This window comes from Labrus mixtus, chromosome 18, assembly GCF_963584025.1.
Source record: "Labrus mixtus chromosome 18, fLabMix1.1, whole genome shotgun sequence".
NCBI classification, from domain to species: Eukaryota; Metazoa; Chordata; class Actinopteri; order Labriformes; family Labridae; genus Labrus; species Labrus mixtus.
The window spans coordinates 4092630-4235675 of NC_083629.1; the positions used below are offsets into that span (position 1 = coordinate 4092630).

Genomic DNA, 143046 nt, shown 5'->3' on the forward strand with positions numbered 1-143046 from the left:
AAACGTCTAAATGCATCCTACCAGGTTACACTGACAAATACGGAGAATGTTTGTTCTGAGGTAAAAGTGGGACACATTTAAAGACATTTGAGCCAGATTGCTCCTCTTTCAGCTCTTAAAACTGTTGTATTTTTCTCTGCGCCTGTAGATCCGCGCTGGGAACGCGTTTTACGCGCAAGCATTATAAAGCTGATAAATCCTCTAGAACGCCCACATAACATACCCTGAGCTATTTACACATTCAGTTAGTCTGGCTACAGATTAAACCTTTATGGTAAATGCAACAGGCATGTACTGCTTGACACCAGAATTCACACCATAATGGTGACGTCCAGTTTCTCTTGGGCACCAGTTCAAACAGTTCGGAGTGCAACCGAGTCGTGCAAATAGGTTCAGTTTAATGTGGTATTCACAGGAAATAAGTACCATATTATATATCAGAATGTGCATGATCAATGATAACATTGCTGCCTGGGTTCCCATACGGCTGTCGCGCTTCACATGGCACATTTCCTCAAGCGGGAAGTGCGCAGTGACGAAGAAGGCAATCAAGCCTGTCTTTCCTTATTGATAAAATGTCATAAAATGAAACTGGTGCGCTCCGATAGAGTGATTAAAACACTGATCTGGAGAGGCCACATCCTCGTTTCACTATAAGTTAAGGTTTCACATTCTCATTACGATATACATTACTGTAGGCGTGCCATTGTAGCGTGATAATGAGGACGCCTTGCCCGTGCGTTCATAAATAATAGGATATAAATCCGGGAAAAGGAATGTTGTTTACCCGCACCTTGTCTTGTGTCAGTGCACTTCTGTGGAAAAATCCTCGTCAGGCTCACGCAACCTGACGGTAAACGACTTTTGGACGGTGTCTATCATTGCTCTGGCTCCCTGTAATCACACACTGGTTGTCTGTTTCTCATTACAGCGGGCTGGGACATGACCTCAGGTTTATTGAGACATCTCAAAACAAAGCATTTATTAGACCAAAAGTTTTATCAGTTAGACCGGCGACTCCCCTGATTAGTAATGTGCTGCATTCACCCATCACATTCTTTTAACTGGAATTTTAACGCTCCCATATTGAAGCCAAAAATATAATTCTGGCTAACTGCTTGGCTCGTTACAGCTGGCTGCTTCCCCCCTTTACTGGAACTGAGCGCGTTTCACATGTGCTTAACAAATCCCATACACAATGACTCACCAGATAAACAAAGTTCCATAGACTGCCGGGATATCCGACGGAAAGTCGGGAATAACGGGGATATGGGGACGTGCGTAATTTACGCACACAGGCAGGCGGGCTGCCCGTCTCTTTGAGGACCCCAGAGACATGAAGAAGTACGGATCTGACAACAGTTTCCATTCTTTCATCATCATAATTACAGTTTCACAAATACATGTTGTTATGTATGAATTTAAACTGTGGAGAATTTCAAAGAAGTGCTCCAAATCCCTTTTTTGACCGACTAAATTCATAACTTGCTATTAGATAAAAATCATAGCATCTTGCATCACTTTCTGGCTCCAATCATCCCTGTAACTACAGGCAAATGCACCATTTTACTTTTAATAGTATTTTGATTAAAGACAAGTTTTATTTCAACAAAAGAAATAAAAATATCAGAACATTTTTTTCTAAATCACAAAAGAAGGTCTATGCAACCGTATGAGCCTTCACATGCAGTCTGTACTCAGTCAAAGTGCAAATGATCAAATGTACCCTCCTGAAAGTCAGAAATGTTTGCGCTGTGTTTTGTCTCATGGTTCTTGTAGTAAAGTGAGATGAACTGGACACCCTGGGCTTTCCCATGATTCACAGCATGTGTCACTGTTCCACTTCAGGGGTTACATACGCACTGTTTTGCCTATGTGAATTGAATCATTACTATAAGCTGGAAATGTGGAAAATGTGTGAATTTGATAAAGGTGGGTGGTGGTGTCTGTGTTTCCACGATTGTGTTGACAGCAAACGGAGGCATTGCTCCTTGATACAAACTTCGATGTTTACAGGAATCAGTTGCACACATTTTCTCCAAAACTAATAATCATATCTCCCTCTTTTCTTCTCTTTCCAGAAGTACAGGGTCGACATGCCCGGCTCCAACAGTGCCTTTATACCCACAATCAATGCAATCACGACCAGCCAAGACCTGCAGTGGATGGTCCAGCCCACAGTTATAACCTCCATGTCCAACCCTTACTCCCGTTCCCACCCGTATGGCCATCACCTGACCAACGGCCCGGGGCTGCTGGGACACCACAACACGTTGGCTCGGCCCGGGGTCATCCGCTCCATTGGGGACGCCAGGGGCCGACGCAAGAGGGACGAGCAGGTGAGGGACCTGAGTTGACTATGTGAACAGAATAAGACTCCAAAAAGGCCTGGAGGGGAGATGTTTTTTTTTTATAAAATTAAGAAAATGTTGTTTCTTCTGCAAAGCACACTATTTAATTATTTGTCTTTAAAGACATGTTGGTCAGATATTTTTTATCATGCCAAAAAATTCTTTGCATCATCGTTGTACTTGCAGCCAGCCTGTGGAACCAGGCTCCTGTTTTTACTCGTGCTCTCCCATTTTTATTGATTACATCTGTCTTGTAGACATCTTATTTTACCTGCCATGTTCCCTTGTCTCTCCCCCCCCCCCCCTTAGCTCACACCAGAGGAAGAGGAGAAAAGGAGGGTGAGGCGCGAGAGGAATAAGTTAGCCGCTGCCAAATGCCGCAACCGAAGGCGAGAGCTCACAGATATGCTGCAAGGGGTGAGTCTACAACCTGTTCACCACTGCCATCAGATCAGGATTTTGTTTTTTTAATTTAATGGTGTTAAAATGACACTGAAACCAGGATAAGTGCTGGAGCATCATGTTCCTCTAATGCGGCAAACCAGTGGTTCCTTTTTTTGTGTGCAGAATTTGCAATGCTTAGAAAATCAAAATTGCAAAAGCAACAATAGAAATGATGTGCACAGACAGAATACATGTTGCACAAGAAGAAAAAAAAGTAAGTCACTCTTGTTCATAAGGCTGGCAGGGGTCCAGATTTCTGACGAGTGTTTGAACTCCACACCTAAATTTACAACCTGCATTACTGGTTCGACTCTCACTGCATCTCTGAGTGCAAGGTCTGAGTGACGAGCTGACAGGCGATGAAAAGCTTTTTGTCTCGGGCAGCTGTAGACAGAGGTAGGGCTGTCTGCAGCAGGCCCTGCCTGGCAGACAGCAACGGCAGCTAAATGGACTAATTAGCCGAATTACAGTGAGGTTGAGCCTGTCAGGCCTTAAAAAACCCCCAGGAATGGAATTCGCTGTAGGCAGCTGTCTCCATGAATGCGGGACATTTTGTAAAAAGGGGCCAATTGCTTGTCTCAAAAATCCCACAGAGAAACATGCTGCACACACACACACACACACACACACACACACACATCTCCAAACACACACACATCACAGCCATTGCTTCGAGGGAAATTTAATAAACGCCCTTCTATCTTCACACGCCTGATTTAAAAAAAAAAAATAATAATAATAATAAGGAAGTGTCGCTGTCCAGTGAAGAGAAGGAGCAATGTTTTTACAATTGTTGATTGTGTTTGATGGAGTCAAACCCCCTCCTGCTCCTTGTGTACAGCTTCCTCATACCTTTGCTCATGAGTCAAAGTTCTCAGACAGCATGTCAGCTTATCTGTGTTGTCTAGAACTGGGGAACGGCTTTTATGGGATTCTGCGTTCGCCTTTCAGTGCGACACATTAATGACACACCAGACACAAACAATACAGACTCATTGTGTGGAACTCACATTCAAGCAGACGGCTCTCAGATTTACACGTCGTAAATCTAAATGGCTCATGACGAATTCTTTATTTAATGTGTTGTTTGTGCTACTTTCTATGAAACTGTAGCAAACAAATAGTGCCCTCTTTTGGTGCGTGAGGGGAACACTCGAACAACCTGACTCTCTTAAATCTAAAGAAACTAGAGATTCTGGCTTCACCAAAGCTAAAAATAAATAGACTGAAGATGGTCTTTTGTGTCTGAATATGCACGAACACGAGGTTGCAGTATTTGTTTTTTTACAAAGTTAAACCGTCTTAGATGCCAACAATGCACTCATACACTTCTGGTCTGGCTGTTGGATGTCATTTCAAATGTCTCTGACCCCCCTCCCCTATTTCCTCTCATCTCTGTGCTGATGCTGTCTAAAAAAAAATATAAAATGACTCAGAATTTTTTGCATGAAAATAATCTTCTGAAGCTATTCCTGACAAAAGGTCAATAAAAACATGTAATCAGATTTTTACCTTAAGAGAAACTCTTAAACATGTCGCATCAATTTTATGTCTATGTCTGATTCATTTAATTTTGTATAAATACTAAATTAACTTAATTTTTACTTACTTAAGCACTGTTATGAATAAATATTTGAGTACATAATTATCTGGAAATGACTAAAGGACATGTCAATGAGTTACTAAAATACAAAGTGCTAAATCTCCCTTTGTGTTTGTCCTCACAGGAGACGGAGAAGCTGGAGGAGGAGAAGGCCGACCTGCAGAAGGAGATCGAGAGCCTGCAGAAGGAGAAAGACAAGCTAGAGTTCATGCTGGTCGCCCACAATCCCGTGTGCAAGCTCCCCATCGACGAGCGCCACCAGCAATCGGGCCACCAGCAGCACCATCATCAGCAGCAGCAGCATCATCATCAGCAGCAGCAGCAGTGCGCCCCCCTTCCCCTGACCATGCGCCCCAACATGGGCCCCCGCGCTCACATGAACCACGTGGTGGTGAAGCAGGAGCCCGATGACGACGAGGTGGTGGGCAAGTCGCAGCGCTCCGTCATCAAGCCGATCTGCCTCGGCGGCGGCGGAGTCGGTGGCGGGATGTACTGCATAGACGGAGACAGCCTGAACACACCGGTGGTAGCGGCGTCCACCCCGGCCGCCACACCCAACGCCCCCCCCAGCCTCATATTCACCTACCCGAGCATGCTGGAGCCCGACAGCCCCTCACCCTCCTCCGAGTCCTGCTCCAAGGCCCACCGGCGCAGCAGCAGCAGCGGGGACCAGTCCTCAGACTCCCTCAACTCCCCTACCCTCCTCGCCCTCTGAGTGAGACACAAACACTGTGGCTGAAGGCATCATGAGGATCCACCGCCCCCCCCCCCCCCCCCCCCCCCCCCCCTCCAGTGTCTTTTAAAGACTTAAGAGCACATTCAACAGTCCAGACCAAGCTGACAGTGTGAGCCGTTTCCCTCTCTTACAGGGAGACCCACAAGGGCTACGCCATGTGTTTGTTCCTGTTCTGCTTCAGTGTAAAATGTTCTTTTTTTTGTTTTTTTGTAAAAGCGTGTGTACCGATCCCAACGAGTGTCATCCCTTTGCCATTTCAACACCAGAGTGTCAACTTGTTTACTGAGCAGACGATTTTTTTTTAAAGAAAGTACATGCCTGAAATCTGGCAAAAAAAATTGTGAGTTGATGTGACTGACTACAACTAGAGAGTGCGTTCTTAATATATATATATATATATATTTTTTGAAAATGTTTAAAAAGCCATGCGGCCGACACTTGCACTCCGCCAAGACGAATCAATAAATCACTAAACGAGGTCTGCGAGGAGAGAAAGAGACAATGAGCAAAAGACTTCCTCTCTGCGTTTTTTTTTCCTTTTGAGATTTTTGGACCTTGATTCAGGAACCGTTACTACGAGTGTGTACACATTTCTAATGCTATTTCCATCTCTTTAATTGTATTTATGGCCTGTGCTGATTACATTTTTATAAAGTGTTTCGTTGACGACATCATCCTCTCCTTTATCTGCCTGTAGAAAAAGCAAAACAGTCGTCCTGCACAGGGCGACCGAAGCACTCCTCAGTGTTGCAAAGGATACGAGCCAACGTCTAATCAATGACTAGTTCCTCAATACTCTATACCTTCTATTTTTGCCATAGTGGCTTTACAGTAGTGTTGGTGTGCTTTTCCTCAGTGACTCTGTACCTGAACTTTACAACCTGTTTATGACAAAGTGTATGTGATTTACATTGATGTCAGGGATATCTCTCATGTGTAGTAGAACCCCCATCGTGAAGAGTGGTGCAGGACTGTCGACTGGTCTACTCCCCCCCCCCCCACAAGTGTTGCAGAGGTGGTACGCAAAGTTGTCTATCGCTTAAGTGTGTCACATTAAGAAGGTTTTGTCTTTTTTTTTTTTTTTTTTTACTGCTTAGACGATGGTTTGAAGAAACCCCTCCTGACACTGGATTCTGTCCTTTTTTAATATAAATAAAGGTCTAACCTTTTCAACACTGCCACTCAGCGCGGGTCAGGTTCCAAAAAAAAAAAAGCCAAAAAAGGATTTGTGTGACACGTGTAATCCTGTAATTCAAACGTCTTTTTTTTTTAGGAGGGATTTTTAGCTCAAATTTGAAAAAAGCCGCTGTGGTCTAGACTGTCGCCAGCAGCCAATGATGTCAACCCTGTTTATACTGTGTTTTGTAAATCTGTCACTTTTAGTAAAGAAACATGAAATTCAACTCAGATGTGCTGATTTATGGCTGTGTGAACATTCGTCGACATGGAGGTACTCAGTAAAAAGGAAGTCTTTGAAACACGGGCCAGACACGGTTGACTTTTGTGTCGATAAGGAAGGGAATACTCTCTGTACAGCTGGCCTGACATGAAAGAGGGGAGAATATTTCTGAGGTTCTATGAAGCATTTCTTTTGCATTTTTTTATTTTCATTTTTGCATATCTTAAAGGGATGAGGGTTTTCAATACCGTGCACTGAGAGGGACATAATGGTGATATTTGGGAGTTGTTTTTTGTTTACTTCAAACATTCCTAATAAATAAAATGTCAGGGGAAGAAGTGTTATCAGAGGAATTCAAGTTGTTATTGGAAGATCTTATGTTGTGCTGGATGTAGAAAAAAAATTGGACTTTTTGCCATTCAATACAATCTGCTGCTACTTTGGAAAGAACACGTCAGCTGTTTATCGTTTGATGGTGTTTGGGTTTTACATCACCGGGTTGTGATAAGAGAATATTTCATCCTGACATAAAGAGGTAACCAAAAAAACACAAGTGTGGGCGAGTCTGATGTGTCTGTATGTTGGAAAGAAAGCGAAGCCCCTGGACACACGTAGGAAAGCCATTGACTGTAGATCTTCTGCTGTACATGTCATCTACTGTCTGTCGCCTGTTTTCAACTATTCCTTCTTTCTTCCAAATGCTTTAACTGTTTCAAATGATTCAAAATTAATTAAAAAAAACAGCAATATGTATAGCAGTGTTTGTTAATTTAAATGAATAATAATAATAATAAAAATATCATTTTCAACCTGACGTTGTCGCAGTGCTTTCATGGGAATGAACTCCCAGCGGTTCACAAACATGACTCTTTCTCCAACAGACTCCTACACTCACTTTAAGTATTCAAAATATCATCACCCTGTTGATGTTTCCATGCTTCTTATCAATGCAAAAGATAAGAAGCACATTTTGAATTTGACAAAGTCAAGTCTAGGTTGGTGTTACGCCCCACCAGAAGGTGACCCTATGGGGCTAAACCACAAATTGACCCAATAAAAACACTAAAACACCTCACCAAAGTCAAAACAAAGGGATGTATTATCATCACACAAACTAAATTATCAACTCAGAAACTAATATAAAAAATACAACAGACAATCCTTGACTGAGAGGCCAAGCAGTTCCAACTCCAAATGTCTCTCCTTTCCTGCAGTCACCACTGAGCAGGTTTCATCTCTGAGGCCAGGTGTGCCTCGTTGTTCAAATAGTGGCTTCACCTGAGACAACGGAAAGAGAGAAGGGACAAACAGCCGGAACAGTTGGGAACAGATATAGTATAGCTGGTTTAAACAAAGAAAAAGGAAAGACTTGAGACTTATATTTATTATATTTATTACAGTCCTGAAATTATACTTTTCTTTTTTTAATCATTATGAGACACAGGCCATGATTAATAATTGTAAGTATATATATTTATATATATGTTCAGCAGGCTTTTGTGTTTCAATTTATAATCAAGGAAATAAAATGATTGTGACCAGCACAGACGAACACACACACACACACACACACACACACACACACACACACACACACACACACACACACACACACACACACACACACACACACACACACACACACACACACACACACACACACACACACACACACACACACACACACACACACACACACACACCCATCCCACCACCCCACCAACAAAAGTCCTCCCATCATGAGAGTCATAATGTTTAATCTTCTTTAATAAACTCCAGAGGGGCAGACACCACTTAACACTTTTTATTAATTCTTTGGCATTATATTCAGGTATAAAATGACATTAATATGATGTTGCTATTTTTCCTGTTCCTCTAATGTTTTAATAGCATTTGTTTTTGCATTCGTCAGCTGTTAATCACAAAGGCAGAAAATGTAATAATTCCATGCTTTGTATATAAAAAGTGTAGCCTATATATGTAATCCTCCTTTCAATTTAAAAGAAAAACTTTGGGTCTGTCTAAACACTGCAGAGTAATGTACTACACACTTATTAAGAGAGGAACAAACTTTTAAAAAAGACTCTCAGCTGCAACAAGAGGAAACTTTTAGTCTTTCGATCACCACTTACAACAAAAAACATTCACGTGTTTATGGAAACCAGAACATTACATTTATTGTTGCTGTACATCATTAATATTATTCTACTTAAACCGTGGAATACGGAAATTATTGGATCAAATCACGAGTGCCTACTGCCCCCATGAGGACACAGAAGGTAATTACAACTTAAGGGTTAATAGGCATTATTTCATTGTTTCTTATGATTGAATACATATTTGATCAAATAATAGTAATACATTTTATTTATACAGCCATTTACAACATACTCAAAGACAAGGTCACATTAAAAGGAAGAAAAAGACAATAAATACACAACAAACAGGAACATCAGCAAATGAAAGCAGTTCTCAAAAGGTGGGTTTCCATCATGGCTTTGATTTGTGGCAGGTTGGTAAAGACCTGAATAACACTACTAGGCCTACTTCTTATCCCATCTCCCCCTATCACATTTTCAAACCCGGCGCAGTTTGTGTGGATGGCTGCTTCGTCATGAGCCTGCCAAAATTTCTGCCTTTTTTCTTGCCACTTTAACTTTTGCTAAATGTTGCTAAAGTGGTCATGATGGGTCTTTTACCTGATTGATTGATTCTACTACTTCTACAACTTCTAATAATAATTATAACAGTTATTATGATCAACACAAAACCTGTACAAAGTTTTACAAGACAAATAAGACCTTTGAGAAGACAACATACGGTTATGTATCTGTTATCTGGATAGATTTCTAAGGGAACTTGGTCACAGGTTTCCTTGCTCGTCATGAAGCTATTGACTACACCTGTGATGTTCTCCTCACCTGATGGCCGAGGACAATCAGCTGGGCTGGGAGGCTTTATACTGTAGGGAGGTGGAATGCATCTTTGCTCAGATGGTTGTGAGTATATCGAGGGAGTCAACACCATCAGTAGGCTTTCTGTGTTTTTGTTTTTGAATGAAGCTCTCAGTTGTGTGTGTTGAAAATATATTTGTCTTTCAACCATTTTTTGACTCCTTCCATGACCCCTCTGTTCTTTGACTCCTACTGTATCTTTTGTTTTGGACTCTGAGTCCATGTTTGTCTTTCATTTTGATAGAATCAGTGTGTGGTTTGAAGGGCTATGCTCACGTGGTACCTCTTAGTAAAAGGTGCAGTATTTTGTTAGTTCCCCAACTTGCGACCTCTGTCGTTCAGATTTTGTGTACTGGGGGGAAACGTAACATATTGGCCCCCTACTGGTCCTACTGGTACATGTCACCCCTCACCCTCTCTCCCTCTCTCCCTGATTTCCATCTCTATCTCTATAATAAAGGCACAAAAAGCCCAAAAATAAATAAATAAATTAAAAAAATCTGGAAAAGGTTTCTTTGTATGTTCCTGAAAACTAAAGGAGACACAGCTTTTGCAGCCTGGACTGTGACGCTCTGATCTTGCTGAGGAAATCTGATCATTTCAGTCACTGATCTTTCTTGTATTTCATTATTTTATGTATTAGAACATTCATATTTTTTGATGGTAGCAATAAATGATTGTCTGGGACATTATGTGCTTTTTCTTTCATTTCATAGAAACTTAATTTTGCCAATATTTCTGAATGCAAGAGTTTACAAGTAATTTAACCATGTGAAACTGATAAATCATAATTGCGTTGTACATTTTTTGGTAACTTTAACCCAACAAAATAGTAATTTTGACCCATTTTTGGGTAGAAAATATAACCCAACGTGCTGGGTCAAACCTTAACCCAACGCTGCTGGGTTACAACAACCCAGTGTTGGGTTACCAGTTGGGTTTTTTTTAACCCATTAGTTTTAAGTGTGTACTAAATGGAGAGCCTTTCCTGATTTAAAATTGAGTTTCCTTCGACCGTCTATTTCCCCTTTTAAAGGGCTTATCTTTTCCTGTTGGCCATCACTGTTTGTGTGTTTCCTTTTCCCCTGATAACTTTGTCCCTGGTTTCATTTTGGTGCCCTTGTGAATGGCTTTGTATCATGCTTGCTCTAAACACAGGTTATTAATATCAGTACATGACTGTAAGAAACTACAGTCGGAAGCAGGACGTACAGAGTTATTTTCCCGTTCCTGTCAGGAACATGTCCGCAAGGATTATATCGATTTCCCCCCTGATATCTGATTACAGATCTACAGACACACCAGCTTATTTGCTGCCTTTTTTTTATTTATTCTTCTTTGGTCCTTCTCTGTTTCAGGTCATGTTTCAGCCACAGTGCAGACTTTTTTTTTTTCACTGTAAAAAAACCCAACATTTCAAGATCTCACCCTTCATCATAACACCACACGTTCACTGGGAGTGATTGAGTGAATGTGCTGAGTAAGCACAACAGCTGATAACCTTCACAAGGGTAATTAAAGGGAAATTGATTTCAGCTTTGTAAGCCTCAGTGAAACTAGCAAAGCAATAAAAGGCTAACAAGCAGGGCTAATAAATATTAAACATGGAGGTATAAAGATGTGTAGCTCATGTTGTTACTGTGGAGCTGAAGGAAGAAACCACAAAGTGTTCAAGAGGAAGCTGTGAAAAGTGCTCTTGGATGCATTTAACCTCCTACTTTCAGAAAACCAAACACTGAATATTTTAGTACCACGTTTGATAGAGAGACGGATAAAGATGTTTGTTAAGCTTTTATTACTTTCAGAAAATAAGGAGCCCAAGGCTGCAGATGAAACAGAACTAATAATGTGTTACTAAGTGGGCGGTCAGTTGGCTGGAGAATGATTCCTGATCAGATTCTGATCTTCTAGTTAAAGCAGTGGTTCTCAAACTGTGGGGGGACATGATAGAAGGGGCGCGGGGGGCAGTCTGGGCCCCTCATTGAAATCTGATTGGACACTCCAGGTGCTATACTCTAAAATCTCAAACTATAGTTCGCAATTTTGCCTTACCAGAGGAAGGACGTGTTTTGGCTGAGAGTGGCTTTCTTTACATTTCAGGGAGGTAAATGGTAAATGGACTTGAGCTTGTAAAGTGCTTTTCTAGTCTTCTGACTACTCAAAGTTTACACCCCATGTCACACCTACACATTCACACACTGATGGAAGAGGTTTATAGGAAAGTGACCATCAGAGGTAATTCTTTTGTAGATGTTGGTTGTTCATCATATAAAAGAGTTAGGTCTTTTACCTGCTTTTTGTAAAGTGTCTCGAGATAACATTTGTTATAAATTGGCGCTATAAAAAATAAAACTGATTGATTGAATTAAGATTTCAGGTCAGCCTGCCCCTGAAATCTTCCTGAGTTGCTCTTTCTCGCATGTCCCTCACAACAGGAAGTTTTCCCTTATCAACAATCAAGTGCAGAGAAGAAAAGAGTATGAACAAACATGCATGACGATTGGCCTGCTTGCATGTAATGACTTTTACTGAATATTACTGTTCACACATCGGCTCAACCCCGACTTCACACTAGATTTCTCTAGGGTGCAGGCATGAAAAAGTCTGGGGGTATCAGAAGCCTTGTGCATGTGTAAAAACAGCACGATATACAACCGTGCTGCAGGTTGCTGCTGTTGTTAAATCAAGTGTAGGAGCATATTTGGAAAATGTACGAAAAGGCACCAAATCAGACATAGTGTATCTACAAATAAACTATTGAATTATCATTTAGAACATTGCTTTCTTAACCTTACTGTGTTTTTAATCATCATGTAACTCACTTGATAAAAGTTCAGAGGGACCGAAACATTGTGATTTTTCTAATAAATTGGTGATACTTAGCAAGAGCAGTGTGCATCATTTTTTCTTTTCAAATCATCATATGTCTAAAATAATTATCAAATGATCCCTTTCCGATGAGATCCATCAGAGAGTAAAAATTGAGGGAGCAGAGGGAGGGAAAAAGATTGAAGTTTTTCAAAAAAATTCAACAATAATTGCTTTTAAATCGCGGTCAAAATGGTTGTAAAATGTGGCCTTATTTGCATGTGAGGTGTTTCCTTTGCTCGCTTTGTTTCTGGTGCATCTTATTAATCTTTTAGTCACCCTCTGTTAAAAATTAGAGTAAAATCACAGTCTCTATCTCTGTGTTAATGTAATATTAAAAAAAAAACATTCTGGCTGTCCTTCAGTTCTGACAGATATTGCTGACAGGGAGTTTCTCTATGAAGAGTGAAGTAATGAACTCAATCAGAGTGCTGTGTGACTTTGAGTGTAAAGGGCCGGACGCGTGGAGGAGCGACCCGAGCGTAGAGGGTGACCAAACCCCTGACTGCTGACGTGGACGTTTGTTGCAGGGCTGAGGACAAGAGGTGCTTAACAATTCCCTGACAGATTCCGGCTGCATGTCACAGAGAGAATAATCTATGTAAAAGACCACCACCTCATCAGGCAGTTACTGTCGAGGCGATATTGTAGTAAACAGGTTGAATCGAGAATGGAAGATGTTGTAGTATTGGCGTCTTTTGGAGGGCATCTCGGATGTTCGATGATCGATTGGCACATTCTTATCTGAGGAACAGATAAGAGATAAAACACCGGTGTTGGTGTTGATAAAAGAAACTGTGGCACAAATGAAAGCATCAACCCACAGCACCTTCAAAAAGTTGTACACACATTGTATCCACACTAATGTGAAATGTAACGTTTGCACGGATCATTAAAAACACTCGATACTCATCTGGAGATGAATTGTGAATTCAGCTCTTTGTGAGGGTTTTTATTAACTTTTAACTAATTGTTGAGCCGGGCACATTGATTTATTAATCATGACACTGATGACCAAACAAAACAGATAGAATCCTTTCCATTGGATTGAGCAGGTAAAGGCCTTTTAACATCAAATACAGCAGCGACACGAGAAAGAGATGCAATGTATGGAAACATGATGTAACGGCATGGTAGGAATGGAAATGAGATCAGAAAGAGGACATTACAAATCACAGAATGCAGAGTCATCTTCGCAGTCAGCACAAACTTGTAATTGTTCAACCAAATTCCAGCAAGTTTTTCATGATTTTACTCCGTCATTAAAATTCATCAGCAACAAGGAAATCTGTTGAAAAAGTCTTTTAGTGTTTGGCAAGCAAACACTTCCCTTTTTCCCTCTCGTCTTTGTTAAGGTTCAATACAATTAAGATCAGGTAAGCTACATGTTTAGCATTGGCAAACATTTCTCAATATAATAAAAGGAAAAAGGGACTTGCTTGACTTTGATTACTCAGCCCGCCTTGATTTTAGTCACATTTAAAACAATACCGTAGGTGCAGCTAATCCATTGACCCTGCTCATGTGTTGGGTAAGGGGTTCTTCTTCTAAAACACCTCACGATTTTAGGGTTTGTTAATAGTTTTGAAACTCCTGTACCTCATGAAGATAATTCAGTTCATGCTCTGTCTGTGCTCTATGTGCTTCTGCCTCTGGTAATACTTGGAGAACTTGTTGAAGATGTTAGTAATGGGCAAAGCCACAATCAGCAGCCCGCAGACGATGCACAGGGATCCTATGATCTTCCCTGCAAGCGTGACAGGAAAGGTGTCCCCGTAGCCCACCGTAGTCATGCTAATGGTAGCCCACCACCAGCCAATGGGGATAGACTGCAGCTCTGACTCCTGAGATTCTCTCTCCACAAAGTAAATAAGAACAGAAAACGTGGAAATGCCAACAGACAGGAAGAGCAGCAGCTGTCCGAGTTCGTTGGAGCTGTGTCGCAGCGTTGCACCGAGAGAGCGAAGACCCGCCGAGTGCCGAGCCAGTTTCAGGATGCGAAACACTCGCATCAACCTCAAGATCTGAACCACTTTGCCCACATTCTCCAGTTCGTTGTTCTCACCTTCATCCATTGCGTCACAGGCTAAGGTGACGTAGAAGGGCATGACTGACATCAAGTCGATGATATTGAGAGTGTTGCACAGGAACTTCCTAGCGGATGGTGCTACAGCTAAACGAAGAACAAACTCTGCCGAGAAGTAGAGAACACAGAGGGTCTCAAAGAAGGTCAACACCGGGTTCTCAATCTTCTTCTCGTTGGGATCCATTTTATCGGGGTCTGGCATACTGTGGACACACATGGCAACAATAGAGACGATGACAACACTTAGGGAAGCTACAGCCAACACTTTGGCTGAAGTAGAGTAACCCGGATTCTCGAGCCGGATCCAAATATTCCTGCGAACATCTGCACACCAGGAACCCTCGAACAGTTCCATGTCGTCCTCTGACGCCGACAATGAATCGATGGATAAGTCTGAGCCTTGGAACTGCACATCATTACTCCCCTGATCCCAGCTCTTATCCTCAGCCTGCTCCATCAGTTCATAGAATTTGTTTGTGCAGCAGGTGTCCAAGTGACGCTCCTTGATGCCCCAATACTCGATCTCTTGAAAAAACGAGACTATGCACAGTCCGTCCACCAAGTGCATTTTCCCAGTGAGGTAAAAGTTGAGAACGTAGCAGAAGAATCGGGGATTCCGGTCAAAGTAGTACTCCATCTCAGAGGGACTGAAGTCGTCGCAGAGCTCCAGGATCGCTTCGCTGGAGCTGCAGCAGAGGAGGCGACCCAGACGAGTCTGTGGGAATCGTTTTAGAACGTTGTGCTCCATCTGTTGCCTGAAACCACCGACGTTGACGGTGATGCAGCGATCGTCAGGGCCGTATGGTCGAAGGATTTGTCCATACACCATGATGGGAGCAGCTAATAAAGAGGTGGTTGAGATGTCTCTAGTTACAAAATTTCAGAGGGGGTTGTTGCCTGCACACAAACACATGGAAATTAGCACAGCTCGTGCCTTCTTGTTTGTCATTTGATCACATTGAAGTGTGTTACTCTGAGGCCGTCAAGCATCGAGTTGCATCTGGGTTTCTGTGACATCCTGTGTAGGAATGATTGAATAACAGCATTACTTTCTATGGAGTCTTTGTTTACAGTCTACAGATAACACATTTCCTTTTGCCATAAAATATATATAGATGCAATTTATTTGCTTCACAAGCTGCATATGTTATAAATTATGAGAGGGTAAGGAGTGCCAGTGGGTTAAATGACCAGACTCTTGTACCTCTGTGAGCATTAATTAAAGTCATCACAGGGCCAGAAGATAAAGAATAGTTCACATTATTCAGTCTGTCTTGGACCCAATCAAATGTAGGAACATTTAAATGCAATGTGGAAAGCAAACCAGAGGAATGGAACTCATCATTTTCTTTTTTTAATGCCAAGTGATTCACTGCCCTTACGTTTTAAATCTTATGTGAACTTACTCATTTAAGTCAATGCATGATACACACATAACTTGATTGTGGATCTGAGTCACTTTTTAGAAACTGTTTTGTTAAGGCGGTAGATATGGTGTAAAATATGCCAGTGTTGTAAGGGCAAGATGAGTCAATGGCTCAATGTAGCACCACGAGTTTCCATATAGTGGCTTTAGTTTTCGAGATACTCCTACCCAAGGTAGAACAAAGCATAACCATATTTTTTCATAACTTGAACATGTCTAGTTTATGAAACGGATGGTTGTATAAAAATATTTTACTGCAAAATAACTTTTTTTGGATGTTTTATGCATCTTACCAAAAAATGAAAATAGGTCAAATTAGGGCTTCTCCAAAAGGGACAGCTCTAGCCTTATCACATGTATCTCTGGGAATCAGAATCAAAATTTCACCAAATTTGGACAGGGTGTTCACATATAGTTATTAGTTTCAATTAAAAAAATTCAGTTTTTATCAATACCATTTTCATTTTCTGAATTCTTCACACTTAAACACACATGTAGTTTAGGCGGAAATTGAAACAAAAATTCAAAAGGTATGTATATCAAAGTCTGTAATTTTTTAAGTAAGGACACCAAACATTAAAATATGTCATTTGTATCTTCTTTAGACTGTTATCTCAACATAAAAGCAAGTTATTTGACTTTTCACTTGACCCTGTGCTGTCACCAGCCCCTAACAGGAAACTAGTGCAGCCAGGATTTCAGGGCGACCTGGTACAATGGGGCCCTATGGATGTGTATGTGGGAGGAGGTGGCCACATACAATAGATTAAGACTTAACAACAAGACACAATATAATTGTATTCTGTAATATATATATAATTAAACATTTTATAGTTATTCCTAATACATTTTGTCTCATATTTTCTATCTTAAATATGATTTATATGATGACACTCAGAGTCAACCCGCTGCTTTCAACAATATTGTCGCCTATGACATTGTTTCTATTTCATTCTAAAAAAATAAAGCATTGTCTTGACATCAGTTGAGAAATATTAATGAACTAAAAAACAGTATTGATATATATAACCTTGAGTTCTTAGAAATTAAATATACTTCATATAGTCTATTTGTATATCGGCCATACAGCCTGTTGTAGTTTTTTTAATGTATTTCAGTCATATAAAGATGGTGTGTAGTCACCATATCTCCTGCTTTTAAGAAGAACCCTAGTTACTTCAGAGGATACACTGGATGAAGGGATAGTTTTTATAATACCCTAAGTATGATAAAGTGTGAAAAAAAAGCTACAATAGCTATTTTTGTTGAATGATTTATCAGGCAACCAATGGAGCTGGAGACAATTCTTATGATGGCTTAAATGTGTGTGTGGTGAATTAGGATAATAATCATGCAAACATGTTTAAGAAACTTCTTTATACACTTATTTTTCCTCATTATATATAATGACATTTGATTTTAAATGCTAATTACAAAGGATGATTTCCACTTTTAGACAAAATGACTGTGAACCTGAGAGCTTAACACCTTGCAACTAAAAACCTTTGTGTCACACTAAGCATCCCCTGGGGACAAAGTTTGACCTGTTATCTCTTCGCTAATCTTGTCCTGTGCTTGTGTAAGTTGTGTTTACTGATGAAAAATCTCCTTCTGCCAAGTTTGAACCGTCAAATGTATCCCTAACTCTGAATCTTGGCTGTAGAAAATGACACCAAAGCAGTAACGAATAAGAATAACTTCACAGAACAAAATATCTTCTATCTTAAGGTCTTGTTAGTGTTGTCTTTGGTTGTGGTGTCTTGATTTGGTTGTGTTGTCTTTGGTTACGGTGTCTTGATTTGGTTGTAGTGTCTTGATTTAGTTGTGGTGTCTTGATTGATTTGGTTGTGATGTCTTGATTTAGTTATGGTTTCTTGATTTGGTTGTGGTGTCTTGATTTGGTTGTGGTGTCTTGATTTGGTTGTGGTGTCTTGATTTGGTTGTGGTGTCTTGATTTGGTTCTGGTGTCTTGATTTGGTTCTGGTGTCTTGATTTAATTGTGGTGTCTTGATTGATTTAGTTGTGGTGTCTTTATTAGGTTGTGATGTCTTGATTTGTTTGTGATGTCTTGATTTGTTTGTGATGTCTTGACATGGTTGTGTATCTTTGTTTGGTTGGTTGACTTTGTTGATGGTTATTTTGTGGTCAGATCAAGACATCACAACCAAATCAAGAGTGTTGTCTTTGGTTGTGGTGTCTTGATTTGGTTGTGGTGTCTTGATTGATTTGGTTGTGATGTCTTGATTTAGTTGTGGTGTCTTGATTTGGTTGTGATGTCTTGATTTAGTTGTGATGTCTTGATTTAGTTATAGTGTCTTGATTTAGTTATGGTGTCTTGATTTAGTTGTGATGTCTTGATTTAGTTATAGTGTCTTGATTTAGTTATAGTGTCTTGATTTAGTTATGGTGTCTTGATTTAGTTATAGTGTCTTGATTTAGTTATGGTGTCTTGATTTAGTTATGGTTTCTTGATTTGGTTGTGGTTTCTTGATTTGGTTATGGTGTCTTGATTTAGTTGTGGTGTCTTGATTTGGTTGTGATGTCTTGATTTGGTTATGGTTTCTTGATTTAGTTATGGTGTCTTGATTTAGTTATGGTGTCTTGATTTAGTTATGGTGTCTTGATTTAGTTATGGTGTCTTGATTTAGTTATGGTGTCTTGATTTAGTTATGGTGTCTTGATTTAGTTGTGATGTCTTGATTTAGTTATAGTGTCTTGATTTAGTTATAGTGTCTTGATTTAGTTATGGTGTCTTGATTTAGTTGTGATGTCTTGATTTAGTTATAGTGTCTTGATTTGGTTATGGTGTCTTGATTTAGTTGTGATGTCTTGATTTAGTTATAGTGTCTTGATTTAGTTGTGATGTCTTGATTTAGTTATAGTGTCTTGATTTAGTTGTGATGTCTTGATTTGGTTGTGGTGTCTTGATTTAGTTGTGGTGTCTTGATTTAGTTATGGTGTCTTGATTTAGTTATGGTGTCTTGATTTATTTATGGTTTCTTGATTTGGTTGTGGTTTCTTGATTTGGTTATGGTGTCTTGATTTAGTTATGGTTTCTTGATTTAGTTGTGGTGTCTTGATTTGGTTGTGATGTCTTGATTTGGTTATGGTTTCTTGATTTAGTTGTGGTGTATTGGTTGATTTGGTTGTGATGTCCTGATTTGTTTGTGATGTCCTGATTTGTTTGTGGTGTCTTGATTTAGTTGTGGTGTCTTGATTTAGTTGTGGTGTCTTGATTTAGTTATGGTTTCTTGATTTAGTTGTGGTGTATTGGTTGATTTGGTTGTGGTGTCTTGATTTAGTTGTGATGTCTTGATTTAGTTGTGATGTCTTGATTTGGTTGTAGTGTCTTGATTTGGTTGTGGTTTCTTGATTTAGTTATGGTGTTTTGATTTAGTTATGGTGTCTTGATTGATTTGGTTGTGGTGTCTTGATTTAGTTATGGTTTCTTGATTGATTTGGTTGTGATGTCTTGATTTAGTTATGGTGTCTTGATTTGGTTGTTATGACTTGATTTAGTTATTGTGTCTTGATTTAGTTGTGATGTCCTGATTTGTTTGTGATGTCTTGATTTAGTTGTGGTGTCTTGATTTAGTTATGGTGTCTTGATTGATTTGTTTGTGGTGTCTTGATTTAGTTATGGTGTCTTGATTTGGTTGTTATGACTTGATTTAGTTATGGTGTCTTGATTGATTTGGTTGTGATGTCTTGATTTAGTTATGGTGTCTTGATTTGGTTGTTATGACTTGATTTGGTTGTGATGTCTTGATTTGGTTGTTATGACTTGATTTAGTTATTGTGTCTTGATTTAGTTATGATGTCTTGATTTGGTTGTGATGTCTTGATTATTTGTGGTGTCTTTATTTGGTTTTGTTGTCTTGATTTAGTTGTGGTGTCTTGATTTGTTTGTGATGTTTGGTTGGTTGACTTTGTTGATGGTTATTTTCTGCAGCGATTGTTTTCTTAAAGCTCCAGTGACATAAGAGGTCAAACTTTGTCCCCAGGGGATGCTTAGTGTGACACAAAGGGTTTTAGTTAATTGTAATTGTAACTAATAACTATATGCGAACACCCTGTCCAAATTTGGTGAAATTCTGATTCTGATTCCCAGAGATACATGTGATAAGGCTAGAGCTGTCCCTTTTGGAGAAGCCCTAATTTGACCTATTTTTGTTTTTTGGTAAGACGCATAAAACATCCAAAAAAAGTTATTTTGCAGTAAAATATTTTTATACAACAATCCGTTTCATAAACTAGACATGTTCATGTTATGAAAAAATATGGTTATGCTTTGTTCTACCTCGGGTAGGGGTATCTCAACTTTTAGGGGCCCAAGTTCCTCTACTAATAGTTTGCATCAGTGCAGAATAACCCGTGTATTTGCAAACCAAAAAGCAGGTTCATTCAGTTTATGTTGTAGAAAAGTGCATTTGTTCTTCCAATAATCTAAGAGTCTGAAACTTCTCCTTCAGGAGCTACTGCCCTCAGTGGACAGAATGTCGTAAAATTCAGATTTTAATTGCTTCTGCATTTTCATCCACAACAAGTGCACAATAAATCCTGTCCCAATGTACATGTTTATCTCGGTGCATGTTGAGCCACAAGAAAACTTTTTTTAAAGATGGTTATTTGTCTAAAACTACAATAATTACAACTCTTCTTTACATTTTGATTAGGCTCGCAATTTGAGTTTCAGCAATAAACACCAAGCAAAAGTCTGAAATTATTGTAATAAATTAAACAAGTGATTGTATTTCAAGAAGAAATGACTTCTCACACAGTTTTGAAACATTTTAGCTGATTGATGCAGACCCAGGTATAACGGCCGTGCTTGAACACCATGTTGGTGCAGTCGGATGAAGCTTCAGCTAAATTTCAGAAACTCTCAGATTAATGATGCCAATTTAGTGGTAAAAAAAACAAAACTGCTTTTTGGTTTCAGGAGGGACAAGATATATTGCAATGTAAATGTTTTTTCCCAATATCCCGCAGCCCTACACAAAAACCTGAAGTAAATTACAGCTATTACTTGAGAGAAATTACCTTTTATTTTGCAGTAAAATAAACTAGTGTAAAAAGGAGATAATGTTACCTACTTCTTCCCTGTTTTGCACGCAGGGGCGTTTTTGAGATATTTCTGGATGTGTTGAATTGCAACAGAATACAACACAAGCTATAAAGTCAAGAACAGTTGACTCATTAAAACTACATTTAAAGTGTCGGCCTGCCAGCGGGGACAGAACAAATGCTGAGTGCAGCATAGCATTCTTGTTTTTAGTTATTGACCTCCGTGATATTATTATTTTACATGCAAACTAACTTTGTGCTCGTCCACAGCTCTACACCTGCTGTCACTCCTGGTTGTATACAGCTCTAATAAGAGCGGCACTGTCTTACTAGTATTGTATTACGCGCGGTGAGATAGCGTTTCAAATTGCTGTGAAACGGCAAACCAAGTGTTATACGAGCAGTCTATCTGTGAATGGCTCAGTGCGCATGTGTGTGGGTGGGGGAGCGAGTGAGGAGAGAGAGAGAGAGAACGAGGCGAGTGTGTGTGTTCGGCAGGTGTGTGCGAGAGGCACGTTATGATGCCGGGGACCGGAGCAGAATAAGCAGGAGAAATCAGAGTCATGATGTTAAGTGTATGTACAGTTCAAGCTCTGAGAGCGTAATAAACGGCCTGGTACCTCAAAATAACAAGCCGGACTCTCCGTGTCTGTTTTCGCCTTGCTGCACCCCAGTGAAGTGACGGGGGTTAGCCCCGAAGTTTGAGGACTAAAACTTCGGTCCTGGAGCAGATAAATAAGTCTCCCCTGTGCGCCCTGACCACGGTCGGAACGCGAAGCAGGAAGGTTAACACAAGGTCAGATTCGACACGTTTTCCTGCAGCAGTACGAGTGTTTCAGACTCTTCACGAAGTCTCCTTTGCGAGACATGAAAAGTAGAAAACTTCAGTTGAATAAAAAACAGACTTCGTGAGGCAGTAAAGAGGGCATAAGCAATGAAGTAATTTAACCCCAAAATGGTGCAGATCATACAACTTTACGCACGAATGTCAACGGTTGTAGCAAAAGGAAACAAATGTCCAGTTCATGCATGTCTGCGTAAGCTTCAAAACACGAGGAAATGATGCTGGGAGCTTACCTGTGCATGGCGCAGATGTCCTGTGTGTGGCTCACTTTGCTCAGTCTGAGGTCTTGCTGCACATTGCAGTGTTGTGAGAGCAGCGCAGGGCGGAACGCACAGGACAATATTGATCACCAGCTGGCACATCATCCCCTCACCACTAACAAGCTGTTAAACAGAACTCGAACTGAAACTTTGGTGTGTAATGTAGGGCGCGTCCTGTTCATTTAAGGTGTGTCTAATTTATCTCTGTTAATATTTAATGTTACTGTAGGCTAAGTGCTCACATTATTCTTCAGGGCTTCTTCTTGTTTCTCATCTGTTTTCATCTCACTGTGGGTGTGTTCCGTGGCATCTGTTAGCTGGGCTCTTCTTTTTTTTTTTTTTTAAACTCCCATTATAAACTTTTGGGAAGAAAAAAACTGCATAAGAAAGCTGTTTGAATAATTTGACTCAAAGAAATAAGATGATAGCATGTTTCAACTTAAAGTGTATAAATCACCTCCATGAATGCATCACAGCAAACACCGTTTTAAATTATGCACGTTATTTTAATGCAGAATCTGATGTCCATGCAGCAAGGGTAAGCAAGAGTGTGCAGGAGAGCTAGTGAAGATTTAGTATCACTTTGTGGCTATATTTTTCTTAGCGCCAGACTAATAAGTCACATCAATTGATGTAACATATTCCCCCCCACCCCCAGTGATTTATTTGTACATCTGACCAGGAAAAAACTCATCCATACTTGTTTTTATATCTCCATGCCTTGATTACTGCAACTCATTCCTGTTCATCTCAGCTCCAGCTGGTGCAGAAACACAGCAGCACAAGATTTCACAAGGTCAAAAAAGAGGGATCACATCACTCCCTTTCTTTCCTCCCTACACTGACTGCCTGTTAGCTGCAGAATTCATTTTGAAAACCTTGTCTGTCTACAAGCACTAAATAGTTTACCCTCCTACATCACTAAACTCCTAACCCCATAGTTCACTTCCAGAAATCTAAGATCATCTCCTTCCATAACTAAACCAGCACAGCCTTCCCTTCTGAAGTCTTCATTATTATTACTCCTCATTTTATTGAAACGATAACTCATATTTTAGATCTTTTCATCACTCCTGATTTTCTCTTCTCTTTCTGTTTGTTTCATTCTTTTTCTTCCTGTGGTTTTGTGAATGTTTTAAAGCACTTTGGATCAACTGTGTTATCTCTAAAGTGCTATATAAATAAAGTTGATTAGATTTTTTTGCAGTCTTCTAATGTGTTTTTTGTAGGGGTTTTATTCAGAGATGCCCTGATTGTGAAACTCAGGGCTGATACCGATGTTTAAAATAGCAATTCAGCTGATTGCCCATGCCTTTGTTTTTTTTCACAACTTCTTTTGGTGTAAGACTCCCACAGTGCCAACGTTTTCTCTCATGTTTGACCACCAAGTGAGATCATAGTTTGTCCCAACAGATGACATCCTCTACCCAATAAAAACCTCTCCTTTAAATCAGAAGTTCGGTGTATTAGATGCCAACATTAAATTGACAGATAAACCTCGGCTACTGACATTGGTTCATTTTTTCATATTTGCAGATGGGCCGATGTCTGTCAACAGGACCGGTATGCATTCATCTGTGCAACCCTAGTTATATTTCAGATTTGTATTCACTGTGCAGCACTTAACTTACTTACATTTTTATGTACTTTTTAAATTGAGTGGATTGAATTGTTGATATAATTCAATTAATATTTTGTCATATTACTGGATTTCATGCAGTGACTGTTCATGCTGCTGTAGCCAAACACTGGTGCAGTTTTCTGACAGTAGATGGCAGTAGAGGCAGGTTAGAGCAACTTCAGTACAGACGACAAGAAACCCATGAGAATAGGGTTTTACTTTCAATCTAAAGTTATTTTCTGTGTTGTGTTGATGACCAAACTAAAAAAAAGCACTTGGTGGTACTTTGGTGCATTTTTCTTTCAACATGAGCTGCCGTCTATGGATACAAATCAGTGATTGGACGCGATTCAAACTGGTGAATACATAATGTTGAAAATGTAAAGAGGAAATACAATTTAAAAAAAAAACATTTTGAAATGTTGTATTTGTGTCCCATTTTATTCAGCGTTTACTTCCATATAAAAATAGTTAACAAAGCAGTCACACAAAACTAAGCATAAAATTGAGGCGACTTATACTGAAGCTGTTTTTCACTAACAAGCAATTTCAATTTTTTTTTTAAAAACATACATGTTAGCTGAAGAACATTACACATCTTATAAAAGTGTTTTTCTCTCTATATGATAAGTTTACCTAATCGTTTGGGCATCATGATATCTGATCGTGACACAGTGGGCAGAAGTTGTATTTGCTGACCTCCTGCTCTAGAGCGCAGTGTTTACATGTGCTGCACATCCAGAACTGGTACTCCTGAATCTGCAGACCTGTCACGATGCATGTGGGTAGTTTTCCCTCCGACCTAAAGAGAGGGGAAAAAGAATGAGTGTGGAATAATATGATGAAAGCATACACGTCATGTTCCTGGTCCATGTCTCTACAGCTTTAAGCCTACTGTACCCTGACCATCTTTACATCTTCTTCCCTCATCCACATTTCTGGAAACACTTTAAATAATGTGAAAGTGTGAAACTCATTGGTGCTCTCACCCCTCTGATGACCTTTCCCGCTCCACTGGGCGGGTGTCCTTCGGGTTGTATTTGGTGAAGATCTCCAGAGCCAGATCCTCATAAGACTGCCGCTGGTCAGGGTCCAGACTCTCTAGGGACTCCAGCTTGATGAAAGCTTGCGAGCATGTACCGAAGGCCCGGTTAGTGGCGGTGCAAAGGGCGAGCAGAGAGTAGATCTCCACCGCTGGGATGATGTCCTCGTACTCGCGCAGGTGAAGGGCTTCAAATAAAAATGGAGGAAATCAGTAAAGAGTTGTACGCTCACTATGTTTTTGTTTTTTTTAAATTGTAGGAAAATGCAAATCTAGAGTCTCAAGTCTATGCAAAGTAAATTCTTACAGTCAGTATCATGTAGAATATGAGAGTTCATTTTTACTTCTTCAATTTTGTATAAACCCAGAGTGATCGGGAACATGTAGGTGCTGGTTTTGGATTCTATTTGTGGTTCTTATTTACTGTTTTGGAGCCACGTTGGGCAATATCTAAATGATCTCCAAAGAGACGTGTTGAAGAAGAACTCTTATTAGTCCCAATAAAAAGATGATATCAACATATTCTATATTATTATACTTTGTCATATTTATTAAACCAATGTTGATGCTTCAATATGAGAATAATGTCCACTTCATGTGTGGAGAGACAACCTCAAAAAAATAACCTCAGACAGTAACTGATGATATTTCCTTCATCATCTAGAGGATGAAATTACAAAGTAACCATGTTTAAAGAGAGTTTACAATATAAACTTAATTTTAGCAAATGATCTCAACTCCCAACTCTGCATATCAATTATATTAATAATTATATATGGTGTAGTGTCATCATGTGATGTATTACCTGTGCGCATGGCCTTCTCCATGTAGCCTTCATAAAGCTGCCTCTGAGCCAGCAAAAAGAAATGATAGGCTTCTGCTCCGCGCCAAGCATTGTCGACGAAACGGTTATCTGGAGAGGTCGCATCTTCCTCGAGTAGCCCAGCAAGTGCAGACGTTGCCTATTGTAAAAAAAAAAAAAAAAAAAAATGAAGATAAATATAGGCTCAAGTTTTAAAGTATTTGATACCTATATATATATTTAGAATGTATTCTTGACTCTTGCTATCTACAGGGAGTATAACAGTATGCTGTCATTTATTACCTCAGACTTCTTCCCCTTTGCTTTGCTCTGCTGTGACGTCTTCACCTGCTTGTGGTAATCCTCCACAAGAAGTGCTGCCAGCACAAAGAGCTTCTTCACACGCAGCGGTCGAGTTCTTTTCTCTGCCTCTGATTCAGCTATCTGTAACAGCGGACACAAGTCCCATGTGAGGAGCCCACAGAAACATGATCACATCACATCAAGCCTAAAATCAAATGCTTAGTTGCTAAATGACACAAGAAAAATGGCCTGTGGCGAGATCCTAGGTGTGATTTGCCTCTACTTTAATGATAAAACCGGCAAAAGGTGCCGATGTGTCACACTGAAAGTTAAAAATACAAACAATCACTTGTTCATTTCAGTTGCATTCAGTTTGTATACAAAAATAAAACACAACAGAAGCACACATTTTTAAATGCAGTAACTTCAGAGTGATGAGCAAGAACACATGAGCTTACCTTGAACATGAGTTTAGCTGCATCAAGAAAGTGGTGAGCTTTTCGATACAGTTCCACCGCCTCTAAAATGTTATTCTTCTCAAGGAGATGTGAAGCATATTTGGAAAGAAGAGATTTGATCTCCTTCATGTTGTGTGTTCTGGCAAGTTCCACCGCTTTGTTCCACTGTAAGAAAATGCCAACATTTATTCAAGAGCAAGAACACTTCTTTCAAGAAACTCCTTAAAAGTTAAGTTTGTCAAATTAATCTGAAATAATCATACATGTCAGGGCGTTCGGCAACATGGACTTTCATTAAGCTTTCATTTTAAATCAGAATTTAGGGGTATCCCTGGTATTTTTCTGGTATGTGAGCCTCCTATGAGTTACAGGTGCAAAGTGTTTTGGAAATGCTTCAGGACAGAAGTTAGCATTAGCAGTCAGGCAGTGATAGCTGCAGTATTTCCACTAACTTTGCTGTGGCTTTGCAGCTCAATGTGTACAAATGTTATTCTAAGTCTCTGACACATTACGCATTCCCTACAGAGTAATAATTTAATGGTTAAAAAGGCATCAAAACCGTTATTTTAAAAAGCTGTCATATTGATCTGTTCAAAGCCAACAGCTTCCATTGACAAGAAACTGAATTTATTTCATAAAACAGGGGGGCTCCTTGGAACTGCCACCTAACTAGGTTTAATTATTCTGCTATTCTGTGTTGTACACATATTGTGTTGGGTTTGAACAGACATTTGAAGCATCAAAATCATAATAATAACACAGAGTGTATCAGAACAGGGGTAGACTAACAACTCTCTTTTCCTGTAAGGTAAAATGAATGCTTTTATTTCTGCATTCTGGTGGCTTTGAAGAGAGCAATGTAACAGATGTTTATAGTTTTAAAAAAATACTTTATTAAAATGATGTTTATCTCTGTAGGGAATCATTTCAAAAATGTCCTGAGATGCTTCAAATAACTGCCTCTATTGTATGCATTGTACTAACAGCTCATGCGATCTACTGGAGCGATTACAAAGTTTGGATTCATTAAACAAATAGAACCAAAATATAAAAAATTCAGCATGGCTTTAAATGTACTGAATGTCCCTTTAACTGAAGTCACTTTTTGACTGCAAGTATTTAAAACCTCTTTGAAAAAAATCACATGAAGCACAGCTAGATAACGTGACAATACACTGTAATTTTCAGACGTTCGAGGGATGAGCCACAATAGGACTAAGAGGAAACAGTTCAGTGACAGCCTGTTCATTTCAATGTCTAAAGCACAGCATTAACGCAGCAGGAGAAACTGCAGAGAAGAGAGGAAGGTATGTCAGCTAACAGCTTCTCCTTTTGGAGTAACAACATAGATCCCTGCACAATTTAAGAGAACATTGTTTGAACTACATCCAGCTGTTGTTACATATCTTTCGCTCAGCTGCAGACTACATAACTTGAACTCTAAGAGTGTAAACCCGAGCAAAATTCAAATGATCAACTACTCTTTTAACCCATGGTTAAAATATTTACGTTGGAAGAATACAGTGTGAGAGCAGAATTCACACCCTCGGGCTAAATATCGCTCAGGAAGAGGATGGGAGTGGGAGGACAGCGGGTGCCACAGTGGCTGTGTCAGAATGTGAGTTTAATCAAGAGATCACACAGTGTCACTGTGAGAGTGTGGCGCCACAGGGCTTCTTGTCTGCCTCTCACCTGGTTCAGATGGACACAGGTGTCGACTGCAGCTTTGGGTTGGTTGCACTTCAGGTAGGCGTTCACGGCCTGCTCGCACATGCCCACAGTGGCAAACATCTGTCCAATCTCCTGCAACATAGAGATGGAGATTAGTAACGTGGAGCTAAAACATGAAGCACAAAGATACTTCTGGTCAGAGCTGAACACCCGGCTCACCGGTAAAAGTTTATGATTCTCTGGCAGCCCAGCGGCCAGTTTTTCAAGGCCAGGGTAGTCCTCTAACATGTAGAAACACTCTGCCAGCCTCTCCTGATTGTGACCCTGATGGTAGTACTGCTCTGCGTTCACCCTTTAAACAGAAAATATTCATGGTTAAAACATTGTAGGGAAACTGCTACATTTTTCTTTCCATACAATTTAGGAACTTACAGCATATCGTCTGAATTTAGAGAAACACTTAATATACCCTATGGTAAATTAAAATGTGTATTATTAGTTTGCTAAAGCTCTTTGCCACTTTAATTATGATTTATTTCCACAGAACAGATAACTTATTAATAGCATACAACAAACAGACTTCTAGTACTCATGCGTTTCTGTACTTATGCATTGATCTAATTAACAAGAGAAAGACAAGAGAAAGGACATTTCAGAACCATTTCTGTCTGTCAGCAAAGTAGTCTCCAATTGCATTGTACGCCTGGTCCTGCAGAGAATCATCACAGCCGCCAGAGCCAGATTTGAGCAGCTGGAGAACCCGAAACCAGTCTCCCAGCTTGATCCTGAGGCTGATGGCAAGGTCCCTAGAAGAAGAACACAACATCCACCGGTGGCATAAGAAAAAAACACCAACATGAAAAACCGACCAAAAGCAAAACAGGGGACTAAATTAATTAGTAAAATTTTTTTTTGTAATGCCACCATCCAAAATGCCTACCTGCGATCCATATCCAGGTACATCCGCTCTGCTTCCTCAAAGCTGCCAAAGTAAGCTGCCACCTCCGCCTGTTTCATGGGCTCATTCTGCAGGTTTCCCAGGCGCTTGACAAACTCGATGCCCTGGTAGTCTTTGCAGCGGACGAATGCTTGCTCAGCTGTCTTTAGATCCAATTTCTGGAGGGCTGCCTCAGCCAGCAGACGCCTGACAGGGTCACAGTGAGGAAAAATGTCATGTTAGCTACTCCCACCAGTGGGGCTACATGTCATTCATGTTCATGCATATATTATTACACCCACTATAAAACGACTAATAGAGAATTAAACTGGAATATAGCTGTAGGAGGTGGATCACAAAGACATAATTAACGCTGCAAAGTCACTGCACATCAGTGTGAAAGTGGTGTTCACTATATGAATGTCTGTAATCAATCCATCTGTGTCAACTCAGTGATTTTGTGGCTACATTAGTATGAATTGAGTGCAATCCTCAAGTCAGATTGGAGCTGACTCAAGAGACAGGAAGGCAACTTTTTGATGTTGCCAGATTTTGAGGGACGCTGCAAGAACTGACACAGCAGCCAGAGAACACACATAAGCTACTGTGATCACACTGCTGCTTCGAAAAAAACTGTAAATCTCTCAAATCTCTGCTCTCATCCTCCCACTTCAGCAGGGCTCGGGTGTAAAAAATTATGTAGTGACAGCAGCTACAGGTTGGTGCAAAGCTGTTTTGTTTTTCTTTTATATCCAACACAAGACAACAAAGGGAATGTTGTTTAAAAAGTGATTATGTTACTTTGTGTCACTATAACTACAAAAATCAAAAATCAAATGAGTTGATACAATGTTAAAGTTTGCCCAAGAAGAGAATGTCTAAAAGAAGAGTTTGCATGTGACACCAAGGCCACGGAAAAACATTTACATAAACAAAGAACCTGTGGAGAAACAATTACATAACAATGCTAAGAAATGACAAGACATTTTCCAAACCCCCCAAAAACTACTGCTGCTACCAAATGACCACACATCTATACACAATTTAGAGAAGTCCATTTCACTTGGTGTTCTGTCTTCTTATGCAGGAGATGTCCAATAACCACAGCTCATTAATCCTTCAGGTCACAGCCACCTTTCCCTCTTTCAAACTTCAACTTTTTGCTTGATTCTTGACATGCAGTATGTAGAAAAGCTCCTGTTTCCAGTATATGATGTTTTTCTTTCTATCACTCAGTCTACTTGTGATTACAACATCAATGTTATATTTACCAGAGTCTTGGGTGTGGATTGTCTTCAATGAACTGTGAGGCATCTTCAATCCCCACTTTCTCAATCAGAGCACGGCTGTCTCTTAGGGAGCGGATCTCAAAGTTGATGAGGTTGTCTTTATTCGGCCTCTCTGGATCCTGCCCAGCGAGAGAATAATTACTGAACATCTAATTAACTCAGCACTTACAAACTGCGCCTTTCAGCTTTTTTTTAAAGTGAAACAAAGTTCAACTTGTAATAAAAGTCTCTCCTGATGCATGTTAACACTAAAGTGAAGTGAATTTGCGAGCCCTATTCTGACTGCCGTTTCAAGCCCCGATATATTTACAGCAAGTCCTGAGAAATTTCAGCTTTAGTCTGAATGTCGCCGAGGTGTAATGGGGGGACGAAGTGAAACCCTCTCTTTAATGTCTTCTGTAATAGTAACAGAGGCGAGCCAGCCGGGGGAACACAGTGCTGTGTGTGCGTGCATGCCTGACTGTGTGTGTGTATGGTGAGCTCCTGCTGCATCGTGCTTCCTCAAGGCAGAAACTAAAATTTTAATTTACAGACTTGGAGAAGATTATTACATCGTCCCAGAATCAATATGAATGTACAAAGACGTGGTGACAGCTCAGCTTAGATACGGCAGTCATGAAAAGCAGTCTGAAAACGGCTAATTACTAACTTGCTAGTACCATGTTAGAAAATAATTTATTTTTTGTACCTTCATGATTTCATCTAGCAGGACAGATTTGATTTCCAGGTCCTCAAAGTTGCAGATGTATCCAGATGTTTGAATTGGTTCCTGGTTTTAAGAGAACACAATACATTATAGACAACGGGACAATGTAGTTGACCACCACAAAAAAAACAGCTGAGCACTTACCTCTGGGTCCAGGTTCCTGAAAACATACATCCTTGTCTTCTCCATCATGGCAAACAGATCAGGATTGTCATTCGCCCACTTCATGTCCCACACATCCTTGCGTTCAAACTTGGATGGATCTCCCGCCGATGCCTGGCTTCCTGCGCCGTCATCTGCGGAGGCACGAACCTCCAGGTCCAACAGAGTCAGGACGCCCGAGATGTCGATAACAGCCAGACGACTACAGAATATAATCATTTCACTTATGTAACAGCGCTGTGAATATAAGCTATACTCAATGTGAACAATGATTGAGCTGGTCAACAACAGATCTCATCTGTAGAGCACATTTCATCTGCGTCACACCCAAATAAAAAAATGCTTGCCTGGAGTTGCAGTTTAAGGACAGATAGTAGGCCCTGTTGTTCAACGTGTATTTGTTGATGAGAACCACATTTGGGAGGCTGTATCTGTGGACGGTGCCAGACTCACGGCCCTGCAAACATACAACCAAACACTCAAAGACTTTGACTTTCAATATTGAAATATAAGGTGCAAACAGGGATGCACTTACCACAATCAGAGTCTTATCTGTTGCTGTAATACAACAAATGGGATCTCTAGTTGCCTGAAAAAGAACAGAAACATACATGGGACCCCATACAGTTAATCTGTAGTGAATAAAAACTTTATTTTCATTTACTGTTTTTCTCTGTGAGCTACTTACTCAAATTCAATCATAACTCATATTATTGTATGCATATGTTGTTAATTGGATCCTTTCCGTATATTCAGATTATATCTCAAACATCTGTACAACTCACTCTGTATGCATTAAGTTATGTTCATTCTGCTCCAGGGTGAAGTGGATTAATTTTAGTTCAATCTAAACATGAATCTGCAAACAGCAGCTTCCCCCAATCACCTGCTTGACTTCATCAAATCAAAACCTCAACTAAAGTAATCTAATGACATCATCAACAAATCAATAACTTGGTGTAAATGAAGACCAAATCATTAGCCTTTAACCTCAAAAAGACAGAATGCTTTACTTATTGAGTTGTTTAAATCATAGATCAGTGTTTGCAGGGTTACAGGGGGGTCTCCAGACTTTTTTTTAAACTGAGGTGGCCCACCTGGTGCACTGACTTATGCAGGGGTGGCATGACGTTTGTGGGCACATGCATGCAAATCAATTCAATTTTTGTACCCTTTCTATCCCCACATACGATTTGTACTTGTACGTAACATAATTTGGAAACATATAAATCTTCTTTGCTTGATTCTTTAGGGACTCAAAAACAAAGATGTATGTGCAAAGTCACAATTTTAAGTACTCGGAAAATTGCATGCAAACTCTTGTACACTGTCTTACTTTCAAAAAAATTAATTGACATTGAAGTCGATTGCAAGTTTGACAGTGTGCACAAGTTTTTACTTTGATTTTTTTTATAGAGATAGAAAAGTATTTATAAACAACTATTATGACAATTAGCCTGTTGAAAACAGTCAGAAGGGTTAATTTGTATTTATGTCCCCTGCCTCTAAAAAGCCAATCATAGCTTTGAATTTGGGGTGACACCTGGTGTGGCCAATCAGATTCCAAGAGGGCCCATGCCACCACTGGCCACACATAAGCACACGCCCCTGCAGGGTTATGCAAACAGAAATCTTGAGTGGCCATTTGATAAATTTAAAAGAGAAAGGGCAACATTAAAAAGGTGGGACTTCAACTTGCTTTTTCTAATAACATAGGACAAAACTAGTATCAAGTCCAAATATGATGGAATTAACTCTTACATAATGCCAAAGTTTTAATATAAAATGATTCAGAGGTTTTCTCAGAGAGCTAAGTTTGTGATACAAACAGTTTCTTATCCTTGTAAAGTCGTGTAACTTCAGAGGAACAAAATGTCTCTTACTGTGAAGGCTTTTGTAAAATCTGGACCACTGTCACCGGCTCCAGAAGGATTGATGTCAATGTGATAAACCCTGGAAAGGAAGTGAGAATAAATGAGGGACAGCCAGACAGACAAACAGTTGTCCTTTACCCTGAGGTGAACTGTGGTCCAGGTGCTAGGATAGTCCTGGCAGGACATTTGGCCTTGCCCAGCCTGTCTAGCGCCTCAGTGGCATTTGGATAAGATGAACAAATCCTTTTCATAGCACTGAGAGTACCAACACCCTCCACTGGAGCAGCGAGCCAGTAAACCCAAGGACTCTCTGAATCCAGCCTTGTGGTTATCTTGCCTCCATGTAAATTTCCATGGTCAGCTCTGATTTGGGTGTTTCATTTTTTCCCCTGTCCACTACCTGTTTTTTTTTTTTGTTTTTTTTCAGTCCTTGTGACATCCAGTTTAAAGAAGCTCCAGTTACTGTAAATGTGTGTTTGTGTTTTTGAATTTCAAAGACAAACTCACCTCTCTCTTCCCTCCTTCTTAGTTCTGGTCACTTGGTTGATCTCCAGGGCAGTCAACTTTTTTGCCACTCTGTACTGCCACAGGTAGAACGCCTCTTTAGATGCAGCAATCACATGGGTTTTGGTCATGGTGACAAACAGTGGATCTGACAAAGTAGAGAAGCAACCGGATCATTATGTTGTACGTGACCAACTCAATCAAATGCATACATGTCTCGTTTTATTGTCCTGGTTCGGTTTTACTGAAAGATACTCAGTGAGGGGTCAGCTGTTATTTCATACAGTAAGTAATCTATGTTTAGTACAAGGCCTGTTTGGCTAGCCGAATTAGCATCCCAATTGATATCACAGAATTAGTGTAGTCTGCGTGAACCCTTAAAATAAATCAGCGATAGCAGTAGCTAATAACTTACTCTCACTACTCGAAATATGGTCACTGCAAGGTCCTTAAAACCAAGATGGCGACTGAGTGCTGTACTTGGTGCTTCAAAACAGCAAGCGACAAACCAAAGGGCACTTTTACTAAACTTAAATACACTCAAACTTCCATGAAAACAGAGTATTCAGATACACTAGCCTGCAAAAAAAGCCTAATGAGGCCACGAGAGACTCACTCTAACTCTCTCTCTCTTTTTATTATTTACCTAGATGAGATACCTGAAGCACAACCAGCCCACTGAGACTTTCACTTCTGACTCAGAAATGATCTGCTCCTCAGTGAACATTTGACCCTGTCAAGAAGAGACAGAACGCTGAATAGCTGTGAGATATTAAGACCTGTTCAGTGTCTGTTTGCTGTTGGATGCTGTGGGCCAATGAAAGATGTCCTTGTTGTTAACAGGTTGCAAAACGCAAAGTAGGACTTTGATCAACCCACAGCTACATTGTTACCAATATAACAACCAAGTTCAGAGGTTGTAGTCCTTAAAGCGGGCGGCCCAGATTGTAGATCTGACATGGGGCTCCTTTCCTACATGTCATTCCCCTCTGTCACTGACCCTGATTTCTGACTCTATATCAGCTGTCCTGCCTCTACAATAAAGGTATAAAAAGCTGTGTATGCACACTGTGAGAAAGCTTGCAGGCAGCATAGATTGTTTAGTATATACTAAAATCTCAAATAATTTTTTTAAGAATCTAAATCAATGGAAATCACAAGAATAATATGTATGTATTTATTTCTTCACACTATATAAACTTACCGATGTCGATGTACTTTGAGTCCAGAGGAGTGCCAATAGAGTTGCACAGTATCAGGACATACTGGTGAACACAAAAAAAGTGCATAATTATTCCAAAGGTCAGTTTACAATTCTTTACAAAAACAAATACTCATCGTTTTGAGTTTGTGGTTTTACTTTGTATATTACCCTTGCAGGACTTGCAGACTCTAACTCAGTATCCTCCTGTAAGGTAAGGTGATCAGAGAATTTACTGAGATCTTTAATCAATAACACTGACTATGTATCTTCTATCTTGTATATATTTGATCAAGCCACTATTATATACAGTATATATCGTTTACCATTGTAGGCAGGAGTCAGATTATATCTTGTACCTGAGGCTGGGTGTCATCTGCTTTGCTAGCTAGGATGCAGAAATCCCCTGAGGTCGTGATGGACATCAAGCTCTTGACATATTTGACAAACTTCTCATTGTTTTTGGTGTCCCAGAAAACCACACAGTACTCCTGTCGCTCTGGCTTTGTGTAGGCGTACACCACGGTGCTGCAGCAATACCCCCACTGTTCAAAGAGACATAAAGGAACGAGTGAGATTCACATCTTTAGTATGAACTCTAAATCAAAGAAGTATGGCTTCATTCAAACAAACAACTCAACAAATATGATTTTTTCTTTTGAGCCAAAGTGAAATAACGGCTTCCTCAAAGTATTCATGTTATTGTAAATACATAGGAAATATTTATTGATTTATAGGCACTGGAAATGTGTCATTTATTTCAGTGTTTTGTAGACATTTGAAACTGCATTGGAAACTATCATTGTTAAATCTTGAGTTTTCAAGGGATGCTGAGAGGAATGGTAAATGGCAAATGAACTGGAGCTTGTTTATTTCTTTTCTAGTCTTCTGACTACTCAAAGTGCTTTTACACCGCAGGTCACACCTACACATTCACACACTGATGGTAGAGGCTGCTATGTAAAGTGTCCATCAATATTAATTAATCAGGCAGGGGGAGCAACTTAGGGTTTAGTGTCCAGCCTAAGGACACCAAGTACACATCCACATGTGGCTGCAGGAGCTGGGGATCATTTGCTTTCACACATGATGCAGCTCAATCTGAGTATTTTGGGAAATCTTAAGGAGTTTTGTGCATGTGTGAAAATACCATCTTTGTTTCAAACAAAGCAACAAGTGTTGATATTTACCTTATAGTCTGGTCTTATGTTGGCAAAGTAGATGAATGAGTCTACAGCCAGACCAATACGTAGCCCTCCTCCCTCCCAGGCAACTCCCGTCATCTGCTTCCCGAGAACTTTGAGAGTTCTCAGATGCTGATTGAAAACAAAAAGTGTCTCATGTAAAAAAATGTGTGTTGGCTCTCAGGACTCAATGCAATGCTTTTTTTAATTGTGCAAAAATGTAGAATGGCACAGCAACACAATCTCCACCCTCACCTCTCCAAATGGTGTGTAGAACTGCACAGCATTATATTCTTTATCCATATTTGAGGCTCTGAGGGATCCCGCCACTGCCAGAACACTGCCACAATGATTCCACTGGATGCTGACCACATTCATCTGAGTGTCAAAACACACTGGGTCTGAAGGAAAGCACATCCATTGGTAAATATCTCATTGAAGTGTTACCAGGAGAAAATACTGAAGACTTTGAATTCTTCCCCCCTTACTTTCATCATTCTCATAGCGCATGATCTGACATCTTCCATTGTCGAAACAGATAGCCAGACACGGACAGTCGGGTTCAACGTAACCCCCACTTCCTGCGTACCAGTGGATACCTGCGATACTGACAGCTCCCGTCGCATTGGTGAGACAGCTGATGGACATTTTCATCTAAGACACAACAGGGATGATACAAAGACAGCAAATGTTTACATGTCATCAGTTAAAGTGAGAAAATAGAATATATTAAAAGTTGTATAAGCAGCCTTTTTAACTTCCCACTCCAAACATGCATTTTCTACCACAGTGCCTTTTTGTATTTCACTAAAAGTCGATAGGAAAAGGCAGGAATTTTTCAAGTCGTACGGTTAAGGGCTTACTTTTCTGAATCCACTTTTATTTCTGGATCACTAATGGGATAATCGTCCATGTAAAGCTTTACTAAAGGTTTCCCTGAAAGCCTTCGACTTCAAATAAAATCTGCATTATTTATTTATAAAACTTTATACTATGAGTCAAGAAGCTGTATGCTTCTGTAGCTGGACTCTCATTTTTATTTACTTCAGCCTTTGCACTCACTATAAAGTTTCCTTGGTTGTCATAGATTTGGACTTCCCCATTGGCCATGCCGAAGAGAAGGATCTTGCTGTCTGGCGACCACGCCACATGAGCGAGCTGATTTCCCTTTAGCTCCTTTCCCCAAATCCGGTTTCCTAAAAAAGAAAAAAACGCATTAATCTTTCTGTACGCGTTCGTACTCATTCCCCGTGTACGTGAACAAAGCGATCCTTGATAATGGAGCATTAGTTAGTTTATTCTAAATCTGGTCTGAAAAATATATTGTGATTAATTGCCATTCATTAGATTTTTACTAATCACAGTATAAATCTGTTTATACCGTCAACAGATCCTACGATGACTGCTCCATCTTCATACACTATGCAGATCTTCTGACCATCAGCGTTCCAACTCATGCTTCTCACAACGGACTTGTTCCGGTTGTTGATCATCTCCTCGTACCATGCACCTTCAGGACGGGGGGAAACAATCACAACCTTAAAAGCCAAGTTTACCACAGGGCAACTTGTATAGTAAGAAGCAGAAATCACCTTTGTAGAGCATCCATACAATGATGAGTCCGTTCTGGTCGCTGGTTGTCAGCTTTTCATACTGTTCGTTCCAGGTGACCACCTGCACTGCTCCTGCATGTGTTGTAAGAATGAAGTGTCAGATCATTTTCCTGTTTTTATCAATCTTAAAAGCATGTCTAACGTGTGCATTAATAATATCCATGAAAACTGCTGCAAGTCACTTACCACTGTGCCCCTCTAGAGTCTGGTTCATCGACAGATTACTGGGTGCAGCAAGGCCTTTAAGTTTGGCATCATCTTACAACAGAGAAGTAAAAAAGTAAAAGAGATCATTTTTAAAACTTCAACAATGTTTAAGTTAAAACCTTTAAGTTAAAACATGCGAGAGTGTATGAGACAGTGTATCCTCTGTACTCACCTGTCTGAGTTTCAAGTTTGAGCACTTTGAGGAGGCCATCGTCTCCACCACAGGCAATGAAGCCTTGATCTTTGTTCCAGGAGACACATTTCAGATGGACATTGTTGGGGATAGCAATCTATAAGACACGGAAGACTGTTTACCCACGCTGTATGTCTGAAGAGATGTACCTGAGGGTGTCAGGCACTTACCTTCTTGCTGAGGTAGATATACATCCTGATTACAGACTTCTAACGATCCGAAATGAACTGCTTATGGCGTTGTCATATTTGTTCACACCAGGAGACATAAACCTTAAGTGATATGTAGAGTAAGCTAACTTTTTAGCCTGTACCGTTAGCTTAGCTAGTTATCTACCAAACACGACACGGCAACCAAATAACGAGGACAGTTATAGTTTAATGTAACCTTGTACAATAAAATGCCGACTATAATGAGGGTTTACATTGTTAGCAAAAAGAAAACCTGTTTAAATGTGACGTTTATGGTAGACTGCAGCTCGCATAAGCTTCCCTTCGTCTCCCCTGGTAACCGTGAAACGGAAGTGTGTGCTTCGGGGGGTTTCTGGGAGTTGTAGTTTTTTGTCTTACTAGCTTGCATGATGAGACCATGTGTATGAGGGACAAAAAATGACTAAAGTATAAATAAATAAATGTTGGGAGAAATGCATACAATAATGTATAATAATAATGTAACAATATATATATATATATATATAGATATATTTATATATTTATTGATGCATTTATTTAATTATTTATACATTATTGTATGCATTTCTCCCAACATTTATTTATTTATACTTTAGTCATTTTTTGTCCCTCATATATGTGGGAGTATTTGAGATGAAGCAAACACTGTTTTATTTAGCTGCTTAGGGTTTTCATCCAAAAACTTTTTAAACCCTACCCTAAAAAGAACCAAACTAAGACAAAAAAAAAGCATTCTGACAAAATGTTGCATTTAATCATGATGGCAGCCAAATAAAGTGATAACAATGAAGGTGTCATTCTCAGAACTGATTTATTACTGAGATGTTTTAAAGGTGGCCCACAAACCACATTTGAAAATGCATCAAATACACAATACAAGATAACCAATACAAGGTTTGTATATGAATAATTGTTTCACAATGTCTTAGGTGCTTTACTATGCGATTATTAAAAAAGAATAATACAAAGGCTAGTTGTTTTTTAATCACAAAAGCACCAAGAAATGTCTGTTCATCTGTGGTTCCATGGTAATGATAAGTACAAAATACAGTACATGCATGTGTAGAATGAAAGAAAATACTCTGAACAACAGTTTTGATGAGTCACAAAAAAACTGAGTGGATATTAACTCACAATCTTATGGTTTGAAAGGGAGCATTGAAGAAGTCCTAAATGGCCACAAACAAGCAATTGTTGTTGTTGTTTTTTCCCCCTTAAACAATCGTACCAGTCTGTTACAAACAATTATTGCCGTGCAATGAAGTTATTGAAATACTTCAGATATCAAAGGAGAGGATTGCAATAATACACTGTGATGTAACAGCTATGGGACCAATTGGATCAGGCTCTTTTTTGGGGGGATCTTTTCTCTGTGTAATAAAGCTGCAACCAGAAGGGTAACAACAATGCTCCTGTTGTTGAAAGAGATTAGTTAATTGTGCCACGGTCACGGACGAAAGCTTTTTGTTCTACAAAGCACCATCACCAACCAAGAAATGCTGTCAGAGCACTGAAAACACAACAAGGATGTGTTGTCAACACGTTCCCACTATAATCATTCATACTTTTGATATGTTACGAAGTACTCCCCTATTTTTTCTATAAATTCCCTAAGGTTTATCTTGTAAATTAATTGATTTACACTTTTGGATATAATGAAGCCTTTATTACAAATATACAGAAGTATTTTAACATTTTCACCAGCTACACCATACTTTACTGTAAGAAGTCCGATAACTGGTAAATGCACATTTATAATACAAAACCATAATGTTTACAGTACATTGCATCAGAAAGCAATAGCCTGCTATGCAGACCAAATGGACAGATCTAGACAGATGCCTTCCCGTTGTCAAACTGTTGGGTAGTCCAGAACATGTCTTTTATCATCTTGCTTCCTAATACTGCTGCTGGCCCTCCATGAAGTTCACTTTTTGTAAAAGTTCATCAAGTGAAAAAACAGTCAAGGAAATTGAGTTATGTTTTCCAGTTCATCATGACACATTCATAACAACACTACAGCTCAACACAATCAAACTTCAGATTCAATGTTCTGTCATTTAAAACACAAATTAAACTAAGATTTTATAACAGTTTCCCAATCAAGAGCAAAAATCTTTGAGTTCAAACTGAGACCTTCGCTTATAGCCCATGGAACAAAAAGGATATGTTTTCTGCTCAGCTCCTGAATCGTTGACTGAACTTTCTTCTGGAACAACATCTGAGCTTCACACATGCAGGCATCTTCGGTTATTTCACTCCGCATTTCCTCTGAACGAATGAGAAAAATATAAAGGGAGAGGGTCAAGGAATTTTAGTGAATGTTTAGAATAGCTTCTTGAAAATGCACATTGCCAATCCTTTGGTTTCCTTTTTGGACCATTGGTCACTTTGAGACCCCCAGAGAGTTGATGTTGACCTTAAATATGAAAAACATTTAAGAGTTGATAATATATTGTTAATACATAAGGATAAGGGTTATTCATTGATCAATTAGGGACAAACATGATTTCTGTTTCATTTTCATTTGTGATTGAGTTAAGAAACTGGGTTAGACATGTTTCAATCACTTTAGCTTGGAGTGCTTAGTTACAGAGGTCACATTTGGATAGCTTCACCGAGCACATTGTTTGGGTAATATACTCACTTGTGCATTACATGCCAATTCCCTGGAAAAGATACAATCACAACAGATAAAAGGCAAATCAATTACAACAATTTACTATGGGCTATTGCAGGGGTTCCCAAACTTTTCAGTCTGCGACCCCAAATTTAACGGTGCTAGAGACTGAGGACCCCCATTGTTAAAACATTTAACGTTGCGCAAAGCCACATACACTATCAGGCCTATCCAAACACTGGCATTAGAACACCACACAATAGCCCAAACACCATCATATTATTTTTGTAATTTATTGTAAGAAACACATTTTTCTATTTATTTTCCCAATAATGGGCTTAATATGCAATTTTAAACCATCTTTAATTTTACATGTTTTTGGAAGAAATCTCAGCTATTGGACCAAAGTTCTTGTCTGGCTTACACCACAACTTCCTTTGCTAAGAAGTCTCTCATTCACCCAGCAGAGCAGCACCCATTTATGTCCCATGAACTCTGCCTTACATGGTTATATCAGTAGACGTATTGCTTGTTGCTGGTGGTAGTTGCCTTGGTTGCAGTCAATTTCAGACTTCTTCGTGACTGAATAATGCAAAAAGACAGATGTGACAACTACAAAAGTCAAAGTTTATTAAACCTTAAATTTTGATAAATCTGTCAACATGTGCTTCACCAAATTCCCACATGACGTAGTGAACTAAATTTACAAGAATGAGCAAAGACAGAGCTTCTGCTTCTATGTCCAACCCTTTATTTAACAGTAGAGTCTACATCACTACTTTTCATATAACTACACCATCAAGGTGAATTTTTTTCCATTTAGGCTTTCTCTATACTAGCTTTTTGTCTACAAGTTTTACCTAGCCTGCTAGAGTCAGTGGTGAAGCTGTGCCATCAACCACGACTGTGGAAAAATGTCAGGGAAGGTAGTTTATCCATTTGATTGGCTAACAAATAAACTGGATTTCTTTTACCTGAAATTCCCGTACAAGCCAAAAGATCAACAAAGCATATCCATTTTCGATTTATCTTTTCAGCATGACATATATACCACTGTGAACAACACAGAGGCTTTGCAGATTAGCTTTCATTAAAAAGTCCAAACTCCTTAATTGGCAGGCTATAGTACCACTCAAAGAAGGAACATGACCAAGCCTTTACGCTCTTTGAGAGGACAAAACAAACAACGAGCAAATACCAAAGTTGTAGGTCCTACTTGAAAAACAGCCATCTCACCTTCAATCGGCTTGGAAGCATTGAGATGGTTTGGAAAGGTTCTTGTTAAGTCAAGCATGTGGACACACCCATCTTTGGTAACACATTTCCAAATATTATAAGGGAAATAGTTTTCAAAGAGCACCTGGCCAGCTGTTGGAACCTGGTTGCCTATAGATCCTTTGAGAACTCATAAATATTATGCCAATGTATGCCACAATTATTGGTCATCCATGCCAGTCTGACTGAGCCCAAATAAAAGTTCTCCTGCTCACAAGACAGCATGGTGTTTGAGGGTTGGGTGACAAATCCTAGTCTAGAACAGTATACAAACCATTGAAACCTCTTAAAGGATTTAATAAAAAAAAAAAAAGATGTATGTTGGAAAAATCCAGATGCTTACGTGAACATGTTTTGTGGTCTGCATTCAACACATATCCCACTCGACACTTGCAGTTGTACGAGTCGCCATTGTTGATACAATCGTGCTGGCAGTCATGTCCCTGAGCACATGCATCTGAACCTGGAGAGACACACTCACAACTGACTTTGTGTAATTCATTCAAGGGCAAGAAGATACTGGTTATCATATATGCTATTAAGTGAATCCCTTAAAATATTAATGGATTCCCTTTAAAAGAATAAAGCAGGATTTAGCAGGTCTGAAAGCTGTACCAATCATTACTTGACCGGAAGAACTTTCTTACGTGAGCACGTTTTCCGGTCCATGTTCAGCATGTATCCCACACGACACTTGCAGACATAGGAGTTCCCATTGTTGACACAAATGTGCTGGCAGTCATGTCCCTGGGCACATGCATCCAAACCTAAACCTGTAAAGAAAAACTCACACATTACTACTTTATCTTATAACATCTAAAATGTCTATATGTGGCTTTTGGCAGAGCCTTCAGTTACAGTGCCCTTTGGAGAAGCTGATATGTCAGCTTTGTGACTGAAGATCTCCCGTCTCTGTATCCCCTTCATCTTTAGGCATTCCTCAAAAATGGACAAAGACATCATTCACAGGACCTCTAGTGTGTCCATAAGATTACCTGACTCACCATCTCCAACTCTCTAGTTGGAGCCTTTGGTGCTTTTACAGGACATCCTGAAACTCCAACAAGGTGCTTTGTGAAGCTTTATTCAAGGGGCTGGATCAAACCACGGAACTCAAACATGCAAATTGAAACTCATAAGAAGCTTACGTGAGCATGTTTTCTGGTCTGCATTCATTACATATTCTTCATGACATTTGCAGATATAAGAGTTCCCGTTGTTGATACAAATGTGCTGGCAGTCATGTCCCTGGGCACATGCATCCAACCCTAAACCTGAAAAAGGAAAGCTCACACCTCAATGACATAGTCTTATGGGGGGGAATCATGTCCAAAGAGGCCCATGTCCAAGCCCTATAACCAAAACATTAAAACATTTCCAGTTTCTATATCTCCTGCAGACCTCGAAAATAGAAAATATTCAGAAATTCTTGTGGACTTACTTCCCTAAAATCTCTTACCCTCCAGTTCTTACTAAAAATCTTTGACGTGCCATCTTTTGTAACTTTGAACGTAAATGCTTTGTAGATTTTCTTGAGGGGCCAGATAACACCACGGACACCAAACATGTACGTTTATGGAGATCAAGTGCTTACGTGAGCATGTTTTCTGGTCTGCATTCAATACATATCCTTCATGACACTTGCAGACATAGGAGTTCCCATTGTTGACACAAATGTGCTGGCAGTCATGTCCCTGGGCACATGCCTCCAAACCTAGACCTGAAAAAGGAAAGCTCACACCTTAATAGCTTTATCTTATGACATCTCGTGAATTTTCAAATGGCCTTTTTGGAGCACCACAGGTTACCCTTCCCTAAAAGATGCACATGTCCAAGCCTTGTGACTACATCATTTTAAAATGTAATTTTTTTGAGCTTATGGTGCTTTTTTGAACCATCCTTTGTAAGTCCAAATGTGCCATTTTTTTAAATATTAAGTGCTCCATCACACCATGGAAATCAAACATGCAAATTGAAACTTATAAGAAGCTTACGTGAGCATGTTTTCTGGTCTGCATTCATTACATATCCTTCATGACATTTGCAGATATAAGAGTTCCCGTTGTTGACACAGATGTGCTGGCAATCATGTCCCTGGGCACATGCATCTGAAACTAAACCTGAAAAAGGAAAGCTCACACCTCAATGACATAGTCTTATGGGGGAAAAATCCTATGGCTGTTTTTCGGCGCACCTTTGGTAGCAGTTTGTTTTAAAAGAGGCCCATGTCTAATCCGTATGACCAAAACATTAAAACATTTTAAGTCTCTATATCTCTGGCTCAATCTTGCTGACCATAAAAATAGAAAATATATATTTTTTAAAACGTGTGTTGTGTGTGTACAGGACTAACTGCCCCACCATCTCTTAATCTCCAGCTGAATTGTACAGGGCTTTTATGAGCCATCCTCTGAAACTCCAAATGTTATAATCTGTGGAATCACACCATCAAAACAAAACAATGCAAATCAAAAACAAATGAGCTGCTTACGTGAGCATGTTTTGTGGTCTGCATTCAATACATATCCCTCATGACACATGCAGAGGTCAGAGTTGTTATCTCTAACACATATTTGCTGGCAGTCATGTCCCTGGGTACATGCATCCAGACCTGGAAAGAAAACACTTTCACAGCTAACTTCTATGTAACACAACAAGGTTGATTAATTTCTGCGTTTTGTGAAGGATTAGAAGGTCCATTGAAAACAACTCGATGGGCATTAACTCTATCCCTAATTCCGCATCTCTTGAACAACCTAAGTCAGTTGACTCATGTTATTACCCATACGCACAGCATTAAAGCACACAAGAATGTCCAGTTTTCTACAAAAACCTTTTATAGTTTGTAATCAATATAATGCACTTGACCTTTTCAATTGCAGACTAAGAGCTGTTTAAGTAAACCCTATCTTCTCATCAATATTTTTAACACTAAAACTGCATCCTACCATTTTTCAATTCCTCATCCTCCTTTAAGTTGCTTTTTTGTAACGATAATAAAGTAATATTGGAATATGATGTGACGCTTGACACATATTTTGATATGCAAATATGAACATGCATATCAAAATAGAGTTAAGAAGTTCTTACGTGAGCATGTTTTCTGGTCTTCATTTAACATATATCCCTCATGACACATGCAGAAGTAAGAATTGCCATTTTGGACACAGACATGTTGGCAGTCAAGTCCCTGGGCACACAAATCTGAAACTGAAAGGAGACACTTCCAAAGCTAGCATCCATATGCAACTTCCTTAGTTAATCTTATTAATGTCTACAATTGTTATAAAATGTTTTTTCCCTGTTTTATTTAACAGGGGTGTACAACTATAGCTCAGACATCGATACAAAACCAAATGATTAAGCACCAGTTCTTACGTGAGCAAGTTTTCTGGTCTGCGTTTAACACATATCCCGCTTGACATTTGCAGATGTACGAGTCATCAGTGCTGACACAAATATGTTGGCAGTCATGTCCCTGGGCACATGTATCTGAACCTGAAAAGACACACCCACACTTGTTAAGGACCTCACTGAGTTATAGCCAACCCTGCTTTGGACCTGTATACAGGAGTTTATCTGATCATTATCTAATTTTCTCAACACAGAAGCATCCGTCACTTTAAAAAGACACTGGAACATCTATTTCACTAAGTTAGTACTTTATATTTATTTAGATTTAAACTTCAACTCCATGCACATTTGTTGTTGTTGTAGTTTTTTGGAATGCACATCTCTTGCACATTTTCTTTGTACTGTAACCTGTATAATATATCTTTATTATTTTTATATCCTTTATATTTTACATTTTTTTATTTTATTTTTTATACTTTTACAGCTTGCATCATGGTTCGGGGGAGAAACAATTTTATTTTTATTTTTTTCTGTATGGCAAAAATTGACAATAAAGATGACTTTGACTTTTATGGATGAAACAGCTGCTGTTAGGTCACTGAATGATTTGCTTCCTTAGAAATCTATACAGGTATCTTATTAATTAGACACCTGCAAAACTCAAATCTTAGCATTTAATTTCCAGACACATAATATGTCTTTACACTTATTATAAACAACATTAACCTTACAAATCCAGATCAGTATCTTATTTCTTGATATAACTTTATATGGACTTGTCAGGTGAGTGAGGCTTTTAATAAGTATAATGAAATATTTTTGACAAGAAGTTAGATGAACAAACTTGCTAAGATGTGAGATTTTCTTTAGCATGTGAAGCTTTCAACTCGGGCATGTTGTGGTCTCGATTAATGTGGTCTTGACAACAACGCTAAAGGAGACCAGGGATCCATCATTATAAAGGTCCTAATAACATCCAGAGGAGGTGCCAAAGAGGAGTGCTCTGCCATCTAATGCTGTGCAAAATCAATCTCTGTACAGCCGAAAACAGCAATACTTCCAATCCCCTTGAGAATATGATCTCTCTAAATAAAATGCATGAAGGATACCACAGCAACAGAAAAAACACAGCAACCTGAAATGCATATAGAGAGAGATAAAAGGTTCTTACGTGAGCACGATTTCTGGTCTGCATTCAACACATATCCTTCACGACACTTGCAAAAGTAGGAATCATCATTTGTGACACAAATATGCTGGCAGTCATGTCCCTGGTCACATGTCTCAAACCCTGAAAAGAGATACTTCCACAGCTAATATTCACACCACCACACAGATTTATATTAACTGATCAAATACTTAAAGTCTTATTCTGCCTTTAACCAAGCAAGTCAATGGATATGTTCTTGACTACTCAGTGGAATTGCACTAATATCCTCAAATCACATGGTCAGAATTCTTACTTGAACAGGTTTTTTGGTCTGCATTTAACTTATATCCCAGCCCACACTTGCAGATGTATGAGTCAGCATTGTTAGCACAAATCTGCTGGCAATCATGGCCCCTGGCACACGGATCAGATCCTGAAAACAGACATGTCTGCATGTTACTGGCATTTCATGACACCAACCGACGAGAGTCTGAAGCAACTTTGTATTTAAGTTTACAACTTTGCGATCCTCTTTCTGAATTGGCCATCTCCAACTTTTATCAAGCTTGGAGTTGAGGGAGGAGACATTAAAGAGTCAGATGCTATCTGAATTCTTTTGTATAGTTTCCAGTAGGTTGTGAAATAGCATTTTAGCAAATCGATTTGCTCTTTTATTCTCTCTGACATGACATTTATACCTGCAAACAAACAACCTCAGCCTGGTCAAATCTGTTTGGTCAGAACTTTTTGAATTACAAATGGAAACCAGATTGTCTCGAATGCCATAAATCTTGTCCCTCATCTAAGGATTTGTCGCTTTGGATTCGTCATTTCGGATAAAAGCGTCTGCTAAACCCGAAGAAACTGCACCAAAAAGTGAACATGAAATCCATTTCTTACAAATGTAGATGAGCAAATCACAATTCCTGGATAGATATGCTGCCAGTACACCACTTTACACCAAAATTTTTTTAAAAAAGCTTCAGAGGGTCTAACCAAAATGAAAGCTAAACTAAACATCAGCAGCTAACCTTCAGAAAAATCCAGTCCCAAGATGCAACAGGGGTCCCTAAATGAATGCTATGGCTCAACTAACAGGCTAACAATACCCAAAGACGTTAAACTATACCACTCCAGCTCCAAACAAATGGATTCATATATTCACGTCAAGTCAACGTATCCAACAGTTTGTGATGAATGAAGAGACACAATCTACCTGAAAAGTCCTCGTTCTTTTGCAAACATGTTTTCTGGTCTGCATTTAAAACATATCCACTTCCACATTTGCAGATGTACGAGTCACCAGTGCTGATACACATGTGCTGGCAGTCATGTCCCAAAGAACAGGCATCTGAACCTGAAGACAAAACTGCAACAGGACACATGAAGTCCTTCAGGTTAAAAAAGAAGATTTATCTGCACACTATATTCAGGATATATGAAGACTTCACGTTTGGCAAAACAGGGAAAGGAACTGATCAAAAGACAGAAAAACAAATCATGTATGAAATGTACAGTAGGTCTTACGTGAACAAGTTTTCTGGTCTGCGTTTAACACATATCCCTGCTGACATCTGCAGATGTACGAGTCCTCAGTGCTCACACAAACATGTTGGCAGTCATGTCCCTGGTTACATGAATCTAAACCTGTAAAGAGACACTTTCACATCTAATAAACTAAGTTTATGTAAAAATTACAAGTTCAAAATGTAATATTGTTGGTTATTTTATTGCATCTGGCCATATAAGCAATTATTTTTAAACCTTAAAATCACTTTTTGATCTTGTAGTCCTATCTCTTTTTAATAGTTTGCATGTCTGTGTATGCTCTTCTGGATATCCGTGATTTTATTAGTTTGTTGCCGTCTTTGTTTCCACTTAAGTCATTTTGTATCACTGGGTAGTGTTTTGTTTCATTTTGTGGTCATTGTGTCTCTGTCTGAAGGTGTTTTTCAACACTTTGTGGTCTCCCTTCCTCTCCGATCTGTAATGCATCCATTTTTGCAATTTTGCATTCCTATGTAGTGATTTTTAGGAATTTCAAAGTGTTATTTAATCTTTTGGTTGTTGCATTGCTTTTCTTTGTTTTCCTTTTGCATCAGTGAAGTACCTTCATTTCCTCCATCAGCTGACGTAAAAGCCACTGCTGCAGCTCAAACTCCTCACAGTGTTGATGAGCGAGACAATGACGGTAACGTTTCCACTGCTGAAGTCTTACCTAACTTTTATTTCCATCTCCTTCTGTGTCTTTGGATCAACTCTTGGTAGCCCTCTGAGGAGGTTCATCACAGTCTCTGTAGACCTCTAAAGGCTTTTTTTAACCCTCTAAGTGCCCAATATTGCATTTTGATTTTTAGTCTCTCAGCTCGGGCAGTGATTATGTGGTCCTCATTTCATTTGTGCTGAAAATTGTCAGCTCTGATCTATTTATGGCAACTCAAAACATTAGTGACAAGAGCTGGTATGCAGTGTGTCCACATCTCAAAATGTCAAACTAACTGTTTCTCAAAGGGAGTATAAAGTTCTTACATTCATTATTAGAGTTCCTACCTCCAACAAGGCTTAACCCATCTAGTCCCAAATCAATACTTACACAATGTTCAGTCACAGCATATCTTTTTAACATTTCCCTGCACTATGTGTCTGATTGTAAATCATTCAAAACACAGTTGGATTTGTAACAGAGACATTAAGAAAAGATAAAGATTCTTACGTTTGCATGTTTTCTTGTCCGTGTTGAGGATGTATCCTGCTCGACACATGCAGTCGTATGAGTTTTCATTGTTGACACAAATGTGCTGGCAGCTGTGTCCCTGAGCACATGCATCCAAACCTGCAAAGAAACACGTCACTGTCTGATTGGCTTAAGAGAAAATCAGTCAACTACCGACTACTGACTGTGTAAGCAAGGTGTTAGTACTGATTTATTGTAAAATAACAAGTTTACAGAGCCACCCACATGCAGATTAGTTAGCTTGATTAGCGAGCTGTGCTTGAACTACATTTGTGTTAAACTGAATTGATTTGTTGTTTTCAATCCTTTGTCATGAAGCAGAGAGACAAAGTCATCTGTCACATTCAAATCTAACAAGGGATTTTGAGTTTAAATTTCTCAAACAATTGTGCATCACTGCTTTCCAACGGACTATTTCATGCAGTTCAGATCATACAAACACAATATCTGATCAATGAGAACACGGTCATGCATGTGCTGCATGTTGTTGTTGTTGTTGTGGCTGTAACGGTTGTAAAGGGACAGATGTTGGCGTCATTAAAACACAGAGGTTGTTTGAGACACTTACATAAATAGCATGAGCAACCATGATGGAACTGAAACTTAAAACAGACAATATAAAGTGACATCTTTGGATCTATTTGATCTTGGTAATAGTTATCTAAAAGCGTCTGACTGTCAAATGGTCAAAGTGAGAACTGTTTTAAGATATTTTGGGCCGTTTTGCCTTATTGACTAGGACGGCTGGAGAGAGACAGGAAATGTAAGGAGGAGAGAGCGGGGGGGGGGGGGGGGGGGGGGGGGGGACATGCAGCAGCAAAGGGCTGAGGTCAGATTCTGAACCCACCGCTGCTGAGACAAGGACGATAGCCTCTGCACGCAACAAAGCTGCTAGGCTATCTGGCACCCCCAGAGTGTGAACTGAAGATAAGTTAAATACATCTTTTTGACCTCGTGATTAGTTTTTTTTAAATCTCTGCCACTGCTTTTGTAAACACAATTGATGTGGGTCCTTATAGTGAAACTTTTGAATTACATCTGACTTGCATTTCACATTCGCCCTTCAGAACACAGCTGCATGAAAGCAAACAGTATGCTATCCCTATATTAATGAGCATCTTTCTTATATCACTCATGATTGGGCAGAGCTGTGCAGATTTTAAGGTACGTTTATAAATGATCATTATGTAGGAATAATATTTGAATCAAAGAGCTCACTAAAATAAATTTTATTTAAATTTAGAGCAAGTCTAGTTTTTTGCCGTGCGGGCTGAGTGGACATTATTGTCACAGAGCGCTTAAGCCCAAATTGTGTAGACTAAGCTGAGGATGCAGCATGAGGTCACAAGCTGCAGCGAGAGAGAGCAGCAAGCAGTGTGCTCACTGTGAAAAGTAAAGGCAGCACCGTGTCAGGCTTCAACCATTTTAAAATGATCAAGTCTTAGATCAGCGGCGATCAGCGACTTGTCTTCTTTCATTTGCCTTTTTTTTTTTTTTACATGGCTTATTGTTGATTGCACACTTTTTTGTCACAACCGGCAAGTCAACACCTTCATGTTGGAAATGTCAACACAACAAGAGGCAGTATAGCGTTTGTTATTTTTGCCCTTGTATGTAAATCCAAAAGAAGAGGGCCAGTTACTTTAAAGTGGAGATTCCCTCTATCGGTGCTGCCAAAACCCCTCACAGGTGCAATCTAGAGTACGGATCTGACATACCGTTGTTTCCTTTATCTGGACTTTCATTAGGCTTATTTATTCCATCACGGTCTTTTCTGCGGTCTAGGCCGAGACCATAATCACCATTTCTGCCATCTAATGGAACATCCGCACTCCCGTTATCCTCATCCTTACCGCACAAGGTTTCCCTAAACTTGGAGGTGAGCTTCTCAATGACCCCATAGGTCTCCACATAGAAGACATGGTCGTCATGTGGTTGGCTGGCCATGAGGCGGAGGGACGCCATATCCGCTCTGTCTACCCCGACCGCGTAGATCTCGATCCCAGACGTCCGAGCTGCTGCTGACACTTCCTCCACTTTGTCCTGGGGCCGCCCGTCTGTCACTATGATGGCCACTTTGGTGATGGTCATGGCTCCGGCTCGCGCCCCTGCCTCGGCGGTGAAAGCTTTCTCCATGGCAGTTTTGATGGCCATGCCCGTCATGGTGCCTGAAGCAAGGGGCTCCACACGGGCCAGCGCCTGCTTCAGGGCCGACTTGTCAAAATAAGTCTTCAGTAGAAATTCAATCTTCACCGTGCTGGCGTAGTTGACCAGGCCGACTCGTGTGGCGTCCGAGCCGATCTCCAGGCTGTCCACCATGTCCACCAGGAACTCTTTGGCCTTCTCAAACTCGGCAGGGCGGACACTGCGGGAGCTGTCGATGATGAACACCAAGTCTATGGGCCGGTTTCTGCAGTTGGACCTTGTTGCTGTTAACACACGAGAGGCTTAGACTGTTTTTTAAAGTATCCTGGTTTATTGTTGTGCATTCTAACTTCATATCCTGGTTTCAAAAATCTGCACAAGCCCTTATCTTGGATTTGAAAAACCTGGATATGCCGCGTTCTAACTTGTGCCCAAAAATGTAAAGAAACCCCAACATCAATAATCAACCTTATCTGAAGACATCTTTCAAACCACTATGACCACTTTAAAATAAGTAAATATGTTTAGCCTAATATGACAATAAATGTGATATATAAATAAAATATGTTTTGGGGCTTGTATGGCTTTTATTAAAAAACCCTCCGTTTTGATTTGGGGAGAAAAGCTGGTCCACAACCAACAACAGTCTTTTTGCAGTATAATGAGAACATGTTGGTTATGGCTTAATTAAAATACCTGCGCTGGCTCTGATGGATGCAACGGGGCCTCTCAAGTCTCGAGCAGACTGCCATGATGCACTGGGTGCAGCTCTGTGTTGCAGTGGCCGGCTTCTCTTGGGCGTCTGCTGCTGGGACGGCTGAAGAAACCTGGAGTTAGTGCCCCCAGCTTTGCCAAGAGAGAGGGGAAAAGGCAGAGGGGAGGGCATCAGAGAAGTGGTGACTTTTGTTTGATTCAAATCAAAGTTAATTCATTTCTGTCTCTTCTGTGCTTTTCATTCTGTATGATTTCTCACCTTTTATTCCCAATAAGAACAGAATGAATGGCTAGAAATCACATTTCTTCTTGATTTGTACATTATGAAATAAATGTTTCTAAACGTTGCAATGAATGATTCTTTGCATTATCTTATATCCAAAATTATTATGTCATATACATTACAGTGTACAGATTCATTTTTATTGTGTCTTGCAAAAACAACATGGGTATATTTCCATAAGGAACCAAGTATTCATTTGGAAATGAATAATTAAAGTAATGCATTTTACCTCTTGATCTGTGTAGTTATAATACATGATGTTAATGGTTGATGCGGATTTTGGAAACAGGTAAAGAAATGCAGAAAATAATGTTTAACCATCTTCTTTTTATTTATGAAATGCTCTATGTCTTGTAGAATTTTTTTTTATGAATGGTACAGTTTCATGCCATGGTATTATAAATTGCAATAGATCTTGGTTTAAAAATAATGGTAATAATATACTTGTGTAATTGTTGAGTACCGACTGCTCTAACTTTATGTGATTAGTTAGCACTGATAGATCATCACTTTATTCACTGTTACTTCATTCATTAATTGATGAGCATCAATTTATCTGGATTTCAGAAAAACACAACAACATTATTTAAACAAATAAATAAGTTAAATGTTGTAACTTTATTCATTCATTAATGTTAATTATAGACATGTTTGCATCGACAACTTTTTAAGAAAAATTAAATAGTCATATTTCCGTGAGACAGGTGCTATTCTGCTCTCATAGAGGATGAGGAAAAACATGTCTGAAATATAATTGATGTAAAGGGAATCCTAATGTGTCAATTGAAAATGACTGCCAAAATAATTGTTGATGTCTTGATTAATGATCCGTCAACTGAAGTTATTAGTTAAAGTCACGCAGAGCTGTGTGGAGAAACACGACTTCACCAAACATCCTGCATTAAATCATCATTCCTTAAGTAGCAGTAAATAATAAGAGACAGTTTACAAACTTATAGGACATCCACCAACAAACCTCCAGTGACAGCTCTGCGTCTCTCCTGCGTCAGGTAGCTGTGGTCTCCTGGCGCTGCGTGATCAGCCAGCTGAAGCTCTTGAAAGGTTTCTGCGCTGGGTTCTTCGTCAGAGGTTTGTTCGAGAGATTTGACGTCTCGCAAGCGTTGATTGACCCTCGGAGGGACCTGCGGGGACACTCGTGGGATAAAAGGGCTGATGGAGTGGATCTGCCGGTCGCTCTGTGACAGAGTCCCCGATGACAGGAGGCTCAAACAACACAACAGTTCCCACAGTGCTGGACTCATGTTGGCGTCCTGTCCTTCGGTCCACTTCCACAGCTGAAAGTGACGCTTTTATACGAACCACGTCCACGTCCGACAAGGCGTGGGGAGCACGACGAGACCCAATCCAAAGTCATCTGAAAGAGGTGAGGAGAGGGGGGTATGGAGTCATTAGAGCGCCAAAATAAATAAAGGGCCAACAAGTCAGTATATATTAAAAAAGAATTAAACAAAATTATATAGCCTATGTAAGATGTAGAAAGAGAATTACACTTATGCTTACACAAGTTGAAAAGGAAAATAAATTTAGAAAACAATTAAAATAAATAAATAAGCACTTAAAGACAAATAACAAAAAGTGGAAAAAAACAAACATTTTCATTTAATTTGTTGAATATGTCCCGACATTTAAATAATTTCCAGCAAATTAGTTTATTTCTCGTTTTATTTTACTAGTATTTTATTGGTATTATTATTATTATTATTATTATTATTATTATTATTATTATTATTATTATTTATTTCCTTCAAATGTCAATAAAAGCCTGTGCAGGAAGATCACACAGATGCAGTTGAAAAAGAAATAAAGCTTGACAAACCAGCAAATAAGAAAAAAAAAAGAAAGGCAAAATGAAGTGATACAGATAAATAAATGACAATGTATAAAATACCAAAATGAACAACATTAATAAGAAAGGTTTACAGAAAAGGAAATGTCGGCAGAAATACACGCAGAATAATTATTTTAACAAAATATGAAAATGTACAAAAAAGCTTCATATTGTTTACATTTTTATTCTTCTATTACAAATCCTCTTCCTATTTCCACAATAACTGCCTTCTTTTGCAAATGTATTCTGTTTTTTCTACTTCTTTGATCTCCTATAACATATTGGTTTTTATAATTATTATATGATATTTGATACAAACTCCACCTCGACCAGATATATAATTACATTTTGATCGGTGATATTGGGTTGTTATTATAAATTTAGTGAACGGTGCAAACTTTATTGTGAACCAAACCAGAAGCGTTTTAAAGGCACATGATCTACACGTAGCACACTGCCCCCTTGTGGATCGAACTGCAAACTGTGCCACAGTGTTTCTCTTCTTCTAAATCTTATAGAATGGATGTAAATTCTGCCATCAGGGGGCTTTCAATCAAAACAAAAACAAAAGATGATGTCGAGGCTGGCGGGGAATCATGAGAGCGATTCTCTCTTTTAATCCACCTCAACACCCCCAATGGGAAAAAAAACACTCAAAACGGGCAAAAAAGACCTGAGGATGAGAATATGTTTACAGACTAGCTGATGTATCCAAGTTTAATTTACATTACGCTTTTATCACAGCAGCACATAAAGCAACAGTACGGCAGCTTTAAGTAGCAGGTCCCACTTCTGTATGAATGAATGAATGAATTTTATTTTATTATTGTGTCATGCATGCATTAGCATGCCCAGCCCACAAGGGCTTACAAGACACCAATATACAACAACACAGACAACACACAAACAGACCAAAAACCCAAAATAGATGCCAAACAATACTAACAATATAAACCATCCTGGCGTTTCCTCCAGGCTTTAGTGACAAAAGAGGCAAACTTATAAACATTGAAAGTAAACAAACATTCCATCCTGACATTGTCATTACTCCAAAACACTTGAGGGTCTCGAGCAAACATTTCATCAAAAAGAGGTACTCTCAGTTCCTCATAAAAGGGACAATACAAAATAAAATGAGATTCACTCTCCACTTCTCCTAAATCACAAAGTTCACAAATTCTCTGTTCCTCTGGGATATTTTTAAATCTGCCAACTTCAAGTGTCAAGGGAAGGATTCCTGTCCTTAATTGAGCAACCAAAGATCTTTTATTTCTTGGTAAGTTTGCTTTAACATATAATTCAGTATCATAATTATGCTTTATTTGGACTTATGTTCGTAATTTAGGTTTTAACAATATTTCATTTAACCATTTTTCATTGAATACAACAAGTAACTTTTTTCTAATCTTATTTACGCTGCATGATAAATTATTTCTATAGATAAACTGTAAATCCGCTTCTTCAAAAACAGCATGAAGCTCTGCAGCCCATGGAGAGTTCTGAACTTTACTCCAGAGAAAAACTTTCTTGTTGATCCTGTCATCAGACATAATAATAAAATGATTCCACAGTCTAATCATGTCACATTTCCTCCTCATTATACCAGGAATCCAACACATGTCACCCTGAGCAGCCAAAGAGGGAACAAATCTCTGAATGCCCAGAAAACAACAAATAGCTCTGTTTTGTACTGCATCTGGATCATTACATTGAAGAAAGTTCTTTTCAGCTACTTTTTGTTCATTCCACAGTTTTTGGCGCTGAGAATTCCAGTAAGGTTTAGAACACCTTGTTACCTGCTGAAATTTGTATTTATTTACATTTTTGGGTTGACATTTTTCCATTTCAAAAATCATCATATCACAGAACTCATTGTACCATCCATCAACATTATTTAGTGTACTTTGACAGGCTTCAAGTTGTTTTATCAACTCTAATCATGCAAATTGACCACCACTGTGGTGCACTTCTGTATGTAGCAGTCTTTGACATATAGGCCTAATATCCCGTGTGGTTTCCACGGGCACGATATACATGTCAGGACTATCTTTTTACAGTCTATGGTCGTGACTGTCAGACACTTCCTGTTACAGCTATAACATGAAGGATTTCTCTGCCTTTGATAACTGTTGAAAATATTTGAGTTCATGTCTACTCAACAACAAAAAAACATATTTGACATTCAGGTTCAGTGAATTATTAATTGATTTTGATATTTCAGTGTAAAAGTTATACATATTGTACCCTATCTTTAAAGGGGCACTGTGGAGTTTTGGTAAAGAAATGTGAAAGTTGGAGAAATGTACAGATTCTGTTGTATATGTTCATAACTCTATACACAAACTGTCCTCAGAGGACAATGTGTTCCCTGGAACACTGTTTGAAGAAAGAAAGCTACGAGAGAAGTTGTGGAGGGGGGTCTGAAACAGTGAACCCGTATCTCTCCTGGTAGCTTTTTAGCTCCAAACAGTGTTCAAAGGACCCAGTTGTTTTCTTTGAGTAAAGTTTGTGTATTCAGTTCAGAAAATATAACATAGAATTGTTTCACTTCTCCAGCTTTCAAATTTCACCACCAAAACTCCATACTGCACCTTTAAATAAAAAATTTGTTGGAGAAGAAACAGATAGAGGGTTATATTTAACCGTGTCTGAATCTGTTTTAAAAAATTCAAATCAACATGCTATTCATGAGATCTTTTTTCTTGTATCTGCGACTGTTTTGCATCAAAACAGGTTCTCGGGATGCAAATGATTTATCTGACCTCTCACAAGAGGAAGTTGCGTGAGAGCAGTAATCCAGGTGTCACTACATATTGCAGAGAGAGGAACACAGGAATGCACAGATGCACATTACTCCTGCGTGTATCCACCATGTCCTTGCACTTGTTTTTCATAACTTTGTGTGTGTCTTTCACTCATCCAGGCGGGAGTGATGTTCTGCATGCCTACTCTCCTGGGGACATCATCATCGGAGGACTTTTCCCTTTTCACAAACAAACTGATAGAAACACAACACATGGACCGTCCTCCTGCAGCGAGTAAGTACACAGCCTCCTTGAAGTCAACTTAAACGACTATGATGTGGTAGGAAAATTGTGGAAATTGAATTGGTTGCTTTTTTGCAGGTTTGACCTTCAGACATTCCTCCAAAGTCAGGTGATGATATACGCCATCAGAGAAATAAACCAGCGGACACCGAGGGTTCTTCCCAACATCACCATCGGATACGACATCTACGACACCTGTGGAGACGTCAGCTTCGCTATCGAAGCAACGCTAAAGCTTCTGAAGGATCAGTCAGACCCTAAGAGCTGTTTGGTATCTGAAAACTTTCAAACCAAAACAAAGGCAGTGATTGGTGCAAAACATTCTGAAGTGTCGATAGCTGTCGCACGGGTTGTTGCTTTGTCCTCAGTCACCCAGGTTTGTCTTTTTAAGTTCTTCAGAATGATTCTTTCTCTACCTTACACTCTGCAATAACTGAAACATTGAAAAACTCAAAGCTTGCATGAAATGGTTATAACTGACCAGCAAACTTAATAAAGTAAGTCATATTGCACCAATTTAGACATGAATTCACAAGGTCATTTTTACAACTGCACTCTGTCTTTCCATTCTTCATATTCCCAAGTTGAAGTCAAGTTGTTGGAAAGTTCAACTGCTGCTGTTAAAAGGGTTCTGTCTTTAAGCTGTAAATAGTATAAAAAGAGATGATCTGATATTTCATTATCATTTAAACTCTTAAGGAACGATAATTTCCAAGAAAATAAGAGAGTGGTGGGGGGGGGGGGGGTTGCTTATGGTTTGAAATGCATCATTGTTGCAAGCCGCTTGCAGAACAACGTTAATGTTATTTTTTCCATGCTGCTGCAGATTAGTTACACATCGACCACCCAGCTCCTGAGCAGGAAGTTGAAGTTCCCCACTTTTCTGCGAACAATATCAAGCGATGAATATCAGACAAAGGCCATGGCGGAGCTGGTGGGGAAGTTTAACTGGAAAACTGTGGCCATTATAGGAAGTGATGATGAGTATGGGAAATATGGCAGTGATAACCTTTTCGACCTCTTCAGTGAAATGAAAGATGTCTGCGTTGAATTTCTTGAAATCCTGCCAGGTGACTTTTCCAATAAAAAAAATACCAGCCGAGATCAACACCAGCCGAGGTTCGACAACAATCTGTGGAGCATCATTTATAACTCCTCTGCTGAGGCCATCATCCTGTTCACCAAGCTGTCCAATGTTGAAGTCATCATGCAAGAAGCAATTAGAAACAACCTCAATAGAACTTGGATTGCCAGTGATAGCTGGTCCACCTCTGAAAGTATCTTTAAACTCCGTGGAATTGAGAGGGCAGGTCAGGTTTTCGGGTTCATCTCCAAGAGGAAAAAGGTTCCCGGTTTTAAAGACTACGTCCTCTCAAAGTTCAACGGAACCACAAACACCATCCTGGAGCATTTCCTGACACTCAATCCACTTTGTCCTAAACAACCTGAGGAGAACAGTGAAGCAAACTGCTTGATACAAAACAGTCAACAAGGCTCCAACCGAAGTCTGGACCTGAGATGCTTGGCAAATCACATCGACCAGGATACATCATACAATACCTACTTAGCCGTTCAAGTCGTTGTTGAGGGTCTCAGACGCCTGCTGAAGTGTGACAGTCACCACTGTGGACGCAGTGCCGATTTCACAGCCTATGAGGTAAAATGGAATCATCTCGCTCACATATTTTGCATTACTTATGTGTTGGAGGGCTACCATTTAAAGCCTTGAATTTGGCAGTTGCCATTTTTTTTTGTTTCTTCCAGAAGTGACCATAATTTGAGATGAGTTATGTAAACATTGCTATATCTCTTTCTTGGTAGACAACTTTATCAAATTGTAAACGACAGGTTTCCTTAAAGCATGATGTGTAAAACGACTATTGGTTGAGACTAAAATGTTTTATTGTTTTTATTTACTGAGGTAAAATTCAAGTAAGACGTGGAGTCATTTCCTTTTTGTTTTGTTTCCATACGGACACAATTTTAGCAGAGATGCCCCCATTGAAAGAATACAGGTTCAACGAGCTTCTCTTTAAAAACCTAGACGTTCATCAACTTATTTTATACAGTTGGTGGTCATTACAGGAAAAAAGACAGGAACTTTTGTTAAAAAAAAAAGTTGGCCTGCACAGATAGAAGGGTGGCACTTTCTCTTATCTGTTTGGTAACAATAAGGAGAGTTGTAGTAGTTAGAGGTGTATAGAGGTGCTCTAGCTGATCATTGGAGAAGAAACAGTGATCTTAGCTCCCCCTACTGGTAGAAAAAGATACTAGCACCTGTACAACTTCCTAAGATATTATCATGAGTGTTTCATCCATATAACAAACAAACTGTAAAGGCTTCCTGGTAATTCCTCTTGATAAATAAAATAATAGTAAACCAAACACTTTGGTTTGTGTTCACATAATGGGTTCATTACCGAGCTTTTGATGGATCTGTGGGCGTGTTTTGTTTATGTTTGAAGATTCAGACCAGGCTTTTTTTTCCTGGTTTCCAGTCCACATGCTAAGCTACATTAACTGTTACCTGTAGACCTATAGTTACGAGACAACTCTTACACTATAAGTACACTTATCTGAAATTCACAGGGAAGGGCTTGTGAAGTTGATCACAAAACATCATTTAAATAAACAAAAACAAAGTATTTTTACTGAATTATCTATCTTGTTGAAGCAAATATAACCAAATGTCCTGATTTTACACAGATCAGCTTGTGTTTATGTTTGTTTTCACAGCTTCTTTTGGAAATCAAGAAAGTCAACTTTACTGTGGACACCACACAAATAGAGTTCGACTCCAATGGAGACCCTATAAGTTTAGGATTTGATGTTGTCTACTGGAACATGACTGCATCAGATATACAAACCATCGGAGAGTACTGGCCAAATAAATGTATCAAGCTTCCGGTTGAACTTGTTGAGAAAATGAGCAATGTGTTGGTAAGGTCATATCATAAACACAATCTGATATTTGTTTCCTGGAAATAAATAAGAAATATCAGTGCGTAATAATTCTGCTTTCTCTTGTAAAGGTCACTGCCTACAACTGCTCTAAAACATGTGAACAAGGACAGGAGCTGAAAATCAAACACAAGTGCTGTTATAGCTGTGAATCGTGTGCAGAAGGAGACTTCTCCCCCGGAAATGGTATGTTTTATTTTTTTTCACCTCAAACAGGATGAAAAGGTCTGCAGAAAACTAAACGTTGAAAAGCAGATTTCATTTTGTTTGTTGTGCAAAAAACAATTTATAAATACGGCAGGAAGGAACACAGGTTCTGTTTGATGCTCATAGCTACGATACCACATAATATCATACAGTAGTTCAATATCATACGGCATGGTAGTATGGAACAATATGATACTATATATGATGTGTCACGGTACGGTATAATACGATACCATAAGGCACGGTACAGTTTGGTACTATACGGTATAATACAGTATGGGGGCGGCCGTGGCTCAGTTGGTAGAGTCGGTCGTCTCAACTGTAAGGTTGGGGGTTCAATTCCAGCTCCTGAGGCACAAGTCAGATGCGCCCTTGGGCAAGACACTTAACCCTGTATTGCTCCCGCTGCTCCAGCAGAGTATGAATGTGTGTGAATGGGATTAGTTACTTCTGATGGTCTCTTTACTCAGCAGCCTCTGCCATCAGTGTGTGAATGTGTGGGTGTGACCTGCGGTGTAAAAAGCGATTTGAGTCGTCAGAAGACTAGAAAGAGCTGTACAAGCTCCAGTCCATTTACCATTTGATACAGTATAATATCACACAATATGATACACTTTATTATCGATTGGCTGTAAAAAGAAAGCAGACAAAGTTAGAAAAAAAAACAAGGGGATAGGTTTTTTCCACTGGGGGTGCCAAAATCAGCGCAAGCAGAAAGTTCCCCTCACAAGAGAGTTATTTAATTAAAAGATATGAAACAACACCAACATGTTTGTCCTTTTCTCATGCAGTGAAATGTGCATGTCTTTATCTCTGTAGGTTCGAAGTGTGAAAAGTGTGGTGTGGAGAGGTATTCCTCTCCACTGAAGGATACCTGTTTGGACAAAACCGTTGAATTCCTTCTCTGGTCCAACGCCTTCATCATCATTCTGAGTTGCTTGGCAGTCTTCGGGATCCTCGTCATCGTTGTGTTTGCTGTTCTGTTTACTATCTATCGTAGAACTCCCATTGTGAAGGCTGTTGGCGGTTACTTGTGTTTCTTGGAGCTTCTCTCCTTGCTGGCCTGCTTCTGCCTGATTTTTAGCTTCATAGTAGAACCCACTAAAGCCTCCTGCAGGTTAGGTCTGCCTTTGTTTGGCATTTCCTGCTCCCTCTGCATCTCCTGCATTCTGGCCAACCTGCTCCAAATCTTACTCAGCTTCAACTTTGATTGGAGCAAAGGCTCCTGGATGAAAAAGCTTAATCAGCCAGCATTGATCGTGATCGTTGTCCCTGGGGTCCAGTTGGCGCTGTGTGTGCCATGGTTATACTTCTACCCCCCCAGTACAGATGAAATTATATTGGTGAATACCATCCTGAAGCAGTGTACCAAAGGCTCCAAATTGTTCTTCATAGCCATGTTGTGCTACAACTCTTTCCTGGCCCTCATTTGTTTTTTGTTCGCATTCAAAGGCAAAAAGTTGCCCGATTTGTACAAAAATGCAAGTCTTGTCTCCATGAGTATGATGCTGTTTCTGATCGTTTGGATCCTCTTCATCCCCATTTATATCAGCAACTTTGGGAAGTACAAAAGAGCCATACAGAGTGCAGCCATTCTCGTTTTTGGCTACAGCATCCTCTTCCTTCACTTGGCCCCAAAGTGTTACATCATGGTGTTCAGAAAAGAGATCAATAATGAGAGGGCCATAACCGAGTACATCCGGAAACATTATGAGCAGAGAGGCATCGCTGTGGTGAAATCATAATCTCACATGCACACAGCTGAATTAATGACAAAACATTTCAAATTGAAATACAAATCATTGAAATGTGGAGAATATTGAAGTATACGAGCCAGACAGGAGAGAAGTAAAATCTGAAAAGAAAGCATTTTGTTAAATGAAGAGCAGAAATTTGGAGTTTTTCATCTCTGTTCTCGTCAGTTTTTTCTTTTTTTTTCTTCAACATTTAACTTCATTCTCAACATTGGATTTATCCATGTCATTTTGACTTTATTGTTAAAACTTTCAGCTCTTCATGTTTCATCTCATTCTCCACATTTGAATTAATTCTCAACATTTTGGCTCAATATTTCATCTTTATTAACAACATTCAACTCTATTCCCACTATTTGTTCTCTACCTCTGTCTAGACAATCCTCCCTCATTCTCAACAATCTGACTTCATTGTTGACCTTTGTGCTTTTTTTCATAAAGGTAATATTCTTGACATTTCAACTTTATTCTCAACACTGCATCTCAATTCTGGAATTTTAAATGGAAACAAAATCAGATTTCTAATATTTTGTTCTATACAGATGTACAATTGTGTTTTTAAACTGCAATTGAATTATTGTGTGTGTAGATAACTCAGCTTTGTTACGAGCAGGCAGATTCTGTTACCATTGTACATTTTTTTCTGTCTTCATGCTAAGCTAAGCTATGCTATGCTAAGCTAAATTGACCAGCATCATCCTTGATGTGTGGCAGATGGATGAAGTCTCATCTAACCTACAGGTTACTACAGGTTTACTAGTGAGTGTCACTAAACACTGTTTGTGCAGAGTATTGCTTCTGTCTGATCATAAAATACAATTTACTTAAAATCTGCTGCTGTATCATGAGACTCTTAACCTACGTTTCTCCCTTATCAAAATTTGAAAACAATTAATGAATGGGACAAAACCTATACAGGTTGAACATACAGTATGTGTTGTATGACACCTTTTACCTCCTTTACTTTTGCTCTGTAAATATTGATATTTGTGCGTGTTGGCAGTCGTAAACAAGCTTATCAGTTTTACATTTCTAACCAAATAGCCTTCAGGTTGTGTCAGACACTCGAACTAAACAGATCATGAAAGGACGGGTAGTTTTGTTATTTGCTGCTTTTAACTTTATCTGATATTTCTTTTCTTTTGTATTTGATAATGGTATATTATTTGTCTTTAAAAGAGACGATTTTTTGGCTGATGCTTCATAAAGGACTTTACACTGTCAAATGTTTTCTTTTATTTATGGGGGATGCTTAGGTTAAAAAAAAAAAGAAAAGGGAACCTTCCAACAATCCTTCTGTTTTGGGTCAGGATGATGTTAGGCATATGAACAGCATCTGATGAGTGGACAATCTCATTTCCCCCACCTCTGATTGTGTTGCTTTGAAGCCAGATGGTTGGTTGTGTTTTTCTGTCTGATGTGATCTTTGTTTTTAATGTGCTGTAAACCAGTTTTAACTGAGTCAGGTCCATTTAACTATAACTTCTGTAATGTTACTTTTAATATTTCCTGTATTATAACATGGATGGTGTGCCATGGTTATACTTCTACCCCCCCAGTACAGATGAAATGATATTGGTGAATACCATCCTGAAGCAGTGTACCAAAGGCTCCAAATTGTTCTTCATAGCCATGTTGTGCTACAACTCTTTCCTGGCCCTCATTTGTTTTTTGTTCGCATTCAAAGGCAAAAAGTTGCCCGATTTGTACAAAAATGCAAGTCTTGTCTCCATGAGTATGATGCTGTTTCTGATCGTTTGGATCCTCTTCATCCCCATTTATATCAGCAACTTTGGGAAGTACAAAAGAGCCATACATAGTGCAGCCATTCTCGTTTTTGGCTACAGCATCCTCTTCCTTCACTTGGCCCCAAAGTGTTACATCATGGTGTTCAGAAAAGAGATCAATAATGAGAGGGCCATAACCGAGTACATCCGGAAACATTATGAGCAGAGAGGCATCGCTGTGGTGAAATCATAATCTCACATGCACACAGCTGAATTAATGACAAAACATTTCAAATTGAAATACAAATCATTGAAATGTGGAGAATATTGAAGTATACGAGCCAGACAGGAGAGAAGTAAAATCTGAAAAGAAAGCATTTTGTTAAATGAAGAGCAGAAAGAAAAACAATCGTCCTTCCTTTAGTTTAGCCTCAATTTATTTGGAGTTTTTCATCTCTGTTCTCATCAGTTTTTACTTTTTTTTTCTTCAACATTTAACTTCATTCTCAACATTGGATTTATCCATGTCATTTTGACTTTATTGTTAAAACTTTCAGCTCTTCATGTTTCATCTCATTCTCCACATTTGAATTAATTCTCAACATTTTGGCTCAATATTTCATCTTTATTAACAACATTCAACTCTATTCCCACTATTTGTTCTCTACCTCTGTCTAGACAATCCTCCCTCATTCTCAACAATCTGACTTCATTGTTGACCTTTGTGCTTTTTTTCATAAAGGTAATATTCTTGACATTTCAACTTTATTCTCAACACTGCATCTCAATTCTGGAATTTTAAATGGAAACAAAATCAGATTTCTAATATTTTGTTCTATACAGATGTACAATTGTGTTTTTAAACTGCAATTGAATTATTGTGTGTGTAGATAACTCAGCTTTGTTACAAGCAGGCAGATTCTGTTACCATTGTACATTTTTTTCTGTCTTCATGCTAAGCTAAGCTATGCTATGCTAAGCTAAATTGACCAGCATCATCCTTGATGTGTGGCAGATGGATGAAGTCTCATCTAACCTACAGGTTACTACAGGTTTACTAGTGAGTGTCACTAAACACTGTTTGTGCAGAGTATTGCTTCTGTCTGATCATAAAATACAATTTACTTAAAATCTGCTGCTGTATCATGAGACTCTTAACCTACGTTTCTCCCTTATCAAAATTTGAAAACAATTAATGAATGGGACAAAACCTATACAGGTTGAACATACAGTATGTGTTGTATGACACCTTTTACCTCCTTTACTTTTGCTCTGTAAATATTGATATTTGTGCGTGTTGGCAGTCGTAAACAAGCTTATCAGTTTTACATTTCTAACCAAATAGCCTTCAGGTTGTGTCAGACACTCGAACTAAACAGATCATGAAAGGACGGCTAGTTTTGTTATTTGCTGCTTTTAACTTTATCTGATATTTCTTTTCTTTTGTATTTGATAATGGTATATTATTTGTCTTTAAAAGAGAAGATTTTTTGGCTGATGCTTCATAAAGGACTTTACACTGTCAAATGTTTTCTTTTATTTATGGGGGATGCTTAGGTTAAAAAAAAAAAGAAAAGGGAACCTTCCAACAATCCTTCTGTTTTGGGTCAGGATGATGTTAGGCATATGAACAGCATCTGATGAGTGGACAATCTCATTTCCCCCACCTCTGATTGTGTTGCTTTGAAGCCAGATGGTTGGTTGTGTTTTTCTGTCTGATGTGATCTTTGTTTTTAATGTGCTGTAAACCAGTTTTAACTGAGTCAGGTCCATTTAACTATAACTTCTGTAATGTTACTTTTAATATTTCCTGTATTATAACATGGATGGTGTGCCATGGTTATACTTCTACCCCCCCAGTACAGATGAAATGATATTGGTGAATACCATCCTGAAGCAGTGTACCAAAGGCTCCAAATTGTTCTTCATAGCCATGTTGTGCTACAACTCTTTCCTGGCCCTCATTTGTTTTTTGTTCGCATTCAAAGGCAAAAAGTTGCCCGATTTGTACAAAAATGCAAGTCTTGTCTCCATGAGTATGATGCTGTTTCTGATCGTTTGGATCCTCTTCATCCCCATTTATATCAGCAACTTTGGGAAGTACAAAAGAGCCATACATAGTGCAGCCATTCTCGTTTTTGGCTACAGCATCCTCTTCCTTCACTTGGCCCCAAAGTGTTACATCATGGTGTTCAGAAAAGAGATCAATAATGAGAGGGCCATAACCGAGTACATCCGGAAACATTATGAGCAGAGAGGCATCGCTGTGGTGAAATCATAATCTCACATGCACACAGCTGAATTAATGACAAAACATTTCAAATTGAAATACAAATCATTGAAATGTGGAGAATATTGAAGTATACGAGCCAGACAGGAGAGAAGTAAAATCTGAAAAGAAAGCATTTTGTTAAATGAAGAGCAGAAAGAAAAACAATCGTCCTTCCTTTAGTTTAGCCTCAATTTATTTGGAGTTTTTCATCTCTGTTCTCATCAGTTTTTACTTTTTTTTTCTTCAACATTTAACTTCATTCTCAACATTGGATTTATCCATGTCATTTTGACTTTATTGTTAAAACTTTCAGCTCTTCATGTTTCATCTCATTCTCCACATTTGAATTAATTCTCAACATTTTGGCTCAATATTTCATCTTTATTAACAACATTCAACTCTATTCCCACTATTTGTTCTCTACCTCTGTCTAGACAATCCTCCCTCATTCTCAACAATCTGACTTCATTGTTGACCTTTGTGCTTTTTTTCATAAAGGTAATATTCTTGACATTTCAACTTTATTCTCAACACTGCATCTCAATTCTGGAATTTTAAATGGAAACAAAATCAGATTTCTAATATTTTGTTCTATACAGATGTACAATTGTGTTTTTAAACTGCAATTGAATTATTGTGTGTGTTGATAACTCAGCTTTGTTACGAGCAGGCAGATTCTGTTACCATTGTACATTTTCTTCTGTCTTCATGCTAAGCTAAGCTATGCTATGCTAAGCTAAATTGACCAGCATCATCCTTGATGTGTGGCAGATGGATGAAGTCTCATCTAACCTACAGGTTACTACAGGTTTACTAGTGAGTGTCACTAAACACTGTTTGTGCAGAGTATTGCTTCTGTCTGACCATAAAATACAATTTACTTAAAATCTGCTGCTGTATCATGAGACTCTTAACCTACGTTTCTCCCTTATCAAAATTTGAAAACAATTAATGAATGGGACAAAACCTATACAGGTTGAACATACAGTATGTGTTGTATGACACCTTTTACCTCCTTTACTTTTGCTCTGTAAATATTGATATTTGTGCGTGTTGGCAGTCGTAAACAAGCTTATCAGTTTTACATTTCTAACCAAATAGCCTTCAGGTTGTGTCAGACACTCGAACTAAACAGATCATGAAAGGACGGGTAGTTTTGTTTTTTGCTGCTTTTAACTTTATCTGATATTTCTTTTCTTTTGTATTTGATAATGGTATATTATTTGTCTTTAAAAGAGACGATTTTTTGGCTGATGCTTCATAAAGGACTTTACACTGTCAAATGTTTTCTTTTATTTATGGGGGATGCTTAGGTTAAAAAAAAAAAGAAAAGGGAACCTTTCAACAATCCTTCTGTTTTGGGTCAGGATGATGTTAGGCATATGAACAGCATCTGATGAGTGGACAATCTCATTTCCCCCACCTCTGATTGTGTTGCTTTGAAGCCAGATGGTTGGTTGTGTTTTTTCCTGTATTATAAAATGGATGGTGTATGCTTATGAATAGACAAGAATGTTTTTAGTAATCTAGAAATGTCAGGAAGCTTTTTCAATAAAATAATGGTACACTGGTGTAAATAAAATAAAATAAAAATCTACACAATGTTCAACAGTGTTTATGTAACACAGAACTCTAGTCACACTGTAACAGTTCAGGCAGAAATGTTTAAACCAGTTCCTACTGTGGGACATCGTGCTTACAAGAGCGTCTTCTTGAAATTCTGCCCCATGTAAAAAAAAAAACACAACAGCAATAATTCGGCTCTGCACCTAATGTTTTATTTATTAAAAAAATACAAAACTCCAAAAAGTTTCCATAGGAAAGCGTTATGACATTGCAATCCCGTCTCTTTCGTATCCATTTCAAACATGTGGTTAAACACTGCTCCTTATTATTATCACGAACAGACTTCTTGCCTTCTACAAGTTACAAAAAAAATAAAGACAAAATAAAATAAGGAGAAGAGGAGAGGTGCAATCTGCTTCTTGAGTCCCTGTTTTTTGTTTTTTTTCTTCTTTTTATAAAGTGTTAATCTTGAAGATTCAGTTATTGGAGCAGCTGTGGCGTCTCATTAGGAAAGATTCACATGCTTGATATGAACTACATGTGCTTAAAGTTGACTCAAATGCTGCAACCACATTAATACAGAGTTACACTATGCATGCATGTTCACAAGTTTCTGTTTGTACTAATACATAGTCAAATGTTGCATTGGTTCTGTGAATACCCAGTAGACAGGCATTTACAAAATAAAACACTCAATAGTACAACGGTTAATATCAGTAGAAAGAATAAATATTTTTCTCCTTAACATCTTCAAGATTAACACTTGAGGGGTTCTGTACAGAAGCTGAGATCATGGAAAATATAAATAAAACATAGCAGCCATTTTTTGAGGAATAAAATCAACCCTCGACCACCTCTTTGCAGTTACCAACCACTTCTGCTGTTAACAGGGCTGTAGAAGAGTTCACTGTTAAATCACCCTCACAGTAGGAATTTTCTACTATTCTGCTCAATAGTATTAAATGATTAGCATGACGAACCCTTCACCACTTGGACTATTGCTACAGTTTCAAGTGTCGTGAGTCTTATGGTGAAGGGAACCCTTCAGCAAAGTAGTTGTGATTTTTAATTTTTTTTTACAAAGAAACAGTTCCTGGTTCAGAACATGTGATTTTCATAAACTACAGTACTCTAGGTCTTACAGTCGGACTCCAAAAAGAGACTTCAGTAAAACGTTCAAGTACAGAGTCGCCCTGTAACCCTCCGCCTAGAACACTAAAGAGTGTGATCCAGCCTCATCACTTTGAGGGTTGATCCAAAGCTTCCATACAGAACACAGAAATGTGTGCAACAACATGCCCCTCTCATTCTCCTGTCAAGTAACTGGCCTTGAAATGTCACGGTTTACATATGGGGAGAAGAAAAAAATAGAATAAAAAAGGAAACAGAAACTTCTCCAGTAAATAATAACAAAAAGATGCAAGATGTTGATAACTGTCGTGTGATGTACAGTACTCATTTAAACCACATGAGCCTGGAAGGGCTTTGTAGGCATCTCCAAGCTGCTCTCTCTGCCACAGCAGGCGGGCACTTCGAACAAGCTGGACTCCTCCGCAGGAGCTGGCATGCCTTGGGAACAGATCTGCTGTACTTGTTGCCTGTAGATAACAAAAACAAAAAGTTAGATTGTCTACCATTGGACGGCTTTGCGGCCTTTCTAGATTCTTCAAATCTACCTGCACTCAAAAGGCTTGAGTGCAATCTCACAAGCTAATGCTAGTTGCTCAAAGATTGGGGAAAAAGGTTGTTTGGTATTGTTGGGGATGAGGAGGAGAAAGATATTCCTGTTTCAGAGGGGGTATTTGACTAGTATACTGAAACCTTTAAACTGTACCGCTCTCATTACTTTGTCAGAAGTAGCTTTAACTACTTTCGGTGTCCGTGATCTTCACTTACCAAGCAGTGCGAGACATGACGTAGTGGATGTCAGGTCTTTGGAAGCCGTTGAAGGTGGAGGAGGCGGCCACGGTGTAAGCACCCATGTTCTCGAAGACCAGCCAGTCACCCACCTGCATGTCAGGCAGGCTGCACTGCTCAACAATGCGATCCAGGCCATCGCATGTTGGGCCCCAGATACTGCAGGGATACATGGCCTCATCCGGCTTTGGCTTCTGTAAGGATTAAGACGGATTAAAAAGACATACTGTTAAAGTCACCGCCAGTCATATCCCCTTTCTCACCAACTTTCACGATGAAAAACATTAATGCCATTTACATTCTTAAAACATAACCTTACCTTATGTAGTGTTGGCAAGCAGTGAGCGTGGTCATAGAGAATACAGTTGAAGGATCCATACACTCCATCATTGACGTAGTACATCAGAGTCCTGTCACTGGTCCCTTCGTCCTCTTCTGTGAAGGAAGCACATGTTTTGTTACTAGCTATTCTTAGAATAAACCTCATTTCAAAATGACACTCCTTTTCCAATGAAGATCTTTACCATCAGAAGCAGACTCGTCATCCATGATGACCTTCTTGGCAATGATGTTCACAACTAATGTGTAAGCGGAGGCAACGTAATAGCGCCCGGGCTCAGCAATGATCTTGATACCAGTGTCAGAAGGAAAATACTTGTCCAGGGCCGGAGTAATCACTGCTGTGATCTAGCAAGAAAAAAAGTAACCAACAGGTTAATATCAGTCCATCTGATAAAAACTCACTAGCCTTGTGCTATTAAAACAAACAAATTCAAATAATTAGTGCTTGGAACACTAATTTAAAAAAAAATGCTGGGTACCTCTTCAAATTTGAGTTCAGTGTCCTCTGAACCAGGAAAACCACCTCCAATGTCCAGGAGATCCATGTTGAAGCCCAGCTCATCCTAGTTAAGAATTTTTTTCAGGTTTATTATTCTGTGAAAACCTTTATGCAACTCGACGTCACAGATATGAATTCACTCAAAAACTTACCCCAATATCGAAAACACAGCGGGCATCAGCGATAGCCTGGGTGTAGGTCTCGGGATCAGTGCAGCCACTGCCGACATGGAAGCTGACGCCAATCACATCCAGCCCCAGTTCTTTGGCCCGCTCCAGAAGACCTCGACAAGCTTTGAGTGTAGCTCCAAACTTCACACTCAGTCGACACACTGCCTTTGAGTCATCTGTAGCAATACGAAGGACCAGCCTGAGGAGGGAGAACAAACAGTTAGTGAAGAGGACAAACATTTAGAGAGAAAAAGAAAGCAGATACTGATAAAGCCTTGACGGTTAAAAAAAAAAAAAAGGGGAGGGAAAAAAGTCTTACTTGGCACTGTCATGACAGCGTGCCACTTTCATCAGTTCCACTTCGCTATCAAAGGTCATCATCTGAACGCCATGGGCGGACGCATACTTGATCTGGGAAACTTGCTTGCAGGGGTTGGCATAAATGATTCTGCTTGGATCCACTCCCAGAGACTGAACCAGCTGAATCTCTGTCTAGAAAGAGACAAAGCCAACAAGTCAGCAAAAAAGTGCTAACTTAAAAACACAAGCTGCCAATGCAATTTCAGCTCATCATTAAGAGAGTTTTGTATTGTGTAAGCCTGAGAACATCTAGTGCTATGGACACTTTCCAATACACACCTTGCTTGCACAGTCAAAGCCAGTTCCCAGGGATGCCAGTGTCATGACAACAGCCCGGCTGTCGTTGCATTTGACAGCATAGAAAGGAGTGACTCGAGGCAGGGCTCTCACCCAGCGCAGTTGCTTCTTTAGCACATCCCCTAGGTCACAGATGTAGAAGGCGTCTCTGTCATCCTGTATTGGAATAGATGGAGGAATAAGGGACATATTTGTTTAAGAGAAGCAGAATACAATTAGAGAGAATCCAACTGAGACTATTCAACAGCAGAAATCAGACTAGGAGTGTTGGCTTTCAGTTACACAACTTGCTTTCTGTTGCATCAACAACAAATGGGGCAGTCTGTGTATCCCTTAATCAAGGACAGCAATGAATATTTACCGTCATGGACGTCTCGTTGATCTTTTGATCAACAATATCCTTGGCAGAGAAACCCTCCTCCAGGAACGAGAATTCAAACTCAGTGGGAGTGGTTGTGTTCATGGTCACAAGAAGTCCTTTCACGTTTCACTTCACTAGTAAACTGGAAGAGAGAGAGGGGGGGCATGTTGAAATTGTGTTGTGTAGTGAGGAAACAGTGTCTTGTGTCCTTGATTACTAATGTCTATTTTATTCCCCACTCATGGAAAAGTCACAAAACGTGCAAGTGAGTATCTCTCAAAGTACTTTATTGCAGGATAATTTTGTATGTACTATCTAAAAATGAAAAAAAAAAAAAGCAAACAAACTTACTTGGATATGAAAGAGATGGAATTATTGTTGTTGTAACTCAGGTGCAGAGGAGCCAAGGCGGTTCACCAGTGAAGTTAAATCCCTTCAAATAAGACTCTAGGCCTGGGCCTGCAGTGTGTGTCTTCCTAGAGTGGTGATTCTGTAAACAAGAGCAGGATTTCTATTATAGAAAAAAAATATAATAATAAATATATATATATATATATATATATATATATAAATAAAATACAATTTTGTTGCATACAAACAAAAGGAAAAGCTGAGTTAGGTAAGATGTCACAAAACTATCAATGAAAATGCAATCTACGGACTAAATTCATTTAAAATATTGTATGAAAATCACAAAAGTTATGAATAATGCTATTAAACCATTAGAATTGACTTCAAGACACACACAGGGCTTGCACACATTAACGACGCTCCATTTTATTCTATGGTGTGACAACTTGACACCACAGAAAGTCATTGAAAGAACCAAGTGTTTAAGTCCCGCCCACTCATGGTTTAATCCAACCGCGATGACACTCCGCCTCCAGCTTGTAAAGAATGGAAGGAGAATGAACCAATCAGAGACTAGCGGATGATGCGCCTCTCAATACGCCGGTTCCGCTCTTAATGCCATGAGGCGTTTTAGCATTTAAAGTAAACGGTAAACGTAGTTATCCTACTCTATACACTGATCCAAACTGTATTCAGGAAAACGTTACATACCTAGGTCAATAAATCTAAACATTTTCTGAAACGGATAAACGTAAGGAAAGTTTTCTTACCAACGTGATATAATAACCGTTAGCTAGCTGGTTGTAAGCTAACCAACCAATGTAAAACACCGACCACATATTAACTATTAACGCTAAAGTGATTTATTTGCTTACCTTAAAAAGCATTTACAAAGAGTTTGTCCATTAGACTCGAATGCTGGGGTGAAAAAATAAAGCAGCGGCCCTTCACGATGAAGTCTGCTGCTGGAGGTGAGCGTCTCTCTGCCGGGAATGAAACCAGAGTGGAAGCCGGTGAAGAGATTCCGACTGTATTTATAGAGAGCTTGTTACCACGGCAACGCAGCCAGCTGAAACCGGCCTCCTTTCCACGTATGAACCGGTTTAGCCTTGTCACCTCATCCACATGGTGGAAAAGACAGACAGAGACCGCTAGACAACCATAAGATTACAAAATGTAACTCAACCAGTTCAAACCGGACTCCTTGGCATTCTAAAACAAACTAAATGAACTTCATGCTTTCACCCCATTGTGGAAAAGTCAGACAGACAGAGACCACCAGTCAGTCATTGAGCTCCATTGGACTGTGAAGCCCAAGCCTTTGTTAGGATACTTTTAAGTACCCGACCTGCGAAGTCTCTTTGTCCATGTTTCCTCACTTTACTTAAACAAACGATTTGGTTTGACCGTTTCAAATCTTTGTCATAAACTTGAACTTTTTTTGTTCTTGTTGTAGGAGGACTATGCCTTCAATGGAAGCTTAAAACAAATTGAGAAAAAAACATTTTAGGAATTGGGATGCACAAAATGTCACATTTTTTTAATCATCACTAATATGATATGTCAATGCAAGAGAAAAAAGCAATTGACAAAGGAAAAACAATTTGCTTGGTTACATACTGTGCCATATATTCAATCTCATTATGCAAATGTTTTACCCTGCATTCATGGTTTGTACATGTTTTATTAATTTACACAGTACCTCAGAATAGGTAAAACCAGTAGGTCAATCTGTGTCCACCAGGAAGGACAGGAGTCAGGACTTCAGAGCACTATAACTGAAAAGGCATGCAGAGCAGATTATATAATTACATCTCAAATTGGAGGTCATTTATATAGGCTATATTTTGTATTTTAATTTCTTTCTTGTATTTTTTTTTTCATTTATTTCATTCTTTTTGAAATTATTTTTTCACATATTTTAAATGTAATCTTCTCTGTGATTGTTAATGGTTTGTTTTAGCAATCTTTGAATATCTTTTAATGTTTTTTCCCTCTGTCATGATACTTTTAATGTCATGTGAAGCACTCTGAATGTCCTTGTTGTTGAATTGTGTCATATAAATAAACTTGCTTTGCCTTGCCCTACCTGTACAAATACAGGTACTGTGTAAAGTACAGGTAGGCTACTGTGTTAAATATTTTTCCGATTTAACACAGTAGCCTAACTGTACTTTACACAGTAGCCTAAACTTTGGAAATCTGTAGCTCTTCAATATATATCTTTTATAGATGTTGGATCATTTTGTCATTGCCATGTAGAGTAATTATTGCGCAAAGCAGTCTATCTCGGCTAATTTAGATGAACAGGAGTTGTTTGGAGGATTCAAATCTTATATATTTTTGGGGTTTAGATTGCTGATTTGATAAAACCAACACAGATATTTTATGGGCATTTTCATTTCCCAGTCAATCTACAGTTAAATGAATCCCTGATGAAAAAAATCACAGCCCTCAAATTCACATTTTATGCTTTAATCAACCTAACCTCCTGATGATATGGACGATCATCAGAACAGGTTCCCATGGCCAGCTGGTGTGGATACACCTGCACTGTATGTGTGTTAATCTCAGAGGTGCTCACTCACATTTTCAGACGGCAACAGTCTGCTGTCTGAATGAGTGACCTCGCTCAATGGCCGTCTGCTCAGTTCCTGACCTTCCTGATGAGATTAAAGGAGATCACGAGATGACTCATATAGCACGGTGTCAACACATGCTTGTATATTGCAACAGCCCGGTAAAGTTCTGCAGTATTGATGGAGTTATATTACTGCGGTAATGAGCATTGCTGGAGAAAGTGTAACATTTTATCCTACCTTTATCTTTGCCTAGATTGGTAAAGTTAATAAAAACCTCTTGTATAGTGCTTAAACCTCCAAACAATCAAACTCCCCTACACCTGGAAACCTTCAGTTCCAATCTCTCTCACAAAGTCTAATCAGTCCAAAGGTCGCTTTCATAGACAGTTGGTTTGCGAGCAGACATTACCAAATGGAGGGAAAAGAAGAATTTGGTCAGTGTGACCTAACAGTACATGTGGTAATGTTGCACAGGCATTGGTTTCACTAACAGGAAACTTTAGGGCTTCATGGGGACCACATATCTGTGGGCTTCACTTAATATCTTTTCCAGGTCTTGACGCCACAATCAAGGTGGCTCCTACTCTTTGCACACCGGGGTTTCCATCCATTTTTCTGTAGAATTGGTGAATATAGTCATTTCTTCCAAGTGCTTTAATTACCAAAAAAAAAGTCCAAGGCACAGCCCTTTTCTGAAACGCTCAGAAAGTGAGAATGAGGTTTAGTTGCAAACTTTGACGATGACATAATCTGCAAGGATTTTCATGCCTTGCAGTTTCCCTTTAAGTCTCGCATTCGGTCTGAACTATTTGCACAGTAGCGGGGCACACCTCTGAAACAGACAAATGTCTGTCAGGCAGGAAGTGGACCAGCACTTGAGGATAATTTGTTTTCAACGGATGTTTATCAAATCACAAGATTAAAACACACTCTAAATACATTCCATAGAAAACACAAATTAGATTGTGTCTCTTTACACCAGTCATGCCCCTTTGTTGCATCACATTATTGTCACCCTCTCCTTCACCCCTGCTGGAGTTTCTGTTATCACTACTGTGGACCATTGTGGCCTTACCCCCACATTTACATGGCCTCAGAAAAAGACAAGGCTGATTATTGTTAAAGGCCGCCCACATGATACAGTGTACATGCCGTGGTGACTGCATCTAGCTTTGTATTTCTCCTCACGTCTTTGTTAGAACATACTTGCACAACAAAATGCCACAGCCACTTTTTTTCATCAGCAACAGTAATGAAACAGTCCAGCTTAGTGTGTACAAACACCACTGCTTTCACTGACACAGAATACTGTACTCACTTGTACCAAGATAAAGAAAGCTGATGCATGGCATAAGAATGCTCAAGTGAGACTGTCAACACCACATATCCAAATTTGTCATCCCATTTTTTCCACATAGAAATAGTTCATATCTGCGTCAGTGACTGGTCTGCAGCTTTGCTTTGAAAAAAGGTTGAACCCTTTATAAGCTCTAAACTGAAGTTATTGGTCTCAGTTTCCACCAATAAGTGGCAACATTCAGTGTTGAAAAATGAAGGATTCTCCACTAAATATAAACAGCCTCAAAGATATTCTGGTCAGGTCTTTGCTTAGTGATTTAAATATTGTCTTACATTTTATCTAAAGATCTCAGTTTTTCTGTGGTTGTCAGGTGACATTAACATGTATCATTTTGAAGAGCTAGAGAATTAAAAAGCCTGTGCTTACGCCTTTAATTTAATTTGTTTAATTTGAAAATGTTGACTCCATATCGTTCAGCATGAACAATTGCAGCTATCTGTTATTTGAGATAAGATGCTAAACTTGAAAAGCGGTAAAACAGGTCACTTTCAAAAAAAATTAACAGCTATACTTGACACAGTTAATTTGGTAAAACTGAATGCTTGACAAGAAATTCTTCAGATTGCTGTGAAAGGGACTTGACAATATTTGGCAGCCCTTCCCCTAAACCTCACATCCTGCGTTATCATTGACTTGACTCTAAATGGGACCATTACTCACAAATGAACATTGTGCTGTTTCGGAGAAAACTTGACTGACTTTTGACTTAAACAACAACTCATGAGGAATATGTTTGCTGTAATGGCTCCAGGGAAAATTCATAATTGGTTCATAGGCTTTCATACAATTTGACATCTTTTTTTTAATCTTTTGCGACGAGTGGAGTGCCCCCCTGCTGGCCATTAGTAAGAATGTAGTTCTAAGGCACTTCTACATTTGCACTTTTCAAATCTGAGGCAAAGTCCACTTCTTATACAGCCTGAATGAAAACCTGTATTAAATGAACATGCTTCAAGTGGCATGCATGAGTTTGGCATGGTTTTTGTATTAATTTTTGTGTGTGCAAAAAAACACTTGCTATTGTATAACGCAGAGAGTGTGTATTAGAGCTGGTCCCAGTTGATCTAATAACAGGAGTGTAATATGAGGAAGTCACACATTTGTGCCCTTTACTGCATGTTTTGGTCACATCATGTTTGAATTGTTTTTATTTATTGAGCCAGGGACTGCTCAGAAGGCATCTATTAATTATCACAGCAGTTACGGCCTTTAAAAATACGAGATACTGTTAGTGGTTTCACAAAGTTAATCTGCATCGACTTGTTGCAAACAGAAGCGACTGATTCTTTTAATCTTTTAAACCCACTCATTCTTTCACTTAAAATGAAGCTGTGAGATCAGAGGTGAGAGATTAGAGGCTTTTACACTTCATAAGAGGTTAACAGGTAAAAATCCACCAAGGCTTGACCCAAATATAACATCAACATGTGTAGCTTGGCCTAGACAACTACTTGTAGGACCGGAAATCCTGGAGGTGGCACGTGTGGTGTCTCGTTACTCTCTTGACTCTGCTCCATCAGTCCTTTCAGATTAGACAGAGAGATTATTCTTCAAATAGATTAACCGACTTTAAAGCTCTGACCACAGACGTCACCCAGAAAACTAGGTAGAGTTAAAACCAGGATGGGCCAGCCACAGGAAAGAATAGGTGCATTGTGTATACTGTAATTTCATCCCTGAATATAGCTACAAATGGTGATGTTGTCTTTTTGAATGTCAGTTCAGCTTGGCCTTAAATGATGAGATGTAGCAGATCAAACTTAAATGAGACATTACCGTGACAAAGACATTCCATGGAAAGAGTGAAGGTTAAATGTCAAAAGCTGTATTTTTGTAAAATACACAGACAATGGGCGGCTTGTAATTTGGGTCATACCGCGATACTTTAAAGGAGTAAATGAAAGGTTTGGTTTGGTCGGTCTCTGCTGACTGGGCTCAGTCTGGTTATTCACAAGGCAGATGGCACACAGTCGTGTCTTCTTGACTTCATGTCTAGATGATCTAGTTTTAGTTGAATGTCTTCAAGGCGATTACAGAAAAAGCAGAATGACATTGTGATAGTAACATATATGTTGCACAGTGCTGGATTTTATATTTATGTTCACCGCCTCCAACAACGGAAACAAGCTACCCCATGAAACTGGGTTTGAGTTCAGTCTGAAACCAAAAGTAGACTCAGAGGGCAGAGCAAACACCAAGCTGTGGGAGTGTCACCCACCTGGGGGAGGGGTTACTGCCCTTTGTGATGTCATGAAGGGAAAATCTCAAAAACGTCCTGTTTGAGCACACATTTTCTAAAAAGAGGAGCAGGCAAAAGACAGAGAAGATGGACTTTTCTGGCCAGGATATGAGTGTTAGGAAAACATGGTAAGTGTATATTGTATAATATGTGACCTTTAAAAAACTCTACTTCTCCCCTAGCTTTTCTATTGTTACATTTTTTTTCCAGGTTTCAAGTTTGTTACTTAAGTATATGTTTTGAAAGTCACTTACCCAAGGTTGGTGATTCCAGTTTCCACCTCAAGACAAATATGGGAGCAGCATAATGTTTTTAACGTTCAGACATCTCTTTTGTCTTGTATCAGTGTGTGTCTCAAATCTGAAGGTCAGAATTACATCAAGTTTCAAGAATCCTTACAAACATTGAAAGGCCCTTTTACTTATCAAAATGCTCAATGATACAATATTAATTCCTGAAACTGAAGACGTCACATCTGCTCTGTGCTCTGTTGTTTGTAACTCTCTGTTTGTCCTTTATTGTTTTCCAGGTTCTTCAGCAGCTCTGCTGCTGACACATCTGGGTCACATCTGTCTACACCACTGTTAAAGCTCCCTGTGACAGAGACCGAAATATGTTATGATCACTTGAAGATATTCATGTGATTAAAAAACTAAGAGTCACTTTAATAAAGAACTTTTTAGGGGAGTACTGTTCCCCGAGTTTAAGTTAAGAGTAATTCAAGATATATTTATAATTATGTGTTGAGCTACTTTACTGTTAGTTTGATGACAATTTTGATTGTTGCAGTAAAAGGTTAATACCTTTGCTCAGACTTATGTTAAGACACATTGTGATAAATGTCCCTGTTCTGACAGCATAAAAGATTTTATCAATGATTTTAATACATACAATGTTGTGACTTTCTACAATCACAGTTTCCCCTGAATTAGATTTAAACAATCAGTGCATTGCTTTGCCTACAGTAGCACAATATACCTACATGTACAGTGAGTATATAGAATTGTATATCACCTATATCGTAATCTCTATTTACAGATTTGACATTAATGTATTCTGTCTCTGTCTATTCATAGTGCTCTTGTAGACAGATTAGTCCTGACCAATCACATATCAGCAGGCTTGGGTGTATGCAGGAATAACCATCTATATATAGTGCAAAGGCAGGTGGAACGCAATCCACCATTATTACATCCTGGCTTCCAATTGATAGTTTATCACAAAGCTTCTTGATGTTGTGTTTACCTGACCTCCATTCACCAAATCAATCCTTTGAAAGTGTTTTTTTTTCGACCGTCTTGATGACACACCTGACACCTTTAATTGTGTACAAATCTGCACAATGATGTTATGTAAGCAATCTTAACACCCGATAGTTTCAGATATCAGGCAGTAATCGGTTTCCTTTTGGTATTCATACTGCTGAGAGACGCGAGGGTGAAGCCTCTGTGAAACTTATTGTTTACTGTTGAACTGAGACTCAACATAAACCAAGGAACAGGGCGCTCTTCCAAGGGATCTACTGAACCAAGAAATGACAGTGGTTTCTTTTCAGACATCTGAAAGGGTTTCCTTGCATATAATCTGAAGACACAAGTTGCAAATTAGAGTGTAAATAATGCAGCGGGCAGAAGAGGAAGTCGTGTCTGGAAGTTGTTCAATGCTAACCACCGGCTACACCAGAATTACTGAGAGGCAGGCTATCATTCTGAGGTTACCTGTATCGTGATATGTATCCAACCACCAGTCTTTCTTATATGTCAATTTGTGAAGGTCAATCAGAGGCTACAGTTTTTCTTCTATGTTCAAATGTGTTATCATTAATTCAAAAGAACCCGTTTAAATCAAGCCGTTAAGTACAGTCCTAAATATAACAGAAGGTTGCCGTAATAAAATTAGCCTTTGACCACACAGCTGCCCCACTTGTCAGCTCGGTCCCTGGAGAGCTGAGAGGAGTCCCTGTTTAATCCGGCTCTCTGCTGACTCATCATTTCTTCTTCTTTCAAGGTTGAGTTGGTGATGCAGCCGGCATTGTCGAGATTTAGGCTAAAAAAAAAAAAAGGAAAAAAAAAAAGTGATCGTATTTTCACTGGAACATCTTTTGTGCTTCCCTAGACTGGGCTGAAGCTCGGTGAGCATGCTGTGTCAGCACATTTTACTCCTTTGAAGTCACAGGCGGTGGAGAGGGTTCACATTTTAGGTGTCACGGATCACATTTAATTTGCTCTGTGAAATTTTGGGGAAGGGAAAGTAGAAGCAAAAGGTCAAAACCAATGCATACACACCGGGCCTGTGCTATACTACAACCACCTGAAGAGGCCTAAAGAGTTACAGCAAGTATTCTTAATAAAATAAAACTACATTTAATTAATTACTGATACTTTTATATGACCTTGAAAGGTAAACCAGACCATCAGTGAGAAGATCTGCTACATTTGATATGTATTCTTCTCATCTTCTTCTTGCCTGTTGCTGCTGAAATCTGGTCCAAATCTGATAAGGTGATTTACTGGATGCAGTAAATTACATTCCTTTCTGTGAAGTTTCAGTCAGAAGTTTGAGCCAGTTTAAGGGGATTGCAGGATATCCAAGCGAATACTACTCACATGTAGGCTACAGGATAGGATAAGCAAAGAGAGAAAACTAAAAAGTTTCAATGGACATGTGCAAAAACAATCTTGGTCAATCTTGGCCCAACAATGATCAGAAATGTTTCCTCTTTCTTGTGGACAGGCTATTATAGTGTCAATTCCTTTATACAATAAAATGCAATACAAACGTATTCCTTTTACAGATCTATGGGGTGACAAGTAGCTCAGTCTGTACGTACTTGGGTTGGGAACTGGAGGGTCGCGGGTTCAAGCCCATGTGCGGACCAACAGTATGGAATTTGGTCTGGTGGTTGGAGAGGTGCCATTCCTGAGCGCTGCTGCAAACATCTCTGGTGGGCTCCCTGTATAGCAGCCCCATCTCTCCATTAATGCATGTCAATATAGGTTTGTGTAATTGGTTAAATCTGTTCATTGAATGCTAAACATGGATCAATCGTAGCACTAAGATATGGAACATCATTGTTACCTCAACTGCAAACATTTGTTTAAAAAAAATACAAATGAATGTTAAAGCTAGCCAGATCAAGACCTTTATGACATAAGACATACCGCTTTTGTCCACAGGGTGCGCCAAAATCAACAATGAATAGATGCTCCTCACAGCTACTCCAATAGAAGATGATGGTTAAGGGATATTGCAGAATGGCTGAAGCCTTCATACTCACAGAATGATCTCATTGTAAGACAAAACAGAGACGACTTCATTACCAACTGCACAACCACAACTTCTTTTAAGAGCCATGAGTCATTTTCCTTCAGCTGAAGAGTCTCTGATTGCCTTAACAAGGCAGCTCAAACACTGCAGAGATCCAAAATAAAACAGAAGTCTGAGCACAATGGTGACTATCATCACCTCCAAACTCCTTTTCTGTTTTGTTTTTTTAATGACGGCCTTTATTTAAATTTGATAGTAAAAAGACGGTAAGCATGAGGAGAGAGATGGAACGAGACAAAAGATAGTCCTTGCTGGAATAGAGACGGGATATTGTGATTTCATGGCACACGTGGTACATCTTCCCATGATGACCCGAGACCTACAGGAGCACTTAAAAAATATGTAAATTAACTTTTAGACTGGATTGACATTTGCTATCAAATACCACGTCCTTGCCTTTTCCTTTTTTTCTTCAGTGCCCGCTCTGGTTGACCCACTTCCTTTGGCCTGATTGCCAGTTGTCATGGAGAGGCCAAAGCATTGTGCAAGGAGAAAAGAGAGGCCATTTGCTGGGAACCCTGCATAAAGAACTTAACCAGATGACACTTTGCTAAATGATGTTTATTTGTTCTGCAGTGGGACAGTGTCACCGGTTTCCCAACACAAAGGAGTGAACCAGATTGAATCTTTGTCCTCTGGCGTCAGTAACCAACTCTCTACTGATGGAAATCTGTCAACAGGCACCTGGATAGAAAAGGTCAAGTTCAACCTTAAAAAGGTTTTGTTAAACACTGGGTTTTTGTGGCTAAGTATATGAAACGCTAACTCATTTCTGTAGAGTTTAACAGTGTGGTTGGGGAAGTAAAAGTCCCATTCATTGATTTAGAAATATTAGATTATTAGCCGTAATGTCATAGCCATCCAGGGTAGAATAACACACCTAAGTGTTAAAACCACAAGAATCAACCAGCAGAGACTACAGGAAACTACAGATCCATTGCCAAGAAATAGCCCAGCACATAACCCTCAGCCCACCGTCAAATTGGGCTTTGTCGTCTTCTCCCCTTCTTGCTTTTGTATCCCAATGGGTCATGGTGAAAATTCTTGGTGACATCAAATGAGTTCAAATGAGCCCTGGGGGCCGGTGTTGGCATGCTGAGGGGGCTTTGACGCACCCCCCTCCCATTTGAAAAGGGCCCACACTGGAGCAGAGGGGGTTCACACCATCAGCATGTTGGGGGATGGGGAGGACACCCAGGCTGTGCTTCTTTTTCCAAGAACTGCAGTCGTTGGAAGAGGAAAAGGAAAAAAATAAATCTCCTCCCCTCCTTTTTATTTCGGATTTAAAGGTACTAAAAGATTCGTTTGGACTATGGAACTTAATGACGATGGAGCATGTGATATGCAGGAATAAAAACCAGACACACACAAGTGTTGTACCAAATATAACATTTAGTTGTTAATCCAGCGTTGGTTTAACAATATGCAGTTACAACAAAGAGCATTAAAAAATACTATTTTACACACTTTCCTTCCATTCATTTACTACACAAGTAAAAAATGGTTAAACAGTTAATGTACTTTTGATGGGCTATTTCTCATTGTAAAGACACAGGTAGTCTTTTATCATATGCACTGAGTTTGCAGAGAGCAGCTGGACACAGCCCACCCAGAAGTGAGGGGCAGGCATGTCTGTACGGCACTTTCACTCTCTGCCACTGGTGACGGGCGTCTCCAGTTTGTCTCTGCAGCTTTGTTAGGCTTTTTTAAGACACCTGCAAGAGACGAGTCAATGAAAGACTCCATGAAACTTTGATGTGAGCTGAAGACTTTCAGTAAAGAGGATTCAGGTCTGCTCTCCTCAGTACCGGCCTCTCCCTCCTCCTCCTCTCCCTCCTCCTCCTCTCCCTCCCCCTCTCCCTCCTCCTCCTCCTCTCCCTCCTCCTACTCCCCCTCCTCCTCCTCTACCCCTGCCTCCGCCCCAGCCCCTTCCCCTTCCCCGGCTGCTGCTCAGATGTCCAGCCGAGCGCCTCAGCTTCTTCCTCTCCTCGTGGTGCTCCCGCTCCGCCTGCTGCTGCTTCTTCTGCTGCTCCGACTGCAGAGGGGGACGAAATGATGCATGTTAAATAATGTCTCTCTCACGGGGTGTCGCATACTGATACCATAATGTGAATTTACTGCAGAGTCAACATTGCAAAATGTTTGTAACTCAAATGCAAATGCACATTTTGCATCTTTTTTTTATTTGAATTATAAGTTATTCTCAAACATTTTGTATGTATGTAGGGGCGGCTGTGGCTCAGTTGGTAAAGTCTCTCAAGAGGAAGGTCAAGGGTTCGATCCCCGGCTCCTGCAGCCACATGTCCAATGTGTCCTTGAGCAAGACACATAACCCCGAATTGCTTCCGCTGCTTTGTCGGTGGCGTATGAATGTGTATGAATGTGTATAAATGGGATGAGTTACTTCTGATGGTCTCTTTCCACAGCAGCCTCTACCATCAGTGTGTGAATGTGTAGGTGTGACCTGCAGTGTAAAAGCACTTTGAGTAGTCACAAGACTAGAGAAGAACTAAACAAGCTCAAGTCCATTTAACATCCTTTTTGTATTTGTCTTTTTATCCTGTATGTTGTAGTGAGAATGAAACACTTTGTGTGTGATTATTGTTTGATTTTGTTCTTGTTGGGGATTTTCTGAATTCCCCTGTGATCCATCTCCTCTAATCATTGTACTGGCCCTTCACTTATTGTGATGTCTTTTCTTAAAATATCTTCAAACGTTTCACATCCCTACGATGTGTCTAACCTATGCTGAAAGTTACAACGTCATAAAATCGAATGACAGTATCAAAGTCGTGTTGTAAAAACTGTTTGGCTAAACAAACACAGAAAGGTCATTGATCCAAAACCTTTCTTATAGTAGACACATTAAACCTGCAGCAGACGTTATCTGAACTCCTTTGGAGTTTGTCCTTTATGAAAGGGGCCTTTTGTCTTTCACATTTGCAACAGTGAGACAGTGCCTGCATGGGATGTGATGTCATTTCTACAACACTCATTAAGTCTGTAAAACCTCCATGAAGTGGACGTTTCTTGCTTTTACCTTGAAGCACTTTTTAACAGATCTATAAACACAACGATGTCAAGCAGCTCCCTGCATGATTTCACTCATTTTTAAAACTCACTACCATAAATATTATTTGTGAGTAAAAAGAGAAAGATCGATGGAATGTAAACTATTTACCTTTTTCAGAGTGAAGGTCAGCTGTTTGCTGCCCACTGCAGTGTCGGCCATGTTGCTTGGTCCTGAGTTCTCCTCTAACTTCAGACGGTCCTCCAAAGACGCCCTGAAAGAAACCCCACACATGTTTCAGCAGTCAGGAAGTGGTGTTACTGTTTTCTTTCTGAACTCCAGTGTTTTTTCCTTTTTTTCATTTCACACACATCTTTATTCCTGAAGGCAACATGGAAACTAGATCTCAGATTTACAGCACAGCCGATTTCCACTGAATCAATTTCATGCTGTCATTTTTTAACTGCCTCTTAGCAGCTGTTTCCTGCCTGCTGCTTCCTCCTTCACAGTTTCAACCTTACATTTTACGAGAGCCAGAGCAAGCTGCAGTATCAACAGTGTCAAAAGAGAGCTCATAGGTTTTTATAACTCAAAGGCGCTAAAGGAGCCCTTAAATTGCAAAACTCTTTTAACACCATCCCTAACAATAGATCTGGATATATTTATATTTTATTCATCCTGCAGCAAGTTTCTCAATCAATCCACTAAGAAACAGCCATGACTAAAAGTTTCTTCCCTGACTGGACAGCTCAGTTTTTTCTCCTCATCATTTACACACCAAAAGTAACGTGGATTAGTTGAAGGAGTGCCCGGACAAAAGGCCAGCATTCCTCCAACACTTCTGTTTGATACATATCCAAAAGACGTACTTCTGTAGTTTCTGCTTGCGTGCCACGTCGTTAAAACTTCTGAACTCCTCCCCGGCTTTGATCTGATAAAACTGTGGCTGACTTGTCTTCTTGCCCTCTGCCAAGTTCAAGGTTTTCTCTCTTCTGTTCTGATCGCCCTCCAGCAGGACGGTGTCGCGGTCTCCGTCCTTCCTCTGCTGCCGACGGCGCTCCCAGCCCTCCTGTCGCATCAACCTGCGCTGCTCCCGCACCTCCTCCACCCAGCTCTTATCGTCGTCCGAGCTCTCCTCCTCAGAGCTGGCCCGTCCTTCGGGCTCTTCCTCGTCTTCCGCCACCTGGGAGGAGAGAACACAAAAACAAAAGTTACCAACTGATAAAATCTTTTATTACATCCTTCATCCTGAAAAGCCTCATTAATTACAGTCTGTGGAAACATGGCACGCCTGCAGAAATCGGCAGAAATAAAAAATACCAGATGATTGTGTCTGGAGGGTTTATGGAGCGTGCAAGTGTCACACTTATTTAAATATTTCCAAAACAAGAACTAAATGTGGAAAGCCACTAATTTATGCAATTCTGCATGCTTTCATATCTCCTCCTGAGGCTCATTTCTTCTCCTTCTCACGTGGAAGCAGCTCAAAGCTGGGCAGCTAATGTCTGATATCTTTCACACTCACACTTTCCCCTTGTGAACACCTGCACACTGTAAAGGTTTCCCAAAGTCTGTAGGTAACTTAAGAGAAGAATTAGAAGATATACTTTATCAATCCCACGAGAGGATATTCAATTTAACACACTGTTGTTGAACATGCTACACACACATAGGCTGAAACATACACACATTCACAAACAGGATCCTATGGACATGAACTTATGGAGAGATGTTAGAGTGAGTGAGCGCTCCTTGGTAGGGCTCAAGAAGTGAACTGGCACCTCCTCCAGATACTAGACTAATATCCAGACTTGGTCCGCAGCGGGACTTGTCCCCTACAGACTGAGCTACTGCTGTCCTTAAGCCGACTTTGTAGATACCTGTTCGGAATCAGCAGCCTGTTTAGCCAGCAGTCGCAGCTTCTTCTTCCTCTTCTGTCCGACCTTGGAGACGATGGGGTTGAGGAGGCGGAAGTCCTCGCTCTGCTCGTCCACCTGGTAGTCGGGGTTCTCGAACATCACCTTGAAGCGGTCGTCTCCCAGGATGGTCGGGAGAGCCTGCGGTTTGGAAATGTTGAGATGGGAAAGGGGAGAAGGCTGATGGTTCAGCATCACACTCACGAGGTTCTTTGTTTAATTTCAAGTAAATTAAAAATTCAACAGATTGTTTTAATAATCTGGAAGTTTCCCAATCTTATAAAGCACAGGAGACATGAATAAGCAGGACAGCACATGATGAGATTTTAAGGAAGATTCCCGTGAAGAAATCCTTTTCCTTAGAGTAAATTCACTAAGAGTCCATAAAGGCACAAGTCAAGACAGGACCAAGTTCTCCTACCTTGCCCTTCTTTTTCCTAGCTCCAGCCAGCTCCAGTTCGTCGTCACCCTCCTCCATCAGCTTCAGAGCCAGATCCTTGTTCACCTTGGGCAGCTTCTGTCTCAGTCAGAACACATTATGATTACTCACAAAAAAAGACAAAGGAGGTGCATTTGCTTATGAATAATACTTAATAATACTTCATTTCTACTTAAAACCAACAAAAAAATGGAGCCATTTGAACACATTTGAAACATGCAGACAGGAGAAAGACGTCACCACGACTCCTCACCTTAACCTGCACTCTCTGGGTCCTGGACTCCTCGATCTTCTGCCGGATCTTATCCTTGCGATACTCCTCGTATGCGAAAGGATTTGCCATAGTTTTGACCTAGTGACAAACCGAACAGCAACGATGCTGAATCAAACATTCCTCTTTGACAACATGACATGAGCTTAATTTGTTCTGTCGGTCTGAAATCAACAACTCAGCGTATTCATTGAGAGAGAGACGCCTCACCTTGTGGTAAAGTCTGATGTCCATGAAGAAGCCGTGCATGTAGCCTCTCAGGAGAGTCGATCCCACCAGGTGAGACAGACCTGGCAATCACAATCACAATCAGAAATACTTTATTAATCCCAGAGGGAAATTTGGTCGTTACAGTTGCTCCAAAATATAACATTATATTTCTACTGCTATACTGTATATAGCAGTAGAAATATAATAATAAAAACATTAATCAAATAGAATAGGAATATAAGTAAGGTTTCAATAATAGGTACTGTTTTCTTCAATATTGCACATGGTTATCATGGACATATTGTTCATTATTATTATATTGCAGTTTTAATAAATAATGAGTTATGGTGGAGGTTACAGTTTTCTTGTTTTGTTTTTTCCAGGCTGAAATAGTCCAGGGTCAGACAGAGTGTTTGTCACTCAAAGGGAGGAGTTATAAAGTTTGATGGCCACAGGCAGGAATGACCTCCTGTGGCGTTCTGTGGTGCATCGGGGGGGATCAGTCTGGCACTGAATGTGCTCCTGTGTCTGACCAGCACATCGTGGAGTGCGTGGTAGACATTGTCCAAGATGCAACGCAACTTAGTTAGCGTCCTCCTCTCTGACACCACCGTCAGAGAGTCCAACTCCACCCCAATAACGTCACTGGCCTTACGGATCAGTCTGTTGAGTCTGTTGGAGTCTGCTACTTTCAGCCTGCTGCCCCAGCACGCAACAGGTAGGGAGGTAGGTGCAGGTAGGGAACTGGTGAGTCAGAGGGGTGGTGAACAGGGGCCATGTCAAATCTATAAAAAAATAGATTCCGTTCGTTGGCCCTGTCCACACTGCCTTCAACTCCTCTACCGCTACTTGACCTGAAGCCTGTGATGGTCCTCATGCCACTCCAGACCTCCCTCATGTTGTTCTTCCTTCTGTAGGTGTCCGTGGCCTCCCTAATCTTCACTTTCAGGACCCCCTGTATAGTTCTCACCTCCTCTTGATTTCCATCTCTGAGGCCCTTTTCTTGGTGTTGAGGATGGCCTTGATGTCCTTTGTTATCCATGGCTTGTTGTTTGAATAACAAAGGACAGTCCTTGCTTGGACAGTGCAGTCCACACAGAACTTGATGTAATCTGTGATGCACCTCTCCATGGGGCTCGCAGAGTGCTTCCCAGTCAGTCACCTCAAAGCACCCCTGCAGTGTGATATAGGCCACCTCTGACCATCTCCTCATTTTCTTCTTGGGGGTGAGGTGAATCAAGTTGTGGTCTGACCTTCCAAGGGGGGGGGGGGGAGGAGCCGTATGCGTCCTTTACATTGACATACAGCAGGCCCAGGGTCCTCTCTCACCTGGTTGAGCAGCTGACATACAGGGTGAAGTTGGGTAGTGTCTTGGTCATGGTGACAATGATGAGGGCACTCGGGTGGTCCGTTTGGAGTCTGGCTACGACGGCGTGAATGACGTTACACACCGTCGGTTTCGCAGAGGGAGGGATGTAAACAGCCAGCAGAACAACGTGTGAGAGCTCCCTGGGCAAATAATATGGCCTGAGTCCCACGGCAAACAGTTCAATGTCCGGGCCACAAATACGTTCCTTAATCGTAATATGACCGGGATTACACCATCGCTTGTTAGTGAGAACGGCAAGCCCCCCGCCTTTCTTCTTACTGCTCCCGTTGACATCCCGGTCGGCCCGCACAGTCTGGAATCCGTTGAGGGAGACGTTGATGTCGGGAACATCCTGATGCAGCCATCAGGATACGTTTCAGTAAAACACATCAAGCTGTACTCCCGATACTCCCTCTGACTCCTTGTTAACGCCGTTAGCTCGTCCAGGGACCTCACGTTACCCATGATGAGAGTGGGGAGACAAGGCATAAAGCTCCTCTCCTTAAGTCTCTGGTGTCTCGTTCCTTCCTCCGCAGCTTCTTCCTTCCTCTGCATCCCCTGTGTGTTCTGTATCTCCAAATTTCTACCGGAATAACTATTGTTATAGTCGCTGTGCCGGCCGGCTTCAGCGCTAACAGGTGATCCCGACTGTAAACAATACGGGGTTGCTGCGTGACGGTGGTGGGGATGAATGAAGTTGTTTCCATATTGAAACAAAGTCCAGAACTCTCTCAAAAAGCACGAATACAGAGGGCACAGCTTAAAGAAGGAGCCAGTCAAAAAATAGAAACAATAAATAAATTAAAAAGACAGTAAAGTACTAGAAAGTAAGAAATGAACAAGAGCAACTGCAACAGGCAGCTTGTGCGGTCGGCGTATGCGCACATTTTTTGAGTTTTTCAAATATAACATAGACAAATATAACACACACAAAAAAAATCAGGATTGTTTCATGTATTTAAGGCAGAAACATCTGTAAGAAAATAGAGAATGTATCTGATCTCTGAGGACATTTTTAGATTTCATTGGATTGAAATGAAGTCTATACATTTATGATCCTCAGAGGATTACGCTCAACTGTTTGGATTTTCCTTCTAACTTTCTCTCTATCACCACCACAAAATGAAAATCTCTGATACCGGTACCTACTGAGTAATTCATTCATTCAACCTTTATTTTATACTGGGGAGATCGTTGAGGGACAAACCTTCATTTACAGTGACATCGAGTCATTACAGAATCAATTCAAACACAGCAAATCATTAAAAGAACAAGCAGACAGACGAATACAAGGCCCCTAAAATCCACTAACTGGGGGATGTCTGAGAAGCTGAGACAAGTAAAAGAGATAATTAAATACTAGAGAGTAAGAAAAAGTCTAAAGTTGACTAAAATAATTCAGCCAGAGCGACGGGACAGTGGACAGAGTGGGGAGAGAGAGAGAGAGAGAGAGAGAGAGAGAGAGAGAGAGAGAGAGAGAGAGAGAGAGAGAGAGAGAGAGAGAGAGAGAGAGACTGCTGTCAACTTGTTCTTTGCCCAATGACCTTCTGCTCACATTACCCTCAGTTATGTAACTGAGGGTCACATTTCGTTGGCCCTCAGTTACATAACTGAAGAAGTCACATTGTCAGGAAAATCCATACGAAGCACAGAGTAAAAAAAAAAATATATATAGTTATGTATTGATATTTGGCACCAGGGATTATATTTATTAATGTTGCATTGATATAAAGGCAGTTATTATCTTTATCGTTTTGCTGCCTGCTTCCACATAATTCTTTTGACTTCTCAGGGAGGAGTTTATCTTGCCCCTGGAGACCCCCCACCCCCCCCCCCCACCTGTGTGTCAGGGATAGTCTACCGCTGTCAGTTACGTGTCGAGTGAACAACCAGATCAGGAGGAATTCTAGGGGCAGTCCTCCTGCCCTGCTGAAAACAGACACAGAGTGTGGTCGGACATGTAGCTTTCAGGATTCATCAGAGAATACATTCGTCTTTAGAGAAACTGTACTTGGGGTTTGGTCAGTAACAAATGAGGGGAAAACACTAAAGAAGATAAACTCCACCCGGAGATAACTCGGTGAAAGGTGTGAATGGCAGCAGCAGCATGCAGCAGCAGAATGCACAGCTTGTGCTGAAAAAAATGTTGCTACGTCAATGCCTCAAAGAATGTGGAGCGGCTGCTCTTCCGCTTGTTACCCTGTACGCCCACCGAAACCCCCCCTCCTCTCCTTTTATTCCACAGCAGCCAACCGCCTTCCTGCTTCTTGTCATTTGATCTCTTAACTGCTGAGCCTGCATTCCAGTGTTCATTCAACCCTTCCAGTGTCCTCTCTCCGCACTCCCAGCCCCCCCTCACACTCTCTCCTTACCTAAAGCCTCTCAATCATTCCCCAGGCCTCTAGTTAAGCAGTCTAGCCAGCGTGCAAACCCACCAAGGCGGCAATGTGACTCACACTGATTCATAGTTTTGGGTGTAACTTTCTAGGCCGGGCTTAGATTTCCCTTTTTCTTTAACAGTTATCACTTTCAGCTTTTCTGCCTTCTAAACAAAAGAGCAACAATGACATGCTCCTTTCGGAGAGAAAGCTCTGTGATGTAACTTTGAGGGTTTGTTCTGTTTTAACGTGCGGTGGGTAAAACAGCGTCTTACCCAGATTTTCCAGGTCCTTGCGGGTGACAAACTTGTAGTCGTCGTACACAGTGCTCTCTGGGCTCTCCTCCAGCTCCTCTGTCAGGTTGTCGAGGAAGGAGCACCATCGAGGCGCAGGGCCCAGAGCCTGAATGTTTAAACACACACACACACACACACACACACACACACACACACACACACACACACACACACACACACACACACACACACACACACACACACACACACACACACACACACACACACACACACACACACACACACACACACACACACACACACACACACACACACACACACACACACACACACACACACACACACACACACACACACACACACACACACACACACACACACACACACACACACACACACACACACACACACACACACACACTACATTTAGTTCAGATTTAGACTGTTGAGTAAGTGCGAAACCTGACGTGTGTTTGTTGAAACAAATATAGACTTTCTTTTTAGGGCCGTGTTCCCATTCCAGGTGAAGGCTGTTTGATTTTCCTAATGGACCGCAGGATTCTGTTGATGTGTAACCAAACATGGAAAGCGGCTTGTCTTTGAAGAAATATCAGAGTGCACCTTTGACTTCAAGTGTAAATTGAAAGTGTAATATTTTCACCCTGTAAACCGTATCTCTGTCAATCTAACACACCGCTCCTTCCAGTTTCTTTCATCATCGTTAACAAACCAGCACGTTCTCTTATGTTCTTTTAAACTTCTTGTTTGGAGGGCCGACATATGAAAATGGAAGTTTTAAACAGAAAGTGAATTATTTTAATACGCACTAATTACATCAAACATTGACATTTTTTCAGCATACATGCCAACCAATAAGAGGCCATCACATTGTCTCTGGGAAATCATTCCAGCACAGCCACACTGTTCTTCTAACTCAAAGCTTGATCCAAAGGTAACTGGACTCAGTCGATGATCTGGAAGACGGTTCACCTCTCCTTCACTTCTGAACTAACTGTAGAAGCCTTTTGGAAGTGAAACGTCTTCCAGATCGTCGACTAAGTCCAGTTGTCTTTGGATCAAGCTTTGATTTACTTTGACCTGGATGACTGAGAACTTACACAGACAACCGTTTTCAAGCATTCATACGACTTAAAGACGAATCCATTAATCAAGAAAGTTAGTTGATCGAGAGTGTTTAAGGGCGCACGCACACACTAGGAAAAGTTGTCCTGTACTGTACTGTAAGCACGACCCCCTCGCCATTTCATCGCTGGCCTGCACTCACACTGCTCCAGGACTAACCGGGCCTGAGCACGGTTTACCTCTTGAACATAACTTTGCAATACAACACATGAACAGCTCTAAGTAATTATGAAGAGCACTTAGTCTACAAGACAGGTGGACTCGAGGAAAAAAATATGACAGCGACTTTACTGACTGTGTGTCTTTTATTTTGAGTCATGTTAGTCAGAAACAGCCAGAACACTCCGGGATGTGTCGATAAAGAAGGCTGTCCACGTTTTTGTACCCGCGTGCTTGTGCTGGTGCATGAACTGTACCGTGCCTAAGGACATCTCTTCCAAGCGTGCCAGGGCCAAAAGTGTACCATGCTTGTTAAAACGAACTGGACTTTAGGGGTGAAGCGTGCTTAGACACGGTACGGACTGCCTAGTGTTAGTGTGTCTGTCAAAACATCTAGCATGAGGCGTTATATAACAGTTTCAGAGATAAGTAACTCTAGTTTCAGGGTTAAAATTGGCACAGTCATGCACTTTTTTCGCTTTCAATTTCATGAACTTAAACACTAGAAATGACCCTCTATTAGGAGCCCAGGATGTCTTGTTGCTGTGGTATTGTCACAGGTATTGATAACGTTTCATATACCTAAGTTTAACATTCTGGTAATTTGACCACACTAGTATCTTGTGTTGTTTCTTGTTTGCTTTTATCTCGAGCTGTTTCTCAAAGTTCAAACCTCGTTTGTCTTTGCCTTGTCGTAGAATAGCAGCGCAGATCAAAGATCCTCTCACTCAGGGGTATCTCACTAGCTAACATTGTATCACTGGACTCTGTTCATTCCTTGTAGATAATGACATCACATGGAGTCCCACACTGAAGTGAAGGATACATGATAAAGCTTGGAGTCGTCCATGCAGAGATAATCATAGGTGTGTGACTGTGGAGCAGCTTCTGTAAGTGCCCACATGGAAGGAGTAGAAATGGCAAGGTCGCTAAAACAAGTCTGAACACTAAGTTTTTCTTAGAAGTCTGCTACCTGAAGTGTTAAAAAAAACAAAAAACATGTATAGTCTCCCTCAGGACAGGAGGTACTTTTAAAAAAAAGGCCAAACGTGCCCTTCAGATCATTTCAGACAGACTGCCTCTGAAATCTCCTCTCCCGACTTCATGCGGAACATTTACTAGGAAGCTGGCAGGAAAATTCCAGGTAAAAGTCAAGAGTGAAAGATTCTGCCTTTCTGCGTTCACACATGCAGCTCACCATTTCTCACATTTTCACACAAGTCTTGATTAAGTGTGAAAGCACTCATATGGTGAAAAGAAAGGACGGCTGTGGCTCAGTTGGTCTGAGACTTGTGTAAATCAGTGTACTTCTTGTGATGAAAGATACAACAGAAAACTCAAAGTACTTGGTCTTTTTCGATTCTCTGATTTTTAGAAATTTTCAAAATCCAAAACAAAAAACGGCAACCAGAATTTACATTTTTAGACACTTCAAATCCATTATTACCCCTTTACCTTTTCTGAAGATTATTTCCTTTTTAATAGGAGTATTTCCCAAACTTATTGCAGAGAGCGTCATGTCTCTCCTGTGGTAGAATAAACATCCTGATTCCTCCTATTATAATCTGCTTTGAAGGCCAACAGGCAGGTTCCACATGAAACAGGAAATGTACAAATCCCCCATGACAATAAGAAAGCTTTGTCATCTTTCTACATTAGGTTTCAAGTAAAACTTGAAATATTTAGTAAATGTAACATCATTGGAGACAATACTTGGACAATGTGAGGATGCAGCAGATGGTGTCTGTCTCGTATTAGAAAATTGTCTAATTACCAGCATAACGATAACTTTGGTTCTACATCCCTGTCTAAATAATGTATTCCCTTAACTATTCTTCCTTGTGCATCACAGGAGAGTCACAGTTCATGTGTGGAATTTACACAAAGCAAAGTGTAGTTTACTGTACACACTCAGAGACCTTCTCCAGAATGACTCGTGCTGCTTGATCATATCTGAGTCACAGGACAGAGTGGATAAAAAAAAAAAAAGCTTTATTCATTCTGCAGCGGCCTTGTGAGAAGCAGATTAATGCACACATGTCTACATGATGAACATAAGTCATCTGAATCACTCGGGCTGATTCTAAGCTCCAGACAGGAAAAACCCGACATCAAAGGACAAGTTTGGGACGATGGCAGACGGTTGAACACGTTGAAGTTCTAATGATGTTACATTTTCAAAACAGATGGATCGAGTGTCATTGTCCTTTGCATGTTTTCGACGGGGGATGGGAGTAGGGTTAGTCGTTTGCCCGGTGATGCAAACACTGTCTGGCAGATTGGGGGTAATGAAGTCAAACATTTTGGGCTTCACCAAGCAGCTTCTACAGGAATGAATAGGACCCCATGTGCACTAGTAGAAGGAAGGATGCGCTTGTTTCACACTTTTTTTTTTTTTTCAGTCTGATGGTGAAATGAAACTGTCACCTGACAAAGAACATTTAGTGGAAGCGTTGTGACTTGTTAAGCTTTTTGTGGCATCGAGTACGTTTGCAGCGTTGTTCACTTTTTCTTAATGTGTGCTTTTTTTTTTTTTTTTTTAAGATTTGTTTTTGGGCATTTTGTAGAGACAGGATATACTTTTGGAGAGAGAGAGAGAAATGGGAAAGGAGGGAAAGGAGCCATGGGTCAGATTCCAACCCGGGTCGCCCGCTTGGACTAATAGCCTCCGTACATGGGGTGCGCGCACTAACCACTACGTTACCGTCGTCCACTTAATGTGTTTTTTTAACCGCCCGTGTGATGCTCTCCTTCTCAAATATATGAATTTTTCACACAAGCCCGAAAATGTCCTGAAATGTTGTGGGTGGGCTACATGTGTGAACGCAGAGCAGGCAGGTTTTTGAACCTGGCTTCAACTGGAGCCTCAACTAAAATTCCTGCATGAAGTCAGGAACTGAGCGAGTCGGCAGGGGTGATGACTTTTATACCGAACGACCAGTGTGACCTTCACTCACATATTGAAGCAGCTTCATTCTCTCTTCTGCTCACTAGTATGAGCTTTTAACCCCGTTGGTAGACACTATGAATAAAACATTACAAGCAGCATCCGCCGCTTTGTCTGCCATCTTGGATTACTGCAGCGTCTTTCATCACATCATGTCTTGCCTCCTGATACACCCCACCCCCCCTTCCTCTCCCGTCCAAGAAGGAAAACTTCTCGCTGTGAGGGACACGTGTGAATAAGCGACTCAGGAAGATTTGAGGTGCAGGCTCTTTTCTTGTTTGTGCCGTTAGCCCAGCACCTGTTAAACAGGAAGTGCAGTGACCCGTCTGCTGCTGCATCCTGTTTGTGGAGAAAAATAATAAGCCTGTGCACTTACCGGGATGTAGAATGTGCTCATCTTTGGATCTTCATTGGCAGTGAAGAGCATACCTGTCAGACACACAGGATGCAGACAACACAATGTGAGGAAACAGATATTAATAGAGCTCATCTGTGGTGGAACAAAAGCTGAATTTAGTCCCATTAATATGTCTCTGAAGTGTTTAAAAAAAAAATAATTAACAATTTAAATAATTTTTCCCCATTTCTGATCAAACAGCGAGTTCAGTTAGCTAAAAAATATGAAGGCAAAACAACAAGTATATGAAGAGAAGAGATTAGATTCTTTTAAAAACCAAGAAATACTTGAAACCATTTCTCCAGAAACACACGGGACAAAGTGCAAAGGCAAACAGTGGCTGAACTCTGCTGTCAGGTGGCGCCACCTTGAGGTGAAACAGCTGTGTAAGAATTCAAAAAGATGAACACACCAAGGCACTTCTTTAAAAAGTGAAAAGCCTTTATCACATTGGCACAAACAGGGAACCACTATGCAATGGTTGTTACCCAGCTTTTTGATGAGTTGCCTTGTTTTTAAAATGTCTATGATGACATATCCAATTTAATAATTATTTGAAGGTTTGGGTTCACCACCAAAGAGCACCTTGGCTATACTTTGGTTGAACTTCTGAGCACTCCAGACTCTCGTTCTTTAGCTGTGTATGAATGCTGGACAACGTGTCAGGAAATGTTCAAGTTATTTTTGTATTTTAACGACAAAGTTTTGACATCTTTTGCAACAATAAACTCTGATTTCACTCATGTAGAAGTCAGATTTAGCTGCTGAGACACGTTTACTAAACTTCCAAATATCATTCCTCTTCTCCTCACTGGGACTTTTTCTTCTAAATACACTTCAAGTTTCCACATTGTATTCATTAGTCATTTGTATTCTGCAGATCAGTAGTTCTCTACTGGTCTAGCCTCAGGACCCCCCACAACAACTCCCTAATGAAAAATCACCACCCGAATTTCTGATACTTTTTAACCAATCAGTTTTGTTCAATCAAAAAAAAGGTGCCGCTTGGACCTCAGAGGGTACAAAAAGTGACAGAACAAAGACAAAAAAAAGAAACAAACATGTTTTAAAAGTGCTTAATAGACTTTTTGAAACAATCATTTTTCCAGGCAACACATTCGCGACCCACTGAGAAGTTGCTCTCACCTGAGTTGGGGTAGATGCAAACGTCATTGATGTTGGTCGGAGGCTGTATGGAGGAGAACACTTTGCCCTGTGGTGATGAGAGAGAGAACACAGGAGAGATGAACGCCAAATACTGCAATCCATTGTTTTCAGACTTAAAGGGAAATGAGGTTACTTTCTAAACTATGGCACTATTTTCTAATGTATTTTCTAATGTATGTTATAGTCAAACTAACAAATAGGCACATCACGTTTTTGTTCCTGATCACTTCAAGTGGCTGCCATGAAATATGTTGTAATGGATGTAATGTAAATTCATATAAATAATTGGCCTGGTATGGTACGCTACATCCACTGAAAGTTTCTTGTTTTTCTCTCTGACCCATCTAACGGATGAAGGCTGGAGTAGACCAGCAGCTCACATGCTGTAGGAGGTACATACTGTATACCGATTTGAAAACAGAGTGGAAAGGCTTTGAGGAGAACGATGAAAAAGATGTTCTGGTTATTAAAGGGATTTTATTTTTGGACATGTAGTGGGTTTATTTTTGTTTAGTTCCATGTTGTTCTCAGACACATGGATGAACCATTAGGGGCAAATACACACGGTGGCCGAAGTTGAATGGGTGAATTTTCTTTGCAGCCACTGCAGCTGAAGAAATCTACTGGAGTCTTTTTAAAAACTTTCTATATCTATGTTTTCATTTCAACCTGTCAAGATGTAAAAAAACATAGCCCAGTTAGAAGTACAGGGATGCACCTTGCAGTAACATTTCTTTACATTCACACAATGAACTACACATTTCCTTTAACCATGATCAGATGATGTTAGCATAAAGATGTGTGAACTGCTACTTTATCTAAATAAAAGCATGCCTTAACACAAAGCATACAACTTACAGTGTCTTTGTTCCAGATTTTTATGATCTTGGAGTCGGTGGACACGACCAGGTCCAGCTGGTCGTGGAAGTTGAGGGTTTTGATTGGCAGGTTGTAGAAATGATCTTTCACCAGCAGCGGCCGGTTGGAGCGCAAGTCATAGACCAGCACCTTTAAGACGAAGCAGAGGGTTGAATGCATCAGTTAGGAAACATTTACATTTATTTCAAGAAGAAGGAATGTACATAGTTACAGATATGGGATTATTTTATCACCCCCTTTGACACTTAAAACTAACAGCTGAGAGCTATGTTAACATAGAAAGATGATTTCAGAAGGAACCGCCTGCATCAGACCGTCTTAGTCAAAATGGTCTTTTTTAGATAAAAGTTCAACTTCCCACAGCATCACATCAGCACCTTCTTCTGCTCCACTTGCTTTTCATGAAGGTAGGTGATACTTTACCACAGTAAAGCAGATGTCGAGACAGAGCTGTACACTGGTGTGATAAAAGTTTTCTGACAGATAACTGAAGTGCTGCACGACAGATCTTACACAGCTTCTCCTTATCTGGCTCCACTAAGCCCAAAAAAATAAATCGCTCCCAGTCCTCACAAGACAACGGTTATGAGCGCTGTGAGGAAGTTTCCTGATCTAACCACGAGTGCTTTTAAACCAAAGGGAGTCTGCAGCATATTATCAATCACACTCCTGGTAAAGTCTACTGGCAGTGAATACAATAGATAATTCAAAGGGGTAAGTAGACTGAGTATCATAATACATAAGACAAGTGTAAGTGTAACCCTGCTTACACCTGGTATCAATGTGAGCTTTTTGTGTTTGGATCACAGGTGGACAGCCTCATCTCCAGGTGTGAACGGGAGATTACTCCAGCCACATTAGAAGGAGGTCTGAGACACAATAAGGACCGCCAAATTTAGTAACCAGTAACCAAAGACACAGAAGGTTAGCGGGTTATGTGCACGCCAACAAGGTCATTATTAATTGCAAAGGCAGATGAGCAAAACAAAAACGGCGTCTATAGAAAGATCATGGATTCTCGTGAGTGAATCAGAAACTTGCTTCCTTTATTTCTCTTCAGGCCGAAGAGTCAGTGCAGCGTCAACTGGACGACTTTTAACGCAAGCGGGGATCTATGAGGAGATGTTGGAGGAAACATGGCGTTTGTGGAAGCATTGCCCTATCAGAATAAAGCATTTGACGGAAAGAGTCCGACAAGCTGTCCGAAGAGAAAAGGTCGACTACTCCCTTTAAGAAGAACTGGACTACGTATTAGGAGACCGAACGTTTCAATGATATCAGAAAGAGGAAGAATAAATATAGATTAAATTAAAAACTTTGCTGGTTTCTCAGCAGCCGTGCACAGAACTGTTTCCACGACGATCGATTGGTCGTTGTGCTAAGCTTCATTTCTTATCTTTAACATGAACCTGCTCGTAATCTGGTACGGTGTGCAGCATGAGTTACCATAGCCATGTGTTCTAAGAAGTGAACCACCTGTTAGCCCTTCGAACTTGGTAACCTTGCTACCATGCCAACCAAAAGTGATTTTATGGAGCAGCAGATAGCCTTCTTGAACATACGGAGCATTTCCCCTTTACTTGTTTTGTTTACAAACCTCAACACCGAGTCAATGTTTTCTGCTCACCTGTCCTGTGCTGGTGCCGACGGCCATGGTGAGGGAGCCGTTAAACTTCAGAGCACTTATTGAGGGCAGACCTTGAACTCTGACAACACAAACACAAATTCTTAGTTAGAGGGTAAAAGACTAACGGGGACACATTAAAGATAAGATAAGATAATCCTTTATTTATCCCACAACGGGGAAATTTACAAAATAAATAACAGAAGCTTAGCTTAGTGTCAAATACTGATGGGCAGACATAGCCTTGTGTCTAAATGTGCACATTCAGCCTGGCGTCATCTGTAAGGGTTTTATTCTGAGTGTTACAGTGTGGTACCTACTCTGTTCCCTCAGTGAGGCTGCTCAGGGCGCAGTCCAGCGTGCCCACTCGGGTGCGGACACGAGGGTCCCAGCATTCGACCCGCCCCTGGTAATCACATGAAAAAAATAAATCAAGGAGAACGGAAGATTTGCTGACTTTTAAAAGTTTGACTTTTTAAATAACAGGAAATGACAACATCATTCTTATGGGGGGGGGGGGGGGGGGGCTTGAAGGTGACATATTATTCTCCTTTTCAACAAGCTTAAAGACGTCTTAGAGGCTCCCCAATACATGCCTGTGAAGTTTCTTGTTCTAAATCCACTCTGATGCTGTATTTGATCATGTCTATAAACCCCTCTATTTCAGCCCTTTGTGATGTCACAAAGAGAAAATCTCCAAACGACTTGTTTGAGCACACATTTTCTAAACAGTGGAGCAGGCAAAAGACAGAGAGGATGGACTTTTCTCATCACTGGGGGGTTTGTAGACAGACTAGGGACATATATTAGTGTTAGAAAAAATGCTCGACATGTGACCTCAAACTAAAGCGAAGGAAAAACTGAGTTATAATCCCCCTGAGTTATAAAACATGAGTTATTCTGGGTGAGCTCAAACGAATGTTAACACAAACGACCCAATTTTGACCTCGACCTTACCCCAATTTTTTTTCCTGCCAGCCCCTAGTGTAAATACCTGCGACATCGGGATGAGCCGATATGTGACAGCAGTAGACAATATTAAAGAAAATTCACTACGATGGAGGGGTTGATCAAAATTTAAATCACACGATGAAACTGGAATTTTAATGTCGGACTCCGACACTTTGTCTGCACTGTTGGATTTATGGATGTTTGGTCTTTTTTTACATTATGTCTTCCTCCTGAGACCCCCTCTGGTCCCCTCTGACAGGAGAAACTTCACACTATGAGACAGCTTTAGAAACTGTGTAGGGGACCTAAAGCCTGATAACATACTGTGAGGATTGTGTAGGGCTCTGTAGATAACAAACATAATAGATCTTGTACAGGACCTTCTGTTGGAGCAGCATTTTAGACAGATTCTATAAGTGTATTCAAGATTGTATTTAAAAAGTTACAAGTGTTAAAACTAACATATTTCACATCTTGATGTCAATTCTGATACATCAACTTGCACATCTTAAACTCCAAGTGCAGCCCCATAAACCTACATAATAAAACAAATATTTGTACTGCTTAAAAACATGACACTGACCAACAGATATATAGTCATACATTCTCCAGCACTGACCTGTGACTCCACCATGTTTTCATTCAAAAGGGATTTTAAGGTTAGTAAAGTATTCAAATATAAACAGCATGTGACAGCCTTGTACACAGACACAGTCAATGTTTCTCTCCGATTGTTGTGAACCGGTGCTTCATTTCACACAGCCGGCGGTGACACTGACCTCAGAGGTTCCTGTGGCGAACAAATGATGGACCGGGTTGATGTCGCACACATTGTTCTCCCTGAGTGAGAAATCAAGACGCAAAGAAAAGATCACAAACATCAGCTGAGAGGAAAAAACAAAGACATGACAGAATGCACCTCCCACCTGGTTCAATGTCGAGTAGAGCACTCACTATCATTGGACCATGTGACAAACACGTCGTGGTACTTACACAGCATCAGTCTGAAGGGAGTTTAGGAAACGTCCTTGTTCCAGATTCAGTCTGAACACCTCAGAACTAAAACCAAAAAACAGGAAAAGAGTCGTCCAACCAGGTCTTTTCTGATATAAAGACAGACCTAAAAACAGTGTCTTAACGTCTCAGGTTTCACTCGTGCTCTCACCTTGTCCCCACAAAGAAGAGGTCACAGGAAGGGTAGTGATAAGAGAAGTCCCGTCCGAACTTTGGGATCCGCGTTTTGTAGTAGTGTCCGTGCTGCGAGTGGAACTCTACGTATCGGTCACTGTGCAGAAACACCAACTGCACAGAACAAAACAGTTACTGAGTTGAAAAAGTACAAAAATGCTTAACATTTCAGGGAGTGACATATATGAAAAAGAGAATTGTACTTGTCTCATCAGAATATGCATAAAACAACTTCCTCCTCTGCTGAACAAACTACACACTAAAGACAAACAATGTAGGATGTTTTTAGATTGATATTGATTTTAAAAAGGAGGGGGAATCAATCAATTACTAATTTGGCAGATTATACAGTGACGGCTGAGAACATCATCCATCAATCAATCTCTATTTGTATAGTGAAGGTGTTATCTCGAGACACTTTACACATTGTTAATAAATGCTAATAAGGACTACACTCTGCTCAGCTGTGAAGGTGAATCCTGTCTTACCTTGGAGTAGTCATCAGAGAGGATGTCAAAAGCCACAACTTTGAGAGAAAGAAAGAAAATTCATTCAATTTAAACGTACATGACATGGATGATATATGAGAAGACGGTGTGTCTGCTGACTTACTCTCTGAATCCAGACATCGTTCAAACTTCAGGGACAGCTGGTAGGTGTCATAACAGCGAATCCTGGGTTTGTATGTGCCTTAAATGAATACAAAATAAAATATTATGTAAAAAAAAAAAAAAGTAAGGTACTTTTTAGACTGTGACTTGTATCTCTGTCATTTTAAGAAATGTTCTGAGAAACACTTTCCACAGAGCTTGTTTTTACCTGCTGCCAGGATGAACTGACCATCCCTTGACACTTTGATAGATGTGCACACTGTGGGCATCTCAAAGTCCTGGATGAGCTCGATCCTGCGCTGGATGTCTAGGAGTAAAAAGATAATAATAATAAAACACATTTTAAAGTTGGAATGAAAACAATAAATCAAAAACGAGGAACAGATCTGTCATGCTGAAATTAAAGCAGCCAACTCACCAACATCTTTCTTCTGTAGCTGTCTTTTCTTTCGATCTGACAGCCACTGGATTACAAAGGGTGATGTGATTAGGATTTTGAATGAAGATAACCAGTAAGTAAATAAGTAAGCAGGGCTTTGCAACAGCAATACTTTCACAACGTATACCTTTGACTCGTCTTACTCACTTCAAAACTTTATATGGTTCATCTATGCTAATAGAATAGAATAGAATTACTTTATTGATCCCAAACTGGGAAATTGTGGCGTTACAGCAGCAGGTTATCCAAACACAATATGAGTAAAAAACACAATGTTAGCAAATCTAAACACAATATAATATTAAATACAAAGTAAATAAGCACTAAAAATATAAAAACTAAGAATGTGAATATATACAACTAGGATTTAACCATTACTAGTCTTAAATAGGAAGATTAAATATTGAAGATTAAATGTAAATGTACAAAAACAGAGTTGTAAATGGACAGTATTGACATAAGTTAAAGTGCATGAGTGTAGAATACTAGTAACTAATAACTAACTAATAACTAATATTAGTTTATCATGAAACTTAGACAGATGACTCCCTCTATTCTGCTGTTTTAAATGAGAAGGATAACAAAGTGCTGCGTTACTGAATGACAGAATTAGAGTAATATCACGGTGAGCTGTCTTAGCTAGCTAGCTAGGTTGAAGCATTCACTGTAAAGCTTACAAAAATGTAACTGAGCGTCAGAAGAAAACTCTTCTTCTCACCTCCGGAAGAGACTTTCCATGGCTTAAATTATAAATCTTCACATCATTCACACTGGATATCTGCATCGTAGAAAGTGATGTGGACTCTGGTCACACATAACACTGTTTCTACACACACACCGGTGAGCTGAGCTGAACCCACGTTGTTGCTCCGGAGCAAAAACAGGAAGTGAAGGTGAGTTTTCCCTAATATGTCCGAGTAGAAACAACACCGCAAGAAAACGTTCCCCTCTCTCCAAAATGGTCCTGCAAATAAAATATAATCAACAACATAACTGAAAAATAATCTCCTTATCATGTACCCTCGTTTAATAAAAGTTCGAGGTTTTACTGTACAATGACGAACTGAGGTAGCTTCCGCCAAATGAGCTGAATCAGCTAACTAAGTAACTAACTAATTGACAGTATGCTCTTAAACTTTAGGCTTACATTAGCTAAGCTTTTCACCTTTTTAACATTTAAGACACATTTCAGTGCTTTTTGTTTGTGACAAATGTCTCACAGTGAGATATATTTAGTTTTCATGGACAAAACTGCCCAAAATGCAGGAAATACAGATAAAAACAACATAAACTTAGCTAATTAGCTTCAAACCAGCATCAGACCAGCATAGACCAGCATTAAACCAGCATCAGACCAGCATAAGCCAGCAAAGACCAGCATGAAAATAATGCTGGTCTATGCTGTTTTTTTCAGCAGGGTCAAGCGTAGTTCTATTAGGCTAAGTTTTATACACAACATATTACATACTGTTTTGAGGAGGCTACCAGCTTAGTTTTTAGGCATAATTCCCTTGTTTTAATTCATTTATGACTAAATGTAAATGAGATGAGAGAAATGAGATTCAATTTTATTGTGTAATGACAATAAAGTTGAATCTCATCTCTCTCTTTTCTCGCCTGTGTTGAGTGTGATAGTGGTGGAGCAGGTGTGTCCTGACCTAACATACTGGGGTCTGTTGGTCAGAAAGTCCATTATCCAGTGACGGAGGGACGTGTTGAAGCCCAGGTCTCCGAGGTTTAACTTGGAGAGGCTGGAGTGTTTCGGCACTGGGACAATGGAGGTGGCTTTGAAGCATGTTTGAAGCATGTTTGAAAAATGAAAGATGTTTAATTATTTTATAACAGTATTGTTATTATTATTATAATTATTAAAATGACAATAAATCCATCATGGTAATTAACGTAACTTTATATTTTCGTCAAACTTTATTATGCATATTTTCAAACCCGAAAAAGAAACACTGCATTTGTAACATTCATCTCTTTTTTTGGCTGGCTAAATCATTTTAGAACACTTGTAATCCAAAAGATTCTAATTATAGCCAACATGAATGTGTTATAGTTTCCTGGATAGTTACTGTGTCATATCCTTGTAACCCAACTGGTTTTACTTGCTCAAATCACCTGGAGTGATGTCAGAGCTGCCTGTGATCCCAGAGGACAAAGAGCAGTCAGTCTCAGGTGGAGCTGCTGCTCAGACTCTCCCTACACTCACAGAGAGACTGACACGGGAACCATGAGGATAACGTGAAGGTAAGAATCATGATGACTTTGTAATGTTGTAATCTTTTAATTAGGCCTATTTATTTTCTTGTATTATTTATTTTTTGTTGCCAGGCCCAAAGGAAAGTGTAAAAATTATTACAGGACACTCTGACTTTGTGAAAACTAAATAGAAGATTTAATCTAAGCCTTAATATATTATTAAAAAAATAGCTTTACATGAAAGTCTGTATACTTGGCCTATATGATGGAGTTAATCTAACTGTATATTTGTATGATTTGATTAACAGTGTTTGTGGTGCCAAAGCTCATTCTTGCTGTGGGGATTTTGACTGGATGTCTCCATGTGAAGGACTGGGAGTCATGACAGACTTGTGGTTAATTTCTGTCCCTTTGGACAAGGCCAGTTTAATCAGTGTAGAAAAACTCAAGCGCACTATAGCCAAAAAGAACCTCGCCTCCTGTTGCAGGTTCTCCATTCCAGAGCTCAAGGTAAGACTTTGCATCACCTACAGTATACGAGGAGCGTATGAGAGTATAGAAACTAAGTAAACATTCACACAAAGACCTGACATGGAACAGTTTCATCATCAAATAGAAGAAGAATTGCATGTGTATGTTAGATCTGGGTTTGTACAGTATAGAGCAGCCGAAGAGGCTGATGGTGTTTGGTGTCCTTCTCTGGTGAAGCTGCACAGGCTCAGGTTGCTCTCTGCAGTTTGAGGCAAAATTTCCATCTGACCCATTTCACTCAAGGTGATCTATGCTCACCTGCTCACATTTTAACTGCAGTTTTCCATTTGTGAGGGGTTCAAACATTTAAACCCTTGTAATGGGGAATGGAAAGTGAGTTTGGCTCCTTTTTAAAAAAACCAAGACACACTGTAGTGTTGCTTGTGTGATTTGAGCTCTCCGGGATGTCGAATCGATGACACAGTAACACTAACTGCGCTGTCTGTGCTGTGACCTCAGGTGGGAATACTGGACAGTCTGCTCAGCGTGTCAGATGATCTTTCCAAGCTTGACACACTGACTGAGAGGTAAAAAAAAAAAAAAAGGCTGAGAAAAATGAACCAGCCTGAAAATGTACTCATACTCTGTTAATCCACATAAAAGCTGATTAATATATACACAAATCTTTGTCCTTAAATAAGTCGTGTAACTCTGACCTTGTGGTCAGTTTGTTTCATGACTAATTGATGGCCAGGGGTAGCTGACGGTTAGTTTTCCTGTCTGATTTTAAATTCATTGTTTACCTGAGCGGGAGTGGTGTAGGCTTGGATATTAAAGTATTTCTGCAACATCAAAATCTGGCTAAACTTGACAGACTTTACCTCATACATTAGTCCAATCTCTTTGTTTAGATTTGGATGAATTGTTTTCTGAATCTCTCTTCAGCTAGAGGCCTAATCCTGATCGATAAAACCCTCATTCCACATTAACAGTTCATTGTAGGCCTCAGTGTCGAATTTAAAGAAAAGACATTTCCAGGAAATGAACTTTGAGAAGTTGTGACTTAATGAATACCATTTAAACTATGATGTTTTTCCTGTTCCCTGGTTAGTGTGATTAAAAAAACATATCAGTGTATGAGGGAGGTGATGGAGCAGTCTGATGACAAAGTGCTGGAAAACGCCTTAGCCAATGGAGGTGAGTCACAAACACACACACACAAACACACACACCCATACGTAATCAGGGTGTTAATTACAGCGTAAAGAAACTCATTCAGTAAGTGCACAGAAGCCCTAGGCTGTATGAGCACTACTTAAAGCAAATTCTATATGCATGTGTACACACACACACACACAAACACACAAACACACACAAATGCTGAATGGCTACAGGACTTTTTACATTATTATTATTGTCGTTTTTATGTAAACTTGTTACAGAAGGAGCAGTAGTTACACAACCCTCCAAAGGAGCCATACGTAAACAGTGCAAGTGCACACATGCCCTTCAACATAGGTGCACTCCAGTACTCGTAAAAATAGCTCTACAACCTGTTGAATGCATTTAGCTCTTCACTAGTTAACTTTTTGCATGAAGATCTCAAGTAGTGTGCTGTTTTGTTGGTAACATATCTTACTTTCACTATTCAACTAGGAAGGCCAAAATGACCAAAACTAGTGCAGATAGTGGATATTTAACCAGTACTTGAAAACATTTTTGAGCATCAAAAGTTTAGTAGTAGACCCCCTCTAGTGTCACATTGACTGTAACAAGTAAACTATATCAGCACAAATACATGTTCATTGGCTCTAACTAGTTTAAAATAGACTTCAACTAGTTACCTACGCGTAGCTGCAACCCGTCAAGCCAACATGTTAACTAGTATGCAACATGATGAAATGAAGTCCTCGATAAAATAAAAAAAACTCTGTTCTGATTTAAAGGTTTTTTTTCTTTATTTTAAACCTGAGAGCCAATAGAAAGCCTCAATTCACACTTCCTCCCCACCTCCTCACTATCATTCTGTGCAAATAGTTTGACTAGTGAGCATCTTGGCTTTCACCACACCAACTAGTAAATGCTGTAATCATTTCAATAATTTACTTCTAAGATCTAAAACAGCTTCACCAGTGCAAATAGTGACACTAGCTGACATTTTTGGCTCGCAGTAGTTAACAAGCGAAAATGTTTTGCTCTTACTAGTTAACTAGTACACATTTTTAACTCACTTGTTAATTAGTAAGGACAAAAGGAACATAACTAGTGTTACAAGAGGACATTTAAGCTCTTTCTAGTCAACTAGTAAACATTATTGAGGCTCAATAGTTTAATAGTATAGTTAAAGGACCCCAACTAGTTTTATGATTGGCTCTTACTAGTTAACATTTCATATCTTTCTCTGCCTAGTAGTTAATAGTGAACTAGTGTGTCACAGGCTGTCCTTGTGCAGGAAACTGACACTCGATATCAAGGACATCATATAAATGCTCACATGGCTTTCCATACATCCACTCCGCCATACATTTTCACAACACCTAACCCTTAACACTTTGTATTAGCCTCCTCATACAAATCCACAGCTGATCAACACAGACCAGGCTAACCAGCTTCCCTCATGACTTTCCCCATCAGACTACGGCGTGACTCAGAGAGCCGTCCTGTCGCCCCTGAAAGCGTACCTCAAGTCTCTGAGGGGTAGTTTATCTACTGGCAGTGTGCTCTTTGAGCTGGAGTGTTGTGTGGGTTTTTTTTACATGCATGTTTTTGCAATGGAGCTGCACCATGAATCTAAAGATTAACACAAAATTACCTGAGGCAAGGTGCAATTTCTGAATGGAATAAAGTGCAATACTTTGATGAATATAAAGTTTGGGACAACCAATCATTATAATGAAGGACGAGAGTGCTGCAGATATGTCCTTGCCTTCAAATGATTTTTTCGGAATATATTTTGTTTTGTCATAGCATCATCTTTCTTGGTTGTTGAAAATTACCAATATGATGCAAAATATGATGCACTCAAAATAAATGTCACATTTCAGTATTTCGATTCTTGTGTAGCACTAGTTTTTGCCCTGATCTTTTTTCTAAATGACACTTCTATATCATAGAGTAGTGGTGTGTTTTTTCCATCTGTGCAGTTTTTTATGTCTTGTTTCTCTGTTTTTTGTTCCTCAGTGGATCTGATGAGCTACGTGACAAAGTTTCAGTGGGACAAAGCCAAGTATCCCACAACTCTGCCTCTGTCCAGCCTGGCAGACATCATCAACAAGGTAAATATATTTATACAGGGAGGATTCAGGAAAAGCAAGCGAGCAGGTTGATGACATTTATATCAAGTGACTGGTGCGCAAACAATGAAATATTTGAGCACATAATGAAGCAGCATCAATATGTTTTCTTCTCACCAGTTTGTTGTTTTCCACTTGTTTGTTTTTACTTGAATACACCCAGGTACACATAGCACTGATATAAAGTCCAAAATGTAGCTTTTCCTGTTGGACTCTGGTGCTTCATCCAGTGTCCATCATCTTCGATTTTGGAAGCATCTTGTTTTTACGTCATGTTTTGCCTTGTGACAAATCATTAGTTGATTCTTAAATCATCATCTATAAAGCATTAAAACTCATAAACACAGTTGTAAATGTTGAATTATTGATAAATAGGTAAATCTATAATGTCTTTACTGATTCTATATTTACACTTTATAAATGATGAATTCACCATATTTAAATTAACTATTACATCCAGTACAAATCAGTTGTCACGAAGGACATAAAGGAGTGGTTCATACATTTATTGAACATTTTTTTAGTTAATAATTATCAAACGATTTAGATGTTTATGCATGTTACACAAATTATGGACAACATAAACTACAAACTACATTGTAAGATTTTCAATCAATTTAATATTTAAAATTAATTCTGCCAAAAGAAAAATGTACTTCTTTTTTTTTTAAAGAATGTACAAAGCTGTTGAAACATGATATCTACTTTTAAAGAAATGGCCTGGTGCTTTCTTTCTTAAGACCCATGAATTAGATTAAAAACAACAAAATGCAGTGCACATTTTAAACATTACTTTAAAGCGAAGAAAATTTCATATTTTCATGCATAGAAAAGGTGAACAAAAGTCACCATGAGCATCAAAGCCTCCGTGGCTAAACAGACACAGGAAAGAGAGTTACTCATAGGAGCTCAAACATTACGTACTGTACCTTTAAATGACTTCTGTCTATTTCAGTTCACATAACTCAGCAGTGGAACCAGGATAAGTCCAGAGTCCTGCGTGTAGAGGCTGAGTGAATGTGGTCTGGACTCTGTGGAGGAGAGTCATGGTTTTAGAGATGCTGTAGAAGGACAGGATACCTGCTCTGTGATCCAGGTACACTCCTACTCTGGAGGACTGAGGACCTGAGACAGGAATGCTGACGATGTTGTACCAAAATTTATACCTGTTGTCGTAACAATCTAACGCCCAAGATTTTTCATTGTATCCAAATCCACATGCAGACCTCGCCCCTCTGCTGATATTCTTGTATGCGACTGCTACATAAACTCCATCTCTCCACTCCACCTCCCAGTAACAGCGTCCAGTCAGACTCTCTCTACTCAGGACCTGACAACATACAGTGAATCTGTCTGGGTGACTAGAATAAAACTGGTCTTGACCGATTTCTCTTACTTTTCTGTTCCCTTCAGATAATAACATATGTGCGTTTGCTGTGTTTGGATCCAGTGTGATGTCACATGAATATTGTAAGAACTCAGCTCTAGTCTTGGGCTCTGGTTGTGACAGTAAAACATCCACTTCAGTCACTCTCTGTGAGATGTTTGTCCATTTCTCTCTCAGAACGTCCTGTAGTTTATCTCTGACTTCTGACACAGCCGCTGTCACGTCCTCAAAGTACCTCAGAGGACGGATATTGATTCTGGATGTGTCCGTAGATTCACCGGGTCCTGACAGAGAGGGGTAGTTGTGTAGAAACTGGTTGTGGTCCTCTGTGTTTGAGAGCGTCTCTAGGTCAGCGTCTTTCCTCTTCAGCTCAGTGATCTCCTGCTCCAGCTTCTCCTGAAGCTCTCCGACTCGACTCACTTCAGTTTGCTGCTGGAATCTGACCTGCTGCTTCACATCAGAGCGTCTTTTCTCCATGAGTCGGATCAGCTCGGTGAAGATCTCCTCACTGTCCTCCACTGCTTTATCAGCAGAGCCATTGATAGCCTCTGACTCCTGTTGAAGCAGCTTCACATCTTTCTCTCTGTCCTGGATTCTCTGCTGGATGTTTTGTCGACTCACCTCCAGCTCTCTCTGCTTTTCGGTCCTCTCTACTGCAGCTGAGACTGTGTCATGACCTTTGTGTTCATCCACAGAGCAGAGATAACAGATAGACTGCTGATCAGTGCGACAGAACATCTTCATCACCTCATCATGATGAGAGCAGACTTTCTCCTGGAGCTTCTTGGAGGGCTCCACCAGCTTGTGTTTCCTCAGTGGAGCTGCTTCAAAATGAGGCTGGAGGTGTTTCTCACAGTAAGAAGGCAGGCACACCAGACAGGACTTTTGAGCTTTCAGTCTTCTCCCCGGTGCAGACATCACAGGCCACATCTTCAGGTCCAGCATACCAGTGATCAGCAGGAGCAGCTTGGAGTCCAGTCTTCTTCAGCTCCTCCACGAAAACTGCTAACATGGTGTTTTTCACGAGGACAGGCCTCGGTGTGAAGGTCTGCCTACATTGAGGGCAGCTGTAGATTTTCTTCTCCTCCTCTTTATCCCAGTGGCTTTTAATACAGTTCATGCAGTAGCTGTGTCCACAGGGAACAGTCACCGGATCCTTCAGGAGCGCCAGACAGATTGAACAAGGGAAGATTTCCTGGTCCAGCTGAACTCCTTTCTGCGCCATTTCTCCTCTCGGTATAACAAAGACTGTCTGAGTTTCACTTCCTGAGAACTGAAACTGCTTTTTAGCTCTGATCTACACAACATGTGTTCGTGCATATCCGCTCATGTAAGTCCCACCCATCTTCAAACTGTAGCTCTGAAGGGGAGGGAACAAGGAAATATTCAGTAAGAGTGGAGCCGACCGTGTTTGAGAGCAGGAAGAAGAGGGGTGGGGAGGGGGGTTATCAAGCTCTGATTTATTTCAGGAAGAGGAGCAGCACTGTGCATTTTAAACTTTGTGTCCTCATTTAGGTTGAAGCCTCAGTTAAAACCTGCTCCACATTTGAATACATTTGAAGCTTTAAGTTGTTGACTACGTCTTTATGCTTTAGGTCTAACGGTAAACTATAAAATGATAACCTTTTATGTCCCAGGTATAGCAATTTTAAAAATGGACCAACTGTACATGTAGTCATGACAATGCTGCTGAAACATTAGTTTTGTCTCCCCCTCTTGCTCGACATCGCCTGCTCTAATGGTGTTGTGTAGTAACAAGTAAATCCCCAACCCCCTCCTCCTTAGAGTCGATGTGCAGACACTGAAGCTTCAGTGTTGAACCAGCTCTGCATCTGTCTTGAAACCTTTCTGTGTTCTAAACTCTCTCCATCCAATATTTATCCTAGTTTGACCTCATGTCTGCTCGTGGAGCTTAATAGAAAAATGTTAAGGCTTTTTAGGTCGGGTAGAATCAGTTCTGTCTGACAAGTTTGTTTGCCCGCTTCCATCACTGGAACACCTGTTGGTTTCCTTTGCCTTAATCTAAATGTATTTTGTCTGATTTGCTTCTGTAGCTCACAAAGCGCAACATTATTAAATTCAGTCTGTTTTATAACCAGCTAAAAACTTGTCTTTAAATGTTCATTTATCACCGATGTGTCATAACTCAATATAGGTGTCGGCATGCAAGGGGTATAGAATCTGAGTTCATAAATGTTTTGAGGTCATTCAAAATGTTGAGTTTCAAAGTTTTCTTTCTTGTGCTGTGTGGGTGAAAAAGTAACATCACAATCCCAAAGAGGATTTTAAAGTCTGTGTCTCTGTATTCAAGTAGTGCACAGGATCTCACACAACACAAAGTTATGGGAGAGGAGCTCCCCGAATAGAGATAAGTCTCCGTATTTAAGCACAATACAGATAACACTTAACAGACATTACGTCATGCTGCTTAGCAACGGAGAAGTTATCTCTTCTCTGGTATGTGAGAGGTCCCCATGTACCATCTCTCCACCATCCCCAAGGGCACCTGCTTACTCCCACTAATTTTAAGACCTTTAACAACACAAGACACTTTTATCATTACATGACCACAACACCCAGAATTTCTGCCAACATGCTGTTAACCCTTCATGTGTTTCAGGAAGTTTCACTGATGGAGGCGGAATTAAGATCCCGAGTTCTTGCGTACAACAGTGTGAAAACCAGCTTGCAAAGCTTTGACCACAAAACGCAGTACGTGATCTCCGATACACGCTAAGGAAGTTGACATTATTATGTCATGTATGAATATTGAACTGGGGTGTCTTTCTCTACAGTGGGAGTTTACAAACCTGCAGCCTGAATGACATAGTGAGACGAGAAGACCTGGTGGTGTCAGAGTACCTCACAACTCTTCTAGTACTGGTCAGCAGGTCGGTGACACAAACACACCAACACCTGGCCTAACTTCATTATGCTGTATAAGTGTTTGTGATGATTCTCACCTCTACGCATTTTTCTCTTCATGTTTTTCTTTTGTCTCAGAGGGAGCTACCTGCAGTGGGAGAGGACTTATGAGTCTTTGTCACAGTTTGTGGTTCCTCGCTCCAGCAGGTAAGCTGGCTTTACGCACTCTGCGCTGTAAGACAAGACCCACCACCTGATCCAGGTACAAAGTGCACCTGCAAAGCTCAGAGTGCCTGTTCTCAGCATCCAAAAGGTCAGGCTCTGTAACAGCAGGTGTTTCATTACCGGCAGAAAGTAAGAGTCAATGCAGTTCGGACCGGCAGCACAGAAAACATGTAATCAACTAATGATTGTAGTATTTTAACACTTCATGACTTCATGCTCAAACTTTAAATACTAAGAAGAAAATCCATTGAGAGAGTGCTTTGTTGACTGATCGCTAAAGCAGAATTTAAAGGTGAGGTCAAGCTCAAATGTGTAGAGCTTGAATTGAAAAGAGGTTTTTGTATTATTATTGTCAGATGTATACCATACTTTAGAGCACCTGTGAGGAGTTTTTAGCAGGTTATGAAACACACTGACATCTATATTGAAGAAGAAGTAGATACTTTATTGATCCTGCGAGGGTAAATTAAATTTTACACTCTGTTATTGAGAGAGACAGAAAAGTCAGCACGCTAAATGTCCTTCAAAGTTTTATTTGGGTAGATCAGCCAGCGGACAGATCAACAATGGACGAGTTAACAGCATAAGGCCTTCAACGCTGATGAAGGCCCATTATTGCCTTGTTTTCTGTTCTTCTATTTTTTGTGGGGGTGTATTCCTTTATTTTGATAGGACAGTGGGTAGAGTAGGACATTTCTAGAGACATTTTGGAGTGACATGCTGTAATGGAACCACACTTCAGACTTGAACCTATACGTCCGCCCGCTTGGAGGACTAAAGCCTCCGTTCATGAGGCGCTACCTAAACGCCAGGCCGACAGCATCCCAGAATTTCTTGTTATTAATTTTAAAAAATTGCAAGCAAACTTCTGCACACTTTCTGAATTGCACAAGCAACTTTGTGCAACTGAGACAGAGCTCTTCCTGTTTCACTTGTGGCAGCTTTTGGTGAACTTTTCAATACCATCAGTTATTTAAAAAAAAGAAGATTGTTTCAGTTTGAAAACACCTTAAAGGCTTTGTATGCGATTTTTTTATCCAGCAGATGTCGCCCTTGATCACCAGCATGAAACCAAAACAACTCGCGCTGCATTGTTGTGTTAGCATGCTAATGCTAGTGATCTTTATTATGCTCATATCTTCACACTGCATGTAAATTTACCTGAAATGAGCGTGATCTAGAAACACAGTTAAGCAGTGAGTACAGTATGTTATTCTTCTTTTCTCTAGTCCCTCAATTAAACAACTTTTATACACGAGGGGAGGAGTCAGCCGGCCGTCCAGCCGATGTAAACAAACTGAAGATAGGACTCTGAAAACTCTGAAAGCATCACAAACAGTGGGACTCGGATGTTATACCCATTGTAGACAGTCATGACTCACAGAGTTATTTTCAGAGGATATACTTGATTTATATTATATTTAAATGTGAAAAATCGCATATAAAGCCTTTAACTCATAGCCCACCTTTTTATGTTGCACTTGCTAGAGTTGTAGGCCTTTCACAGCAGATATTTAAACTTTTCAAAGTAGGTAAATCACAGATGTTTTATTAAATGTTTAGCGAGCCAACATGGCCAAAAATAACAGCAGCAACAAAGCATCACCTTCAGCGAGACTTAACTGGCTTGACCTGTTGCTGCATGTTGTCATGCTTCACTCTGACCCAGTCATTATTTATTTTTGTGTAACCATCAGGAAGCTGTTGGAGGACGGAGAGGGAGGACTATTCGCTGTTACACTCTTCAAAAGAGCCGTGTGTGAATTCAAAGCCAACGCCCAGGACAGCAAGTAAGCAGGCTTGATTGGCAGACAGTTCCCCATCAAGTCAAGGCTGTGTTATCTGTGTGAATTACCAAAGTGTAGCCTCTGATCCACACAGGTTCAGCGTGCGTGAGTACAGCTTTGATGTGGAGGAGAAGAGGCAGCAGGAGAAGAAGCAGCTCAGTGTTCACAAGAAGGAACAGTATGTGAGTCAAACCTCATAAGAGCTCTCTAAACAAGTTTGATTGTGTATCTCAGGTGTGTATGCCACGTACTTGTGAACTCGACAGTCCAGAACCGCTGAAGGATACTTCTCATAACATTTATAATCAGTCATCTCCTGGGCTTTAAATTAACACCTGCCAACTAGCCAATTGGGGGTAAAATTGTACCATTGTAGAGTTAACGAGCCATTTTGGCTGATGATGAAAAAAAAATAATGTAAAGCCCTGGTCATCTCCACTGATGTTGTACAGTCTGATGGCACTAGGGACAAATATGTCCATGTAGTGATAACCTCCAAAATTATAATTAATACCTGAAGTAATGTATTAAAAATCTAAATCTGTTTGTCTTGATTCTACTTTGGATTTGAGTGTTTGTGATGAAGTGTCATATTGATGTGCACATCTCCTCCACAGGGGATCTTTGTGCGTTGGCTGAAGGTGAACTTCAGTGAGGTCTTTGTTGCCTGGATTCACTTGAAAGCATTGAGGGTGTTTGTGGAGTCGGTCCTCAGGTCAGTGCTACAGACATCAGTGATTTTCTCGACTTGTGTGATGCATTTCCCTGAGCTGTCTGTGTCACTTTCTCAGGTACGGGCTGCCGGTGAACTATCAGGCTCTCCTGCTGCAGAGCGACAAGAAGCGTTCAAAAAAACTCAGGGAGGAACTCTCCTCACTGTTCATGCATCTGGACCCCACTGCCACAGCTGGCAAGACAGAGGTAAGAGGCTGAATCCATTTATGAAGCTTCGATTAAGACTTTTATTTGTTTCTTTTTAAATCTTTGGGTGTTTTTTGGTCCCTCTCAGCTCTCCAAAAACACTTTCAGTAATAATTAATTAGCATTAATGCACACATGTGAGTACCTCATGAAAAATAAACAAACCGCTCTGAGATTAACAATACACAGACGTCTGGACAAAACCATGTGTAGTGACTATTATAAAACTTTTCTTAACCAGTGAGGTGTGAGTTGTGGAACTTCTTCTGGACGCCTGCACTTAGGTCTTGAATCCATTTATTTCCGGTTCATCATCAGGAGTCCAATAGATACACGCGGCAATGTATCATTTCGTCCAATACATAGACAGTCCCACTCATGTCCACAGTCTCACACGCTGACACACACAGTCAAACACTGTTTTGCTTCCAAGCACACCTGACTGCGATTACCTGGAGCCTTTCCTTTATGCTCACCACAAGCAAATCCATCCCTGGACTCAACCCTCCAACAGCCTTGGGCAAATTTACTGCAAGAGATTGATATCACCGTTGCTCATGCCGCTGTGTGTGTTTATGTCTGTCTTCCTCTTTCCAACAGGTGAGCCTTGACATCCCAGGGATCTGTCAGCAGGAGTACTCCTCCGTCATCTGCTTCCACGTCAACACTAACCTGCTGGAGCTCAGCTAGCAGTCAGCAAAAAAGAAGGACCCACAAAAAAAGACACAACAACGAGGATCCGGTCCCTCACGCTGTGGACACTTCCTACTAAGCAGTCAGAGCCAGGAACAAAAAAGGGCACTGGCCTCTAAATAAAGCTCAGCTAATGAAAGATAAATCCCTGAACACTTTGGTTTTCAACATTTCTCGTGAGCTGGAAAATAACTGCGGGGCTCCCCTTTGACAGCTCTGTAAATAATCTGTAAACAGTGGATGAACGTTGGTCCTCTTCACCAAAATAAAAGCAGCAAATGGACTGCACTGCACTGTGGAACGATTCCCTCCAGAAACCTGAAGACCGTCCAAGAGTACAGAAGCAAATCCGAAGACAGTTTAGGAAAATATATCATGACTCTGTTTATACCATTTAACTTATTTAAAATCATAATGTTTTTAATGTAAAGCTATTATTTGTGAAAGGAGAACTAGAATACTATGCTTAGTTAAAATGACTTTGTAGCTGTGTTTCCACCTAAGTAACTTGACACTTTTTTGTTTGGGATTCATTGTCAGTATTTTTTTTCAGCATTCAATGTATTTACAGTAGTACAAGGAAAGTAGTTTCCTTTCCGGTTGGTGGTGGTATATTTATTTCCTGTACAGGCAGCTCACACCAGTAACTATTAACACTCCATCCAGCACTGAATGTCAAGGATTATAACTTTCTATAGAAGAAAGAGTACAATAAATCAGCAGATAGAGTGAGGAATGACATGCTGGAAAGGAGCCACAGGTCAGACTTGAACCGGGGCTGACTCTTGGAGGACCACAGCTGTTGTACATTGGGCGTGGTCTATCCGCTATACCCTATCAGACACCCTGAAGATATTAGGTTTAACATAAACGTCCCCTATTTCATGTTTTTTTTTCTGCTCGACTGAACATTTTCCCCTTGACTTGTGGAGCTTCTTCTTCAATACGGCATGATCTTCATCTTTCAAATCACGTTCCCATTTTAGGTAAAGCAGTGTATGACTGGATTTAATAACAAGTCACGATAAATGTCCACTCTCTTGTCCAAATGTGGTGACATCAAGCTCCCAAAATAACCAGTCTGCAAATGTGAAAATAACTTTAATTTATCTGCATATACTTCCTTGAATAGACTCCAGATGGAGCTGTGTGAGTTCTGACACATGTCTGTTAATAACCTCTGTTCAAACAGCTTTGGTTGGAGATGAAGGACTCTAAAATTGAAAAATAAAATAAAATCTGTACAGGTTTTGATGTGTATCCTCCAGCCCACTCCTCAGCTCTGCTCAAAGCTACGTTACACAAACTGGATGTTCTGCTAAAGATCTTTCTTGTGGTGAGTTAAATAATATAAGAAAAGAGTCAAGACCTGCTCCTTTTCTTTTCTGAGATAACATTTGTTATGATTTGGGGTAAATAAAAATGTATTGTGTTATTAGTAACAGTCCCATTTTTTCCTGTGAAATGTAGTTGTTTGAGATGTCTTTACAACAAAACTGGTTGCATATTGAATTTCCAAGACGTGAAGAGAGACCTGCTACTCTCTCTCTCTCTCTCTCTCTCTCTCTCTCTGCGTGTGTGTGTGTGTGTGTGTGTGTGTGTGTGTGTGTGTGTGTGTGTGTGTGTGTGTGTGTGTGTGTGTGTGTGTGTGTGTGTGTGTGTGTGTTTGTGTGTGTGTGTGAGAGAGAGAGAGAGTGAGAGATGGAAGGTGTGAGGAAAAGCTGGTCTCCCAAGCTGTGACATTCAGTGCATGGAAACAGTCTTAAGAGGAAACATTTACGCGCTGGAGTCATGGACATCCACTCTGGTTTAAACGCTTTATTCTAAAATAAAATAAAAAACTTTCTTTGTAAGCCGAACATTTTTTTTTTTAAAATGTGGACAATTCCGAAACCAAACTATAGGACTGATTTGTGCTCCGAGGGGAAGATCACTGTGAACATCGGCGGGGTCCGAGTTGTGCTCTTCGGGGATGTTTTGAAACGCTACCCGGAGAGCAGACTGGCCGAGTTGTTGAACTGTTCAAGTCAGAATCCTGAAGCTATCTCGTCGCTATGTGATGACTTCGATCCGGGAAGAAAGGAGTTTTACTTTGACAGAGATCCTGACGCTTTTAAGTGCATCATCGAAGTTTACTACTTTGATGAAATCCACATGAAACGCGGGATTTGCCCCATTTGTTTTATCAAGGAGATGGAGTTCTGGAAAATAGATTCTAGTGTTTTAGATGAGTGCTGTAAAAGTTACCTAAGTGAGAAAGAGGAGGAGCTGAATGAGATCGCGAACAAAGTGAAAGTTATTCTGGAGGATCTGGAGGTGGATCAGTGCATTACGCGCGCCCAGAGGTGCCAGAGGTTCCTGTGGAGGCTGATGGAGAAGCCGGGCTCTTCACTGCCGGCGCGCATCATCGCCATAACCTCCTTCCTCTCCGTCCTGGTCTCAGCGGTTGTGATGTGCATGGGGACCATCCCGGAGCTGCAGGTGACGGACACGGAGGGGAAACAGGTGGAGCACCCTATCCTGCAGGCGATCGAGACCGCATGCATGTCCTGGTTCACAGCGGAGTACCTGCTGCGTCTCGCCTCCTCTCCCAACAAGCTGTACTTCGCGCTCTCCATCATGAACATTATAGACTTTATGGCTATTATTCCTTTCTACGTGGTCCTATCTCTCACTTATCTGGGCACCACATCCATGATGGAGCTGGGTAACGTCCAGCAGGCTGTGCAGGCGCTCCGCATCATGCGCATCGCGCGTGTTTTCAAGCTGGCGCGCCACTCCTCCGGGCTGCAGACTCTCACCTACGCGCTGAAGAGGAGCCTTAAGGAGCTGGGGCTTCTCCTCATGTACATGGGCGTGGGGATCTTTGTGTTCTCAGCGCTGGCTTACACCATGGAGCAAAACCACCCAGAGACCCTCTTCCGGAGCATCCCGCAGTCCTTTTGGTGGGCCATCATCACCATGACCACGGTTGGCTACGGCGACATCTACCCTAAAACCACGCTCGGAAAGTGCAACGCAGCCGTGAGCTTTCTGTGCGGGGTGATAGCCATCGCCTTGCCTATCCACCCCATCATTAATAACTTTGTGGTCTTCTACAATAAGCAGAAAGTGTTGGAGACTGCGGCGAAGCACGAGGTGGAGCTGATGGAGCTGAAGTCGGATGAGGACGCGCGCAGGAAAAGCAGGGATTAAGACGTGGAGGCACCAGAGCTGTTAGACCTTTCAAAAACTGCACTCAGACTGGACCATAAGGACAGTTTCATTTTTGAATGTTGATAACACTTACAGTATCAAAAGCTACAAAAAGAAACCTAAAACTAGACCCTGGCATTACAACAATGAGACGTTTTATGCACAGCTCCATGCAGGGATAACCTGTACAGCTAAACCAGCTCTTCTTCGTTGTTTCTGTCGCTGCCTTGTCTGTGCAACATGCTGCTTATTCCATCCTGCAGTTATTTAACTGTTGTAAAGTGTGACTGCTGTTGTCGTGAAATAATAAAAAGTTGCGCATGAAAAAAATCTGGTGTAGAGGATTATTAAAGCAACACCAGGGACCTGCTAAACGAAAAGGGAAATGTCTGAATTATTTGCCATCAGCCATACAAAAACAACTTTTTATAGGAGGAGAGATCAAATCACGTTTGGTTGAATGTAATCAGTTTCATTGTATATTGATCACATCGACAGATAAGACAGCGTGACATAGCTTCTCATATGAATAAAATCAGATATGAGTCATTGATTTATTTTTTTAACTAAAGTCAGTTGTAGTGCAACAATTTGCATTAAGACAGCTTCATGAAGCATCTGCATGGTGTGGCTGGCTGACATCACTGACAAGCCGCTCATGATGCCATTCTCTATTGTTTCACAACACGTGTTGTGAAACAATATTTTTGCACAAATGTTATATGTGCATGTCTGTTTTTACACATCCACTTTCAAGTAGTCGAGTGTTAAAACCAAACAATCTTATCTTATTTTGCCTTCACCTAAGGTTGTTGTTTATAGACACTGTCCGTCTGTCCGTCATTCTCATGAATATCAGAATCATCAGAGGGAAATTGATTGTCTGTAGGATAAAAAAATCGACCTGATAACATTATCTTTTTAACCAAAAGATCAAACATCAACCCCACTGTGAGCTCATAACGTGATGTAATGTGAAAGAAAGAGAAAACAACAGGTTAGCCATCTTATTCTGTTAAACAGTATCTTATGTTATTAGGAAAGGGGCAGGTATTATAAGTTTTCTTCTTCCTGCTCCTGTTTGCTCATGAACAGTGTTTCAGCATTATGAGAAAATATATTTTTTTGTTTTGTATTATTGTGTTGAAACCATACACTGAATTGAGCAAATAAATCAAATATGAAATGAAATAATGTCTTCAAGAGCCATTATTCCTTTGCAATTCCTTTGAACGGGATTATTGTTTAGGAGAGCTTTGCAAGAAACGTTCAAATTTGGCCCAAAACATCCACTTAAACTAAAGGATGAAGAAATATGATTTGTGAAGTCAAAGGTCAAAGTCAGTGTTAACTCACGTCCATCCTATTTTATTGAATGCGAAATCTTAGTAACACCTGGGGAATTTTCTTACAAATACTGTAGACATATGTTGTATTTGTCTGCAATAAATCAATGCAATGCCCCGTGAATCCTCTGTGCTCTGCTGATGGGTTAGGGATCTAACGATCACAGTCTCTGCAGAGAAGCAGGGGGAGGATATTCTGCCTTATAGTCCAGCCTCTTCTGTTCCACCTTTAAATAAAAAACCTGTACAACAGATTAGAATAGATTTTGCATCTGAACAACTACCTTTTTACACTACATGTTAAAATCCCCCATTCACACACTGATGGCGGACTGAGAGGACTTTGGCCCTCTAGTGTTTCTAACAGTTTGGTCAGTCTGTTGGAGGTCATTTGAAGGGCTCTTGCAGTGCTCCCCTTGTTCCTACTGGAGCAGATAGCGGCCCTGTGCAGGGAGACACAGCAAACCTTCTTGCAACCCCACATATGGATGTTTCATGGAGAAGCTATAGACTACCCGCCTGATGGGGCTGCAGGTAACACCTCATCCTACCTGTAGTGACAAGGACAATATCAGAACAAAAAAATAGAGAAGAATCACAAAGGAAGGATAAACAGAGAGCAACTGTCTGTGGCCACCACATGCAAAAAACATGACTTATTGGGAGGTTGTTTTTCTTTAGTCCATCCATTGCGTCTGTTGTCACTTTCATTTGCGCAGAAGCAGTTCAAATTGATTCACAATTATCTATGCTTCCTAATGGACTGATTGATATCCCTAAAGTCTAACTGACTTGGTCTTATAGTGTGACCAATATGTGTTTGTGTTTGTGTGTGTGTGTGTGTGTGTCTGTGTACGTGAATGGAAGTTTTTCAGTCTGTGTCTTTCTCTACAAGTTGCAGAATACATTTCTCTGTTTGTGCATTGCATGTGACATGATCTAAATCAGCAGTCTGTGAGAAACAGCCGTCCTCAGCGGGGAAATGCTTCAAAGTACGACTGTACACACCCACACACTAAACATTCAAGAGCATTAACCCCCCTCCTCCTCCTCCTCCTCCTCCTCCTCCTCCTCCTCCACCGTAAACCCACCCGCTGTTTCCCTCTGTCTCCTTCTCACTCCTCCACCTCCTCGCCCTCCGTCTCAGACGAAGATCTGTCGGCTTCACATGCTGAGCGAGCAGCGATCAGACGCTCTGAGATGCAGAGTTTGAGAGTGTAAAGTGTCCAAAACTTTCAGCTTTTAGTTTAAAAAGAGAGTGTATGGCAGATTGAAGATAACAAAAAAAATGAGTGAAGGATTGTTCATCAATATTCAATGAAGAAAGATGATGTGAGAGACATTAACTGACAGTGACTTTAACCAAATATAGCAGCTCATGTGTTATGCATCAGCAAGCATTACAGGTGACGCAGTGTCACTGCAGCTGAACGACACTGAGGTGACCACAGTCAGTGACCACAGTCAGTGACCACAGTCAGTGACCACAGTCAGTGACCACAGTCAGTGACCTTTGAAAGCAGAAGAGACTCATTTGAAATAGGCAGCTTCTGCATGAGCGTTCATGTTCTCCATTAACAGTTCATTTATCTGCGTGGCTCTCCTGCGTTGACCTGTAAACAAATACATCAAAGAAGAAGGAGCCGCCCGTCGATACCTGACTCCCCTCTGTGAGCTTTGATGCTTCACTGGAAGATCTCCCACGATCCGTCAAAGTCCCAGAGTGAACTGGAGGGGGATTTAATGGTCAACAGCTTCTCATTGAACAATGGTTTAACTGGTAAATAGCCCTATTTTTAATTAGTTCCCACTGGGGAACTACACATGGGTAGTGTAGGAGGGCACAGGTTAGTGTATGGGAAGCTGAAGTTTCACACTTTTTCACAGGGTTCATAACTCTAAGAAGAAACTTCTTTATGTTGGCTTTGCTCTTGAACGTCGAACAAGCAAAACATTTTACTACGTTGCAGAGTGGTTGCAGACATTACAACTGGCTCATCTTTAATTACAGCAGGCATGTTTTCAACACTCTTATTATCAAATGGCTACAATAAAAGTCTGATAAATTACAAGTGTGCTAAAGCCGAGATTTAAGGTTAAAACTGATGCACTGATTCCCTCCTAAGAAGCCTTTAAGTCGGAGTGCAGGAACTATCCCTTTACGGGAAACATCTGTCCATCAAACCCCATTGCACCTGACACATAACAGACCCTTGAATTCTTCATTTAATGTCGTACAGTTGAGCAACATCTTGCCCCTCTGCTTCTCATCGTTTTCCTCACCAGCAGTGGTCCTCTGTTGTCATGGCTCCAGTCTTTAAATAACAACCGGGCTCTCATTATTCTGCCTCAACGAAGGCATTTACTGTTAGTATGGACTCCCACAATGAATGCACTCAGCAGGTTGTTTTTTTAAAATCCTCGATTAATCATTGCAGATGTTTTTGAGGTTTTGGCGAGTTTGAAATGTAGGGAGGATAGTGGAACCTGAAATCTTTTTAAGTCCATGTTCTGTAAAATTAAACCTGGATAGACTAAAACACAAAATATATCACCCATCTTACCCTAACCCTTATATTCAGATTTGTATTAATAATGTAATAGTGGCTTTCTTCTCTACTGTGCATATCAATACCTGCAACATTTACAGACAGAATATGTACATTTACTGGACTTCTGTTTATTTTAAAAGGTGATGGATTCATCCTCTCTCGAGCAGATATATTTTACAAAACATTCTCAATAGTGTCATTTATCATTAACGTTTCCAAATCCGCTTTTCATAAAGTTGGGACTTTTTAATTCCTGTTGCTCACATTCTGCATGTAAATGTTGTTTTTGTTGTTGATTAATCTGTTAAATTGACATGGATGTTAGTGTACTGAGGAAGAATCTAATAAGCGTTGTCCTCTTGTCCCTCAGTCATACAGTGGGGGGGGGGATAATATTTTAAGAGGCTGTAACTCGAGGATATACAAGTGGCAGGGTTTGTCCACAGGGGGCGCCAAAATCCACTCATGAAAAAAGATTCTGAAAGTTTCTTTGGATTAAATACATTTTGTTTCATAATAAATTTGCTGAATAATTGTATTGGAACAAAATACTGTCTTTTTCTCACAACCCTAATGTCTGTTTAATCATGACACTGTGGCAATACAGCAAGTGCAACATATAAACAATGTATTTATTATTGACGTCATTGTAAAAAAAACAAGATATATTTACTTCTTATTATATTTTGTTTCTGTTTTTTCCGCCTGAAGCCAGACCTCTGTGTGATCAACAATCTCCTGAGTTATCTTGATCCTATTCAAAAGCTTTGATCAACACAAACTGGAGGTTTTATCCCAAATAAAAACAAGATTATATTATCTGAATCCAACTTTGTATCCTTCAGATTTGATCATCCAAGACAATAGGTTTAGGTTATTTTTTGAGAAAGATGATAAAAAATGATGGATAACCTGAGGAAATTACTTGAGTTGTTCCTTCAGAAGGCACACACTGATAAAAAATAAATAATTATTATTATTTAATAATAAATAAATTAGGTTGTATTAAGTTTTTGTTTTTTCTTATAGTACACTGTCAGAGAAATGTCACTTGGTTTATTCTCTCCTCTTACTCTAACTTTTTGTTCAGTCAGCCCTCTAAACTCTCTTAGTGGCTACTTGAAATCCCAGCACTCTATCAGGCTGAACTTCATTTCCCTGCTGTGAAAAAAAAAGCATCAGTTTAGGTCCCGACTTAAGTGTGAAGTGTGAGACGAAAACACTTTATGAATGGAGTGAGAAACCCTTCAGTGTCCACACTCTAGATCCAACAGTCCTTCAGACAGCGAAGTTATTGATCTTAAGATTTAATCTGTGAAAGCCACAGGATGGTGACCTTTCAGACATCTTTTTTTTTCTTTTTCAGTCTGCCGGGCTGATGCAGAGCGAGCACTTAGCCTGGCCCGCTCATTGATTGCTTTGCATTCCTCCTCAGCCCCTGCTCGCTCGCAGCTGGTCCCTCCGTCTCCTTCTGATGGGAGCTCGCCTCTTTCAGACAATATGAACGCTGGAGACCCTTTATATCTCTCTTTTTCATTTTAGCCATCACCTCTTGTTCAATAATGCATGCTCTACCTGCAAAGGCCACTGGCTGCAGGGGGTGAGGAGGTTGTCCTGTCCGGTGTGTTGTCTGAACATAATATTGACCTATGAGTAGAAAGTGAGAAAGCCTTGACCAGACCTTAAGGAAAGGATACTTTGTGTTCTGAATGTCGTTGTTTCTTCCTGCATTAAAACACTCTAAACAAAAGTCTAGAAACCAACTCAGGGGCGTAGAAATGCTCTGGAGCTCCTGCTCACGCGTCTCTCTTCTCTATTAAACACTCATAACTTTGTAATTCTTTAAACTCAGCTGAGTGTAATGTGTTCACTGTTTGACTTTCTGCTCTCTACACCTTATAAATATCGTTGAGAACATGATGGAAAAGTCAATCATATGGTTGAGCTGGATTCCCATTCGATCCATTTCTTGCAAATTACCTTTTCAAATGTCACTGACTGCAGAGCTGCTAGGTGTGGGATTGTTTTAGTCTGTGGTGCACTTTCGGCCAAAATGTTAATGACTACATTTTAATCTCCTAAAAAACAAATGCTGCAGAACAAACAATGAAAAAAAAACTTACTGTGAATGAAGCTTGTTGTGGAAGGCAGATGAGGGTTTTGATTTTTTGTATTCTTACTTTCACTTTCTATACATTCATGTACATGTTCTTTTTCCAGTTTTATAGACAAATGTGAATGTTATAACCTTGAGCAGGGTTTTTCTAGTCTTCTGAAATGTCTGACACTCACACACTTATGGCAGATTGTTCACACACATTCACACAAGTGCAATTTGGGGTTCAGATTTTGCCCAAGGACACTTCTACATATGACTGACGCTGGGTATCCAACCCTCGACCTTCCAGCTGAGAGATGAACGGTGACACTAACCAGAAAGTCCTTCCTTATGCAGTGGTCTTCGACGTAATACATCTTGTGTTTCCACGGCAACGATAAACATGTCTTGTCTGTTGTGTCGGCTCTGTCATGGCAGCCACTACAAAAGACACGTCCTGTTACAACTATTAAAATAAGGATTTCTCTGGCTTTGACAACTGTTGGAAATATTTTAGGTAATGTAAGTATTAAAAAATATATATACAACAAAGGTTTAGTCCATTTTAAATTAGTGTAGACATTTTGATGTAAACATTTTAAATAATTGTACATATAGTACGTTTGAAGGACCTTCAAATAAAAAACTCTGCTGAAAAAAATACTAAACGTTCCCAGGCTGATATTTTAACAGCTGTAATTGTGTGCTTGATGTGGACACAGAGACTGAAAAAGAGACAAAGGTTATTGCTTAAATTGCTACAAAGATATCATGCACTTTGCATATATATTTCTGGCAAAATAATAGTTTTTTTGTATTAAAGTGAATGCCAGTGTTCACTTGAGAATGCATGCAGACTTTACGTTAACAGATTATGGTGGAGAAAAACTCTGTGGGAAGTGATGACTGTACTGTAAATTTCACGACAAGCTCTCCTAAAGTTCACTTTAAACATGCTGCAGAATTTAAATCAGCCCACTGTGCATGGTTCTCAGTGAAGAGTGCTTTCCGAGCTGAGCAAATTGCTGAAATTGCTCAAAAATATTCCATAATTGCATTCTAGGCTTTTCCATAAATTATATATTTTACAAAATTATGCATTTTTGTTGAAAAAAAGAAATTCAGCAGAGGCTTGGCTACTTGTAATTTCTGTCTATTCCTCTATCATTACTAGAGATTTCTGCTTTGGCTCGTAATTTATTCACATCTTCATAATTCTGCAACAAACACTCGACTCCTGCAAACTCATGCACAGAAAAACTCCCAATCACAATCAACTTCCTGCAGAAGAAGGGGAGAAGAAAGTGGAGGGTTAAGTGGGTATCTGTCCAATTTGAGTTCAGCAATGAACGAAGAGGACAAACTTAAATTATTCATGTGCTGACTACCTTTTCATTAATCTGGGAGAACCAGAAAGTACTTCACCTCTGCAGAAGTTAATAATAGCTCCTGCAACAAAAAAAAAAGGTAAAAGGATGGAGGAGAGACTAAACTGCTGAGGCTCGGAGGAATATAATTCATTGAGTATAGTTCCCTTACACTGAGGTCCTGGACATGTTACAATGTTACAATTCACTTAGCAGACGCTTTTATCCAAAGCGATGTACATCAGAGAGTAAGTACAACACTAATCCAGTCATACACCGCCACCCAAGCAGCGGGAGCAATGCAGGGTTAAGTGTCTTGCCCAAGGACACATCGGACATGTTGGTCAGCTGGGGATCAAACCCTCAACCTTCTGGTTGAGAGGCAACGACTCTACCAACTGATCCACAGCTGCCCACACATGTTTTTTTTCTGTTTTATGGAAAATAAATCTCCAAATGAAATATATACAACCACAAATCATCAAGTCCAAGCGCAGGATTCTGTTGAGGACATTTCATTCAATTTCTCATGTTCTTTTTATTTAGGGGACAGCTGTGTTGCAGACATAATGTAACTTTTTTTTCTCTGAACTCTGTTGAGCTTCAAACATGGGCCCCACTGGCCGACGTCTACTGAAGATAAGTATACTCATGATTAACTCATATGACTTCACTACAACAACTCCTATCTATCCTTTAAATGTTCAAATTCCCTGAAGATAATACTGAAAATATCACAGCAATAAATCCCACAGATGTGCTGGATTTGATCATTGACTTCAACTTTTATAAGTCATCCACCTGATCCTCTACCTCCATCCTTTTTGCAAACACTTCAGACTTAACTCTTAAAGATCTAATAAAAAATGTAATAATTCAATAAATAAAAGGAGCTGCATGTCATAATTAGAGTATATGATGCGTTTCTTTCTGAAGACGTGGGACAACATTTCCCTGATCTTTACTGGACTCAACATGCAAACAAAAAAACTGAAAGAACACATCTGAATTTACAGGGCAAACAATGTAAGATGATGAAACCGCAGGGCTTTGTTTGCTTTATTAACCCCTGCACTGCCTGGGAAAGCATTCACTGTGATTATAGAATCAATGTGTGCAATCGATGTGTGTTTGCAGCACAGCATCATGTAGAAAACCCTTTTTGTCCCAAAGCGCTGAGGTTCCTCTTGTGATTTGATGTTCAAAGTTATTCAGCTGCCGTCCTCCTCTCATTTCAGAGCTGTTCTTGTCACCTCTGTGTTCTGAGCTGTCTCTTGTGGCTGACTCCCCCTCAGACGGAGGATTGACAACAGCTCGAGGATTAACTTCAGAGAAACATCCCCCCCCCCCCCCCCTCCCTCCCCCTCCCTCCTACAGCTGAGGCAAAGAGTCAACAGAGCACAGAGCCTCCTCCCTGAAAAGAACCACGACTCTGTTGAAGAACCAGAGCTCTGCAGGATATTGATTATTATTAATTATCCCTGGTTGACAGGGGTGAAAATAAATAATTACAAATACTCAAATGTACTTTTATGAGTTTATTTTCAAGTCTTTTCTTTGTCTTGTACTTAAGTTCTCATTACAGCTCGGCCTATGTCCTATTCTAATAACATGTTAGATTATAAGGATTTTTATCTGTTTTCTGAAACACTATAGCAGAGAAGACATACATGAGGTGGGCTGTGAACCATCTGTAGCAGAGCTAAAACAGCGATTATTCCTGAGACATTACGGCTAACGTGGCTCTGAGGCGTAAACTTGAAAGTCACCTTGTGTGGCACTAAATCTCTAGACAAGCAGCCGTATCACGTTATTACACATATGATTATTATAGCTCTATCTCCTCTTAACATTTTAGTAGCTACTGTTGATGCATTCCCAAGCAGTGGGCGTCCTGGTGACCTTGGCATGTATAGATTAGGGGGTTGTTTCATTGATGAGAGAACAATGACACACTCCTCTTTTTGTCCTGCCTGTCTCTTAAACACAAAGAAAGACTACCTCTAGAAAGAGAACATAAAACCGTTTTTACCTGGCGTTATTGGAAAACGCTGAATGTCCACTGTTATTCCCTTTCAGCATCTTTATGGCAATCCCAGCCACAGCTTCACAAGTATCTTATTTTTCCTTCCATTTCAGAGACAGCTCATATAAGCTGAGGCGGTTCAGAGAGGGGGCAACAGACTGAGAATAGTTTTCTGTGTGGAATATTGTCCCTGGAAGGGAAATTTGATTTACAGCAGTGGACACAAAAAAACCACAACGGATAAAAAGACATAGGACAGTGCAACACAACCTGATGGAATACAATCAAGAAATATAAAACTCACTGCAATATAAATAAAGTGCTAAAGGATTAAAGAAGATTACATGCATTAATTGCACGAGGAACACACGTTTGTATCTGCTGCTTTTGGTCCTGGGCCGCCTGTACCTCCGACCAGAGGAGAGAAGAACAAATTCCTCCAAGAGAGGACGGACAGAGCTGGACATCAACTTTGTCTTGTTCACAATTTGTCTGTGTCTGTGTCTGTGTCACTTTGGTTTCTACACTGACGTCCCCTCACAGGAGACTATTCTCTAAAATGGTAGAAGTGAGTGTGAGAACAGATTATGAGAAAGTGTTTTTGCCTCATGGTCACTTAAGTAAATATTGGCCATAGACTTTTAAACATTTTGACACTAAAGATAAAAATGTCTAAAGGCCTATTTTTTCATTCAGTTGCAATTATTTGAAGGACGAAATGAACACATTTATTCCCTTGATTACACAGGGCTCAGATAAACAACTCCAGAGATTAGACATAACCACTTGCTGTTAGCCATATGCTAATTCATGTTCCTTGTACTCTGGTAGTAAAACACACCCACACAGAACAGGAAGGATTACTGCTGGACAAAAGTGGGAACAAAGCCTATCATTTAAGGAATATTCTCATTCACTTTGTCGCTGGCTTTAAATACCTCTGTTTAATTGCTGTATCATGACAGGATAATTACCACCGTCATGCCAGCCATTCAAGGGGACTAACAGGCCTGAACAGCACCTAACACTTTCACGTCTGTCACCGTGGTTCTGCTGGGAAAATGTGGTGAGCTGGTTGGCAGCAAAATGATGGCAAAATAAAAATGAACATGAGAGTCTGGTTGGCAGTTTCAAATAAGAGGGAAATAAAAAAGAGGGCACGATGTTCTGCTTTAGATGCAGCTTCTGTGACACTTGTTCCTTTGTGCTAATCTACTCCTCACACACTGTGTAACACCTCATGTGTCAGCCGTTTAATGGTGTTATCAAGGTTCACACACAGACTTTCACATGACAATAAATCTCTATTCCTCAGCTCCTGAACAATAGTTGCCATATTGTAAAATGATGGTAAGAACCGCTTTTTGGCATTGATAATTGTAACAATTTTAAGTTAAATACACAAGTGGTAGCAAATACTTTAATACTGTGAAAATGAGAAGCATTCTGACCAAATCTCATTTTCCTGCATATAATTTAAAAAAAGAAGAAGAAAATAGAATTTTTTTTGAGTATCCCTGCATGGTTTTATGAGTTAAGAGTGTTGAACAACATTTCAGGCTTACTGTGGTTTTGAAATAGAAAGCTTGTTTTGTAATAATGGTGATTTTACCGGTAGGTCTCCTGCACATAAATATACATTACTACAGACAAGCAGCTTTATGGTCTACAGGTGTTTATTGGAGTAGGCTACAACACCCATCATCAGAATCACAAAGACTCCTGCAGTTTTCATCATTATACCCATATGATTGTTTTTACACAGTAAATATGGTATCATCATGAATTTAAGATGTGTTTATAATTCTTGAAATATCTTTAATGGATAACTCCAATCACAATTGTCTGTATTTCTACGATAAGTCACTGTCACTCTATTTATTATTATTCTAAAGGCTTTCCTGCCTGTATGTGCAAGCCTCAAGGGAACAATGTCAGTGGGCTACAACATTGTACTGCCATCTAGTGGATACAACACAAATTGCAAACACTATCTTCCCAAATGAGAGACGACAGACTGATAGAAAAAGGTTAAATATTTGGGTTCAACTTTGTATAATGGAGTTTAAATTTCCCCAAGGAGATGTGGTGTGCTTTGTTTGCTCAAACAAAACAAAAACAAACTTTAACACAATTTAAAACACATATGACAAGTTGCAGACTCCTCATGTGAATGAATGAACATATTTTCTCGTGTGTGAATATGGATGATTGCCTTGATAATAACAAGCAAATGTTTTTGACGAAGCAATTATAGCGATTGTAGCTTATTTATAAAAGCGTTCAAGTGCTGCAGCAGTGTCGACAGTAGATGTGTATGTGATGAAAGAGCCAGCACATCTTTAGTATTTAAAAAGCAGCCTAGTTTAAACATTAAATAATACAAATAAATAATAATTTGTAAACCCAGCTCACGCATGTAAGTCAGTCAATGTCATGGAAACGGAACGGTGACGTGACCCGAGGTGACTTCAGAGCTTCAGGCCTTTTGACAGTTCTCATTTGCACTTGAACGTGACACGAGTTGATGCGAAATCTTTCTGCTGGAAGTTGAACTTTTGGAGAAGTGATCGTCTAAAAACTTTTTTGGAGAACTTCACGCAAAGACACCTGAGGAGAAAAAGTTGTTTAGAAAAAAAAGTGACCATACTAGTGGTTGATATGGCTTTCTCAACCCTTGATAAATGTTATCTACATTTTACTTGATTGATATGCTGAATATTATGCACCAAAACACAAAGAAAAAAGCTTTTTATTCTAAAAGGTGTGTTGACCAAGAAACAACTTTCTACTCTGAACTTCAATTTTTTTTACTTTTTTTTTTTATAGATATTATACCTTCAGTAGAGGCTTGATGACATTGACTAGATTATATTTCAGTGTGAAAATGTAAAAAAAAGAAAGGAAAGATTTTCAGTTTTATTCACAAACATGAAATCAAAAGCCAGAACATTCATCCTGAAACCCTCCTCCATTCCTTTGTTTTTATACAGTAACAGTCTTTATTTTATAGTATATAAGATATTTTAATTATGACAACGTTTATAACTACAAGTACCATTATCTTTATTTATCTGATAAACCAGTCTGTATATTATTATCCTTATGGCTTTACTGCCTTAGTGCCAGACTCAAGAGAACCATACTGGTGATATCTGCTTTGTGTTAAAGACGTTTGTATAAATACTTTATTTTTAACTTACACAGGGAGATATGTTATGTTTGTTCAAACAACAGAAGAAATAGTCCACATAATGACTATTTTGACAGTATAAACAGAGTTAAGCTGCTCTTTGGCCTGAGCAGGTTTAAAATCTCACCTACAAATAGTATCAGCTTCTTTAAGAATTTGACTTCCTTTTAAAATTTAAATGAGAATTAAACATCTAAAATGTTTTTCAAGCTGTGTGTGAAATTACCCACTGAGCACTGAAAAAATTGATTGACTCTTTATTTACAAAACAGAAAAAGTGAGTGTGGTGAGTGTGCTCCTCAGCCAAAATATAATGAGATAATGAAGCACAAATAAATGATTAGTGTCTGGACAATTTGGATATCCTTTGAAGTTAGCATTTATCAAGAATTAATAAAGTTGATAAAGTCATTTTACAAATGCAGAGACGTATTTAGTTTCCGACAGCCACAAGAGATAATGAAAAACTACAAAACTACACATTATTGGTATTTCACCCATTTAGGCTACTGTACACAATCTCACGCACACGCACGTGACGTACGTCAGTCATTGCCATGGAAACGGAACGGTGACGTGACCGAGGTGATTTCAGAGCTTCAGCTCTTTTGACATTTGTCTTTCGCTTTTGGACTTGACACGAGTTGACCCGATGCAAAGTCTCTCTGCTGGAAGCTGAACTTTTGGAGAACTGATCACCTAAAAAAAAAAAATTGTTGGAGAACATTTTGTTGGAGAACTTCACCCGAGGAGAAAAGTTAAATTTTTAAAGTGAACAACCTCAGGACACTTGATGGAGGAGTACCTGCAGGCCAGATACAGGTTGTTGCTGCACTACTACGGTGGTAAGACATCTTTTACTCTCACATTATGTTTCATTATGCTCATTTATATCCATAAAATCATTTAAAACAATGTTCAGTACAAGTTTAATGCTGAATTAATACAATTGTTTAAAGTAAAGATCGACACTTTGTCAAACTGAGTGTTAGAAGTTTGAAAACCTCTCACAGATTCGTTTTTATGTGTAAAATGAATATGAGATGGTGGGAAAGTCAATATTCTGCCGGGAAATGTTTATAATGTGTTTAACACTGATGTAGGGATTTGAAAACTTTGTTATTTTGATTTGATGGCATGAATTATTCTAAATTTAATATAAAGTTTTGGTTATAAAGATGGCGACTGGGCTATTTTTCGTAAAATGCTTAAAATTAGTTTTTCTTGATCACCATGGAGACGGTGGAATTTTAGAGAGCTGACGTCAGAACGTCAGCACGTGCAGATGTAAACAAATGGACGTCTGTGTGGATACATGAGTTTGATTTTTGAAACTTTGAGCTTTTTAACACGGCTTTTATCACTGAATATTTCTGACAATTAAATACAATTTCAGTTCTTTGTCTTTTAAACTTAAATGGATTGAATTCATGTTTAATAGAATTGAACAATAGAAATAGTTCCCAATTCTGAACTGAGATGGTTTTTTGTCAAACAATTGGTACTTTCCAAGGCGTCATAACACTGTCATATATTCAAAAAAGTCCAATAGTTGAATGTTAATGCGTGTTAACTCAAGTAGAGTTAAGACATATTTGACTTTTGAACTTTTCTTAATTTAAAATATTTCTGTCATAGCTATCCTAGCATCTAAACAATAGCTACTTTGTCTTGCTGTTCAGTTTTAGATAAATGAAACAACAATGTCATTAAATCAAGTAGCAGGCTAAAAGCTTGGTAAGAAATGTTGGAGATTGAAATATCTGTTTATCAACAGTATACTCTAATTTTGATGGTTTATTTGAGGTCGATGTGATAATAGTTCAATCTGTGAATGTTCTGTGAAAGCATACTGAAGAATTTGATCTGTGGACATCGTTGCTTATTGACCTCAGCTTCATGTCAAATTCTTTATTTATACCGTAACTTCTCAGCATAGTGCAGGTTGTGACTTCTTTCAAACTCTCTCACCCTCAGGTGGACATCTGAACAACTTCATCGAGCGTCCCGTCGCTGAGAGGCCTGGAGAGATCATGGACGATCCTCCAGCGCCCCCTGCTGACGAGGAGGAGGAGATCGACGTCGTGGGTCTGGACGATGAGGAGGAGGAGGAGGAGGAGGAGGAGGAGCCTCAGGTGGCCGAGCCTGACAGATATGATGTGGATGGTAAGTGGGATGATGATGGTGCTCACAGGTTTATAAATGAGGATGTTATTGTTCAGAAGACAGTACATGTTAAGGCTGTTTATATCATGGGATCTCCTCATTTAAAGTAGACTCACTGAATTTGTCTCTAAACACATCCTGCTTTGTGTTCACACAGATGAAGAGGAGATGGAGGTGGCTGCTCTGGTGGACGAGGAGGTGTTTCAGGTGGCCGAGCCTCAGGGAGACGACGGAGATGCTCCTGACAGGTTTGATCGTCCTGACGGCAGGAGAGGGGAGAGAGAGGAGGAGCTGAATGATGTCAGACCTCCCTCTCCTCCTCTGCTGCAAGAAGGTCCTGCTGCCCAAATTCCTCCTGCTGACCCTGCTAATGCTCCTCCTTATGCTGCTGCTAATGCTCCTGCTTATGCTGCTGCTAATGCTCCTGCTTATGCTGCTGCTAATGCTCCTCCTTATGCTGCTGCTAATGCTCCTCCTTATGCTGCTGCTAATGCTCCTGCTTATGCTGCTGCTAATGCTCCTCCTTATGCTTCTGCTAATGCTCCTGCTTATGCTGCTGCTAATGCTCCTCCTTATGCTGCTGCTAATGCTCCTGCTGCTGCTAATGCTCCTGCTTATGCTCTAGTTTATGCTCCTGCGTATGCAGTTTATCCTGCTCATCCCTGTGCTCACTTTGCTGCCCCTCTTGCTTACGCTTATTTTCCTGTTTATGTTGTTCCTCCTCCTGCTGATGCTCCTGCTGATGCTCCTGCTTCTGATCCTGAGTTTCAGATCCCTCAGCTGGAACCTGAGACCCTGGGGCCCCTGACCGAGGTGGACGACTCTCTGGAAGAAGATCCTGCATCGCCCTCAACTTCCGGCTCCTCCAGGAAGAGGAAGAGGGAGGACAGCGAGGAGGAGCAGGAGGAGGGGGCTGATGCCAGGAGACTGAGGACGTCCGATGACAGCGAGGAGGAGGAGGAGGAGGAGGAGGAGTGGGCTGATGCCAGGGGACCTAGGTCGTCTGATGACAGCGACTCAGAGGAGGAGGAGGAGTGGGCTGATGCCAGGGGACCTAGGTCGTCTGATGACAGCGACTCGGACTAACTCCACTTACTAATTCTATCTGTTCTCTCTTCCTCACACCACAGGTTTCTCTCCAAAGGATGCTGCAGTAACTCTTTCTTCTTCCACTGATGACCGGCCTCTGCGTCTGGATGGACCAGTGATTCCAGGGACAGCTCTCGCGTCTGGCAGGGCTGAAGACCTCCGTGGTAGCATCTTGCACCGGGGGCATATCTGCAACATCTCCACTTTTTTTTCTGCACGCCGGCTGGGTGGACTTTTCTTTCTTTGATCCTGAGGGCGGGTCTTAGCGTCTGGCTGGGCCTGTAAGACTCCAGGTAGCCTTTGCGTCTGGCGGGGCTGTCAACCCCCCCGTGCATGTAGCCTTTGCGTCTGGCGGGGCTGGAGAGGACAGATGTAGTCCTGGTAGTGTCTTCAGATGGATTTGATCTCCCTGGTCACAGCACTAGAGACTCTTACTGAATGAGCAGTGACTGGAGCGCACAGGGAGAGAGAAGAAGAAAACTAAAGGGAAGCTGCAGAAACAGGAAGAAACCTCAAACAGGAACCAGAACCACACTGGTCAAGGGGGGGGGGGTCTTTATTTATCAAACACAAGAGCCTGGAGATCAGCTCAACAGCTTCTAGAGGTGAACTACAGACACACATTTCATATGGATGAAAAAAGTAAGTACAAGTGTTTGACATGTGGAGTCAGTGACCTGTGGCCTTTCAGGCTCTTTCATCTGAACAAGTGTCAGGTCATGTGTCACTTTTAGAAGAAATCAATTATTCCATACAGTAGGCTATTCAGTCCATTTACTAGCTGAATCTGTTGTTTAGCAAAGGAATGCATATTTGCTGACAATTTCTAACCCAGACTGTTTCAGCACAGTGGATTAAGGAGAGATAAAGTGAGTGATAAAATGTTAGATAATAATGTTTATTAAAACAACAACCTACCTCTCTTCTAACATTAACAAATCTACATTATCATGTTTCAGTCTCTAGAGAATATTTCTATGTTGTGTAAACTTCTTAAATGTTGTGTTATTTAATGAACTCAATAAATAATATATTGTAGCATCCAGACTTTACAGACCCGCTCAGGAGCCGCACGGATAGGAGGAAGGAGAGGATGACAAGGTTTGATAAGTATTCACAGAAACGCCGAAAGGAGCACAGCCGAGTGGTGATGTATTCCTGTTTTCTTTACTATGACTGATAGCTTGAAAACAAAGGTGAGTCATCAATATAATGTTTCTTTCATAGAGACCGTAATGCATGTGTTTGTGTAAACTTGCTGCTCGTTGTGTTCTAATTTAATTTTACCACTTTTTTTTAAGTCAAAGAATCCTGATGTGTCTCATTATTCACTGTTGATAAAAAAATGTGAGTTTAAAGTTTAAAAAAACAAAGTGATCAAGAACAGACTTCATTGAACACCTGACAAATATCTCTATTGCAACATTTTAAAGAGTTATCGTCTAATAGACTCTTTTGTCACCGGGTCACCTAAGGTCATACCGCGGGAACAAAAGCTTCTCACTGACACTACTTTTGTATTTTCAGATACCATTACTAAATTCATAGTTTGAAGATTATTTTTCATGGCAATAATTATTTGTCTGTTGACTCTTCGTACAGAGACTGAGGCTCCTGAAGAACATCCAGACGTTTCCTTGACAACAAAGATGAAATCTTCCTCCTAACGAGATGAGAGAGATGACCGACCATGACATGGAGAGAAGAGAATGTTCCTGTGTTTCAGTCCACTACTGAAGTAAGCTGCATTTTTAAGGATTTCTTCTATATCTGTGAAAATGGTAGACACTGACATGAGACCAAGAGAATAATCTGTACTCATGATAATGTTTCTGATCTCACAGTGAAGGACTCCTTATGCGTCTTTGGTTCTCCTGGAGCTCCTGAGAGACAACGTAAGAAAAAAAACACAGAGAGATGACATCACACAGCCAGTTTGATGTGAGGACGCTCCAGCACCACAGCAGTCCTCTAAACACACTGAAGCACCGCCAGCTCCAGACTTTCTACTGTGAACTTCAATCTGATTTTAAATTCAATCAAATAAACCAAAAACTTAGACATGTGAAATTATCCTGTGTTCTGTGAGATCCTTCAGCCTCACTGATGTTGGGTTAACACAAAGCTTCTACAATAATAAATCACTTAAAGGTTACATTAAAGGTGATGTAGTTGAACTGTTTCAGAAACTGTGGGCTCTCTGGAGTCTGTTTGAACAGACAGGAATCACATCAGACACATTATCAACACTTTAGTAAGGAGAGCAAACAGAGCTTTATTGTCATTTAGAGGAGTCTAAAAACAAATGAGTCGTTTTAACACAAACAGAGAAATGTTGGACAGCAAATGTTAAATAAACACTGCTATATTATTATATTAATAAATAAATAAATATTATATTAATAAATAAATAAAAATAAAGTTGCTCATTTGGAGCAACTTTATTTTTACTTTCCTATTTAAAACAGGGAAACATCTCCATCCGTAAGATCTTCCTCAGTATTTTCTAAAGTGAGGCAATCAGTAAAAAAAAAAAAAAAAAATCACCAGTTGGACCAAAAAAAAAAAAACAGGGATAATAAATATAACAACCACAAGAGAGTGACAGAAACCTGAGGAAGCAGAAACATAGTTTAAAAAATACAACTAAAAAAACTCTTTTTGTTACAATGTAGCTAAAAGAAGTGTTTGTTGTCCTGCACCTGTATGCATCTTACTTGGATGTGTGCACAATAGTTTACTTTTATTAAACACCCAGCCAGCTTCAGCTCTCGTCAGACTTTAAACAGCTTTTACTGTCGTCAGTTTGTCAAATATCAGGGCCCGTATTCACAAAGCCTCCTAAGCACTAAAAGTTGCTCGGAACAGAAAACAAATATTTGTGCAGACATTTCAATCATCTCTGACTTTTTTCAGAACAAAGTGAGACATGCATGTTGAGATCTATTTCGACCTCACTTAGAACGTCATTACGGTCTTTACCGTGAATGAAGCCATCCTTCTACCTATCTTTGAGACCAAAATAACAACAAAGTCATGTGACTGACCTTAGGGGGATAGCCCCGAAGCATATAAGCATCCAGGGCAGTCACCACTTCCTCTTTGCCTTTCTCGCTTCATCTGAGACCGGTAAGTTTTGAAATGTCAGAACCAGTAAATCCGTCACATTGTTGTGCAGGTGCCTTGTGTCCTTGAGGATTGTTAACAGGGGCCCATTTCTGAAAGAAGGTTTTGTGCAAACTCTGAGTCAGTTAACCCTGAAATGAGGGAAACTCTGGATATTCCGTTTCAGAGGGGGAGGTCACTCAAACCCGAGAAAGAGGGGTAACTCCAGTCTGTTGCAGATGGAGAGGTAACTATACCTCTGAGTCAGTTACTATGGTAACTGAGTCTGTGAACCTAACCTGGTCGGGAGCAGGTTTTCTACATTGAACCCTGAGTTTCTCCCCGTCTCCTCCCTCTTTCAGAGCCAGAAACGCTGTTTCATTTCCTCATTCTTTCATTCAGTCCTTTTCGCTAGTGTTAGAGATTCCTCGTTCGTCAGAGTTGTGTTGACATGGCGTGTCCTTTTCTCGAGGACCCCATCGCTGAATTGCATCTACCCAGGGAGAGAATTTTGAAAGTGATATGAAAGAGAGGGCTGGCGGAGGAGATCATACCCAAGTGACTCCGTGGATCGGGCTGTCCGAGTGTGCTGGTTGCGGCACATATGAGGATCTTGGCGGTGAGTCACCTACACGCACCCCTCAAACAGACAGGGCAGTTGCACACACATTCAGGTAAGGCAGGATATACCTTTACGTTTACGCAACACGTAAGGAGAGGCATTAAGTTACGGGTAACTTAATGCCTAATTAAGGATAGCATTTAGCTGTGGGGGGGAGATCGAAGAATAGGGCCTCTGGTGGCTGGGCTCTCTTCCGTGGGAGCAGGTGCAAGATAAGCCGGGTGGCAGGCGTAGGCGGAGGCCTCGGCTTGTTAATCAACGGCAGCGCAGACTGGCTCTGGGGACGTGGAACGTCACCTCTCTGGCGGGGAAGGAGTCAAAGCTGGTGCGGGAGGTGGAGCGCTACCAGCTAGAGATAGCTGAGCTCACCTCGACGCATAGCACCAGTTCTGGAACCAAACTCCTGGAGAGGGGCTGGACTCTCTCTTTTTCTGGAATTGCCCAGGGTGAGAGGCACCGGGCGGGTGTGGGGATACTCACAAGCCCCCGGCTGAGTGCCGCTGTGTTGGAGTTTTCCCCGTTGAACGAGAGGGTTGCCTCTCTGCGACTTCAGGTTGTCAAGGCTCTGACTGTTGTATGTGCATATGCACCTAACAGCAGCTCAGAGTACACGGCCTTCTTGGAGTCTCTGGGTGGGGTCCTGGAAGGGGTTCCGCCTGGGGACTCTATAGTTCTACTGGGGGACTTCAACGCTCACGTGGGCAATGATGGGGACACCTGGGGAGGGGTGATTGGGAGGAACGGCCTGCCCGATCTGAACCCGAGTGGTGTTTTGTTGTTGGACTTCTGTGCTAGTCATGGATTGGCCGTTACAAACACCATGTTCAAACATAGGGATGTTCATAAGTGTACCTGGTACCAGAGCACCCTAGGCCAAAGATCGATGATCGACTTTGTAGTTGTTTCGTCAGATCTGCGGCCATATGTTTTGGACACTCGGGCAAAGAGAGGAGCAGAGCTGTCAACTGATCACCATCTGGTGGTGAGTTGGATCAGATGGCGCGGAAGGCTGCCGGACAGACCAGTCAAACCCAAAGGTGCAGTGTGGGTGAACTGGGAACGTCTGGCAGCGGTCCCTGTCTGTGGGGTCTTCAACTCTCAAAGAACTTCTCTTTCATCCCGGGGGAGGTTGGGGACATGGAGCTCGAGTGGTTCAAAGCATGTTCAAAGCCTCCATTTTGGAAGCGGCTGCTAGGAGTTGCGGCCAGAAGACGTCGGTGCCTGTAGTGGCAGCAACCTAAGAACCCGCTGGTGGACACCAGTGGTGAAGGAAGCCGTCAGGCTGAAGAAGGAAGCCGTCAGGCTGAAGAAGGAGGCCTTTTGGGCTTGGTTAGCCGAGTGGTCTCTGGAAGCAGCTGACAGGTATCGGGTAGCTCGGAGGGCTGTAGCTTCAGTGGTTGCGGAAGCAAATACCCGGGTGTGGGAGGAGTTCTGGGAGGCTATGGAGAAGGACTTTCCATTAGCCTCAAGGAGGTTCTGGCAAACCGTCCGACGGCTCAGGAAGGGAAAGCAGGGCTTGCCCCAGGCTCTTATCAGCAGGGGTGGAGAACTGCTGACCCGAACTGGGGACATTGTTGGGCGGTGGAAGGAATACTTTGAGGAACTCCTGAACCCGTCCTCTGAAGAGGAGGCAGAGTCTGAAGATCCGGGGGTAGCCTTACCACTAACCTTGGCAGAGGTCACTGAGGCAGTCAGAAAGCTCCTCAGTGGCATGGCGCCAGGTGTGGATGAGATTCGCCCTGAGATGCTAAAGGCTCTGGACATTGTTGGGCTGTCTTGGCTGACACGCCTTTTCAATGTCGCGTGGAAATCTGGGACAGTGCCTGTGGAGTGGCAGACCGGTGTGTTGGTCCCCATTTACAAAAAGGGGGACCGGAGGGTGTGCTCCAATTATCGGGGTATCACCCTTCCGGGGAAAGTTTACTCTAGGGTGCTGGAAAGGAGGCTCGGGCCGATTGTCGAACCTCGGATACAGGAGGAACAATATGGATTCCGTCCCGGCCGTGGGACAGTGGACCAGCTCTTTACCCTCGCAGGGCTTCTTGGGGGAGCGTGGGAATTTGCCCATCCAGTCTACATGTGTTTTGTAGATTTGGAGAAGGCTTTTGACCGTGTCCCTCGGGGGATCATGTGGGGGGTACTGCAGGAATATGGGGCCCCGGGGGCTTTGGTACGAGCCATCCGGTCCCTGTATGACAAAAGTGGGAGCTGTGTCCGCATCCTCGACACAAAGTCAGACACGTTCCTAGTGCGTGTAGGCCTCCGCCAGGGTTGCCCCTTGTCACCGGTCCTGTTTGTGATCTTCATGGACAGGATCTCAAGGAGCAGCCGGGGGGAGGAGGGTTTCCAGTTTGGGGACCTCAAAATCTCGTCTCTGCTTTTTGCAGATGACGTGGATTTGTTGGCTTCCTCAAGCTGGGACCTCACAGCAGGCATTGGGGCGGTTTGCAGCCGAGTGCGAAGCGGCTGGGATGAGGGTTAGCACCCCCAAGTCCGAGGCCATGGTTCTCTGCCGGAAAAAGGTGGATTGCTCTCTCTGGGTGGGGAGTGAGTCCTTGCCCCAAGTGGAGGAGTTCAAGTATCTCGGGGTCTTGTTCACGAGTGAGGGTAGGATGGAGCGTGAGATCGACAGATGGATTGGCTCGGCGTCAGCAGTAATGCGGGCGTTGTACTCAACCGTTGTGGCAAAGAGGGAGCTGAGCCTGAAGGCAAAGCTCTCGATTCACCGGTCAATCTACGTTCCAACCCTCACCTATGGTCATGAGCTATGAGTAGTGACCGAAAGAATAAGATCGCGGATACAAGCGGCTGAAATTAGCTTCCTCCGGAGGGTAGCTGGGCTCAGCCTTAGAGATAGGGTGAGGAGCTCAGACATTCGGGGGAGCTCGGAGTAGAGCCGCTGCTCCTCCGCATCAAAAGGAGCCAGTTGAGGTGGTTTGGGCACCTGTTAAGGATGCCTCCTGGATGCCTCCCTTTAGAGGTTTTCCAGGTACACCCAACTGGGAGGAGACCCTGGGGTAGACCCAGAATGCGCTGGAGGGATTATATATCCCGTCTAGCCTGGGAACGCCTCGGAATCCCCCAGGAGGAGCTGGAAAGCGTTGCTGGGGAGAGGGAAGTCTGGGCTGACTTACTGCGCCTGCTGCCATGGCGACCCGATCTCAGATAAGCGGAAGACAATGGATGGATGGATCGATGGATGTTTGAAAGAAAAAAACTTTTTTGCCCTGAGGGTGTCTCCATAGGAAAAGGTCATGTTGTGACAAAGATGAAATGTTTAATCATCTGTTTCAGTTAACGAATCAACCAGAATAAAGAGAAAGGTCCGCACACTGCTCAGCTCCAAATGAGCAACTTTATTTAAAACAGGGAAACATCTCCATCCATAAGATCTTCATCAGGATAATGTGGCACGAGACAAACAGTGGCCCTTTCCGAATAGCCACAGTTCAGTAGGCAGTGCGTACTTTTCAGTAGGGATTTTCAGTATACTGAACTTTCGTGGTCATTCAGTATGCATTTTTTGGGTCCACCTCAGTATACTGAACATTTCAGTATGGATACTAACTTCCGGGTTTCATGCAGTATGGATCGGATGCGTGCTTTCAGGAAATGAATGCCACCCA

The 143046-nt window shown here is 40.4% G+C and overlaps 9 protein-coding genes, 1 long non-coding RNA gene and 1 pseudogene across 16 annotated transcripts in view; 4 read left to right on the forward strand and 7 right to left on the reverse strand.

Moving 5' to 3' along the window:
* LOC132992771 (uncharacterized) overlaps nt 1-960 on the reverse strand; it is a 2801-nt gene extending 1841 nt beyond the window's left edge. Inside the window, exon 1 of the long non-coding RNA XR_009676377.1 lies at nt 794-960. This is a non-coding gene — a long non-coding RNA (uncharacterized LOC132992771). The remainder of the gene's footprint in view (nt 1-793) is intronic.
* The window catches only part of fosl2 (FOS like 2, AP-1 transcription factor subunit), an 8384-nt gene extending 1042 nt beyond the window's left edge, over nt 1-7342 (forward strand). The window contains exons 2-4 of the mRNA XM_061062263.1: nt 2082-2339; nt 2661-2768; nt 4523-7342. Coding sequence (XP_060918246.1) covers nt 2082-2339; nt 2661-2768; nt 4523-5113 — 957 coding nt within the window. The 3' untranslated portion in view covers nt 5114-7342. The remainder of the gene's footprint in view (nt 1-2081; nt 2340-2660; nt 2769-4522) is intronic.
* Nucleotides 7343-10532: 3190 nt separating this feature from the next.
* On the reverse strand, nt 10533-22110 carry LOC132993041 (potassium voltage-gated channel subfamily S member 3-like). Its single transcript, XM_061062689.1, has 2 exons — nt 22012-22110; nt 10533-15338 (listed from the first exon to the last, which is right to left on the reverse strand). The coding sequence occupies exon 2, from the start codon at nt 15268-15270 to the stop codon at nt 13969-13971; it is 1302 nt and encodes a 433-aa protein (XP_060918672.1). The 5' UTR covers nt 15271-15338; nt 22012-22110; the 3' UTR covers nt 10533-13968.
* A 1946-nt stretch (nt 22111-24056) lies between these two features.
* Nucleotides 24057-38333, reverse strand: wdr35 (WD repeat domain 35). The gene is made up of 28 exons (XM_061062279.1): nt 37976-38333; nt 37785-37902; nt 37592-37663; nt 37385-37477; nt 37174-37302; nt 36855-36988; nt 36281-36446; nt 36048-36193; nt 35799-35924; nt 34968-35153; nt 34780-34815; nt 34612-34672; nt 33411-33555; nt 32913-32982; nt 31565-31618; nt 31377-31486; nt 31012-31231; nt 30850-30930; nt 30144-30280; nt 28876-29079; nt 28595-28741; nt 28155-28287; nt 27957-28067; nt 26265-26429; nt 25807-25947; nt 25507-25663; nt 24649-24889; nt 24057-24461 (listed from the first exon to the last, which is right to left on the reverse strand). The coding sequence occupies exons 1-28, from the start codon at nt 37997-37999 to the stop codon at nt 24311-24313; spliced, it is 3558 nt and encodes a 1185-aa protein (XP_060918262.1). The 5' UTR covers nt 38000-38333; the 3' UTR covers nt 24057-24310.
* Nucleotides 38334-39734: 1401 nt separating this feature from the next.
* LOC132992775 (matrilin-2-like) lies at nt 39735-53585 on the reverse strand. 6 transcript variants are annotated; one of them, XM_061062274.1, is made up of 18 exons: nt 53248-53575; nt 51971-52120; nt 50983-51558; nt 49109-49228; nt 47923-48042; nt 47612-47764; nt 46709-46828; nt 46417-46536; nt 45270-45389; nt 44982-45101; nt 44383-44502; nt 43886-44011; nt 43486-43611; nt 43040-43165; nt 42539-42664; nt 42235-42354; nt 40166-40267; nt 39735-39947 (listed from the first exon to the last, which is right to left on the reverse strand). In XM_061062274.1, the coding sequence occupies exons 1-18, from the start codon at nt 53531-53533 to the stop codon at nt 39895-39897; spliced, it is 2784 nt and encodes a 927-aa protein (XP_060918257.1). In that variant the 5' UTR covers nt 53534-53575; the 3' UTR covers nt 39735-39894. The 6 variants fall into 6 exon arrangements, with proteins under 6 accessions (XP_060918257.1, XP_060918253.1, XP_060918254.1 ...); XM_061062270.1 differs by having other exon boundaries at nt 50848-51558; XM_061062271.1 differs by lacking the exon at nt 47923-48042 and having other exon boundaries at nt 50848-51558.
* Nucleotides 53586-56956: 3371 nt separating this feature from the next.
* On the forward strand, nt 56957-67796 carry LOC132992776 (G-protein coupled receptor family C group 6 member A-like). The gene is made up of 6 exons (XM_061062277.1): nt 56957-57158; nt 57246-57543; nt 57994-58824; nt 59904-60107; nt 60200-60314; nt 61155-67796. The coding sequence occupies exons 1-6, from the start codon at nt 56992-56994 to the stop codon at nt 62078-62080; spliced, it is 2541 nt and encodes an 846-aa protein (XP_060918260.1). The 5' UTR covers nt 56957-56991; the 3' UTR covers nt 62081-67796.
* Nucleotides 67797-67844: 48 nt separating this feature from the next.
* Nucleotides 67845-72984, reverse strand: odc1 (ornithine decarboxylase 1). Its single transcript, XM_061062278.1, has 11 exons — nt 72827-72984; nt 71952-72090; nt 71601-71742; nt 71222-71395; nt 70902-71074; nt 70565-70781; nt 70393-70476; nt 70096-70258; nt 69891-70006; nt 69551-69765; nt 67845-69252 (listed from the first exon to the last, which is right to left on the reverse strand). Exons 3-11 carry the CDS (start codon nt 71700-71702, stop codon nt 69114-69116), a joined length of 1383 nt encoding a protein of 460 aa, XP_060918261.1. The 5' UTR covers nt 71703-71742; nt 71952-72090; nt 72827-72984; the 3' UTR covers nt 67845-69113.
* A 9847-nt stretch (nt 72985-82831) lies between these two features.
* Nucleotides 82832-103697, reverse strand: nol10 (nucleolar protein 10). Of its 2 annotated transcripts, XM_061062743.1 has the most exons (21): nt 103533-103693; nt 102794-102839; nt 102584-102682; nt 102377-102454; nt 102253-102290; nt 101742-101878; nt 101570-101635; nt 101356-101416; nt 99946-100031; nt 99629-99707; nt 97981-98130; nt 97102-97168; nt 95935-95987; nt 91328-91454; nt 87306-87385; nt 87078-87176; nt 86807-86902; nt 86350-86526; nt 85339-85652; nt 84641-84743; nt 82832-83494 (listed from the first exon to the last, which is right to left on the reverse strand). In XM_061062743.1, exons 1-21 carry the CDS (start codon nt 103596-103598, stop codon nt 83261-83263), a joined length of 2256 nt encoding a protein of 751 aa, XP_060918726.1. In that variant the 5' UTR covers nt 103599-103693; the 3' UTR covers nt 82832-83260. The 2 variants fall into 2 exon arrangements, with proteins under 2 accessions (XP_060918726.1, XP_060918727.1); XM_061062744.1 differs by lacking the exons at nt 82832-83494; nt 84641-84743 and adding an exon at nt 84753-84932 and having other exon boundaries at nt 85258-85652; nt 103533-103697.
* Nucleotides 103698-104970: 1273 nt separating this feature from the next.
* Nucleotides 104971-118099, forward strand: atp6v1c2 (ATPase H+ transporting V1 subunit C2). The gene is made up of 13 exons (XM_061063219.1): nt 104971-105067; nt 105328-105529; nt 106010-106077; nt 106602-106687; nt 108671-108765; nt 112791-112882; nt 112966-113061; nt 113174-113242; nt 114958-115050; nt 115142-115229; nt 115665-115762; nt 115839-115968; nt 116569-118099. Exons 2-13 carry the CDS (start codon nt 105374-105376, stop codon nt 116656-116658), a joined length of 1161 nt encoding a protein of 386 aa, XP_060919202.1. The 5' UTR covers nt 104971-105067; nt 105328-105373; the 3' UTR covers nt 116659-118099.
* LOC132993393 (tripartite motif-containing protein 16-like) lies at nt 109182-111395 on the reverse strand (annotated as a pseudogene).
* A 202-nt stretch (nt 118100-118301) lies between the features above and the next one.
* kcnf1b (potassium voltage-gated channel, subfamily F, member 1b) lies at nt 118302-120652 on the forward strand. Its single transcript, XM_061063218.1, has one exon. It carries the CDS (start codon nt 118537-118539, stop codon nt 119854-119856), a length of 1320 nt encoding a protein of 439 aa, XP_060919201.1. The 5' UTR covers nt 118302-118536; the 3' UTR covers nt 119857-120652.
* The last annotated feature ends 22394 nt before the right edge of the window (nt 120653-143046 follow it).

Coding starts and splice junctions, on each gene's coding strand:
- LOC132993041 (XM_061062689.1), bottom strand. CDS start 15,270: ATGGTGTATGGACAAATCCTTCGACCATACGGCCCTGACGATCGCTGC.
- wdr35 (XM_061062279.1), bottom strand. CDS start 37,999: ATGTATATCTACCTCAGCAAGAAG. Junction 37,303..37,384: donor TGTATGGATGCTCTACAAAG/GTGATTTCTGCT, acceptor CCCGTCCTGAAG/GTGCATGGTACGAGGAGATG. Junction 34,816..34,967: donor CAGATGACACCCAGCCTCAG/GTACAAGATATA, acceptor CTTACCTTACAG/GAGGATACTGAGTTAGAGTC.
- LOC132992775 (XM_061062270.1), bottom strand. CDS start 53,533: ATGAGTCCAGCACTGTGGGAACTGTTGTGTTGTTTGAGCCTCCTGTCA. Junction 48,043..49,108: donor GGACAAGAAAACATGCAAAC/GTAAGAATCTTT, acceptor GTCTCTTTACAG/GTTTAGATTCATGTAACCAG. Junction 46,829..47,611: donor AAAGAACGAGGACTTTTCAG/GTAGATTGTGTC, acceptor GTCTGTTTTCAG/GATCTGATCCGTGTGCCAGG.
- LOC132992776 (XM_061062277.1), top strand. CDS start 56,992: ATGTCCTTGCACTTGTTTTTCATAACTTTGTGTGTGTCTTTCACTCAT. Junction 60,108..60,199: donor AGAAAATGAGCAATGTGTTG/GTAAGGTCATAT, acceptor TCTCTTGTAAAG/GTCACTGCCTACAACTGCTC. Junction 60,315..61,154: donor AGACTTCTCCCCCGGAAATG/GTATGTTTTATT, acceptor TTATCTCTGTAG/GTTCGAAGTGTGAAAAGTGT.
- odc1 (XM_061062278.1), bottom strand. CDS start 71,702: ATGAACACAACCACTCCCACTGAGTTTGAATTCTCGTTCCTGGAGGAG. Junction 71,396..71,600: donor TCAACGAGACGTCCATGACG/GTAAATATTCAT, acceptor ATTCCAATACAG/GATGACAGAGACGCCTTCTA. Junction 70,259..70,392: donor CTGAACTCAAATTTGAAGAG/GTACCCAGCATT, acceptor TTTTCTTGCTAG/ATCACAGCAGTGATTACTCC.
- nol10 (XM_061062743.1), bottom strand. CDS start 103,598: ATGCAGATATCCAGTGTGAATGATGTGAAGATTTATAATTTAAGCCAT. Junction 101,417..101,569: donor TCCCTTCAGACTGATGCTGT/GTAAGTACCACG, acceptor TTTCTCACTCAG/GGAGAACAATGTGTGCGACA. Junction 87,386..91,327: donor CAAGGACCTGGAAAATCTGG/GTAAGACGCTGT, acceptor TGTGATTGCCAG/GTCTGTCTCACCTGGTGGGA.
- atp6v1c2 (XM_061063219.1), top strand. CDS start 105,374: ATGTCTCCATGTGAAGGACTGGGAGTCATGACAGACTTGTGGTTAATT. Junction 106,078..106,601: donor CTTGACACACTGACTGAGAG/GTAAAAAAAAAA, acceptor TTCCCTGGTTAG/TGTGATTAAAAAAACATATC. Junction 113,062..113,173: donor CTTCTAGTACTGGTCAGCAG/GTCGGTGACACA, acceptor CTTTTGTCTCAG/AGGGAGCTACCTGCAGTGGG.
- kcnf1b (XM_061063218.1), top strand. CDS start 118,537: ATGTGGACAATTCCGAAACCAAACTATAGGACTGATTTGTGCTCCGAG.